At 36.1% G+C, this 144179-nt stretch overlaps 9 protein-coding genes, 1 long non-coding RNA gene and 1 pseudogene across 10 annotated transcripts; 7 read left to right on the forward strand and 4 right to left on the reverse strand.

Annotated features, from left to right (window-relative positions):
- Positions 1-1667: 1667 nt before the first annotated feature.
- LOC117779905 (discoidin domain-containing receptor 2) lies at positions 1668-95444 on the reverse strand. The gene is made up of 16 exons (XM_034616249.1): positions 95129-95444; positions 86066-86171; positions 68253-68484; positions 67670-67817; positions 66761-66940; positions 66127-66260; positions 62534-62741; positions 55963-56118; positions 54923-55167; positions 54447-54594; positions 50324-50819; positions 46830-47078; positions 46329-46421; positions 4761-4923; positions 2179-2328; positions 1668-2108 (listed from the first exon to the last, which is right to left on the reverse strand). Exons 1-16 carry the CDS (start codon positions 95442-95444, stop codon positions 1944-1946), a joined length of 3189 nt encoding a protein of 1062 aa, XP_034472140.1. The 3' UTR covers positions 1668-1943.
- Positions 28050-29419, reverse strand: LOC117781554 (uncharacterized protein CG1339). The gene is made up of 2 exons (XM_034618326.1): positions 28293-29419; positions 28050-28232 (listed from the first exon to the last, which is right to left on the reverse strand). Exons 1-2 carry the CDS (start codon positions 29400-29402, stop codon positions 28050-28052), a joined length of 1293 nt encoding a protein of 430 aa, XP_034474217.1. The 5' UTR covers positions 29403-29419.
- On the reverse strand, positions 32040-33123 carry LOC117781560. Its single transcript, XM_034618332.1, has 2 exons — positions 32879-33123; positions 32040-32203 (listed from the first exon to the last, which is right to left on the reverse strand). The coding sequence occupies exons 1-2, from the start codon at positions 33109-33111 to the stop codon at positions 32146-32148; spliced, it is 291 nt and encodes a 96-aa protein (XP_034474223.1). The 5' UTR covers positions 33112-33123; the 3' UTR covers positions 32040-32145.
- LOC117781561 lies at positions 33292-33940 on the forward strand. Its single transcript, XM_034618333.1, has one exon. It carries the CDS (start codon positions 33310-33312, stop codon positions 33568-33570), a length of 261 nt encoding a protein of 86 aa, XP_034474224.1. The 5' UTR covers positions 33292-33309; the 3' UTR covers positions 33571-33940.
- A 5800-nt stretch (positions 95445-101244) lies between the features above and the next one.
- Positions 101245-101519, reverse strand: LOC117781562. Its single transcript, XR_004617178.1, has 2 exons — positions 101448-101519; positions 101245-101304 (listed from the first exon to the last, which is right to left on the reverse strand). It is a non-coding gene; the product is annotated as an uncharacterized LOC117781562 (long non-coding RNA).
- A 6568-nt stretch (positions 101520-108087) lies between these two features.
- On the forward strand, positions 108088-108941 carry LOC117779906. Its single transcript, XM_034616250.1, has 2 exons — positions 108088-108190; positions 108250-108941. The coding sequence occupies exons 1-2, from the start codon at positions 108088-108090 to the stop codon at positions 108939-108941; spliced, it is 795 nt and encodes a 264-aa protein (XP_034472141.1).
- A 10016-nt stretch (positions 108942-118957) lies between these two features.
- Positions 118958-119889, forward strand: LOC117781555 (dopamine N-acetyltransferase-like). Its single transcript, XM_034618327.1, has one exon. The coding sequence runs from the start codon at positions 118989-118991 to the stop codon at positions 119661-119663; it is 675 nt and encodes a 224-aa protein (XP_034474218.1). The 5' UTR covers positions 118958-118988; the 3' UTR covers positions 119664-119889.
- Positions 119890-119979: 90 nt separating this feature from the next.
- Positions 119980-120681, forward strand: LOC117781559 (dopamine N-acetyltransferase-like). The gene has a single exon (XM_034618331.1). The coding sequence runs from the start codon at positions 120006-120008 to the stop codon at positions 120645-120647; it is 642 nt and encodes a 213-aa protein (XP_034474222.1). The 5' UTR covers positions 119980-120005; the 3' UTR covers positions 120648-120681.
- Positions 120682-121125: 444 nt separating this feature from the next.
- Positions 121126-121862, forward strand: LOC117781558 (annotated as a pseudogene).
- A 592-nt stretch (positions 121863-122454) lies between these two features.
- On the forward strand, positions 122455-123415 carry LOC117781556 (dopamine N-acetyltransferase-like). The gene has a single exon (XM_034618328.1). The coding sequence runs from the start codon at positions 122470-122472 to the stop codon at positions 123142-123144; it is 675 nt and encodes a 224-aa protein (XP_034474219.1). The 5' UTR covers positions 122455-122469; the 3' UTR covers positions 123145-123415.
- Positions 123416-124238: 823 nt separating this feature from the next.
- On the forward strand, positions 124239-140617 carry LOC117781557. Its single transcript, XM_034618330.1, has 2 exons — positions 124239-124899; positions 140502-140617. Exons 1-2 carry the CDS (start codon positions 124250-124252, stop codon positions 140512-140514), a joined length of 663 nt encoding a protein of 220 aa, XP_034474221.1. The 5' UTR covers positions 124239-124249; the 3' UTR covers positions 140515-140617.
- The last annotated feature ends 3562 nt before the right edge of the window (positions 140618-144179 follow it).

Raw genomic sequence — 144179 nt, forward strand, 5'->3', positions numbered from 1 at the left:
GCTTTGCCTTCCATTTGCCATATCCCAGTAATGAAATCTTCTACCAAAAGTTTTGTTTATATTTTTATTTCAGTTTATTTTTGCATTTAGTGTACTTAGGATTTTTGTAACTTTTTTTTTTTATATTTAGCTGTAATTTTGCTTAAGCTACATATTCGGGTTTTCTTTCTTCCTTTTCTTAGCTTTCTTTGTATTCGTTACTTTTATTTTTTTTTTTTGCCATTTTTAATGCGCTTTAATTTTCTTTTTTTTAATATGATTGTGCTCAACGTTTTTTCTTTTAATTCTTTTTGTTTTTACTAATAATAATATCTTGACAATGAATGAATTAATTGATATAATATGCAATAATTTTATTTCGTTGCAGGTGAAAATTTTTTTCCTTAGATAATTTTCGTATTTAATTAAATTTCTTTAATTAATTATAATTTTAATTGCATTTAATTCTTCGATGCAAAATCAGCATTTATGATTAGAATAAAACTACGAAACAAGTTTTAAGTTTCAATTAAATCAATTGCACAATTAAATTTTTAAAAATGCTTTTTTAACCCACTTCTAAGTATAATTGATCGGAAAGGCATTTACAAGTAAGTCTTAGCCTGCCGAATTTTAGTTAATTAATTAAATTGAGTTGAATTAAATTTATATTAAATATTTTTCGATATTTTCCTTTATGTATTTTGTTACAGTGGCGAAACCTTGGTAAAGCTTATTGATAATAACGAAAAAAAAACTCACAAAATGATTGAAATGAGTCGTGGAAAAGGCACAGGAAAATGTTTTTCATTTGAAACAAAGTAAAGTGTATGATACAAAGCGAGAGTAGAAGTTAATTATACAATTTGATATGCGTCTAATTGACTTGGTTATGATTCGAAGGTGAAGCTGTGGATTTGAACTCTTAGCACATTACGAGTATCTAATACAGCTCTTCTTTAGACTATGCAGTTCTAGAAGCAAGAAATTCTAAATTTGTCACTTATTGTCGAAATTATACGCAGGTTTCTTGGATCCATTCCTTTTCCAAATTTTACCAATCAAAATTCAATTTTGAGTCGTGGCTGATAGAGTTTGTCAAGGGGGATTTGCATAGAGCTAGGCTTACCAGTACATAGATAAATATAAATACTAGTATATATGTATACATATAGAGTTCTTTATATACATTTAAAGCAAAATTATCAGATAGAAAGAGCATTCAGGTGGAGGAGCGATAGGTACACACATATGTCAATGTTTTCTTTCATTTTTTTTTTCGACTTAGATTCTATTTTATAGAATACGCGTCGAGTACATCTATATACTTAGGCTTATCTCATATTAGCTGATATCAATTGTGTATAGTCTAAATTGAATTATATTTACAAATACTTTTGTTTAATTATGCTGAGTGCAAACCTTAAGCTATTGACTCGAAATTGAATCTAAATCTAAGCTAACACTAAGCATCTCCTGTGCTTGACCCAAAAATGTCTTATATGTAGATATTCATATTGTATGTATATGTGCATTTTGCCCTATCCAAAAGCAGAATATGTCGATGATTATTATTGATTTAACTTCACTTTAAGATCATACATTTTGAAGCATTTTTAGATACACCTTTAACGCTGAATTATTTTTTTTATTCAAATATTTTTTTTTGTTATATCTAATGGTTTTAGTTCATCCAATATTGATCCTTTGACTATCTATTGGCTAGGGCATTAAAACTGCGACTAGCCGCCGTTGGTGAATAAATCATTTAATTTGAAATGCATTATTTAAAAATGCATAAAATTCGCATTGTGCTTGTCATTTATAGTTTGCCATATAATATTCGATACATACTTATTTTAAATATGTGCTAAAATCGCGTGTAGATTCTGTTTGCCTTTACGTTGTCTTTCATTCTTAATCTTTTAAGCTTTGACATTTGATTTTAAAATTTAATTTGACTTTTAATACATTAACGTTTGGGTGCTGGGCTTAAAACCCAAATTCTTGCGCTGTAAAAACAAATGGATCTCCCGGAAATTGGGTCGACTGGACTCGTTGCGTTGCCAGCACTCGCACATCAGATCGTAAATCTCCCGTGGACAGTTGAGTGGCATTGGCAGAAGTTCCTTAAAAGATATTAGTAACGTTTGTATATCCATTGTATTTGTTGATTTGTTTAGTTGACTTTCAACTTACATGCATTTTATCATCTTGATAGATATGTCCAATATTTTCAATAACATTCGCATCTGTCAAGTGCTCGTAGGGCTGCTCCCGGGCAAATGTCAAAATCTCCCAGAGGGCAACGGCAAAAGACCAAACATCCGATTTCGTACTGAACTTTGCCTGCAATTAAATGTTTTATTAATATAAAAGAGTTACAAAAATAGAAAAAAATGTGTGTGCCTTTGGCTTAGTTTTGTTTGCATGGTTTTTCGCTTAAGAATTTTGCGGTTGTTGCGCCACAAAAGCCATTCATGTGCACATATCCTTTAAAGGCAACTTTTGCGCTTTTTAATATAGCATATACCATATATACCATATCCCATATAGCATTTAGCATAAATCAACCCTTTGCTCTTTGCCACTGTTTGGCCCAGAGGCAATACCAAAACTCTAAAAGCAACACACACACAAACAACCTCAGCAACAAGAACAACAATAATAACGGCAATAACAATCGGAGCAACAACTGGCACCATATCTAGTGCTATATGCGTGGGCTTATCCATGGGTTTTATCCATGCTATTTGGAGAGAAAACTTCATGCATGTCCTTTTGTCTGTGCGCCTGTTTTCTACTCTGTTCTGTCTGCGCCAAAAAACCCCTTTTTCATGTAGTTAATTAATTTATTTAGTGCGGTTTTTCGCTCGGGGATTTACAAAATATTCTTCTCGGTTTCTGTTTCTCTTTCTGTTTTTGTTTATATTTTTATTTTTTTACTTTTAATTTGTTGTTTTTATGTGTGTGTGTGCTTCATTTCTTTTGTCGGTTTGTTTGTTTGCTCGGTAATAAAAATCTCGGTCTATGCCACTTTTAGCGCAAATTAAAGTGCTTGGTTGGCATTTTTGATGAGAACTGAGCTTGGTTATGAACGGAGGTTAATGGACTTTAAGTAACTGTAAGTTAATTGGATGGTTACAAGCCCTTAAAACATCTGTATTTGAAATTTACATTTCAATGCTGTAGACTAAAATATAAATATGAAAATTTGTTCTAATACTTGTGAATATTTGATTATTGTCAGTCTCTGAATATTCACTTAATAACTGATTTGTAAATTTACTTAATTGTATTTAAGCAGAATAATTCAAATGTTAGTTTTAAATCAATTTCTTAAAAATGTGTTTATTTTATTATTATTTTTCTTTATTTGATTCAAACAAATCATAGCACTCTTTAATATTGATTTCAAAGATAGAGTACGTTAAAATGTCACTCATACGACTTTTATTCACAAAATTATTATTTATGGCATTTTTAAGAGTATCACCTTTTTCGGTATTTGAATCTACCTTATTCTGATTGTTCTCTAAGCTGAATGAGAATTTATTACAAAACAAATAATTAATCTACCCTCTCGGACATTTTTTATCTACCTCTTTTTCTCTGTTATTTACGAGTACATTCAACGTTAATAATTATGCATTTGAAACTTGCAATTAATTTTAGAAAGTTTATGTGTGCTGTCGGGTAAAGTATGAATATTTTTTATTTAGAATATTAGAGCTCTTTGCTTGTTCAAGCTACACCTAATGGACTTTTATTAACGTGGCTTACAAAGCTTGAAGACCGGAAAAGGTAACTGACATAAATCGCCAGCTTAAAGAGGCAGCAGAAAAAGCAAATTAAAAATAATTAACACAATTACATCTCATTTTGCTGTCAAGTTGCCCGAAGCATCGACTAGCCCTCATCCCGGTCCACTCACTGACTTCTTGAGAAGGAACAACAGGAGCAGGGCGTGGAAAGTTGGAAGGAAAAGTGGTAAACAGACAGAGGAAAAATGTGAACACTGTTCATTAATTTATAATTATAAAGTTGTGCCTGGGCGCACAATTCATGAAGCAAATGGCCAAAGCAGCGTAAAACACTCTAATCTGGAGTGCTTAACTAGGAGATACCCAGCACTTTTTTAATAGTATTTCTTTAAAGTCAACTATTTTGGATTTGCCCACATTTTATTTTACATATTTGTAATTTAGTCCGATAAATGTACATGTTTTTGTTGTGGCTATAACCGAAGTCCCTCAAATACCTATATATATTTTATTTTATTAAAAGCAAGGCTGCAAACCACCTAAAGCAAGGTTTGGGTTCGAGCCCTGTTAAAAAAAATATTTTTTTTTATATAATTTTCTTGATTTTTATATCGAAGTAAATTTAAAAAAAAATATATAATTTTATATTAGTCTAAATTAGTATTAAGATGACCTATTATTTTTTGTATTTTATGTTATGATATAATTTAAGTGAACCTGGTTTCTTTCGATAAGCACTAATTTCCAAGAAATGTTTCGATTGTAGATCATTTAGTTCTGCAAATGAACTACGATAAGCAAACTCCAAACTTCAATCAACTCAATACTAGAGATCGTCACTTTCGCGAAAATCGAGTTGTCGACACAGGGAGTATACAACATCAAATGTTCGGTTCATGATCCGGTTCGGATTGCTTAAAAACCTGAGCCGAAGGTTCAGCGAGGTTCGGTTCAGAACCGGTTTGAAGCCTTGATTAAAAGAAAGTACTTAAGATTAATTAAATGACATCTACTCACAAGCAAAACACTTTCCCAGGCCATCCAACGTATGGGCATTGGCTGTGTTTGTCGGCCCGTAGTGCCCTCCAGCTGGCAATAATCCGACGCATAGGCCGAACGATTTATCACAGTGCCAATGGAACAGACCTTGACGCTCAGCTCGGGTCCAATGATGCAGCTTCTGCAATGAGATCGAGATAAAGTCGAGAGTTTTGCATCAAAAATCTGTGACAGCATTGAAAATTCAATTAAAAATACCAGAAATTAAATAAACAAACACATCCGCAGGCCAAAAAGCCAAACCAGACAGTCAGAGGACGAGAGAGAAAGGGAGAGATTAAGCTTCAGCTACAGCTACAACTCGCATGAGCATCAGTCAGGATATGCTCCTTGCTGACACGAGTTGATTGCTTCGTCGTCCCACCACATCCACATCCCAATCCCATTCCCATTCTCTCTCATTCTCATTCCCTCTCATCCTTGTCGTCGCATGCATTTCAAATGAGCGTCAAACAAACCCCCCGACATTTTGCCCTTTGCCTGTTGTGCTACACTTTAAGGGGTTGCATGTGTTGTCGTTCCTGTTATTGTTCTTGACATTCGAGTAGGTATCTGCAGCTTGATCAAGAGGTTTGCAACAATTAAGCCTAATGACAGTTATAGATTTGGGAAATATATAAATTATTTGCATTAAATTAAGCTATAAGCAACATTCTCTCCAAAAACTTAACAAGGCTGCAAAGTGCTTTTAAATTGACTAGAGATTTTGTATTAGCCGAACATTTAAAAATTTAAATAATTTTAGGCTTTTTATATTATGAATTTTATATGACTTTAAAACTAAAAATAAGTATGAAAAAAATTTAGAAAATAAAATAGATTTGTTTCTAATTAAAAAAGTTTGCTAAAAGATCTTAAAGATTTGACCTAAATGAAATTGTTACCAAAACGAAATAAAGAACAAACTATGATTTTAAAAGCTTTCCGAGAAATTAAAGAGTATCCAAAATACATGCTTTTGTTAATATTTTTTGTTTTTATTTTGCTGCAGGGCTTTGCCGGTGCAAAACAGATTTAACATTACGTTTGAAAGCTGGCAAGTGGTCAGTCCGCTGAGTTCTGAGCGACCCCGAGGGCAGCAACAGCAAAAACAACAGCAACAGGAGCAATAGAAGCATCAGAAGCAGCAGTTGGAAGCTTTATATTTTTTGTTTTGTATTATTGTTTCAGTCGTTACCCCAGTTCCACAAACCGGAAGCAACCAAATGACTCCGAGGCGGTACAACAAAACTGTGGGGAGATCAACAAACGTTGAAGCATGACTGAGAATGACAATATAAGCGGAATGGCAAGGAAGACTGAAAGGCGGATTGGGTGGATATGGCTTTAGCTACTGCACACTGCATTGGGGGAGTAAACGAAACCATGAAATGGTAAACACAATCAACATTGGATATTGGGCAATGCGGAGTGTGCCACAGTTAAGTAAATACGACGACAGTTTGAGTTTATGACTGATGACAGCATACCTGCAAGCACAATTGAGAACTTGAAAATATTCGAATGGATATAAAAAAAAAATATGAAGAATGCGACAAATGTCCAACTGGCGATGACAGACAGTAATAGAGACAAAAAACACAACCAGAATAACATAGAAAATGTTGATAAAATGATTTTTAAATGAATGAAAGGATAATGCCTCAAATGATAAGTGAAACCAGATAGTAATAGTTTCCTAAGCGAAGTGGTCATAATTTGTCCTAATCTAATCGAACTCGCTTTAATAAAGGGCTACAAAGCTGATGATACATAATATAACATATTGTATTTTTGTACTTTTTAAATAATGCTGTTATACAAGGTTAAATTATTAACAACTGTTAAATTTTTTTCAATAATTTTCGGAATTTTTGATTGTATGCCTATCGATCTTTATAATATAATGATCCGATATTTATAATGATCCGTAATGATCCATAAAACTCTGGGTATTTCGTTAAAATTTACGTTTAAAAACAAACAATTATGTCGAACATTGTTAATCGGAGCCACAAATATTTGTTGTCATACTTTCATTTCAAATTTCAATAATGTTATTAGTAATTGGTATATTTTATAAATTAATTTAAAGTGAATAATTTGAATTTTTATTAGTTTAAATTCATTCCATACATTGAAAATATATACATTTTTTTGTTGCCATTGAAATGTTGTTATCTGAACCTTCAGTAAATTTATTATCTTGATAGATAGAATCATGGAGAGAGAGAGAGAGAGAGAGAAAAAAGGAGAGATGGAGAGAGTAGTTAGCATTCGCTCTTTCTGCAAATGAATTCAAGGGGAAAGTCGGATACTGTCATATCTTGTCAGTTATCGATATCGTGTCTATCGAACATCTGGCACATCCTTCAGCAAATTCATTAAGAGGAATGCAATCAAGTATGCAAAGACCCAGCAAGCGAACCATGTGCTAAACCCTGGCAAACAAGACCGACGAAGGGCCAGCAGGCAATATACCATATGAACTCTGTGTTCACGGAATATAACAAGTTGTGGACACGGAGATGGGTTGGTTATGGGCATTACACATAAGCAGACAGGTCTGACGTGCATAATTTCCTGTTGTTCGCCTGCCTCTTAATATCATTGAAAAAGGATATGAAGTGCTGTCATATTACAAATAAAATTTCTGCCTCAAGTGCGGCATCCTCTCGACTGTTCGACATGTAATGCGTTTAGCCCAAATCTCAAACCATAATGCCACATACTGGGCTTTGACTGGGAGGTTAAAGCCACCCCATTTGGCGGACAGTTTCTGATTTCGTGCGTTATAGATTTCGATTTTGAAGACGCACAACAATTGAATTTGAGTTGAGTGAAAGGTTTAATTTTCAGCTGACATGCGATAAGTTCATACATTTGTATGTATATATACATATATATATGACGCAGTTGCAACATGGATCGAGTGTCGCTTGTTGAGTGAGTAGTTAAGTAGGCTTGTCTAGGCAGTTTACGGATGGGCTTGGATTACCATTTCTATGCTCTTGACATCTATTGACAGCGACACTGACACGTGTCGAGGTTTAACCGAGGGTTGAAGCAGTATATGATCTTTGGTCCTCCCTTCCAACTCTCACATCAGTGACATACTCGTATCTGTTAGCCGTCTTCAAATTGGCCAATTGATACACGTATAGCAATTATATTAGCTACCGACTTCAAACTAGATTCTGTTAAATAGATTGTGGTAACTCAATCGATAAGCTGAAATTAAAGGCACAAGAAAAAACCATGCTATTAGCCCAATTAATTTGGGCAACAAGCAACAAACACACACACATTTGCACAAAGCTCGACCATAAATTTAGTTAGGATAAATATTCCCCAAAATAAAACTCTGCCATGTGCTGCGAAACAACGTCAATTAAAATGCGCTATAAAAATTTGTAAGCTGACCAACAAATGATAGCAACAAAATGGAAAGAGCTCTGCCCGAAAGCAAAACAACAACATAAAAGAAGGAATTTAACTTCGGCTACTGTAAACCAATGATTACTCTACAAAATAAAAGACAGTTTCTAGCTTTAAAGGAATTTTATATATTTTCAATTCCTTTTTTAAATTTTAATTTTAAAAAGGTTACATTATAATTTTATTTATATGCATATTTACTGAAAATTTGCAGTTTTAAATTAAAAAAAAAATAGTTTTTAATGTTCAAATATACCTGTAGAAATAGCACTGGTTTTATATTGTATTTTTAATATTAATCTTTTACTCTAAATTTTAATTTAGATTAAAAAATAAATTGTTATGACTTGATTTCAATCTTAAGCCTTATTCTTATTACGTTTTCCGCTCTTGACCCATCAAAAAAAACTTTAGCTGTTTTTAACTGAAAAAAAAAGATTTTCTGAGAGTTCTCATGCAGTACTGCATATAGTAAATTGCAACTTTCACTAACAAGCTGTGCGCCAGAAACAGCAACTGCGACAGCAACAGAAACAACAACAGCAGCAATAAAAACAACAACAATAACAACATGAACACTAGCATTGTTCCATTTTCGGTGCTGTGGTGTTTTTTTTTCCGCTGGCAATTACAAGGATATTAGGTTAACACAAATGCACAACAAAATGTCCTTGGATTTGCGACATAAACAGAGATACATAGAAAGAAAAAGAGAGATGGAAAGAGAGGGAAAATAACAACAGCGAAAGAAGAAAAATGAGTACAAAACGCAATAACAATAAATTGCATGCGACTTGCGGCGCACTTTTCAAATGTGTCAGAAAAACATATAGTTATGGGTTTTTAGTTGCCCAGAGTCTGAGTCCAGCCCCCAACCCTACATACCCTACACACCCTAAACACCCGACACCCTTCACCTCATACCCTACTCTCTTTGGAACGAACATTTTCCACACGACGCGACGGCGAGCTAAATAAATAAAATGCCTGGCAGCAAGGACAAATAAACGACGTTGGGATTTACTTTGGCGTGGGAAGCGAGAAAAGCGTCTTGGCACTCGGTTATATATTAGAACCATGTGCCCAGTGTCCAGCCAACTGGGCCTCGATTTCTATGTGGCGTATATGTTGGCTTTGGCTTAAAGCGAGTTAATTAAAGTCCCTCCCCTCTGCCATCCATCCAGACACAATGATGGCCATTAAAAACACGCTATGGACATTAAGTGCATCAACTGAAGTGCCTGGACTGGTCAGATGTCTGTCAGTTGAGCGTCTGTCGCAGTTCAATAAACTAAGAAAACAAACAATTAAACTCAAGTCTGATGAGCTGTACGAGGTCAAAGGGTCTTAAAAGCAACCCCCAAACAAGTCAAATGGCCCCAAGGCATTTTGAGGAATTGACCAAAATCGATTCAAAGCAATAGCAATCGGTCCAAAATACTTATATAGGTCATATGATATTTTACAGAGTCGACCTAATCAAACAATATTTGTTAGAGGTAAGAAGTAAGCATGAGAACTGTTAAATGAAACTTACCTCAAAAAAAATCCCAGATAGAAGCTTAATTATAATGAATTTAGAGATAAGAACTATTTGGCGGTCTTAACTATTTTTTTTTTAAATTGAATTTGAGACATAAGGCCTTTTGTCAAGATTCAATAATAAAGTTCTCTTTGCATTAATTTTAAAATTTAATTGAAAAGAGACCGCCAATTTATTCTTATCTCTAAATTCATCATAAGGCGCTCTCTATTTGGGTTTTAAATTTTTTTTGTTTAAGAGTTTTAAATTACACCTAACAGACAATTACCAATATATGAAATAGTTATAACTTTTCCGTAAAAAGTGGAAGCTCTTAGAATTCATCGAAAATTACAAATTTCATAACCGCTTTGTGCATTTTTTTTACTTCATACAAATTGACCCACTCTACTGTCCATTTTTTCCATACTTTTTTAAATTTTTCAAGCTGTCAAATCTTAGCCAATTATCTTTCGGAGTGTCAATTTTATCAATTTGTAACCTCGATTTTGATTATGCATCAATTTGGCAAAATATATTTTTTCCCATTGTTGTAAATTTTTTACATTTCTTCCAAACTTTAAATAACGATTTGGGAAATATCGATATTTTAAATTGATGTATTATTTGCCGTTTGTTTGACAACTTAAATCTTTTATTTAATTTTTTTCGATGTTTAAATTTTGATTTTAAACTCGATTTACAGTTTGAACTTTAATTACTTCAGAACATGAAATTATGATTCATAGAAAATCATGGGGCTCGTGAGATCGCGAAGGAGGATCTCTCTCTCTCTCTCTCTCTCTCTCTTTCTCTCTTAGCTATAGAATCTATAGTATAGAGCCATTGCGCTGAACCTTTTTCAAACTTTACCAATTCGCTGCTCTACGATTTGGCTCTATGTCAAACAAAACCACAAAAGCAACTATAATCAGTTTGAAAAACAAAGGCGAAGAGAAAAAGTAGCAGCCAACAATCCCAGATATCAATGCCAATACACGAGCGACAAACGACAAGCGGCTAACTCTGGACATTACTGGACCATTTACTGGTCGCTCTTATTGTGTCCCATTCGCTATATTGTCAAAGGACATCGTCAACATAATAGACATGCTGTAGCCACAAAAACGGATGTTAAATTGAAAAAAAAAGGGATGAAGCAAAATAAGCGACGAAGTTGTGAGTAGGAAATACATGGTTGAGGGCCAAAACGAGCTTATAAGCTTATGATGGACCCGGTCAGGATTCGATACTGGGTAGAGTTCTACTTGGCTTTCCACTCAATTGAAACGCTCGAATGAATGAACCCATGAATGAAGGACTTCTGCGAAACAACTACAACTACAAATATACAATACATGAACTGAGCTGAGCTGAGCTTTTTTATCACTTGGACAACATCAGAATCGTTCGAGGGTCCGAACAACTATTATCATTTGCCCTGAATACACACAACACACACACATAGTTATTGTTGGTCCCCAAACCCAAACCCACATACACATAAACGAACGAGAGCTGGCCGAGGAAGGACTTTTGCTATTGACTGACCAAAGCTAAAAAAAAGTAAAATATGATGAGTTAGGAAGCCAATGGAGCAACCAGCTACAAGCACATAATAGGCCATTTGGACAGTACTTGAGGGTCAAGCCGTAATGTATGCTAATGATAACGATGGAAAGCCCTGCCCTCAGCATCGATGTCAAAGGTTGCGACACGGCCTCATTTCGCATTTATGATTGATTTTTGTTCGCTCATAACTCTGATTTAAGTTTGGCTCTATGGCTTTGGGTCAACTCTGACCTCAGCACGTGCCACTCAGCTGGCAAACTAGTTCGTCATTTAAATTCCACTTATGAAGTTGAATTTTTATTCGTTTTAAAGTAAGTATTTTGACATGCAATGCCTGCATTAAGGATTTCTGTTATGTGGCTTAAAATGTTATCGATTTTAATTGTAAAATTAAATTAAAAAAAATATTTTTAGATATAGTGGAGATCTGAATTAGGTTAAATTGCTGTTTTTTTGTATTTGTGTATTTGTTAAATCGTTATGAATATTGTAGATTCTCGCTTTAAGAAAAGGGTTCGTTAATTTCTCTTCTTTTATATTTTTCATAATTTAGAAACTAACAGAAAATAATAATTATATCAAATATTTTTTCTTATAAACAATAAAGACTTTTTTGTTTTAAAAAATTAGAAAGTATAATGGAAAACTTATAATAAGCAAGATATGTTTCTTTGGTTATTTATTGACTACTATATTTTATATGTTTTCTGCTATTTAAAGCAACCGAGCTGCTTGGGAACAAGTTGTAGTATGCACACACTATTTATAACTGCTCAGGTAACCTCAACTTAAACCAATTCAAATGGAGTGCTGTTTGGCTTTATTTACACGGAAATTGGCTGGCTTTTAACCTATTTGCATGCAGTTGACATATGGCCATTAATTAAAACATCAACACCATCCCCCTCCGCGCAAACACAGTAACATCAGTAACACCAGCAGCAACAACAACAACAACAACAACAATAACAACAAGTCAAGTATAAACAGCAGCAAAACATCGCCTGGAGACTTGCGCAACAATTTCGCATGTCAACGCATGCAAAAATTGTAAGAGAAGGGGTAAGAGGTGAAGGGTGAAGGGAGATGCAGAAGGGAGGAAAAGTGTCTGCTCTGGGACACTGTGTGAAATGTGATCAGGTGGAAGCAAATGGTTGCCATTGCCAATAAAGGTCAAATAGGGCGGTTTGAGTTGAAAAGTGGGTTGTGCAAATGCATTTAACCCTTGACAGCGCGACGCGTGCAAATAAAATGAAATGACGCTGGAGCTGGAGCTGAAGCTGAAGCTAAAGCTGAATCCGGAGATGGCGTTCGAGCTGAAGCTGATACTGATGCTGATGCTGAAACTGGAACTGCTTCTGACGTTGTCAGGGCAGACTGACGGTCACTTGGGGCTGCCACTGACTGGCAGAGGCAGGCAGGAAATGATGTTCAGCGAGGCGGAAGTAGTGGCTATATTGCAAAGACTTGATTGACTTTAAATGCAACTTGAGGGACGTTGAATGTTGCCCATAAATGGAATCAAAGTTGTCAACAAAGTTCAAAAGAATTTTATTCGACTTTCCGATTAAGTCTTCAATTGACAAATTACTATTAAAAGTTTGTTATAAGTCTGCAATATTACATAATTTTCTTGACTATAAGCAGACAAGTTGTGCAGTTTTGTCTCATGGGCAACAGCTGGTTAAGGTGATAATTGCTTTTTTCACGAGATTATCGATAAGCATCGCGTTTTCGATAAAAAAATACTGAAATTCGCCGGGGCGAATGTCAAAAAATCTTATCATTTATTATGAATGACCCAAAATGATCATTCGGATTTTGTACTGAAATGAAGTCAATATTCGGGCCGAATGATGAAAATGTCGTCGAATGTTCCAAATGTGCTGTCGTGGAAATCGGTTATTAAAATGCAAAATTTTCAAACCAAGTTAATATGCAAATATTAAAATACGATTTTAAAATTAATTTTATTCAATAAAATGTATTTCAAAAATAAAGAAATTAAATTAATAATTTTATTTATTTTATTTTATTTATTTATTGTCAGGCTTTAAGCAGCCGACACTTAACTATACATTTAAAAAAAAAAATAAAAATGACTTAAATTATTACTGTGCAATGCAAATGTAAATATAAATATTAAAAAAAAAAAAAAAGATTGGTCCAACATTTGTTGTATGGATTGGGGAAAACCCAGAAAAGTTCAATCAAACCAAGATAAAATTAGAGATTAGTTAATTGGTTAGATTAGTTGGAAATAATAATATAGAGGCTTTAACGGTAAGCGAAGAACACTCGAAACTAATCGTACGGTACAGATTGTTATATTCGGAAAACTAGATAATGCATAACATTTAAATTGATTTATTGCATTATAAGATAATAGGGTCGAATCTTTAAAGAATTTCAAGATCTTACTATAACATTTCACCATAAAATGCCTTAACGGTCGATATCTTGTTCGGGGCGGTAACTTCTAATTGTTGCACGCTGCTTAAATGCCACGCCCAGTTTTTAGTGGAACGCCTCTTTGTTGCTTCATTAGTGCAACGAGTCGTTTTGAGTGATGTGCCTGGATTCTTAACTGAAACTCTGCAGCCAACTCGCTTTAATTTGCATTTATGCAAATCTTTTGCATTTGAGGGCTTTCACTTTAACTACTTTCACTGCAGTGGGGCTGGTTTGAGGTGGAGCTTTAGATGACTGCGTCTAAGTTGAAAGAACGTTACCTACAAGGGGCATAAAACTAACTAACTGCCGTAACTCTAGTTCCAGTTCTGAGCAGAGTTGCACTTGGCAACATTTTATGCTTAATTTATGCGCATTTTCTAGTATTTTTCTTATTTTTTATTTTCTATTTTTTTCTTTTTTGTTTTTGGCTTGCAATTTATTACAGTTCCGTGTCTCTCCCCTTCATTTGCCCGCACAACAATTTTCATTTTCAAATTTAGTGACTTTCACTTTTCCCACCTTCCAAAACAACAACGGAAAGTTTTGCATGTTCTCTAGCAATTTTTTGCCATCGTTGCAAGCGGATTTTTAATTAAAATTTCGCTAGGGCTGAGTTTTTCCAGTGGTCGGAGGACGACGTCGTTTTAATGTTGATTTTATGCAAATGACAATTGATTGAAATTGGGTGTATATGTGTAAGCGTCTGTGTGTGTGCGTTGATTGAAGGCATATTAAAATAAATGAAGGCTGGCAACATAATGACCATAATATGCCATAAACAATTACATTTTAATAATTTATTGCTTGTAGATACTCGGATGCAGACATCGATTGGAATGGCTTTAATACATTTACGTAAATATAAACACCAACATATATGCAATTATACAAATAAATATATATGTATTTATAATTTTGCATTTATAAACAATCATCTCGTTTACGTAACACAAAGAGACAGGTGTGATGAAAAATATGTCTTAAACAAATTATATTTTTGTTATTTATCTAAAATAGTGCTTTTTTTTGCTTATTGTTGCCGTTTATATAAATAATAATATTTAATTCATGCATATTACAACAATTGTTTGACTTCGTATAAAGCTCAATCTAACTACGATTCTGTTATTAAACCGCATTCATCTTTGTTATTGATTGATTAAATTAATTAAATTTTCCAATATAACGCATCACACACTCACACTCACACGCCCCCACACACGCAAACACTCATACCTAGAATTATGTTTGGCCATAATTGCGTTGGTCATTTAAACACAAATTCCCTGGAATTGCCTCCTCCTGCTAAATGTCTGGCAACATTTGGCTCTCTACGCTTTTTGTCAATTGCAAATCGATCCAATTGAATTTTCAAGCTGCTGTTATTGTTGCTGTCATTGTTGTTGTTGCGGTGTTGCCTAGCAGCCTTTGAATTGAATTTCCCTGTCATTGATTTGCAATTATTACTAAGAGCGCCTGTTTAGCTAATCTGTACAAATCTAACGCACAGCTGACCATGGCCTACAGTTTGTGGTAGTGGTGGTATCCATGGTATTATCTCCACCATCCACCACCCATAACCCCATTCCAACAGACTTAGCTCTCTACTAAGGGGGTTAAGGGGCAGGAGTGGGGGTAGGTTTAACTTGTCGCGCGACATGAAACGATTAAGGCAGAAATGCTTTTAGCCATGCTATTGGCTTGTGGCAGTGGCTCCTGCTCTTAGGTGTTTGCCAGTCTGGTCATTATGCACGAATTGTGGGGTTAGCTACGGGGAAAGCTGCATTTATACACACACATATACATTATACATTTATCGTGTGATTGATCACAATTTTCGAAAGTAATTAGAGGAGCATGTGGCCAGTGCCAGTGTCAGGCACACGACAGCATAGGGAAAAGCATTAGACGTAATTACTCTGTAAATAATTCGACGCGTTCAATAGCCAAAAGTGGTAGCCACAAGCTGGCCAATAGCAAATGGCTTTAACAGTCAATGGAGTCGTTGACTTCTATGCAGATAAGACAAAAGGTACAATAGGAATATTTAAAGATCAATAGATTGTTCAAATGGAATATATAAGTAAATAAATATGTCTGAAGTATACTTTATATAATTAAATCTTATTCTTGCATGTTTTATACAAATTTTTAACAACCATAAAGCAAAGCAAACGCAACTTTCAGTGTAAAATTTAAGAGCACCTATAAACTAAATATAAAAGATATATAAGAATCCTCACTGGTTGGAATTCAATAAATAATATGGAAATTCAATATTAAGGTAATTAACAAATTTCATGTGTAATGTACACGTATTCCCCATCTAATGCAATCTAGTTGTGTATTAATTTCGATAAAATGTGTCTTAATTAAGTGCAGGTAGAAATGTTCTTGATTTGTGCCACAATGATAATAAAGCAGGACAATCAATTTCAAATAATGAATTTAATTGTTAGCTCAATTTCAATATTGCTTAATAATTTCGAATATTGTTGCCATAAATCAAGTTAAGTTGTAGTCTGGCATCAACACAATTATATTTATGTAAGTATTCATTATGAGCTAGACACACACACACACGCACACACATTAAAATTCAGCATTAAATTTAATTAACCTTGCAAATGTTGTGGATCTGTGCAACCCTCTTGACACGTTGCCATCTTCACATCGGCCACGACGTATGTCAAGTAATCAGTTTTCTTTACGGAGACGAAGACTGTAATTGCGATGGTTAATGCCTTTAAGACCACCCCAATGGCTGCCATTACAAACCACACACACACACGCACGCACACACACACGCAGCTGAAAGCTGGCGAAGATTGCCAGCGTCGTCGGGTTTGGTCTGTGGGTGCCAATAATGACAGCAAACATATGCATGGGCGGCGGCAGAACAATAAGCAGTCCAAACTTAACGACAACTAAATCCAATTATAAGCACACAGAGCGCAACAGGACAACACTGCAGTAGCCCAAAAGGACACGAAGACGCAGGACAGGACATGGAACACGTGTGCGTATCGAATTTTCCACACAGAGATCAAGAAGGAGGGGGAGGGTTGCCACAGGGGCGTAGAGGGGCTGCCTTTGGATGCGGTTTCGACTGCGTTGCATTGCATCCCGCAGCGCGTGTTGCATAAAGGTTGAATTTTTATTCATGCGCCGAGACAAAAGGAACAACCCTTACAGCTGCAACACACAAAGGAGTGCGTGAGTGTGTGTATGTGTGAGTGAATTACTTTTCCATTTCCCCGCATCAACGAAAAATTGTAATTAAACTTAATCCGCTCAATTTGAAACGCACGCCAAGCCAAAAGTGACGCTCTCAATACGCTACTTGTTCTCTGCATGCCATTTTATATACATACCCTGTAACCACAGCAGAGCAGGGTATTTAATTTTTTATTTTAAAAATATATTTTACAAATATATATAACGCTTGTATTTTTTAGTAAATAGTAAACGTAACCTTCAAGAAAAAAAAGACAAAACTCAAATTCAAGTTAACAAAAAAAAAAAAAAAAAAATTTAGATGTTAAAACTAAAGTTGTAATTTTAGAATTTAATTTAGTTTAACTTTTTTTGTTAATATTTAATTTTGTTATTATTTAATTTAATTTAACTTTTTTTGTTAATAGTAGCTTTTTAATTTCTGCATATACAATAAGCTTACACTAAAAATCGTAATTAATAAATAAGTAGCAATACTACAAAATAAATAACTAACTTAAAAATGTTAAACAGCTTCCCAAACAAGTTTTCAGCTGTAATTTACAGGGTATTAGCAAATCACACCATTTGAAGTGCAGTAATTTTGGCTTAATTTTAATTAAAAGTGTCAGAAAAAGGATTCGGGAATTCTTGCACTCTCTCTGAATGCGTTCATGTGTTAAAAAATGTGCATAAATTATTGAATTAGTGCGATTGCAACAAATTTTCTTGCTTTCTCTCTCTCTCTCTTGTTTCGTTGTGTCTGTCCGTGAGCCAATTTTCACGCTGTGCGTTATTAATATAAAATTTTAAAGCATAAATTAAGGCGGCAGCGCCACACTTGCTTATAATTTATGCATGACGTTGACTTTCGTTCGGTTTGGTTCAGTTCAGTTTGGTTTGGCTTTCATTTATTTATTTATAACACTCGCTGACGACTGCCAAAGGGCTGCGGCAATTAGTTCCAAGCTCCTTGGGGATGTTTTAATTATCGTATTGTATTTTTTCCTTCTGTTATTCTATTATTGTATTTGTTGTCTGCTGCTCCTCGATTTATGCGTCCGATTTAATAATGCAAATTAATTCAAGCGACTCTTTTTTATTTGATTTGTTCTGTGGGGTTATCATTTTGGGCGGCATTTTTTTGTCGTTTGTTATTGTTATTTTGCTGGGTTAGCTTTATGGCGGCGATTTGATTTATATTTTTGAGGTGGACGATGGTGTGTACCAAAGCATTGCCTGCTAAATTGATTTATGTGAGAGACAGGCTCAGACAAAGACTGTCTATCGCATAATGACGGTCATTATAGGACTCTCAAGAGGAAAAGGGCATAAGTTTAATGTCTATAAATTGCGCATTGAAAAACACTAACTATATTAGACGGATCAATATTATCTACTGAATATGTCATCTAAATGGTAAGAATATTTTAAGTTAACATCTGCTATTATTAAACTAAGCTGTAACGAATAGAAAATCAAATAAAGTATTTAATGCAATAATATTTTAAACTGTTGTGCAAGTTGTAAAGAAACCCTTTAACTGTCAATTAAAAACTGTTTAATCAGACTTCAACTTAAACTTTGCCGTTATTCTAAAGAATTTAACTTACCATAAAGAACAAATCCAATATTATGTTACATTTAAATGCTTTACTTTCCACCCACTTAAAAGTTTACCCTTAGTTGTATTTAATTTCTTTTTCACTACATTTTCTTTGGTTTTTATAAATATTTCAAATGTGTTACGAATTGCCACAACAAAAAAACAAACAAACAAAATGGCAAACAAACAGTGGAAATGTTTCTTGGTCCTGCAGTCTTCAGTTTTCAATTGCCTGCCTGTGCACTTTACACGTTCAGCAACAACAACGACAACAACGAGAACAACAACAACAATAATAAACTGTGCGGCATTGTCGTAAGTCTCTTTTGCAAGTTCCCCCCAGTCAGACATTCCTATGGATCTGGTTGCCTTGGCACAAGTGTTTTGTAGTTTTGCAGTGATTTCATTAAAATTTTACTGTCATAGTAAAAGTTTTATTATGAGCATGGGATCTATTGTTGTTGTTGTTGTTACTGAAAACGTGAGCCAAAAAACAATTCCCGGCACATGCCAAAAATAATACAAACACAACTGAAAGAGGCTTGGACTGGCACTGCAACTGGGTCTGAGACTGGAGACTGGAGACTGAGGCTCAGATTCAGGCACAGTCAAAAGTCAGTTTATATAGTAATTATGCTATTGTTGTTGCTGCTGTTGCTGTTGCTGTCCAGACTACACGCATTACGCCCAGACATGCATATGCAACAAGCTGCAGCAGCAGATGCGCCAGTTGCACATAGAAAAAAGTGTTGCATACACTGGGGCGTCTTTGTTTTTTTATTTCTTTTACTCAGTTCAACACCTTGTTCTCTCTCTCTCTCTCTCGGCAATGAAGTCTGCACAGTTTATGTTGCCTGCTTTTAGGCTAATGTGCTCATTTTATGCAAGCGTCTTTCCTCCGCGTACATAGAAGAAAAGAGAGAAGAGAAAAGAGACGAGACGAGCGCTGCAAAGTATGCAATGAGATTTTTATGCGCCACTCGCAACTTTTCATTGTTTGTTGTTGCTGTTGTTGTTGTTGCTGTGGCGCGTTGGCAAATGCAACAGCTTGTGTTTATAATTGAAATAATTGCAGAAAGCAGACATAATTATATTCTTATGCGCATTGTTGTTGTTGTTGTCGCTGGCGCTTTTGTTTCCATCAGTTTTTTTGTGTTATATTTTTTATTTTGCTCATCATCGTCATTGTCGTCATAATCTGAGCTTGGGTGAAGCTGTGCATCTGCCTTTAGGGCTGTTAGTTTATAAAGCATAGTTATTATGGCCTACAACTAAAGTGGAAGTAAGTATATTTTATTTTAAAAACCTTAATGATTGTTTAAAGAACTTGAAGAAGTAAAATTAAATCCACAAGTCTATACAATTTTTTTCCAAATTGAAAACAGCCGAATTGTCAAAGATTCCATTTTTCGTAATCAGAAACTTCGGATTCTAGAAATTTATTTATATTTTCATCAAAATTATTAATTACTAGTACATTTTATAGAATCAATTAATTTATTCAAAATGTGTTTCATGCCTAACTAAGTCAAATTTTCTTAATTTAATGAGATATGTAAAATTTGAAAGCCTGAAGGTACAGCTATTTTAAATAATCTTAAATTCTTTAATTAGAATTTTTAGTTTAAAATAAGTTAGGAATAAAATAGTATGTATTTATAAAATAGTATAATATAATAACATCTCCTTAAAAATTATATTTGTTATTTTAGTGAATGTGCAAATATTGAACTGTTTCTATTTTACTTCTGGAGTACAATTTTATATTTTGTCATATTAAATATAGAAAGAATTATGTAAAGTTTGAAAAGAATTTATAAAAATTTGCTCAGTTTCCTTAAGTACTTCCGTGTTAATTTTAATCAAAATAAAATTAGAACTTGGTCTATTTTTATTTAAAAGATAGTTACATATAACCAATATGGAATATTTTCCAAGGCATCTTAAAGTCACGCTTAGCTTTTATCTATGGAATTTACTTAGCATACTTTGGGGCTCGCCTTTTTAATTGCACAACACGTTGTAGATCAAAAGCTCGGCTCATTTCCAAGCAATTACTTTAAGGTCTCGTCATGTTGTCGACTTAATCGCTAAGCCGCCTTTGGGTTGGTATTAGCCGCAACAATTTCGGGCGCAGTTTGTGCCTAATACTCAACCCTTTTGCAGCTAAGCAAATATGTGTGCTAACTGCGGAGCCTAAATGCATGCCACACAGTTTCGGCTCAGGTAGCCGTGGGGAGTCTTTGGTCAGGATAAACTTCAAAAAGCGTCTTGAAAAGCGGCTTAGAACTTCCTCAGGCGAAATGGTTCTCGGAACAAGAAACTTGCCTAAACGAAACTCCATGACAACATTAACAAAGGCAATAAGGAGTGAGGAGGGGCAGCTTCTAGGGAGAAGTATAAGCAAAAATTAAGCATTACCATGGAGGCGCCTTCTATGTGAGATGATTGATTGAGCTTTTAGTTAAATTGCGCAAGCGGCCATCCAAAGCGCATAGAAGTACAAGCATCTTAGTGTAAAGTTTCCCCTTCAGCCCCCGGGAATGTAAGGGTGTAGGGAGACATGCCTTCGAAACTGTAAAGTCGTTGGCAAAGCAACTGCTTCGGGCTTATGTCTGGCATTTACCGAAAATTATTTGCACATCAGCTGCTTTGGGACTTCATTTTCCATACCATTTGGCAGACTCCATACTATTCAAAGTCTCGATAGTCATATTATATTCCTGGTTATTAGGGTGATAATCTTGTTTAGCTGTGCATAGTCATGATTGTTGTACTAAATTTACAGATCATAGTGATTATTTGTGCTCGAAAACTAATTCATTACATCGATGTGTTAGCAAATTCAAATATAAGATTTCTTGTTGTTCATGGTTTCCAAATAATCTTAAATTGCAATTTAATAAACATTTTATTGATTTCTTGTTGCTTATGGTTTCCAAATAAAGTTATGTTACAATCTTGTAAATATTTTACACAAAGGTTACACAATCTGATGATTAAATAGAATGGGGGAAATCGTTACCTACTCAACAGATTATCAATTCCTAACTATTTAGTAAATTTTGCCATTATCATTTGTAAGTTTTGTCAAAAGCTTAACTTTGTTTTGGGCTAGAAATAATAGACAAGCCTCAAATACGCCTGATATTTATCTTATGATACCAGCAAGACCCCACAATGCATAATCTCCGTGTTTGTCTTTAGTTTTATGTGCGTGGGCTGTCAGAAATAATGAAAAGTTTTGTTTGCTCAACTCAGGCATGGTGTTTTGAGGTTAACGATATTTGTACATCAACTTATTCGAATATATTTTGTAGACAAATCTATTAGTGCATTGCTCCAAAGAACAATAAGAGTGATCTAGACATTGGCATTTAATTCCCCGCGCAACAACTTCATCAACTGCCACATAATCCAGCAAATTTTTCAGCACTTAAATTTGGACATGACCCGAAACTTTTTCTCATTTTTTTCTGTTGCCTACTTCGGTGCTGCTAATCCCTAAACTGTCGCAAAACTTTGTAGCAACAGAATGAGAAAGAGATGGAAAAAAGGCCAACAAAAGTTTTGCAACAGATAAAAGTAGAAAGTTTGTGTAGAAAACAAGAGAACAAAAAGGAAAGCCAGGCGAAAATTACAAACATTTTCAATTATCAAGCCAAACAAGGACGTTGACGTATTGTCTGGACTCCCATTATACCGTTACCATCATATAATTACAGCCTGATTATTATTTATTAAGTTAAAATGCCGCTTGCCACCTTGATAAATGGCTCTGGCTTTTGTTGCGACTGTATCTGTCCGTCATGACATGTCCATCCAAAATGGCGACCGCTGCTCACCTGGTGTCACTCTTCCAAAGGGTTCGCTCTGAAGGACAATGAATTATGAACAGACCTCTTAAACTGAAAAGGTTTCTTATTTATCAAAATTTCTTTAGTTTTCATTACCCTATTTTTTATTTTGTTATTTTTTGACGTTTCTTCTACGTTTTTGTGTTGGTATCAAATTTTTCAAGTGTCACTGTCAACGCATCTCATGAAAGGCTTTTGTTTGATTGAAGGAAATTAGAGAAAGTGTGCAGAAATGGCATCCTCTAACCTCTAGGCAACATTGTTTATACATAACTCTCCTACCTCCTCTTTCTTCCGTGTATTTCCCAGGAGACTTTAAATTAATTAATCACATTAAATGCTTTGTGGACTGGACGTCACCCACAAAATAAAACCATTGCGCCCTGCTAAATTGTCAAAGCAAACTATTAAGATCAAAGATAAGAAGCAAAAATAATGATTCTAAATGTTGGCACAATTATGCATCGCTGCCCCGCCTAATGGATAATATACTCGTAAATGACAGGGGGAGATTCTGAATTGGACAAAGTAGCTGGGTCCTTCAATTAATTAAATACATTCGCATAATGTTTGGCGCATGTATGCTGATGATGTTATTATTATAATTATGTTGTTATTGCAGAACGAGGTGTACTCAAACATTTTTATGAAATTTATTTTGCCAAAGCTTAAACTAGAGCAAATTAGACCTAGGGAGTTGTATATTGTATATAAATATCAAAGTATGTTATGTTATTTGAATACTATCATATTTTTAGAAAATAACTAAAATAAAATTAATCTAAAATTAATTTAAAATCTTTAATACAGATGTTTTATAAAATATTTTTAAAACGCAGAAAACATTGTTCAAGAAAATTGTGCGCTTTTTAATATTATTAACAGCTTTTATTATCCTTATAAATAAAATTCTGTACTGAACTAAAAATTAAAATGAAATTTGGTATGGCTTTTAATGCTTTATCTCAAACATACATATATTTGTATTCGTTAATAAATATTTATTTAAACTTTCAGACGAACTTTTCAATTCGGTTTGGTTATTTATCTAAATAAATTAAGCCTTTCTTCTGACTAGCTATATCAGTGAACTCGTGCATCATTTTTCCTTAAAGAAGGGAAAATATGAAAACAAAGGAAATTCAAAACTTTCACTTACTCAGTGGTAAGTTTTAGGAATTGGAGAGAGAAAAGAAGTATTGCCACAAAGAAAATGCATTCGAGTGTAAATAAAGCCAAAATACAATCTTGTTGTGTTTGGGATCCCTTTTTTTGTTAGGCTGCCAGTTGGCTGAGTTATCAGTGGTTCATTTCAGCCTTGATTTGAGTGCGATTATGGAACGGGAAGAGGTTGATGAGAGGGGGCAAATGTAGGATGGTGCTTTTATCCGAAGTTATTGACTACTACCTTCAGCCTTGTCTTCAATTAGCGATAATAAAATAAATGATACGAATGAGTTTTTCACATTTAACTTTTTGACAGCTTGATGCGGGTTCGCTGTTTCAGCCAATTGTTAATTGACAGTGGGATTGGCCTCGGGACAATCACCGAGGCTGCCGGGTAGACAGTCAGGACCGACGGGCAGACAGTCAGACAGGTCGACAGCTGACTCCGACTTTGTTTCGCTTGTTTTTAAAAACCGCAATCCCAAAACTGTCAATTTGACAGAAAAACGCATCAACAGTAGAGTAAATATAAAAAAAAAAACATCCAAGTTAATTGTAAGCATGGCAAAATTTGTTGTCAAGCCAAACAAAAGGCAATACACTGGTGTCAAATTGTTAGAAAGAATTAGAAATCTTTAAAAATCACATCAAATTGTTTTCAAAACTTACATAAATATCTTATATACATAAATAAGTTAAGTAATTCAGATTCGTTATTTATAATATTTAATTTAATTATGTATGAAATACTTCAAAAGTTTTAGAAAATACTTGTAGTTAAATGTAAGCAATCTATTTAAAATTCGTATGGAAATTTTAAGACGTAGTCTAAAACATATGTAATTAAATTTTCTCCGAAATAATTTGTTTATTTAGAGAAAAGTAAAAAGCTGAAAAATATATTTCCCAATGTTATTCGAGCTTCATCACGCCACAATTTTCTGCACAAGCTGTAGTTCTATGCCACTGTGCCTGTTCGTACTGAAAATGAAAACTAAACACAATTAAAACTAACGAACCTGGCAAAATTTGCACAAAATAAATTTCGTTTTAAATGTTATGAGGCTCATATTGAGAGCAACAGAGTGTGTGAATGAGAGAGAAGGTCATTTGTTGAGTTGAGCTGAATTCGTTGCTGATGCTGCTGCTGCATTTTCCTGTTGGTTCTAGTTGATTTAATTAAATGCATTTGAATGCAAATGCCTGGAAATGCGTAGAGCTGGCACTCAAAAGCATCAGCATATGTGGTTTACATTCTGCAACATAAATGTTTTGATATATGGGCTAGCTACCATCTGAGCACATACTCACGCCTATCCTATAATATAATATACCGTTAGTTGTAACTAAAACAAAAACGGAAATGCTGAGCTTATGCTGCTGACAGCGCCCTCTGGTGTTATTTTATAGCAAAATATATATTAAGCCAAACCCAACCAACTGTGGGGCAATGGGATCTGCCACATTTTCATAATACGCAATCTCTGCTGTGCGTAGGAGTATTCTATACGAGTCTATACTACAGATTCCACACACACTCGCTGCGGGCCACATTTAATCAAAAACTGCAGACATCGACGACAAAGCGAAGCTGATGCCTCTAGCCGAGCTGTAAAGTTAAAAATCTATTTGTTTTTTTTAGACTTTAGCTCGACTGACATGTTGTTTTATCTTAACTGACATTAAAAGGCAAATTCTATATCATGCAGCCGTTTGAAAGGGTTAATTGAGTGCGAGTGTGTGCGAGCTAGCGTGTTTAGTTAGAGTATTTGATAGTCGAGTCACAAAAACGTATGTTTAAGTAAAAATTATTTAATTTAACTGTCAATTTTTCAGACTATTTTATATATCACAAGTTATGGATTTTGGGATCGACAAAGGCTCTAATTTCGATTATAATATAATAATACTGAATATTAATGTCTAGGAATACTGAAAATGAACTTTCTTTATTTTTGAACAAGCCGTGCTTTTAGAAGGGGACTACTATAGTCCTAAATCTGTTGTTACTTTCATAACTTAAGATTCAGTTAGACCAGTCATTAGAATACAATATAATTAAATTGAATTTTAAGTACGTTACTTATCATCAAAATGAGTACTCGCATATATCTATCTACTGCAATGAACTACTTCATCATCTTCGGGCAGCCTGGCATAACTAATTGAATACATAATTTACAATTAAGTACGTAAGCTACTTTAATATTTATGTCTGTAAATGTGCAGAGACACCAACATATAGAAACTTTCTCCTTTCTCCCCCTGCTGCACCCACTTTTGTGTGGGTCGTCCATTATCGACCATCACTTGTGCCAACTGCAATAAATGTCAATTATTCATGAATTTTCAATAACTTTAGTGAAGGCAAAATAGAAAAGTTTTCTGCTCGTCGTCGGATGAGCTTGAAAAACTTTTTAATAATATGTAAATATAGCCAATAGAGAGATAGAGAGAGAGAGAGAGAGAGGGAGATAGATGGACAGAGAAAGTAAAAGAGAGATGGATGGAACAGGCGTTAACTAAAAAGCACATAAAATGTAATGCCAAACAATATGAAAAGAGAATTTGCTTGAGCGGCAAAAAGTACATAGAGAGACATAGAAGGAGAGAGAGAGAGAGTGAGAGAGCGAAGGGGGAGAGCAGACGACAAGGCATAGTACAAAACAGCTTTTGTCTTGGCTGCGCAGTGACAAAACTTTGTGACTGCTTAATTTGTTATAATTTATGAGCGTCAAGCGTCGTTCTCTGGTTCTCGTTGTCGACTTTGGCTTTATTATTGGATTTTCTTACCCAGGCCCATGTCCACAGACAATTTAAACTTTATGCCAAAACGTTTTTGAATGCTTAATTAGTTCTGGCGAATGCAACACACGCACATAAAGCAGAAGGCGACTGTCTGTGACTGTGTTTTGTTAAGTCTCCGTTTCTAAGGATTTAATTTGTTTGTCTGCATTTGTTTGTGAGCGACAAATTGTAAAACATAATTTATTGAATTGCCATTATTATTATATTTAATGCCTGGTTCCAGTGCATTAATTGTTGCCAAAGCTTATTGAAGTGTTTATGAAACCTGCAAACAATTTTCCAGCTGGTAGCTCATCGAAGAGCAGTAAGAAAATTATAAATATGACTTCTTTATTGGTTCCTTAATGTTAATTAACAATTTGAATCGATAGAACAGAGTTGTTGTTAATTTTTTTATATTTATTATTCAAATGATTTAAATGCCATTATTCATTTTATAATCCATGTTTGTGGCATCTTTGGAATACCATTCATCCCCCGTATTGCAAATGTAATACATTTACCAGTGCGCTTAGTCAGGCATAACAAAGCGCCAACGGGCCATCAGTTCCCATTCCTCAAGTTGTGGCAACGTTCCAATGTTCCGCCCACCTCCACCTCCAGCTCCAAACCTTTCACCTTTGAAAAGGCGCTGGCAACAACTGCGCCCACATTAAACTCAATAAAATAAATGTGCAGCCATAAATTACACAAAGTGCGTCAGTTACACACACTAAAAGACAGCAGACGTGCCACTTTCTTCCCAACCTCCCCTCATCTAACTTGATATCTGCCCGCCTCAGCTGCTGCGCCCAAAAGCAGACTATGCAAAATCGACAAGTGCCACAATTTTTTATGCAAAATAATCCTTTGCCAGTGCCTCATTGATGAATTATAGCAAATTAATTTTACACTAAAGAGCGACAAAGCTAGGCACAATGACACACCCTACCGCCCACCGCCCAGCAGCCACCGCATCCTGCTGTGTTATCAAACCATTTGCATGGCTGAAGTTGCCTAGGCAAACAGTTTAACCATATCAAATTCAAATTCGCATAAATTTTTGGAAAGGCATCGCAGGTTGGGAATATGTATGTATAAAAATCGATTCCCAACAGGAAGTGCCGGAGTTGCTCCATTTCTTTTTGTCCTTTTTTTTTATAAACACAATTTTTGGGGGCGCCACTCAGATGAGTTGTGGGCTTTTCAACGAAGAGCAGAATAAAGAAAAATAAACTCAAACCAAAGTCAAATCGATTATTATTTTATCGCCTGCAGGGGAGAGTTTGCTTGAACGCAACACGTTTGCTTGAGGGTTGTAAAAATATATTTAAATGTACCAGCAAAATGTATCGAAAATTGAATATTTCGCCTAGTCATTTACTCTCTATGGCAAAAAAAAAACTATCAAACTGGTACGTGACTGTTGAATGTTTGAATTGTTGCTCCCATTGAGTGAAAATCTATGAAAATTTTGGCTCGACAAGTATATATTAAATTCTGAAATGCCCAAAGGTAGTACCAATGGAAATGACTGAAAACACAGACAGAAAGTAAATAGATTTAATGTTGGAATATATACTGAGAGCTTGAAATACAATTTTAATTCATGAAAAAAATGTATGATAATATAAATAGGGAGGTAATTTCTACTTGTGGGACACACACTCGGCGACATTTCGATTTGTTGAAACGGTGTATTGTATAAAAGATAATGCGGTTATCATTACAGTCAGAAAGTAGTCGAAGGCAAACTCTCGATCGCAAATCATTCCAAATACAATCTCATTTAAAAGAGGTTCCAGTTTTTGGTGCACAATCAATGAAGTATGCTGCAAAAAGATTGCAAACTGTGAGACAATTTCAATGTGGACAGATCCAAGAAAACGTACCTCATTATGGAGCACTTTAAGTGTATTATCGTGTTGATAGGCCTTACGAATATATTGAATATTTATGATCACAATCTGTTGTTGTAGAGTCAACTCTACGCTGCGTAATCGATCTGTACATATGCCAAGGATTAACACATTGAGCAGAGGAACAAGTGCGGGACCCAGACAACCATCAGCTATTATATACATTTTATTCTCGATATCATCCTGAGCATAGATCATACACTCCAGAAGAAGTTCCATATTGAAGATGCTAGTGAATATGCCCAAGTAGATGGCTGAGGGTAACCAGGCTACCTTCTCTTTTATATATTTATGCAGTTTAATAATCCGCAAATGAACCTTGAAAAGCAACAACAGACGGCGATGATAATGACGGGATATAAACTCTAGGGTCTCATGATACTCAGTTAAGGACTGCAGAAAGAAGGACAGGTTGCGATACCAATTGAGTAAAATTAATTGATAGAGGAAGTAGGCAAATTCACAGTACTCCATTAGTATCCAGTAAAATAAGTTGATCCATAAAAAGTAAGGCTTATACCACATGGTCTCCATTATTAAGTATACCAAGTACATCTTGCACAGATAAAGCCCCAATAGACTAAATTCACAGTGATAAATCATGCCAAATTTAGACTCGATGGTGCGTGAGATATAGATGATTTCGTTGACCAACTGCTTTATCAGTCTGCAATCCTCCTGGGAATGCAGAAATATCACAATGCGGCGTAGTACGTTTATGGAAATCCCTTGCATGGCCAAGCTGATCAGAAAGTTTTGGCCATCCGCCTTTTCAACTCGAAATAAATGAATCCAGATCACAAACCCAATCACCATGTAATCCACAATGTGTCTCAGCAAAAAAAGGCATTTAACCGTCAGAATTAACTTTGTAATAATAATATTATATTGCGTGTGCTCCAATCGCCTACTGTGCGAATTATAGCGTAACTTGAGAAAATTACAACACCGTGCAATCCAATAGAGCAGCCAGCTGCTATATAGGAAAATTCTTTTATAAACTTCATTGCTAGGTCCACTTCGCAGCAATCTAATATCCTCTGTGTTCCACATGACGCCAATCGAGCAACTAAAAACCGACATTGACGACGAATTGCAGCCCGGTTATTTTGAATATTTGTTATTTATGTGTCGGACATTAGCAAATGAATTAATCGACGGGGTCAGCGCAATTACCAAAATTATGGCAAAGAAGCTTATTGAAAACTTATGTAACTTTACGCTTAAACATAAATGTTTCAGGAATTTCAATTAATCAAAATTTAGATTCAGAAAAAATTCTATAATTAAGATAAATATTACAAGTCTCGAAAATATTTCTAACAAGTAATTGAAGGCAAACTGTCGATCGCAGGTGATATCTAATATAATTACATTATGAAGTGGATCCAGCTTTTGTCGCATCAGTATTAGGCATTTAATTGTAGAGAGCTAACACACATGACGGCTATGGAATGAATGAAAACCGATGATGATGTGTAACAGCACAGTTTAATCGAGTTTTTGTTATTTACGTGTTGGCTATTAACAGGCGTATTAATCGAAATGGTCAATGCAATTGCCACAATCTTCTCTATGATGACCACAAATTAGTGGGCGAACACAGAGAGAAAGAGAGAGAGGGAGAGGGAGAGAAGAGTGAGGGAAAAATAAATATAATAAATGTTTCCAATTAAAGCGGATTAATCCATTAATGAAGCCACACTACACAATTCTTATCCTACTTCTTATTATATAAAATATATGTTCTGTCGCATAATTAAAATTTTCATGTGCATGTGTATGTTAATAAGCAAGTCAAACAAATACTAATTTACACACATTTATTTTAACTTTATTTTGACAAATTCATGGATATTGAATATTTGTTTAACTTACAGGCCTTTTTAAGTCTTGCATTAGAATTAAATTAAACTAGAAAGTATTTGAATTTTACAAAGCAAAAATGCCTCAAATTACATCGACAGTTTGCCTCAAAATACCTGAAAAATAAAATGAAATGTCAGAAAGCAAGTGAACCGCATCCACAGACAAACATTTAATTCTAAGAGAAAGTTCAATGCACCAAAACGAGAGGCACAACACAAATAATCAGAGAGGCAGACAGACATACAGACAGACAGACAGACAGACAGACAGACAGACAGACGGACCAACAGAGGAGCATCCCAGCCGTGTAAAATACTTGGCAGTGCCATTTCCCCAATGGAAATGCGAGTGCCGGAAAATGCAACTCTGCCGTCGCCGTTGCTGATGCATATAAAAAGCGCGCTGAGCCGTTGCCTAGACAACAACAACAACAAGAACATAAATACACCCGTACACACACAGACACAGATGAATTTCCAAAAAAAAAATAACCCACCCGGTTCAACCCGATCCAATTCGTTCTAAGCCTCCTGCCTCATTACGCACGGCAGTGCAAGGCAGGCTAAGAATTGTAAATATATATAAAAGTAAAAATATACTCGTTTGCAGATGTATGAATGCACTCATTCCATGCTGGCTATTCATATTCATATATGAAAAATGCTCCTTAAAATGTCCGTGTTTCAATGAAATGAAAAACCTTAATGAATCCACAAGCCGCGTACCCTTTAGGATACAAAAGGTTTCGAGAGTTCGACTGTCTGTCTGGTTGTGGCATTTAAATACCCTGTAAAGCTGGTGTAAAGGGTATTATTGATTTTATTTGTGAGACAAATTTGTCAATTTCCAAGAGCTCTACATATAAATCTATAAGAAAAAATTCATTTGCATTCATAGATTTAAATGAACTTAACATCAGAAATTAAATAACGCCATAAGTATTCATTTATATTAAAGTTTTTCAATATTAAAAATACATTCTCAAACAAATAAACTTGCATATCTATCCGTGCACTCCGATTGCATCATTTTCTGTGTGTAATATAATGTATTGCAGGGTAGTTTGCAGTCTATCAGCGTGTATTGCAGCAGTCCTGCCTGTTATTTATGTATCAATTAAACCAAATTCGCCCTGCCTCGACCAAGCTGAGAGTCTGTCAAAGTGCATGGCAAGTTTTTTGGAAGTTGCATTTTGAAAATTTGCCACGCTGACAGCTGTTTGGTGTCCCGGAACTGGAACTGGAGAGATTGCATTCATGACACCCTAAGCGCGTTTTATGTACGTGAGCAACCCCTTCTGAAAGGATCTAATGCGGTATGGCATTGTATGAGGCTTAAGGTTTGAATACGACGCCACCCACTAAATGAATTTCGCGGGTTGGCAATAATGGGGTTGAGATTGGGCTGGGATTCCGCTTCGAGTTGGGGTTGGGGCTGATTAAATGCTCCTTAAGCTCCCCTTCCATGTCCATTTGTCATGGTATTTATTCAGTTTCATATTCTCTTTCATTCTTACCGCAATAGGGCTGCCTCAGTCGCCTGCTTTGTTACATTTTTGCAATTATAACTCGCTTTCCAAAATTAGGGTCGTCGTAGTCGCAGTCGCAACTCTGTCAGGCTTTACTGTGTCTGTTTCTGAGCGTTCTATTGTAAGCGTTGCTCAAGTGCTTGGAAAAGACAATGGTCTTTTAAATAACAAAGAAAGACACATTGCGACGTTGCCAAATTCTTAAAAGTGGGCTAATAACTTATAAAATGAAAATTCTGAGACTGTTGTCTGTACTTTAGCTGAAGGCAAGTCAAAGAATTCGACCAGAAGTTAATGTAGCGCAAAAAATAAAAAATCAATAATATAATTGATACATTTAATAAAATCTTGAGGGTTTTTGGTTCACTAAGTACGTGTAAGTTTCAAAAACTGAGTACATTTTCAAAGTTTATTTTTAAGTATTCGGTTTTAAACTAATGGATTGTTCGTCGGCATTCTTCGCCTGTGTCTTTCTTGATTCAGTTTTCTGCGAGTAAATAAACGTTAAAATCTGCAGTTGATAAAGCTTAAATTGTTTAAGGCAAGAGGCAGCCACAGTGGGAGTGGCAAGACTTTAAGGCTAATTTCGAATCAAGTCATGACCTTCATTATCCCACACAGCAGCACACAGCCACGTCAAAAGACAGCCAATATTTTATATAAAATTTGTGGAAAATAGCTGCCAGCTATTTGTGAAAAATCAACACAAAAACACATACACACAGACATAAACCAACGTAAACAGGAATTTGATAAAATTTAGCAGAAAATGGAGAAGCGGAAAAAAGAAACGATATGGTTTATTAAATATTTCGAGCCTGTGGCAATGTTGAAAGCAAACACACATGCCAAGAGAGTGTGCAGCATCTTTCATGTGGCCTGGCCCGGGTGTTACGTGGCGTATGAGTAATTGAATTTAAAGTGCTGCAACATTTTGTAAAAAGAAACGTTGCAAAGTCTGCTAATGACTTTGCGGCTGCTGTGTATCGACTTCAAATCGCCTGCCACTTGAGACTGTCTAAGAGGAAAGTCGAGTCAAAGCGAGTGCTTGCCTTTAAAATTCATCAAGCACTCAATAAATCAATGACAATCGCCTTATTTTTAACGGCTGTAATCCTCTGGCTGCGAATGTCTCAAAGTGCCATCAATGTCATCATCATACCCGATATCTGATTCCAAATCCAAATCATCATCCGGATAGTTATACATCACCACAGGCAATGCATCGAAAAATACGGTTATCTTATAAATTATTAATGCCAAAAGTGCCATAATCCAACCGCAAACTGCTCCAAAGGCAATGCAGGTCGCCGCCTTAATGAGCAACCCATAATCGGACTGCAGATGATAATGGAATATGGTTAGCTGTTTGTAGAAATACTCCTGAACATCCATTATAATGCAGAGAAGGAATTGTTTTGATTTCAACTTTTAAATTTACGACTTTATTATAATCTGTTACTTGAAAAATATACAAACTAATACAGTTTAGAAGAAATTGACAAATTCGTGCCAATCATCAGTTACTCTCCGACTTTCTGTCATTTTTATTATTAAACTAAGTACATATTAATATCCCAGAATTGTAGCAAAATGATGTTAAATCCGATTGAAATTATTTGCTATTACTTGGTGCAACCCATTGTCGATCTCTTGGCCTACTTGCTAAACGATGTGCACTATCTTGCATTTCTGGCTGCAATCTGTGTAATTGGAGTATTGTTGGGCCTCGTCATGGGAATCATAACACTTATCTGCTTCAAATACCAGGGCGTAGAGGAGCCAAAACAGAAACTACAAAACGAGGAAGGAATTGAAATCCAATCGAATAATAATAAGCTGAAGTCTGAATAGCTATCAAAACTTGTTGAGTTGTCTATATAATGATGCATAAGTGAAAATTTTGAAATCTTTTTTAATGGCACAAGAACGATACTACATGTCGAGCAGAAACAATATGGTCCAACGAGCAATTCTTAGAAATATAAAGTATACCGACGGTTTAAGTGTTTCCTTTTATTCATTTAAGGAGTCAATATACCCTTTAATAGTACGCTCAACAATTTGCAGAAGTAAATTATAAATTTGAAAATATATAAAAAAATATAAATAATATTTATGAAGAATATAATCAGGGAATAATACTGGAACCGGTACCGGAGCCGATAACCAAACTATATAATATTGTTTCAAATTAAAAAAAAACTAAAATTCAAAACTTTAAGCAACAACACTTAAAAATTGATTCATTTCTTTCATTTTCTTGTACAAAATCGTGCCAAATTGGACAAAAAGTTTGACTTATAAAGTTGCTACATTAAAATTCTGACCAGTTTCAAACTATCATTGCTTTATCAAAACTCAAACCATTTTCAAGCAAACTCTCAAGCTTTATGAAACAGCACTTAAACAATAAAAATTTGAAAAATGAAAATTGATTTGTTGTAGCGGTACCTACCGGTAAGATACCTAAAATGAAAGGATAAGAACCGGTTCTTTTCGGTTTGATTTCCTAAAATATAGTGAAATTTGATTTGTGTAGTAAAACTAACAATACTTTGTTTTATTCTTTGCGATTCTTCAGCTGTACATTCCCTATGGCGTACAAAAGAACGAAGTAGCCAAATGTACTTAAATTATTCTCTAAGCACATTTTAATTTCCCCCAGGAAACGACAGGCAGTCCAACGACCGGGCAGAGAAGCCCAAAAACACAAAACTAAATTTAAGTAAAAATTTCAGCGCTTCGTGTTCACCCAAAGGATGTCATTTTGCCAAAACCCAAAATATTTGCAAAAAAAAAAAGATGAAGTAACGAATAAAAGTGGAAGAAAATAAAATACGAGGCAGGTTGGGTCAAAGGACAACGTCTAAGTGGCATGCAGTTGGCCCATGGCATAAAGACAATTTAAGGAGCAAGCAGTTCATAAACAGGGCGCTCGATGAAATGAATAACGACGACGAGAAACCAAAAACCAAGCGAAATAAAATTTATTTTAGTAAGAAAATTGCGTGACACAAGGAGAAGGGAGAAGACGATGGAGAAAGAAGGAGATGCCTCTAAATGGCAGTGAGCCAATGGCATCCACAAGTATATTAAAATGTTGCCCTCTTCTTAGTAAGACATCCGCTGAGACCGTAGCGATAGTAAAGGAGTCGACCCAGCTGATTGGAAATGATTGGTTTTGGGCGACATTTTCGTTGTCGTCGTCGTTGTTGTTTTCGTTGTCTGGCCCAGCGAAGCAACAAATAGCCTCGTTCTTCCCAAATTGTTGCAAAAACAACAAATGGCTAAAGTTTTAGCGGCTCCACAAAACCTGCCACTGCAATGCAAAAACGCAAGACAACAACAACAACCACGGTTACAGTACCAGTTACAGTTACAGTTACAGTGGGAAAATTAAGTTTCTGCGCCGTTGCGTAGGCAAAGGAAGGGACACCAAAGTTGTCGTCATCGTTGTCGTTGCCTCTAGACTCGGTCAAATTAAAAGCGCATTGCAAACAGTATACGAATCGGTGTTTGTGACTGTGATAGGCTGGGAGAATACCCTGCATAGTTTGTCTTCCCATCAACTGCAAATTGTGCTAGACTTTTTTCATTTTGTCAGTTTAAACATAAATATTTGATTACTCGTATAAAAGATTGGACTAAGTATGTCTTTAGTGAGAATTTATTGAATTCTTAAATATAATTTTCAGTATAGAAAAAGTATCTACTTGTATTATATTATTGATCTCTCCAACGCGATCTATATAACTCTTTATCAGAATTAATTGCTTTATATATTTTTAGGTTTATATCGTTTTAAATCTTTATTTTTCTTAGAACTTTTTTCTAAGCTTTCATTGCGAAAAATAATATCTTTTATTTGTTTTTAATCTATTTGCTTATGTAAAACTTTTTTTTCTTTTATTCTGCCTTGCTATATCGTTGTAAATGTTTTTTATTTGATAAAGTATAATGTAATAGAACCTTTTTAAATTTGTTTCTGAATATAAGTCGCTAATTTTAGTATTATAACAGTTGCGTATACCCTTTTATCATTCACATAGACAGGGTATCAAAAGAAACGCAGTCGAGTCCCTTTTGCAACACTAATGCAAAACGGCGACATTTGCCTTTTTATTGCATACTTTCAGGTAGGCTGAACTGAGACTCTGCCAGCTCCCCCTCCTGGCTGTATTTGCTCTATTTGTTGACATCGTCTATAGTCATTCTCGATGCGATGTCGTCAATGTTGCCAGCTTGACGGTTTTTATTGCTTTTCCCATTCCCCAATCTTGGCCTCTGTCATACACTGCGTATGCGTGTTTTTCCCTTTTGTATTTATATGTCTTTGCATTAATTTTCAAATATTTTCGCTATTGCCGTCGCCGTTGCCATTTGCTGCCTTTGTGTATATATGCTTTTGACCTGGCTAGGGCAAATTTATTTATAGGTTTCGATAGGCATCTCTTTGTTGTTGGAGCTCTAAAAGGCTTTTGTGCTATGCTTGTCTGTTAAGCAAACATTAAGTTACAGTTACTGGAACCAATTCAAGTTTAATAAATGGAAATGGTGGGCATGGCAATATCTCTAAAGCAATTGTTTTCTTATTGTAATGAAACTTTTACATGTACTTATATTTTTTTTTATTGAAATAATGTTTGCGGTAGATTACGATATATTGTAGTTTGAGAAACTATGGTATGCTGGACGATAGCTTAAGAGCTTTTAAAAAGAGCTTTTAATACGATTTATGGCTTAAATATAAATTTAATGTCTTTATTAGCTTTCTTTATTATTTATACACTAAATATATTTAATTTAGCATTGTAAAAAACACATATCGAAATTAGCAATTGAATATAATGCCTAAACTCCAATTTTTCTTCTTCTACGATCTTTATATTTTCTATCCCTGAAATATATATGTATGTTTCACGTATTTACACATTTTCAATTTAATTCAGAAATTCTTAGTTATTTTTTAAGAATTTCATTCCTGTTAATTTCTTAATTTCTTATCAATTACTAAGAGCATTATATTCTGCGTCATCTTTCGGTATCGCTGTCAATTTTCACTTCTCCTTTTTCGTTCACATAAAATTGACAGTCAGTCAACAGCAACGTAGCCATTGTCGCCGCATCGCTGCCATTGCCAACACAATCCATCACAATCACAAAGCCAATGCGACCAGACAGCCACACTCACACACACATACATACAGCCACACACAGGCTCACTCAATCACAATCACACTCATATACACATACAGACATATAGAGTCATTCAGTCAGTCAGTCAGTCAGGCTGTCATTCAGCAATAATACCACAAACCGAAAATGCCTCAACTTCAGTGCAACCCGGCGACGATCTACACGGTAGAGAGAGTGACAGAGAGAGCAAGAGACCACAAGACCCCCAAAGCTCAAAGCCCAGGGCCCAGGGCCCAGACGAGGGATACAGAATGGCAGCCCCAGACGTCGGCTTACCCAACCACATTTGTCATTTAAGCTCAACCAAATGTAATATGAAAATCGGCATGAGTGAAAATGTCAACGTGCATTGTGGCAGCCAAAAGATTGGGTGGTGCATTGCCCATAGGTGTTAAGGTAATGGTAGACCATTGGGTGGTTGGGTGGTTGGGTGATTGGGTGGTTTTCCTGCTTCCACAGACTCGTCGCAATGTTGTGGAATTTCCTGTCAAGCTAATTTCCTTTGGGTGCAACGTTGGCTGCCTCACTGGATGGCTGCTTGACTCGATGTCGGGTTGTTGGGTTGCCTCGTTGGCAGCTCGTTGAATCAATTCACCTGCATGCATAAAATATTTTCGTTGAAAAAATATTCAAACATTGCATATTTTATAGTTTATTGACTGTTCTGTGACTGTATGTTGTATGTTGTATGCTGTATGTGTTTCTGTTTTTTGTTGTTGTTGTTGATGTTGCAACAACTTTTTAACTTGTCAACAGAGCGAACTTTGTTGTTCTTCGCTGCCCTTTCAGCAATTTACGTTCCACAGTTGACACAAAATGAGCGTCATGTACATATATATGATATATATGTATATATAGCTGCTCCCAATGGGATGCACGCCCCTCATTCACCACTACCATATCTTCTCAATGTTCCACTTGCTGTTTGCCACCTTGACTTGTTTGCCAATTGCAGCAGCAACAACAGCGTTTTTCAGCGTTACGTGTCGCTACATTTGGGAATTGTTTTGTGCGTTGTGCACATACATAAAACTGTGTATACACCACACATTTATACACACAATTTCCTATATGCACATACACATATAATAGGGTCATGTGAGCGTATCGTGCGGGTGCAACTTACATGTACTGCGTTTCTGGAATGTGTTATTAAAATTTATGTGCGAAAAGGTGTTGAAATGCGGGCCGGCAACAACATGGATATGGGACCCGACTACCGAATACCGAACACCGAACAACAAATCCCGAGACCCCAAAACGTCAGAAACGATGCAAACAAAACCAAGAACAACAGCCTCAACACGGCCGAAAAAATGATGTTACCACATACATTTTATTCCCTCTTTACTTTTTTCCACTTTTTTTTTTTTAACAAAATGTTCAATTTGTTTTTTACAGTAAGCTTAAAAAAAATAGTCAGGAAATCAGCTTTTTTTAAAATATTAGACCGTTTATTACAAAGTTATTGTCAACAGCGTCAACCACATTTGATTAAATTTTTACCAAAATAAGTAAAAAGAACAAGTTGTATTATAAATGCATGTTTAATTTGTGTAAAAAATATATTGAAATTTAAATTTTTCTATGAATAATAAATTGTTTTATTTATTGAAGTATATAAAAATATTTGTAAATTTATTAAGTATCACCAAGTACTAAAATAATTAAGCAAACAAGTGCAAAGTTAATATATAGTATTTTAAGCTTTTAACGAAATATTCATTTAAATTTATATTTATTTTTGTAATTTTTCATACAAAATAATAAATATTAAATATTAAATTTAGTTTTAATTTAATTGAATTTTAGCAAATATATATAGCAAGTGTATGGTAAAACGTTATTTGGACACGCAAAGCAAAGCGAGTGGTAAATAAATACGCCTGCCGCTAAAATCAAATATTGCGCATACGCCGCGCTGTACAAGGGTCTTGCTCATACAAAGAGCTGGCTGCAAGCAAAATTCCAAGGCTATAAACGTGCATCTCAGAGTAAATTGTTGTTTCGTTGCTTATGTTGACTATATTCAGCAGTTGGCTATATACGATTAATCATACCCTTTATTTTGTGTTATTATTATGTGGTTTCATTTATTTGGCCAAGATCCAAGAACTTTTACCTTTTTTGAAACTCTATTTGTTGTTTTAAGCTGTTAGTTGAAGCTGCTAGGTCTTTTTCCCATCTTAATTTGTGTCTGGTATTTCAGAATTTCAAAAGCACCTCAGGACTTGCGGCTATTTGCGTGTCTACAATTTGTTAGGTCCCTGCTGCACTTTCGAGCCATTTTTTGAGTGGTGTAATTAAGAAAGCAAAAAGCGAAAGCTCGAGGGCTTACAAACATGCCAAGGAGACGACCCTTGAGCTTAGCCAAACAGAAAACTGAAAACAGAGTTTTAAATATGAAAAATATCATTAGCTGACAGATTTAAAGATGTAGACTTAAAATGCGGTTTTCTCTCTCTCTAATGCAGCTCGCTTATCAGTCAAACAGCAGGCAGCAGTTGTTGCTCTATTTTGGCCAAAAGTTAAACTTGGCTTAGCAAACTTACACACAGACTGTATAAGTATATGTGTGTGTGTGTGTTTGTGATTTACACCTGCTGCATATTGTTGACGTGTCACATCAGTTGGCTGTTTTAAAATTATAAACCTTTTTGAAAGCCGAGTGGTCGTCGCAGAGCTCTCAGCTCTCAGCTCTCAGCTAGTTGGCAGTTAAGGACGCAGGATCTAGCTCTATATCTCTCACTCTGTCTCTGTGTCTCCCGGCGAGTTGGCTGTTAGTTTTTAACAAAAGCTGTCAGTGTCAAAGTGACTGTCAACATGCCATTCAAAATGAAAATTAATAACAATATGCAAACAGCAGCAGCAGCAGCAGTTGCTGCCACTCCCACACAAGCATGCCTGTACAAAGAGATAGAGATGGAGTCAGAGATGGAGATAGCGATAGCGATAGTTGTGCTGTAGTTGCAACCTGACCACATTCAGGTGCAGCTTTTTGTGGCATTAGTTTTACCTGCCAGTCTTAGTTTTTAATGCAAACTTGTCAAGTTCAACAATCGATGACATGATGCAACAACTTTTTTTCCACAAATTGTAATGTAAAATACCGAATTCGATCTGCGGTTGAAGTGCTTTCATTTAATTTTAAATAGAATGTTATTTTAAAACCGAATAATTAATTTGTGATCTATGGTACGTTCTGTATCGAGCTAAACAGAGCTTTAACCTGAATTGCTGCTCAAAATGGCGGCTAGAAATAAGGATAAGCTAAAGGGCTTGGATCAAACAGCTTGTTAATGTGAAGTTCGATTAAAATGGCCTTGAGTACAATTCCTTGACAATTAAAGTTACCAGAAAGTAAGTATGGCAGATAAGAAAAATACAAATAACGAATTCAAGTTCAATTCAGCTGAAATCTCAAAATAAAATGGAAACTCATTCACATTTTTGTAAAATAATATTGGCATAATTTTTTCTTTGACTCAAAGTTAATAAAAAATACGGTTTGTATGACAAGAGCTTCTCGAAGTCGAGTTTATTTGAATGTCATATTTACTAATTTATGATAATTTTATGGAAATAAAGTTTGTTTTCAATTTTGCATACCATTCTGCCTTTCCTAGCAAGTTCGATAAAACGAACAACACTTATTTTAAGTAATAACATATTTATTTATTGAAAATAATAATTCATAATTATTTAATTAAAAATAACTAAGACACAAGATATCTTGTAGTCGAGCACTTTAAGCTTACGCCTTATAAATGTATTTGTTTAATTATTGTTTTATTTTAAGTTACGTATCTATTATGCTGATCCGTTTATAATTTTCTTAACGTTTTAGCTGCAAGCAATTGAGAATTGACCTTGTTATCGGTACGCTCAGTGAAGAGATATGTCCCGTTTCAGCCCAATTGAACCCGCGACCTATGACAACATTCTCCGCAATGTGCAACAACCAAAAATGGAAGAGGAAAGAAGGAAAAAATTGTGTTTGTCCACACAAAATGCTTGGTTAGCACAAAACGTAGAACCGACAACTGTTCAACTAATTTCAAATTAAACTCAACGATGCCGAGGACTTTGCCGGGTCCTATCCCCTCCGCTGACTCCTCTGTGGCATGTCCGCTTGTCCTCGAAAAAGGACTATCACGAACAATTTTTCAGCATTTAAACACTCAAGTGCCAAGCTAATAAACGATATTAGTGCCAAAGCTCATTTCAACAAATATTGTCAGTTTACTCTCGGTTCTACGAGTATGTGTGTGAGTTCAACTGCTGATACTGTTGCTTCTCATGCTGCTGCTGTTGCTTCTGCTGCTTCTACTACTGCTACTGCTGCTGCTGCTGGTGTGCAAACATTTTCCAAACAGTTACCAAATAAAAATGATTAGGAACGTGACTAAGAGTGCGAAAAATGTTATTTACTTAGCTGATGTGCGCTATGGAGCCCAGACACAACGACTACGACACCGCCAACGACGGCGATGGGTTATGCACACACACACACACACACACACACACACTACACACCACACACTCAATTGCATATACAGTCAGTACAGTATGTGTGTGTGTGTGTGTGGGAGAATGACAAAAGTTTGCTGCATTGCGGCGCCCAACATGATGGAATGAGGCAGAAGTTTGCGGACTGTAGTTGCTTATTGACACACTATACAAATACCCTGTATGCCAGCTAACAAGTGCAGAGAGACTTATTAAGTTATAGTATTTATTTATTAATTAAAACATCAATTTTAGATATTAGAAAGAAATGATTACTTGTTTTCAGGAACACCAACAATTGCTTTTGGGTTGCTTTGGCGCTGTTAGATATTTGTTCAACAACTCTGATTGTAATTGTTAAAAGATTTTCAAACAATTTTTCCTATTAGGCAAATACATAAAGAAAATTTTTGAATCGAAATCAGATTGTAATAGAATTTGTAATTAGCACAATGAGGAAATTTTGTTAAAAGTTTTGTGTTCTTACAGGGTATATCAAAAAGTTGGTTGGGTTGCACAGACAGCACAGCTTTTGGGTGTTGAAAAAATACTTGAAAATTACATGAAAACTACGCACAGCAATGGCAATAAATGACAACACATCCCCGGCACGCCCACATCTACGCCTTCCACTCAACGCTCGGCGCAAAATTTCATATCTTTTGGCGGTGCTTTCACTCGAGTGTGTGTGTGTGTGTGTGAAGTTTTACTGTTTTTTTTTCCATCATCTTCTGCAGTACTTGAAAACTATTTTTAAACAATTTCTGGGTGCACGCAGGGTGCCACGCCCATTCCACATGACGGCAACTCTTGGCCAGAAGGGAAATGGCGCTGATAAGAGTTTTGCAAGCAGCGGGAAAAAGCGGAAAAAATGCGTCGTTATACAATATGCGCCCGTCCAAGTGGGGTTAAAGGAAATGCATGGTTGTATGTTTCTCTCTCTGTACGTATGTGTGCGTTTGCGTGTGTATAAATTTCTGCATATTTGCACAGTGTAAACTTTCAGCAGAGGGAAGGGGAAATGCAGTACACATTGTTTTTACTGGCGCTCAAAAGTAGGCAAAACTATTTAAAGCCCGAAACTGAAATACATTGCACTTTTTGGCCAAGGATTCTGCTGCACACAGCAATAACAACAGCAGCTTCTGCTCCATCGGTTTTCTTTTTCATATCCTGTGGTTCTTAACTTCCTTTACATGCTTCCTCCCCCTCTCACTTATGGTATGTTTGCAGGAAATGTTGATAAAAGTGTTGCCATAACGACAATGCCATTGAAGCTCCATTTAAATCATTTATAGTTTCAACAAGGAAACCTCTGTAGTATATGAGAAGTAAAATATGAATCGGTCAATGATACTACAGGGTTAATTGGCTAATTGAATGAAATTGATGGGAAAATAAAGAACATAAATTGTTAAAGTAGAAGCTATAATGCTTGGGGAAAAGCAAAAAGTTATTTAATAACAATTTCAACTTGAGTTAATATGCAAATAATTCTAAACATTTAGCTTGGCGTAAAATAGATTACAAATTAAGATTAAATCTCAACTGTTATTACAATAAAAATTTTGTAGATTATAGGATAGCAGGTTAGGTTAAATATAGCAATAGGATAGTGTGATGATTTTCTGTCAAAAATGATTTATTAGAATATGCATGCATATGCGACATGAGAGCTGAAGTTTGTATCAATAATATAAGCTGCATTTTGAAATTAAAACTGTAATATTCATGAATTAAGTTTTACGCCACTATAGGTGTATATTTTGTGAGGTTTCATTTCAATAATAGTAATACTGCCAAGTTGATTCTGTCAAGTTTCCTCTAAAGTAAGTAAGACATTCACTTTATAAATCACACTCTATGATCACACCCCAGAGTGATTGATAAATCTGACTGAGACCGAGTTGGCAAACAGCAAAGTGGAATTGTGGTCCGATGGAAGCACTTAAAATTATAAAACACAACCCTGACATGAATCCTAATCCCGACAACATTCTTTGTAAAAACTCTGATATCAGACGACCAAACGAACCGCAGAAGCCGACAGGATTTTAGCATTTTGCCAACATCAACTAAATTTGAGGCTTAGCCAGAGTTTTTGGTTAGAGTAAAAAAAAGAACAGAACATTTTACAATATTTACAATAGCAATAAACTCATTTCCTAGAGAGATGCATGGACAAGAGCAAAATCAAAAGTAAATGTAAAAATACAAATCCAAAGACAATGCCAGCTTCCTGTTGACTAAACACATGTGAACTTGTATATGGATAAGCTATAGTTACAACGACAACTACAACTACAACTAACTGTTTACACTTATTTACTGAATTTACTCTTTTGTGGCACAGTCGAGAATTTTCTCAACGTCAGCTGTTTGCCATCGGATTCCGACCAGAAGTAAAATCCCAACCAACAGCACATTAGTTAAGTATAAAATTTTAATAGTGGTCGTGGCATGGCTCTCAGTTTCGAGAGTTCAACATTGGCCAACAATTTGTATGCCTCCCAGGGGGCTGTGACAAGTTGCAACAGCCACAGGGAGACGGGACAACCAAATAGAGGGTGGGTCGTCAGCAAATTTGTGCAAATTTGGCTTGTGGCCAAAACTACTTTACAGTTGTGCGGGCAGACTGCTAAAACTGTTGTGAAATTTTAACTAATACTCGTATCAGTGGAATGAGCGAGGGAAGTATATAAAGTATTTTTGACTCTGTATTAGAAAATAGTTTTTAGACAAAACATTGAATATAATTTGTTATTACGTTTCGTAAATTGAAGCCAATCTATTAAACTAATTTGAATTATACAAGATCTAGTGTTTTGTTGTGCAAAAAAATCGTGAAGTGTGTATTTAAATAATATCAGTAAATGTTTCGTATTATTATTATTATTTTAAACTTAAATTTAACCCTGTGCTCTGTTCAATTTATCTGATTTATTTTATTTTGCTTTGGCTAATGTATAACCTACCCATGTCCAATTGTAATACTCTAGTTTCTGATTTTCAGTCTCTCTCAGTCTCTTGCTACTATGTGCAAATATCACTCAGCAGTATTTTTTCCATCACTTTGCGATTCATTGCGGCTTTTTTAGCTAATATTTGCTGATGTTTCTTGGCTCGTTGTCTGCTCACTAGGTAAAATGCTAAATCAAACAAAACTTAGAATATATTCCTTCTATGCTTGTGTGTATGTCCCTCTCTGTATCTATGTGTGTGTGTGTGTACTTTGTGTATTTGTTCTCTGGTTCTTTGTTTGCCTGGGCAAATGTAGCAGAAATCTTGTTTAAGTGAATTCAGGCTGAAATCTTAGTTAATTTTTATGTCAAATATGTTAAGCTAACCGAAAAACGAGCAACATTTTCAGCTGCTTGTAAGTGCTTTGTTTGATACCTTTACTGACAGACATAAGCTCTCTCTCTATCTCTTTCTTTCTCTTTCTTTTTCTTTCTTTCTCTCTACGTGTGGCTGTGACACAATAATTGATGCTATAAATAAAACAATCTGCTGGCCAACAAGTGAGTTGCCATCAGAAACTGAAAGCTATTAGGTCATGCAATTGTCTATTGTTTCGAGTAAAAACCTTGGTTAGATGTGGCGTATGCTTAATATGTGTTGCAAACTATTATAGCACAGAAACATCATAAATATGCCAATGTTTTTGGGACCACGGCATGAATACGCAATATTTGTGGTCATATTGCGCATACGCCGCTTTGTCATGCTCAAAAATTTATAGCCAGCAATTCGCAACCAAACGAATTGTTCACATGGCCAACGAAAACTAAATAGCAATGAAAAAAGAAAATATAGATAACTCACGAGCCAATTGCTGTCAAATGATATAGTATGTTGCTTACCTATCGAGCGTATTCTTCTTTTTTATTATTATTGGATTGCATTCTTATGCAATGGAAGTCAGGAAGGGGGAGTGGCGTGTGGCCAAAAAACGGCACAACTTCTTATTGGATTTCAAAGACATTGAAGAAATATGGCCATGCCATGGCATGTCATGCTACATGTTCTGCAAAGTCTATTGATTTGTTATGACGACGACGGCGGCAACTCTGGACGGGGGAAGGGGTGCTGCTATAACAACAATGTCTATCACTCTAACTGAAAAAGAAATTCGCTCATAAACGACAGCAACGTCCTCAAGTGTTGCCATGGCCATTGTTGTTGCTTCTGTTATTAGTCTCCCCTCGTTGTTGATGTTATTGTTGTTGTTGTTGTTGTCGGTCTCCTTGTTGACATTTTCATTAGCAAATTAATTTTAATTGATTACATTTTATGCGCAAATGTGCAGACAGCACAGCTCTGTTCTCGAGGTCTCCCAATATATTGAATTACACTTTTATTTATAACTTTGTCTCGCTTTTTCTTTGGCCTCCAATAATGTGATATTATTAGTTGAGTTCTTTTGGGAGGAGACCCAAATTTCATTAAAGTAACCTGAGAACACACAGCTTAAAATGTTGCAAAAAGCAATTTGCGTTCAGTTGTCACAGGGGCCACAGGTGTTCTCATTGGCATCAAATATCAATGATTTAGTTAACTTGAATCTATGTAGTTAGTGCCAGCTTAGAGCTTAGTTTAAAAGTCACGAGTTTCTCGATTTGATTCTTTGCCAATTTAGTTGGTGAAATAAAAGCGATTTTCGAAACATCATCTTCTTGTCTCGATTGCCACTCAACGACAAGTTGAAAAACTTTTTAAGCACGCACCAAAAAAAAAAAACTGAATTTAGAAAAAGAAAAATACTTTCTTACATGTTAAGTTTAAGTTCAATTTGCTGCAATGATGCGACAAAAATTCAAAGGAAGCGACAGAGGTACAGTTGACGGCACGTTGAGGGAGGGTTGAATGAGAAGATGTTGGGTATTCTTATCTTTAGCACTTACCTTGTTGCCAGATCCCGATGTACGAAATTCATTTGCTCCAAATGCTTCATGCCCGATGCAATTTGTGTGGCAATGTAGACTAAGCAGCCATAGCTACAAGCATGTTGGTGGGGCACGGAACGGATGCCGGCGGAGGATGCCAACGTCAAATGAGAATTTCAAAAGTTTTCGCGTGTGTTAAGGACGACGACGACGGAGTCAGAGGCAGAGACAGAGACGATAGCACCAGTGGCAGTGGCAACAAAGTTAACGAAGTTTTAACATCCGTTTGTGCATGTTGTTGGTGGTTGGTTCGGTGGTTGTTCGTTTCGGGTGGATCGGCGTAATCATTGAACACGAGACCGGAAGTGTAGCGTCGGCAAATGGCGTCAGTACAGGAAGCATGATAAAAACGCACGCAAAAACGCAAAAAATAAAACCCAAAGAGACACACAACACATTAGATTGCTGTTCATTAAAGGGCGAAAGAGACTAGCATCTTTTTCCGTCTTACGCACATACCTGAGACTCTTGTTGGCCATCAGTCCAGTGGTTTCAGCCACATGCTCCTGCAGAAATTGATTCAAGTCGCCAAGACAATTCGAATAGTCCTGCACAATGCAGATGGGCTCGTCACGCAGACAGGCGCCCACCAAACGTGCAACATTCGGATCATTGAGACGCGCCAGTTGCTTGGCCTTGCTACGAAATTCCTTTCTCAGATGATCACTGGCGCCAGGTCGTAGAGTGGCCACGGCAACGAGAGTGGCGCTAAGAGAAATACAACGAAGAAAAAGATAAAATTACAATCTATTGTGTAGTTCTCAAAGTATTCAATCAAAAAAAAATCAATATTAGGTCAAATCGATCCCCATCAGCATGAAAAATCCTAAAAACTTTCAGATATGTTTGATTTAGTGAGTATTTAATATAATCTTAAAGTATTTTGCACAATTTTGTATGCAAATTAAAATAGATTTGTCTCCTTTGAATGTAATTTAGATGTAAATTGAATTATAGGAGTAGAACTGTTTGTGACTTTTTCTTTGAATATTTTATTATATATAAATATAATCTGAGCTAAAATTTATCTTTATAAGAAAGCGTAGCAACAATCATTTATATTTTTCTTATTATTCGATATAATTTAAATATAATCTTAGTATATAAATTATTGGAAATATAAGCTTCTTTGACCTCACACATATCTCTACTTATATTTCGGAGTTATCATTGATATAATGCAATAATTCAAAATAGGGGAATTTATAAAGAAATTTTATATTTGTAAGACATATTAAGGACATATAATTTGAAAAGAGTTAATTAAATAGAGATCTTTGACCTTTTAATGATTAAGGTTAGATATAATATCATATTTATTATGTAATCGAGAAGAAATATACATATATTTCTCATATACTCGTGTATAGGTTTAAGAGTGTTAATTTAATTAAAAGTTTTATCTTTAATTGATTTGACTTGGTTGCCAAGGAGCTATGTTTAAAATGAATTTGATACATTATTTAAAACATTGTATATTGTTAAATGTAAACTCTTCTTGCTTGCCTACAAATAGACCACAGATAACTCTACGTTTTTAGCCACATCTCTTGTCATGCTGCCACTTGCATTGACCACACTAACATTTCCAATCTATAACAATTGTTATATACTCGTATATGTAAATATGTATGCCCATGACTATTGTTCTCTAGCGCAAAAATCAATTAGAGCAGCTCAACAATGGGATGGTCTCTGTCGTTGTCAATATAGTGGCCCTTTGCAATTCTGATACGTAACGTTACAATTCGATTTGCCTGCTTGCTTTAATAGTTTTGCGGTTAGAAAGCCACAAAACGTATTACGTATACGTAATATTGCACTGCAGTGACGGAAAAGCCAGCGGGAGTAGTTGGAGCTGGCAGCACAGATAAACCCCTAGGCAGCTGTATGCAAAATAATTAACATACACACACACAAGCACACTAGACATATGAAATACTCTAAGGGCTGCCTGTGTGTCGTTCATGTGCTAAAACTTCAAGTGGCCAACACCGAACGAGGTCGTCTGCCTCTCGTTTGTGTGATTTTGTGTGTGTGTAAGTGTGTGGGGCGTGGCAGTCTGATAAAATATTAATAGACAGCTGGATAGACAGTTATCAGACAACAGATGGACTTTATTGTCCTAGACTACAGATGAATTTTATAATAGACATGCAAGTTGAAAATCAAACACCACACATAGATACACTTACATGCATACACACATTACGCATACGCCATGCTATGGGAAATGAGAACATTCTGCCGCAGTCCAACCATCCATATATAACATACAAAATGTATATATATTGCCTGACCACGCCCACAATTGCTTTATTCTTATACTCATACACAGAAAAATTTCATTCTAAAGTTCAACCTTAAAATTTTTAACTTTAGAATGGATTTGTTTATTTTAAATATTAAAAAAATTCTTCCAGAACCTTGTAAATCAAAATTTTGGTAAGAAAAAAAACAAGTATTTTGTACTATGTCAAAGAAATTCCGGAATTACCGTACTTCTGACATCGCATTGGATTGAATTTATCTCGGAATCCCAGATTTTTTTCTGTGTACATATAATGTGCAATAAAAAGCTTCAATTAAGCAGCAAAACTGAAATCAAAGGTAACAGCCCCTTCCATTATAAGGCTACCAATGCGAATCCGAGTACAATGGCGGGTTTTCAGCACTCTCAACTTGTCTCGTCTGTGTCTGTGACTGGATCCTGGCTCCTGGCTCCTGGTTCCTGGTTCCTGGTTGTGGTACTGTTTCTGACTGTTGACGTTGCTGCTGTTGCTGTTGTTGCCTTTTTGGTTAAAGTTCTCATAATGGAATTTCTGATAAGCTTTTTTGTGGCCAGCATGTGCTTCTGTTGTTGTTGTTGTTGTTGTTGTTACCGCAGACGTGGCATCATATGCCACAAGCCTGATACCTGCAACCTGCAACGCATCCTGTAAACTGCAATCTACAACCTGCGGCAGACCCGAGACGAGTCATCTCACAGCCTCTCATATCGGTTTTGCTTTGCTTTATGCCTTTTCATCTAACCATTTGATATTCTCCTCTATCTCTCAGTATTCCTACATGTCCTCCTGTGTGTGTGTGTGCGTGTGTACATTAAATTACTGCGGTTTTTCTCATTGTCAACTATTGTTATACAATTTTTTGATTTTTCTTTATTTTTTCAGCTGCCAACGTAAGCAACATGCTCAGTGTACTCGTATCTGTAGCCTATTATGAATCGGGTAATGGTTTTATTTTAAACCTTTGTATGGAGCAATTTTGTGACATGTCAAAAAGAACATTTCATTAAATAAAAAGGTTTCAATTGATTGCTTAAATAACTATAAGTTTATTGCATAAAGCTTCAAGGAGTCATACGAGCAGTAATTCCTAAACATATTTTCAATTTATAAAAAACGAACGGCAAACTATGATAATTTTGATAATACTTTTAGCATTAAAGAAACATTTTGGGAATGCTTGATTTCAATATAAATTTAAAATTAATATGTTAGTTGAAAATGTAAATAGCCAATGTTATTTAAATAATTTCGGCAAATTATTTACAAATCATTAAGAAGTCAAATACAAAAAATTTTTATATATTAAAATTCTTAAGCTTACAATAAAAAATAAATAAAAATTTGATTAAGTAACGTAATAAATAAAATCAGAATCATTATACTTAATATTTTTGATTGTTTGATAAAATGTTCTCCTATTTGCTCGCTGTGAAAGTTTTTCTTATTTGCGAAGTTCATTCAAACAATTAATGATAGTATGTACATTTTACAATGAGAAGGGCTCTCAATGTGGCCCAGACAATAGACCGTAGTTCGTAAGCCGTAATGCAGCTCATTTAAGTTTTTGCAGCGAATTTTAGTTTCATTTTTGCACCAGGCCTTGCAAACAGACACACCCACTACTGAGGGAAAGGAGGAGATGAACGTGGAGGGAATACTTACTTCAGCACATTTGTTTCGCACAAATGCAGTTCACCAAACACGCCGGAGCCCAACTTCTCGACGATGACCAGGGACTGACGCGGAAACTCCTGCACTTGGCAATTGGCCTGCTCCTCGTTGATGTCGGCGAAATTAGCGCTCATATCCAAATTGTAATGATGCGGTTTGCCGCCCGTCGGCGTGGGCGTGGTCGCTGCCGTGTTCGAGGAGCTTAAACTCAACGATCCGCTGCTCTGTGAGCCCGGCGGCCCCAACACGGGTTTGCTGCAAATTGGTGTTGCTGCGTAATATTTCTCTGGTGGCGGTGGCACTGGTGGTGGCGGTGGTGCCCCCGTTGTAGCCGCCACAACAACTGCAACTGGAACTGGAACGCCAACTCCAACTCCAACGATGGATGCATTCAGTGAACTGCGGGCGGTGGCACTGCCAGCGGCATTCGGAAGCAGCTGCTGCATGTGAGGCACCGCATAGTCCTGGCAAACAATGTCCGGCACATCTGTGAGCCAAGAGACAGAGTGAGAGAGAGAGAGAGAGAAAGTGTATGAGAATGGAGGTTTCTAGTTCAGAGAGTGTTAATTTTTGACCATAAAACTGAGCTGCCAAAACAATAAACTTTTAAGCGCCATTTTACGTGCCAGCCAAAAGTTTGTTCCGGCAACGAATTATACAAAAAGATGCCACACAATTTTACGGACATTCAAGTGAAATTTACACTCGACTACACAGGTCGTAAAGTAAGAAAGTATAAGCTGCAACTGTAAGAAATTATAAACACTGACAGATCTATTAGTTTTCATTATTTATTTAACGTCGATTAATAGAACTGTGACTATAATTTTATGAAATAAATGTTTAACACTTCTCCATATTTATTTATTTTCCAATACTGCTGTTTCCACTCTCGACGCCAGGGTAACACTTAAAATGCAACTCTGCTTTGAGTGTGACCATGCTCAGGTTTGCCGTAATGCCATCTCACTCTGGCAGACTGGACTTCACTTCTTTTAGTCTCTCGTTTTCATTTGTCTTGTCCAGGACTTTTGTTGCCTTCAACTTCAAACTTTTCCCATTTAGTCAACTCTAAGGGCGACCAAGAGTGGTGGAGGTTAAAATGTAGGGAAAACAGAACCCCGGGCCAAACAAAATGGCGTGTGGCAAAAAACTAAATGAAATTAATTGCAACTTGGCTTTCCTGTTGTCTCACTCACACTTGTACAAATAGAGGAACAAGTTTTAATTTTATTGTTGTTGTAATAACATTATTTAGTTTGCATGTGTGTGTGTGTGTGTGTGTGTGAGTGGCTCATTGTCTGTCTATCCTCTATTTGGGCCTCCATCTTGGCTGTCATTTTTGAATTCGTTATGCCAAAAAGTAGTGAAAAACATAAAATAACAGACAGTGCGAAAGAGACAGACAGGCAGAGAGAGTGAGAGACAGATAGACAGACAGACGATTCAACGTTAATGACAAAACTTTTCGACGACTCTGCGAAATTCGTATGCAAGTTGTCTGTATATGAATAGCGTGTGTGTGTGTGTCTGTCTCTGTGTGTGTGTATAAACTATATGTATGCATTTAAGCAATCAGTGCCTTAGTTTTGAAGTTGCACTGAAGTTTTGTGGCCTTACGTTTTCAACTGCAAATTGCAGAAATGTTTAATGCCCTACACAATTTGGAGCTTTCTCGAATAAGATATAGGAATGTAACGCATTATTGTCTGTGTAAGGGATGATTAATATAGACATATTTTTAATAAAATACTTTAAATTAAGTACAACATCATCTGAATAAACAGTTTTATTTGTTATTCTTAAAGATACTTTTGTTTTTTAATTCAGTGACGATAGTCATTTTTAAAGTAAGCTTGAAGTTAGTTTAAAATCTTGTCCATCTTTACAGATTAATATATTTTCACTTTAATTTAATAGTTTCCTGTATTACAAGTAATTAATTTTTCAGTCTCTCATTTCTTATTTTCTCTACTAAGCCATTTCTTTTTTCTTCCGCAAATCTTAAGTTCACTTTCATTAAACCATATATGATTATGCTAAATTGTGAAACTATTCGATTGTTTTATATGTCATGTAGCTGAGCAAATAGCGACCTTCTTTTTAACGAGTTTCGTGCTTGGTCTCCGGCTTATTGCCATGTTTATTTGCATGCAATGTGCTTTTGCAGGGATTGTCGACAAGAGGGTGAAAGGACTGCATTGGCAGTGCAAATTGGCAGTTGACTTCAAAAATGGGATTTAATTTGAGTGTGTGTGTGTGTGTGAAGAGTGCAGGTTGTGCCAAGCAAAAGTTTGCCAGGCCAAAACGAAGTTTCAAGTACTCAATTTGAAGCGTGCGGTACGCGCGAGACTGTGACGAGTGACTGCAAATGAAACTGGATGGAGTTGCTTGGCCAAAGTTATAATTTATTTGAGCTAAATTAAATTATTATGGCAAGCGGACAGACAAAGACACAGGACGAGATTGGGAAGGGGGAAGACGATGACAAATATTTGCTGCCCAGTTATAAAATGCACCCAAAGGCAACATCAGAAAACTTTTTGCCAAATGACTCGAGCGCATGAAAGGCGTGCCATAAACGTTCATGATGACAATGACAATGCTGATAATCATAATCATAATGATGATGATGATGATGATGATGCTGATGACTATGGCTATGATGTCCCAGGAATGTGTGCAAACAATGTGCTTGTCCTGCATGTTGTCGATTTTATGCGCTTCACTTCGCTTGGCTCAGTCTCCAGCACAGAGATAGATAGTTAGATGGATGGAGAGAGAAGGATAGATAAAGGCCGCAAAAAAATGTGTAGCATGCCTTTAGGCGGCAAGCAGAAGACATTAGAATTCATTACAAATTACGTAGCTAAGCTCGTAACCCTTAACCAAGAGTCCAAGGGTCCATGTTCCATGTGGCAATTAAACACTGCACATGTTACTCGAAAAATACATGAAACGTATCTTCAACACAGACAGACTGACATTTAGTTACTCTTCAAATAAGTTGCCATAATTGTAGTAACTTTTATCTGAGCAACTGAAAGTAAGCTAGTTAATTCTAGCTAGTCATTCATTGTGTTTGAATGAGTAACAAGCTGTTAAGCTGCTTCAATTACACTTTAATATGAGGTGAGTTGATTTTTGTGTTTATTCGTACAGCTTAAGACTTTTATACTAAGACAGGTATTTGTAAATATTTTGTTAAGCTTTTTGTAATATTACAAAGTATATTAAATACGAGATTACATTAATAAAAAGAGTATTTAATAATAGCTTTATAAAAATTTCGTCTCATTAATTTAATTCTCTTTAATTCTGAAAACAATATTTCCAACATACGAATCCGAAAAAAATAATTATAATAGATAAATAATAATAAAGAAATACCGAAATCCAATACACATTCTTAAATTCCATTAAAGGTGCTTAAGAATAAAAAAGCATGTAAAAAAAAAAATAGTAAAATCCAATGTGTTTAACTATTACAAATATTTTTTAAAATATATTTTTAAGTTTTTTTGCTTATGAAAACACCAAAATTGACTAATTGGTTATCCGTGCGTATACGTAATGTGCGAAATCTTTGCTAACACGAATCAAATATTAAAGATTTTAGCTGTCAGATTCAATTACAGAAAACTTGTTACAAAAGTTGCCATAAAATCGGCATACCCTTTCTTTTAGGTTTGCCGCGCTGCCGCCTAAGCAATTCAAAATTATGTCCTGCGGCGCGAACAACGAGCAGTAATTCTTTTTTTTTTTGTATTTCGCTTTTCCTTTTTGGTTTTTGTTGGCTGTTGGCTGTTGATGGTGCTGTTGCTTCTTTGGCACCGCTGGCAAAGCGTCCATCAGACTGGACTTTCATGTTGTGCGCTAAATTAAGCATTGCTTCGTACTCGCATTTCTCATTTTTTTTGTCCCCACACTGCAGAAACATTTGCATGTCCTGTCACAGACAGGACGCAAAACATCAAACTCATCAGCTGCGACACCAGCAGCAGTTGCAGCAGGAGGAGATGATGCTGTGCTTGCAGCAGGAGCAACAACTACAACTACAACTACAACTACAACTACAATAACAGATCCTTCTGCCTCAGTTGCGTGAACTCACCTGTGTAGTCCGGAGTTACATGCTGACGCTGCAGGTCATTCATGGAGCAGGCACTGGCCGCGCTCGTGTACATGTTCACATTGAAGGGCTCATGGTAGAGACTGTTCTTGTCAATGGACGACTCATTGTCATCCATTGTTGTAACCACCTGAGGGCGAAAGGTGAGAAAAATGTGTTCAAAAAATTGACGCTTAGTCTTTGCATTCTCTACACTACAACTACAACTACACTGAACTACACACAACAGTTTTTAATCATGATTTCTGCATATGGAGCTGGGCACTATGCGTTGTTAGCGACGACAATTTTCTATTTGTATTTTTTTGCTTTTCTTCTCTTTTTTTTTTGGCAGATGCTTGACATGCTTTTTGGGTGGTGACTGGTGATTAAACCCCTGTGCGACAGCAGCTTATGCAGTTCCCATGTAAACCGGATAGTGGCCAAAACCAAATTCCAGTTGATATTCAGTGTGCTACCTTCAAGATCCCATTGGCAGTGCCGTTGCCATTGAGTCGCTTATCAACGCCGCCGAGGGTGTCCGGATTGAAATTGTGCTGAAATGCATCCAAAACATTGCCACGTCCGCGCCCGCGCTTATTGCGTGCTATTATTACAAGGATAATGGCAACAAGAAGCATGATAATCGTTGCCAGCGTTGTGATTATGGCACCAACGAAATTCGCTTCCGCTTCCTGATGGTCAATGGGTTTCGGCGAGATAACTGCGAAAACAAAAAACAAAGTAAAAGAATAGTGAGAGCAACAACAGATCTGATATGAAGCAATAACAACTGCAACTGGCGGCTAAACAAGTCAAAATATGAAGGAACAAAGAAAAAGCGCGAGGAAAGAGCAAATTGCACTGATTCTTACACTGAAAAAAAATACTATATTACGAAATAAAATCAATTTGAAAGATTGACTTTCTCGGAATTTCTGAAGTCGAGTTTGAAAACCTTCATTCTAGTGCGGTTTTTCTTTCGCTCTCAGCTAATAATTTGACTATCGGAGCTCTACAAGAATTTTTTATTTTAGAATTTTTTATATAATTTAAAGTTAAATTACGTTAATTTTGGTCTTAATTTAACAAAATCAAACTGAATGCAAACTTAAACAAAAACATTAAAATCAGGAACTTATAACTTGAATTTTAAAATAGATTTTTTTCTGTGTAAGTACTTAATGAAAAACTTTTCACTTTTCAGCATTTTCTTGTATTCTTTGGTAAGCGAGGCGTTGCTTTGCTCATTGTTTGTGCCTATATTGGCAACATGCCTTTGTTTTGTTAACTCATTGTTAATAATGGAGACGGAGTAATTAAAAAACTCGACGTGGGTCGCCGATTACGAATTAGTAAGTTCTAAAATCAATGTTGGTTTTCAATTAAAATTCTAAAATGATAACAACTAAACGATCCATTCATTATCAATTGTGGAAAAAACTTGACTTTGGCGCGAAGCTAATTTAGCTGGGAATTGTTGAAAGGAATTCATTAAAAAATCAATCCATTGACTTACCTTGCTTGGTATGTTGACTCCTCTCCCCGCCGCTGCTGGCAGCTCTGCCCACTTCGTCTCGTTGCAAGGGATATTCCGATGTGTTTGGAACTGAGGCGCCATTTGAAGGCGGCACATTGAGCAGCTCCTCATCTGTAAAATTGCCCACGACAGGAACTATAAAGAGATGAAGGGAGAGAGAAAAGTAGGTTAGAAAAAAGGCTGCATAAAAAATTGGAGAAAAGTGCAGCAAACTAAGCAACTGAAGACGGATTAGGAGAGAAAGGGAGGTGACAATGACAGCTGCCCGTCTTGATAAACCAGCCAAGTTAATGGCTCTCACTGAGCACTGAGCAATTAGCAGAGAAATAGAGGGACAGAAAATCGCGATTATTATGATAAATGAGCTGCTGCTTCAGCAGTAGGAGGAAAAGAAACGCCCAGTTGAGTGCCAATTAGTGTTGCATACTTTTAGGTGTCGTCACACCCACAAACACTACGATAAGGGCGTTGAAGCGTGCGTTGTTGGTGTTATTGGTGTTTGCTTTTGACCTTTCGCAGACGAGACAATAAACAGAAGCGATGGAAATGCCATCATCCAGTCCAGACAGTCGTCAATAACAACAGCCCCTCAAATCTTCCCCGCTCCCCAACCCTATTTCGCCAATCTCACCCCATCTCTTTATTCTAGGAAATACTGTTTACACAGCGGACTGCCAACTTTATTTTGTTAGCCAGAAATGGTTATCCTGGATCGAAGCACAATTTCCAAATGCATTTCCGCCTCGAGCGTTTGTTGAACTCCGCTCGATATTTCAAAACAAAAAATTAAAAAAAAAAAAAAACTTACTAGAACATTTTGCGGAAATTTTGAAAAACAGCTGAAAAAAACCATTGGGGGATATGCAAATTTTTTACAGCTCTTGGCATTGATTTTGAACTTGTTGTGCAGTTGTTGTTCTTGTTGTTGTTACCGCCGCGTGTCGTCTATTTTCTTTGGCGTCAACTTTTTTGTTGTCACACAAAAGTTGTGTGTTTACTTTCATGTGTTTGAATTTGCCATGCAAATAGCGACGGCAACAACAACATTTTTGCTATTCTGTTGCCGGTTCGCTTCTGGGTGACGCTTGTGGCATCAAAGTTGGTCCGCCACATTCAGAAGTAGCGCTGCGAATTGGGACTCCCTGCCCTGCAAAAGCCACGTCATATGTTCCCCTGATCCAAAACCAAACCAAACCCGATCCGAACGGAACAGAACCGATGGGAGCCTCAAATATGCTAATTTGTTACGCTGCCAGATACGAAATGTTAATGGCATCACTTGTCGTCTGACGTATGGAGAGTGGGACATTTGGGAGACTGGTTTGAGATTGGCTATTGACACATGGATCGATGTGACAGCTGTACGTTGATAAAGGATTTGGCAAGGCGATAGACAGTCGAGTGGCGGGCTATCTTAATAAACTCTTGTCTTTATTTATTAACTTATTTAGGAAAAAGCTTAAAAAAAAATTTTATTTTCAACTTTCAGTAACATTAAAAATTCTTAAATTAGTATTTAATTGATTTAAATTAGTTTTACAATTGCTTTGAATTTCCACAAATTTTAAAGCCAAATAAATTGTTGATAAAGTAATCACTATTTTTTATAGAACTGAACTTAATATTATAATTACCATGCGTTCAATGCGTTACATAATTGGTGACTAAAATTTGAATACTCTCTTCAAGGGTAAAAGAGGTTGAAAATTCAAATTGGAGTTAATTATGGAGAAACTGTAATTTCTTAACAGAAGTTGCAATTGGTATAGAATTGCAAAATATAATTCCAATTCTATTTGAATCTAATGTAGCCCTCTTGCTAAATTTTCCCTCCTGTCTGGTGCATTTCTGCCTTTGACTGTGCAAATAATGGTTCATTAATATATTGTGGAGTAGCTTTGCAATTAATTTAAAATATATTTCAGCTTTCAATTGCATTACGTTGTTGTTTCTCGTTCTGCATCAGATTTATGTTAAATTTCCAGCTGAGTAAATCGATTTCAACTTTTGCATACACTCGTAAGTACTTCTACTTACTATGATTATAAATGGATGTGTTTACTGCAAGCTTTATCTTAATCAGATACAGTGCACGTGACCTCCATTAAGATCTGATTGTTTGTCTCTCTGTCTGTTTGTCTGAAGTTTGCTTCCTTTTCATTGGATTCATTGATTGCATTATGCACTCGGCACTTTAATGCTTTCAATATCAATGCACTTTTGCTGGCACTTGAACTGAACTGAACCATTAAGCAAATTACGATGCGGATTCCGAATTCGGAAATACAAAATGCGAAATGACGTACATTGTTGCAATTGAGAGAGTCGGAGTAGGAGTGATTCAAGGCCAGAAGCATCCTTCAATGGTGCAACAAATCAACTGCATCATATGCTCTGCATATGATGATTCAATTTCATGTAGCATTAACTACGCATTACCAGCGCGCAACCCCCTTTCCCCTCTCCCCTTTCCCCTTGTTCCCGTTCCTCCTCGCTTGCCAAATCCCCAGACACAAAAACATTCCATATAAAAGCACTCTCAGATCTCGAATGGGAATACAAAACGATTTTCAATTAGAAAGGATTAAGCGAGGGAAATTGCTGAAGGATTTAAAGCGCAGCAAAGTTATTGAAATGAATTTGAATGCTTGAACGAATGACTGACTGACTGACGGAATGACTGAATAGAATGCATCAAAATCCAAAGGGAAAACATGCAAAAATATATTGCAATGTTATTGATTTATAAAGCAAAGCACTTGCAAGCTTAAATACGCTTCAAGAAAAAAAAAGATAAAAAAGAAGCTTAAAATAAAGGCAACAAAGAGATTGGAGGGGAAAAAGTGAAACAAATCTGTAAGCAAGAAGAACTAAGACACAGCCAATGGCAAAAGGCAACAAAAGAGAATGCGAAATGAGGAAAGTCGATGATTGAATTCCCTTTCCAAATGGAATCGAAGAAAATCGCAAAGTATTTGATTGAACTTTTTAAAATAGAAATTAATAAAATGATTTAAGTGCTAAATTTTAGGATTTTCTTCTAAGTGTCTCAGCCGTTTTCATGTGTAGAGCATTCGCAAGCCGTGTGACACTTTATTATGCAACGTGCTAAAAGAGGAAGTTGGAGACAGGAAAGCACGATGTTGCTGTTACCATTGCCAGCTTTTCTAGATCCCCTGGTATATAACTACCTCTCTTTTTCTCTGCTCTCTGTTCTCTGTTCTCTAGGTAACCCTTAGTTTCCTCTTGGTTCTCGACTGGCTGCGCTGTGTGCTCATTGAGTTGCAAATTTCAAATGCACAAAAGTAATGCAACTCATTTAATTTTCACAATATCCTTGTGCTTTGCTTCTGGTTGTAGTGAAGCATATGCCATAGTTGCTGTCCCTGCCTTTACCTCTGTTAACCCCTCTCTCACTGTAATTGTGTGTGTGTGTGTGTGTCGGAGTGTGTGTGTGCTTCCGTTTCCCATGCTTGTTACAATGGCTGACTCGCAACACAGTGGGGTTTCCCTTCTCCTGCTTCTCCGTATGCCTCTTTTTGTATCACTCTATGCACAATTGCACACAGCACAGTACAAAAACAAAGCTGCCTTGGTTGCTATGTGAGTTAAGTAAAAATTGGTTCATAGTCAGACTCTCACTTGGTAATATATTTTGCACCATCGACACACACACACACACACACACACACACACACACACAACACACACACTCAAATCCAGCCGACTCTCGGTCGAGTCGAGTCGAGTCGTTTGCCAAGGGTTTTAATGAAATGCGCAACGAATTTTTAGTGTCAGTAGAATTTTCAATTGCTCAAAGTTGTTGCAGTTGCTGTTCCTGTTGTAGTTGTTGTTGTGGCAGTTGCAGTTGCAGTTTATGTTTGCAGAGCGACTGCCGTTAGGCGCACTGAGCTTAGAGTTTTGTAGTTTTGTAGTTTGCCTGGCTAAATTATGTTTACCGTTTGGGTTATTCGTTCTGCCTCAAACGAATCGTTTGAGTATTTAAAAGAGAGAGCAAGCATTTTCTGTGCAGGTGCAGAAAATGAAAATTAAACAGTTGGACGGGTAAATAAAGGCTCGACAATCTGTTTTCTCTGCTTTTACTGTGTAAGTCATAAAAGGGCAGATCTGGCATAGTTAAGTGAAAAAGTGTCTACAATTTACAGCTGGTTGAAACAATATTTGCCGACTAGTATTCCTTTTAATTTTATACCCAATACATTAGCTGAATAGAGTTTGGAACATTTACTATATGTAAGAAAAGCATAGCAATCTACAATGGAAAATTATTTGAAAGCAATCTCTGCTCTACACTTTTGTTCGAAGATCTGTATTTATTTATAAATACATATAATTACCGAAATCTATGTACCAAGAGAATTTATCTGTTAAAGTGTCTGTAATCTTATTTTAAAATGCATACCACATTTATAGATCTTGCCAAATATCAATTAAGAACATAACGAATCCTAAAACAATTTAAGGCATATATAATTATTTAAAAAAAAAAAAACAATTTCTAGATAACATTCCTTAATTTAAATTATCTTGTCTGTCCAAAAATATATTTTAGCTTGTAGCTTTAGTGGAAAATTTAAGTAGCTTTTTTATACCCTGTGCCCATTGAAAATTGGCACAAAATAAGGGTATAATGGATCGGACTACTATATCATATAGCTGCCATAGAAAAGATACATCGAAAATGAAGTTTTTAGTATAAATCAGTTTTTTGTTTGTTGAGATATCAGAACCAAAATGATAGAATATGCATCTGAGCTGGTATTATACATCCTGACTAAATTTGGTTAAAATCGGTCCACTATACTGAAAAAAAAGACCAAGCTCTAAAATCAAGAACATTCATCTTAAATATTTTGTTCTTAAAATAAGATTATTTTAAGACCAAATTACTAAAACTAAGATTATTAATCTAAAAAATCTTAAAATCTTAATATAAGAATAAAAATCTTAAATTGTCAGGAAAGTATAAATAGGTACTATTTCGTATCAAACAAGTGATGGCACCGTGGCGCTCTGGTTAGAGAGGCCGCTTCAGTTGTGAAGCGGTAGGCGGCGGTTCGAATCCCCCTTGTAACAAATGAAAATAACATTTATAAAATTACTAAAACAGAATAAAATATAAATAAATCAAAATTTAAAAATAAAAAAAAATATAAATATAAAAAATAATTTTCATTTATTTTATTTTTTGATTTTAATTTTAAGAACATTTATTCTTAAAATAAGAACTTGGTCTTATTTAAAATGTTCTTAAAATCAAGATGTGTTCTCTTAATTCAAGAATTTGAAGTTCTCGACGCATTTTTTAGACCAAAAATCTTAGTTCTGAGACCAAAATCTTGATTTTAGAACATTATTTTTATCAGTGTATATCATATAGCTGCCATAGGAGCGTTACATCGAAAATGAAGTTTAAGTATAGAAAAGTTTTTTATTTGTTGAGATATCAGAACCAAACTAATAGAATATGCATCTGGGCTGGTATTATACATCCTGACCAAGTCCACTATATCATATAGCTGCAATAGAGACGCTCAACCAAAAATGAAGTTTTAGTATGAGATATCTTCACCAAACTGATAGAATATGCATTTAACTTGGTTTTGTCCTTTCTGGTCGAAGTTCGTTCAAATCGGCCGACTATATTATATAGCTGTCATAAAACCGATCGGTCAAAAATAAACTTTTAGTATGAAAAAGTTTTTTGTTTTTTGAGATATCTTTTGTAAACAACTGTTAGAATATGCATTTTAGTTGGTTTTTTACATTCTGACCAAATTTGGTTTAATTTGGTTCCATATATCATATAATTGCCATAGGAGCAATTGGTCGAAAATCAACTAATCAAATAAAATAAAAATAAAAGCGTGCTCGACTGTAGCTGCACCTCACCGTGAGCGAAGCGAGCAGGGGGCGGAGCCCCCTTTTTAGTTAAGAAAATATTTAAATGCCGAATATATTGGGTCAATTTTTATTTCTATCAAAAAGCGATTATAATTTTACTTCCTTGGCGCAATTCTTTACTGCCGCTTCTTTTTCTAAGTACTTTGTACTAAATTTGAATAATTAATAAAAAAATATTTTCTATATACATTTTTTATATAAATGGTTCTAATAAGTTTTATACTAAAGATTTCAGATTTTGATGGATAAATACATTTTTATATGCGCCTACATATGTATTAAATTACATATGTATTTATCGCGGCCTTAAATCCACCAACATAAAAATTAATTTAAAGTACAAACAACAGGGGCACATCAACTAATCCCCCCTACCATTCAGCACAGCAGCGGCTATAGAGTTGACAACGAATGCATTCACATTTATTGCAAGTGGGGCAGCAGGTGGCCAAGTTGGAAACTGAGATGTGAGTTAACCCTTTTTATTCTGTTTTCTTGTTCTCGCTTGCAACTTTTACCTTTGCATGTTCGCGTTACATTTTTTAATAAAATAATTTTTGCTGCAACACTTTTTAGCCCAGCGGGCGTTGCAGTTGTAGTTGTAGTTGGAGTTGAAGTCTCTTACCTGATATAAATGTAATCTCGCTGAGCATCATCCAGCGGGCGGCGAAATATAAATGCAACTGCAGATAACGCCCCAGGCGATGATGTAATTTGATTGTCACGTCGCGTGCATGATCCAGCACCTGGTCAGGCATATAGGAGAACTGAACTGGCTCCCCGTTGAACTGTCGTCCGCCAATGCTGAAGAAAACTTTGGCGTGCACAAACACCTGCAAGTCAGAGAGTGAGATAGACAGAGAGTGGAAGAGAAATGACAAGGAAAAGAAAAGAAAAGATGAGTAACAGTTGCTGGACAATCCCCAAGTCAAAGTCTACGAGTGTGTGTGTGTATCTGTGAGTGGCATAATAATTAAAGTAATCACATTTATTTTGTTTTTTACGCGCAAATCGTATTCTCATATTTGTTAACTCTGCTGACAGTTTTGGTCAAGCAACACCTCACGGAAGTCTCGTAATAAAAAATAGAAAAAAAAAAGCGAAACGAACCAGCAAAAGAAAATAATGTAAATAAAATAATCATTTACTTTTGGACACACATTGGCTACTCTTTTTTACTTCTACATTTTTTTGGGGCCAGCCGGATGTGTTAGTGTTGTCTTTTCCATTTCCCATTGCCCATTGAGCTGAGCATGGCTAATGAGTTGTTGTTAGCTTGTTGATTTGTCGACGCCTTTGGCCATTTGTTTTGGAGGTGTTTTGTGGACTTTGTATGTTGCTGAATGCATTGAATACAAATAGAAAACAGAAAATAGATAGGTCTATGTCTGTCAGTGCAAATAAATTATAAAATCTCACTTGTTTGCTTTTCACATATGAACGAATCAACTTTAGTTATAGTTCTAAGTATTATATGAACTCAAATGCTCTTTATGAAATTGATTTAAAAAAAAAAAAAATGTTAAATCATTTTTAAATTTTGCTTTAAGTATAAAAACAATTCAAAGTCATTCAATAAATTTGACTGATATAAGTTAAATAATTTTCCAATTTAAACAAAAATTAAAATTAGATATAAAATTAAAAAATTAAAATTAATATTTTAGTAACCTCTTGTTAAGAATTTTTAACAAATAATATATTTTGAAATCGAGTTAAATTCAATAAACTGATAAGAAATTAGAAAAAATAACAATTTTGTTATAAAAATAATTGAAGTTATATCATGATAAAAACTAATTGAATTTCATCACAACATTCAACACAGCTTGTCACAAAGCTCTAATCCATAAGTTTTGGATCAGTTCGAGTAGTTCTTAATTTATAACTATTCATAAAGTCCTGAGTTTAATCCCACCTGTCAAACTGTTTCCCAACCAATTTTCCCAGTCCAACTGCCTGTACGGAAGTCAGTTACAAACAATCAGAAGAGTCAAAGTACCCCACACTAATTAATAGGACCACACGTAGAGACGACGACCCCACGACAATGTCTTAATCGGGGTTATAAATCTGGGCACGCATTTTAAAGAGTACACAAGGGGAATGGGCTACAGCAGGAGCTGGGGTAACTCATTAGAAATGCTAAAGACAAAGTCAAACAAACAGACGCTAAGCGACAACACAAGAGCTCAAGGGGCTTATCGAACATCTGACATGTAATGACTTGGACTTGGTCTTGGACTTGGTGGTGGAGCAGGAGACGGAGCTGGAGCTGTGGACACAGGTGCGGTGAAAGGTGCAGCAGCCACACGCGTGTCATAATTAAAACGCAATTAGCATAATTTTAGGCTTATCAATGCATCACAAATGACATTTTGAGTATTTATGGCACGACTTTAGCAAACTGTCCAGACTTTCCCAGAGCAGCCCCCAAAAGACTTATGGGGCATTCCGACTAAGTAATTTATGACTTATGCGGGCATTAATGGCGCTTTTGACCAGGTAGACAACCAAGCAAATGGCACTACTGTCCCATTCAGTTCAAAAATGGCGGTAACAAATCAAAGCCCAAGAAAATTTGTGGTAATTGAAATGTTGAAAATTATAAGCAGACGAAATGCTTAAGCCGGCCAGCAAAGTTGCTATCTAGAGTGTCATCACTAAATGAGGATGCTGAGGAGGAGCTGTAAATAAAGCTGAAGAGCACGCTTAAAAGAAATATATAAAAAGCCACATAAATTTAAGAGTAAACTGGAGAATGGAGAATCATCATTAAAACTACTCAGCGATCCTATAAGCCTATTAGAAGCATAAGATAACTGGACTATGGCTATAAAGAATAATTCGACTTTATGGATGGGCGACCGAAAGAATTCCTAAAGATTCCATTATTGCTACGATACCTTTGTCGGCATTGTCACTTAGATATATTCAATATACGAAAAAACATGTAAGGCTTATCACTAATTAAAGCTACATATTAAATGGATAATTATGACATTCCAATGGACTCGAAAACAGGCAGTTGTCTATAATGCCCAACCACAAAATAAAATCGAGATTAATTTGACACAAATTTGACAAGCATATGGAACAGGAACATGTATGTATATATATGAAGTTACCAAAGATAAGATCAAACAAGGGCGCATATAAAAAATTATTAAACTGTCGAACGATACTCGAAGCTGTCAGCCAAGGAAATTTACAAGAAATTTATGACAGAATTGGGAAGGAGAAAACCTATCGAATTGAGTTGTTCACGAACTAAGGCAAGCTTTAATTAAAGATAGTGCTGTTGCATTCGTACCTTTGAATGCAGTTGAAGTTAAACAATTTTAGAGTTCTTATCAGTCAACAGGCTCATAGCTATCTCAATCTACCAGTTAACACATTGCCACAGCAAATTTGGGTCAATGGACTTGAAAATGCTTTCTGTTATTTCTGTTCAGTTTTATGTCCAGATTATGAGCCAACAGAGAGGGACCCCCTATCCCTCTCTTCTATTTAACTTGTGGGGGTAAACAAAACAGCGCCCAATCATTAGATGATTGTACTGACTGCTCGCATTGTTTACTTTCGATAAAGAGCTGGACGAGTAAGGAAATTGACTATATAATGGTATGCCATATATGAGTACATACTGTACAGTGCACAGTGTACATACGTTTTCAAGTGCCACCTGAGTCAGTTCGTATCAATTGCGGTTTGTTTAGGTTCAATTTCGTATTTGGTTTGTTTATAAAAATCGTTCGTATTTCGTGTTTTTTTTTTTGTTCCTCGCTTTATTTATTTTATTACTGCAATGTGGTTGTTGTGGTTGTCGGAACTGTTTAGCATTTATTTGCTCAGTTTGCCGCCGCCAGTTTGTCTGGCTGGGAGCTGGCTAGCAGCTGGGGAATGGTGAATGGAGAATGGGTATCACTATGGGTATGTACGTGTATACATAGTATGTGGGTATGAGAATGGGAACTGTTGGTCTGTACCTCATGCCGGCTCTTGATTTTTTACGATTTTCAAACGCACTTTGTTTATACAATTTATTGTTGTATTTTATTTTTAAAATTCCATTTTATCTGTCCACCAGCGACAGTATTATTGTTTTTTCTTATATTCCGATTGGATAATTGCCAATAAAAATGTGATGAAATTCAGTTGCAATTGACAGTTATGGGTACTGTTTGAGTGTACTCGATTGGTTTTGATTCGACTCACCTGTACATCCTTGGAGAACATGTTGTTCGTGTGTATTATAACTGCACTGAAATTTCGTACAGTTTCAAATTCAAACGTTATTTCCACAGGCCGACCGAAAAGAGTATCATTACGCCAGCCAATCCATTCGTAACCTGAAATCAAAATAAAAGGTATTTCAGTTAGTATGAAGAAGGAAAAAGACTAGACTTTATCTCATTTTTTTCATTTCTTATTTAAATAAATAAATTATTCATATATAGTTCCGTAGACCTATAAATTATTTTCTTAATAAAACTGAATTCTATTTGAAGAAAATACAGTCTACGCTTACAATATCAAAAGAGATCTGCAGCTATTATATTTTATCATCTCTTTTTCTGTAGCGGAAGCTTGTTAGCCAGTTTTAAGTATTAACAGTACACAAAACTAGACCACATGGGTAATAATTAAAAGCAGAAATACTGACTGTAATATCCATAAGATATGCAATTCAACTAGTTCCATTTCAGTTAAGCACCATTTTATGTGACATTTATGTGACTGCAGTCTGCGATTGAAATGGTTCTAGACTAAAATACTTTATGTGGCCAATAATGGCTTTTGATCTCGGCCGTCGCGTCGACACAACAATTTGTTGTTGTTCATTTTTTACCTTTACCAAAGCCATTGATGTCCATGCGAAAGTTATCCTTGCCGCGTTGGCCATCCACCAATTGGCCAAGTCCATTTACAAAGCGATCGGCTTCCTCTTGGCCATCATAGGTCTTATCGGATAGATCGATTTCCATGCCACGCTGCACACCTTTCGGAATGCTGTAGGCGACAATGCCCTCTGCAAAAAGTCAGATAACGAGTTAGTGAAAGGCAAAAGCCAACCAATGTGGCATATGTGTATCAAAACAACAAAATAAGGCGATTTGTGGGCTCATATTTTAAAGATTTGCACATTGCTTACTCCCTAATTATAAGTCTATCTTATGACCAAACTTTGAAACATATTTAAATTGTTGTTGTGATAAATTCGTTGAAATACTGCAAATTAAACTGAGGCGCAACTAGGCTTCAAATAAAACAATAAAAGAAACCAACTAACTTTTAGCTCGAGGTCCCAAATACAAAACAAAGTCATCAAAACCGGTCGCACGCTTGATTGCATGCTTGCAGATACTTTTCATACCCTACAAATCGAGAATCGGATGACATTGTAAAAAATGAAAATTATAGAAATTAATTTAGCTACTTTAGGAATATTTAATTTGTTTTAAGTAATTTTAAAAGGTCGAGTGCACTCATAAATAAAATAAATATTAATAAGATTATTAATATTATTAGATAGGGTATCTCGGCTTCAATTTCTTTTTGATGATTTTTCAACTTTCCCGTTTTGCTGCAGCTAAAAGATACTTTAGCTGTTTGCCAGCCGCAAGGCACGAACAAGTGCGACCATCACGCTGGTTATGCAGCGTGAGAGAGGAGAAGGGGAAGGGACGGGACGGGGATGGAGACTGGGGGCTGGAGTGCAATGTTAGCTATAATTCATGGCTATGGCTGGACCACTTACCTTCCCAGGCGCAGCCAACGATCTCGGCGCGCAGACAGACTGTGCGATCGTATTGACTGTAGGGATAGATGCGCACCTTGGACGCAAAGATGCTGGGCTGCAAAACGTTCTCCACCTCGCTGTAGGTGTTTATATTGCCGGGAAGTATCTGCAAGATACAACAAAATACAAAAATAAAACGTTATTAATGCCCCAGCTGTGTGTGGGTGGGGGAATTTGAGCTCTTTGGTCGAAAATAAAAAACAAAAACAATATCAAAAGCGTTCAAATTGATTTTCGTAGCTTGCACACAATAAATCGATGGAACGGAAACGGGCTCATATTCGGGGATTGGGGATTGGGAATTGGAGATCGGGCTGTGCCTGCACAATCTAGGAACGAACATCGAGGGACACCTACGCAATTCTCGCGATGTTTCGCGATAATTCGCACGTAAATTGTGCAGCCTAAAGATGTAGATACATTTTGTATCTGTTCGTGGCTCGCGGTTATTGCGATGCTTATCGCTCTCCCAGCCCGTCCCGCCTTCCGTGATTAATGTGTGAATGGCAAAGCGAGGCTTGGCACATTCTGGCATTCTCACCTCTTTGCCCTGTATACTCTTCCAGCGCAGCCATTTCTCAAATCCCGGCCTCCAATACTCCAGCACATAGGCCTCCGTATACTCCTGCCCCTGACCTTTACCAAACCGACCCTGTGTGCGTATGGCGCTGACCAAATGCACCTGCAGCAGATCAATTTGCAGATATTCCTTGAGTCCCCGCGAGACCATGTGCTTTGGACACCAGGCACCTCCATTGTTGTCCACCTTGAGTCTACAACAAATAAAATAAGTAAAATCAGTTGGGCAAATTTTTGTATAACTTTCTTCTATTACTAGTTTTTTAGTTAATAAATATAATATTTATATCTCTTTTTGGATATTTTTTGTTAAAAAAATATTTATCTTTTTGGATATTTTTTGTTAAAAAAATATTTATTGTACTATTTTAACTATAAATTACATATTATGGACATGTATATTAACAAGATCATATTTCGAACTTGTTTGAATTATATGCAGAATATTTTAAAATCATTTTCAAATTTGTGTATCTGTAATATTCTGATTAAATAAATACATTTAATTTTATGTCTAATTTTTTTGTTGATATTTGTTTTGTAATTTATACAATTGTCGTCTTTTTGGCTGTGCTCAGTTTGATTTTTTTTATGGCTTATGAACAATTTTAATCAATTAATAAATTCATAACCACATGAATTGACTCATCACCCGACCACGCCCACTTGGATTTTAACGGACCAATACGTGTTCATTGTCAATGTTTTTTGATTTTTGCTTTTTGTTCTACATGTGCAACATGGCGATATTTTTTTTTTATTTGCATTGGCGATAATTATTTAATTAAATTAATTTTTTTAAACATTTTTCCGTATTGAACGTGTCTGTAATTGAACCGCATTTCGAGTGCCATGGCTGTTTGTAATTAAATATTGTTAACTGAACGTAGACACCAATAAAACTCGTCCGTTGGTCAATCAATAGCTCTGATTGCTAACTGTAAGGCTCGAAGGTAAAATCAGGTCAGAAACTTAATTTCCAACTGTGTAATAGTCCCGGATTGTTTTATTCCATGTTCATTTTCTGGAATATTTATCTGTATACTGTCATAATAATTAAGCATATATTGTCATAATAAATCATAATTAATATTTTAATATACGGACTTTTCAGTTGTCAAATTATTTGCTATTATTCAATTATTATGGACTAATTTGCATGTTTATAATAAAATTGAATAACGTGCCAATATTTATTAAATAAATTATTTTATTATGTGTATCGTGTCGTCAGTTTCCATACTTAATCATCATTGAATGACTTTTCAACATCTTTTTTATACATCTTTTATTTGACAGCAACATTCGCGTTCAATTTATGAATTATTTGGCTGAACAGCTGCGGCAGTTTGACAGTTTTCACTTTCGCTTTTCCTTCGAAAACAGGCGAAAGCAAAAAAGTTAACCGCATGCTGTGCTGCTGTAGAAACTTTCAGCTATAGAAAAATGAGAAACTCAGCTCAACTCAACTCAACAAAACTAAACTAAACTAAACTCGACTCGAAACTCAAACTGCAACTTTATCACAAAACTCAAAAATTGCAACTGCATTGCGACAATTTCTTTATAGGAACACAACTGTTTGAGTGTGTGTGTGTGTGTGTGACATACGTTATATGTTCATATTCATATTTTATCTAGTTTATACATAGTTGGATTGTATTAGAATAGCATAGCCGGGGCGAGAGAGTGATGAAGGGGAAAGTGCAGTAAATCATGCAAGTTATTGACTCATGCAAAGTCATTTAAACAATTTGCACTGTTTGCCATGGACTACAGAATAAAGTCATAAACAGAAAGGGACGGAAAGCAAAAGGGAGATAGGTATTGTAAATACATATATTCAGTTGGGGAGAATATGCCATATCAAAGCGTATTTACTTATGCAACATGTTGTTTGCTTGCGCATTTTATTGCTGCCCCTTTTTGTGCTGTTGCAAATGTCAATTTAAAAAGTTCTTCAAATGAAATTGTTTTGCATTCATAATAATAATCGACTTTAAGTATTACTTCCATCTATCTATTTTTATTGTTTCAATTACTTTACATTTTTCTTTAATTGTTTCAGCCAACAATATTAATCAGGGAATAATACAACTTCTTGTTTCATAATTATTATAAAATTTGCTGCCCAATTTTATTTTTCTTATATATTCACTATATGTTAACTTGTTTGTAAAAACGGAGTATTTTTTCCTCCTGTCAGTTTTTGTCTTTAAACTCTTTTGCTTCTGGATAGATTTTAGTGTTAATACTACCTATGTCTGTCTATTTTTTTTTATCATTGTGCATTATCTATGCGTTCATCAGCAGTTTTTAATTGCAACGTACCTCGTAGTAGCTTTAGCTAATCGACAATCTAATAAAAAACTTCAGCTGCTAATTAACTGCCCAAGTTGCAGTGAGAGTAAGTGGTGTTCTTGTTGTTGTTGTTGTAGCTTTAGCATTAACATCAACAGCAACATCAACGTCAACAACAACAGTGGCTGTTGCCTCAGCAGTTGCATCGTTTTGTGAAAATTGCTACAAATTTTCCGCATGGCAGGCGCCACACTTTACACTGGTGCAGAGGGAGGGGGAGCAGGGGGCGTTGGGGCTGCTGTATACTATCTGCACTGGAGTCAGCTCGCACATATCCCGCCCTGACCTACATTATGTTCTGGATCTGACTCTGGCTTTGCCTTCTGGTCTGCTTCTTCTTTTCTGATGCATATATATATCTTTTTTTCGCTCCGACCACATTCGCTGGCTGTGTGCGTGTTTGTCTGTGCCTATCTGTGCCATATTTTTTTGCAGCCACTGTGCGCCATTTTTTCCGCTATTTACGTTAATCGCGGTTTACAACACGTCGAGACAGCAGGTCGAGGCAAAACTCATATGCAAAATAGGCAGTGGAAGGCCGGCAAGCTGACTGCCTGCCAAGCCTCCCTCCCTTACGCCTCTCCCTTCCTCCCTACTCGATGCTCTCTTTACCAATCTCTCGTTGGTTTGCCTATTTGCCGGTAAAAGGTGACTTTTCTACATTAATATCAATTCTGTTGTCATAAATCCAATGAGTTGTGACCCGCTCTCCGGCTCCGGGGACTTGACATTTTTCCCGTTAACTTTTACGCCTTTGTTTGTTTTATTTTTCTACCAGTAGGATACCTTAAAATTGTTGTGAAGTTTGGAAACTATTTGCTGAGCAAAATTATCCAGAAACATGTAATTACCCTTATCCTTGCTACAAACGTTAAATCATTAAAATATTTTTTGCCTTTCACTAAAATTTAAAATTATGTTAACTTAATTTTATTCGACTACTCATTTTATTTTAAGATTTTTACTATTTTTAATATATCAATATATGTATATATAAATAATAATCATGCAAATACTTTAATAAAATTCCATTTGCTGCATCGATTTTTACATAAATACATACATACTGTTTGCTTTATCTTATAGAGTGTTGAATATTCGTCAACTCACAAAATCTTTATTCCTGTCTGTCTTTCTCTCTCTCTCTCTCTCTCTCTCTCTGGTTGCGGCTGTTTATTACCGCTAACATATGGGTCACCTGGGATGGCATTTTAGCATCATTTGCATGACAAGACTGCAAATGTTTTCTCAATGCGCATTCAAATTGGGCAAATAATGGTCGTTGGCATCAAGCATTCAGTAAAAGGGGCTTGAGAAGTGTTTGGCCATGTTGAGTGCCTAAAAGCATGCTACACTTCTATAATGCCGGCTGTAAGTATGGAATAAGTGTGGAATATTCTTGTGAAAGAGGAAGGACCAGTTTTAGATTGAAGCCTTTCATTAGTTTCGTTATAAGCATTGCCATGACGATACCTTCGCCATCTCATTTAGTACTAACGAGGCAGATACTTGGATACTTATATTGCTTCTTATATAACACCCGAAACTTTTTTCACTTTTTGTCTACTTTTCATGGCACAACGTGCCAGAATGCAAAGAGCCCCTCGTCCCCTAAAAAGTGTGCAATACGAACGAATTTAAAATGTGCAGTGTGAAAATTTTATGCTTACTTAAAAAAACAAGACTCTTTGAGATGTCGACTTTGAGGTACCCTAAAAATCTAAAAATATATATGCTTACGCTATATCTCAAAAATAAAAGATAGTATCTACTATTTATACTCAAAAAATAAGCTTGTTTTAGCACCTCTTATCAATTTTCGCATATTAAAAAAATTATAAAGAGCTTAGAAATGATTTATTTTTTTGTCAAAACAATTACTTAGGTAACAGTGTATACTTGATGTACATATATAATTCGATTTATTCTGTAACTTACCAAAATTCTCATAGGGTACACAAATATTCTTACTACTGCTTTTGCGTCTTGGTGCTGAGGTTTCGTTTTGCAGCAAATTGTTGCATTCTTTTGGTGTTTTTTGCCACTGTCTCTGTGTGTGTGAGCTGTGTTGCATACTTTGGGGCGTTATGGTCAGCTGCAGGCAGCAGCAGAAAATGGCACCAAGCGCCACTTTTATTTAGGCAAAGCTACTAAAATATGCCATAAAAGGCTGCAGCTATCGCATAACTGCAGCACACCAACACAACTAAGTGCCCGTAATGTTGCATTTGCACACACACACACACGCATACATATAGTATATGATGCAGTTAGTTGGCAGGCAAGTCTAACTAGGTCTTGGGTTACTTTATGCGACCAAGCCATGCCTGGAATGGCTGTAAACGTGGCTGAAATTAGAGTCAACCACCAGATACACTCACTCTTTCTCTCGCACACACACACACACACACACACAGATACAGATACCTACATTTATGGGGTACTAGGTCCCGGACTGTGGCAAAGTTCTGCTCGTTTTTAATATAAATTCATGTCGCTTTCACTTGTGTGTTGTGGCCTTACACACATTTATTTAGATAATTATGAAAATATATGCATAAATATGTGGCAGCGTCATGTAGCACGTAGCAAGTTCGACGCTAACTATGTGTTTGTGTATGTAGATATCAACGGACAGTGCGAAAAAGCAGCTGGCAGTATTAAATTGTTAGCACATGTTGATAATATTGGAAAACTCTTGTCAACTTTTCAATGCTGATAAATTAATATTGTAAAATACTACAAAACTTTTCTAACATGCAACCAAAATTAGGTATAAATATTTAAAGCTTGCAAAGCCTTAAAACTAAAGGGAAAATTTACTTAAATTTGACAAAATTTCATTGCAATATTTATAGTTTTGAAACTTACTTGAAAAAATAGTTTATATTTGAACTATCATTAAAATATCTGCCATAATTTACCATGTTTCTTTAATTTCTAAATTTTTTCCCGCTAAATCTAAAAATATATGTGTATCATTTTAATTCTAAAATCTTAAATTATAAATTTAAAGGTCTAAACAGAAAAACTATCCCATAATTTATACTGAAATCAACTGCTTTGTTACTCTGTCCAGCTTAGCCTGAGTGCTTTTGAAAACTCTTCCATTGTGCATTGTGTTGTGCGTACGAATATATCCTGCTAATTTGTTCACTTACTTCATTTGAATGCAGTGAATATTTGGGTACATTATTTATTTAAATGCTCTTATACAATACATGCTCGTTTCTAAATTTCAAGTTTTTTGCCTTATTTATTGTACAGTTTGCTGTATGCTAAATCTAATTTGCATATGTTTCGGCAAAATAGACCAGAAACCCCTTTGTAGCTTAGGTGTCCAATTGGTTTGTTGTGCTAAGCACAATGAAACTTCCCCAGAGTAAGTCGACCCTTTTTTTCTAAGAGAGACAGAGAGAAGATTTAGCCCCTAGGCAGATATGTGTATTTTTATATAATTTTTCCTTTCGTTTTTTCATATCTTGCTATGAATTTGCGTATCCTTTTTGTTATGCATTGGGGCATATGAGATGTAGTAGGAGTCAAAGTCGGAGTCTTTATCAAGTTTCGTTTGCAGCTTGTTTGCTAGATGTTTTCTTATTTTTAATGAGGTTGTCTAGATTTCTATTTGAGGCTAGCCCCTTTAAGGATGCTCGCACCCACAATTGGGGGAAAAGGTTTGAAGAATATGCTACAGTTTATAACGCAAAAAGTTAAGCTGATTTGCAGTAAATGAAGTTCGTTTGGTTGGCCAACTTAACTTCTGGCCTGTGCTTGGGGGCTCGGTACGAGACAAAACTTAAGCTGCTTACACATTTTGAGTATACTTGTATTCATGCTCCTACTCATACTCACACTTGCATTCGTATTCCTATTCGTGATAAAGCCACATATGTTTGAGTGCCTCTAACATGCTGAGGGGGTCTGTCTAATAAGTAGCACAGTTGAAGGGTTGACAATCTCATTGCCTTGCTTATGGCACGTGTGGAAAGTGAAAAAAAAAACACAGGTGACGGTAAAATATTTGCGTTTTCAATTTCACATGTGGTTGTGTGTGTGTGTGAGCTTCCCTCTCACTCACCATCTAGCTCTTTTTAACTCTCCCATTCTCTTGCGCAATTCATTTTACCCTCTCCTACACATATTTATTTTTCATTTAATTTCCAATTTTTCTTTCAACGTTTTTAATGGCACTTGATGCAATTAAAATGCCAAGGCAACGGCTCAACTCCATCTCTAACAGCCTCCTTGCCTACTTCCCTACCTCCCTCACTTCCTTCGTCCTTCAGCCAGCGGCTTGTAAGCTACTAAAAATTATTTTTTACGATTGTCATAAAGACGTCGCCGCCGACATTTGTAAAGAACACCTCTTCCTCTGCCTTCTCCTTTCCCCTTTCAATCGTAGCAAAACAAAAGCTGACGCTTTCCTTTCTATCGCTCAACACATTCACAGAACAGCGCCATCTAGTGGCTGACGGCATCAGTTCGTCGAGTTTTTAATTAAATTGTTTTTTTTTTCTTTCTTGTGCGCTCTTTACCAAAATATTTTGCTTAACTTGACGAGTTTGAGCCAAGCCAAGTTACGAATACCCAACGAATCCTTTAACAAATTAATTTTTATGCTCAAAACCAGCGTCAGCTGTCTTTAATTGCCTGTTGGCACGTACCTATGTAGCTATTATAATGGGACCCAAATATATTGACATTGAATTGAGTTACAGAAAAGCTTATTGAATGCTTTAGAGTTGGCAATTCTTGAATGAATTTGATAGGAGAAACTCAAAAAAAAAATGTTAATGATTTATTTTCAAAAATATTTTTAAATTAACCTGGTGTACAGATACCAACTAAACGCGAATTAAAAGATTACATTAAAATGAAATTATTCTATTCTATTCCATCCATTGAGAATCCATTTTTATGTAATAAAATTGTGCTGGTGTTAAGTTCAAAGAAATTTCAATATGTATTGTATTATATTTATTTTTTTTTTAAGATATGTTAGTATTTTGATTTGGGGTTGTGAATTAAATTTGGCCATTTAATCAGTATTATAAAGTTTATTGAAATATTTTCCGAGTATTAAAGAAAAGCAAATATTATAAATGTTTCTTTTATATAAATTGTATATGTTCATTTAACTGAAATTCTTCATGTTTCTTTAAATCGTAAGGACTATAGTTAGTTTGAATTATTACAGGTTTCCATGGACTTGATTTACTTGACTGACTTCTTCTTTCTGATATGACGGTTGACAGTTGTATTTCCATCAGTTGTCCTGTCAAGAATATCCAAATATGACAAACCATTAAAACAAAAGTCAGGCGCGACCTACTAAAGGCGTGTGACCTCAAAGACGGAGGGTGTTGGGTGCAACCGCAGTGGAGCGAACTGAGAACGGAACGGAACTGCGGAGAACACGTACCACAAAAGATGACTTTGTCACAGTTATTGCGCCCCGACAATAATGACTTAAGAAAGCTGCAACAACAAACATGACATGGAAGGCAAAGCCAAAGCCGACTTGCAACTAGCTAGAAGAGAGTGAAGAAAAACAGCTGCCAAAAGAAAAGTAAATGGGATATGGAGAATGGAAAATGGAAAATGACATGCTGAGGACAAGTTTTGCTTCGGTTTGCGTTTCGTTTGCTAACAGGCCGCAAACATATAAAAGCATACAATTGAAATGCCGGCAACACTTTACAGAAGCCAACTAACAACCGACAAGACAACAGACAGTAACAAGAATAGAGTATGGCGTAGTATGGGTAGAGTAGAGAATGGGGAAAACTGCAAAAGAGTTTTGCATTTTGTGTGCCATTGTGTCAAGTGGAAATTGTACGAAGGCGACGCGTCGCGACGCTGGCAAAAACCTAGAAAAATGGCAAACACGCCGAAGCGATGCGATGACAACGGAAAAGATGACAATAAAAATGGCGAGCATGGCTTAAGAGAAAGCCAATGCAACAATAACAACAACAACAACGTCTGCAACAACGTCAACAACAAAGTCAACGGCTTAAAGCTCAATAGAAAATATGAAAAGCAAAATGGCGACAACCGAGAGAGACGGAAGACGTAGGAAGGACATGAGGTGGCGGCCATTAGCGTTTTATGGCACAACCCAAGAAATCGATAAAAAGACGCACATGTTGTTCTAACTGTAATACCCTTTATTCCTTGATAGCTTCCACATGGGATCTTCGACTAAAAGAATAAAAAATTATTTAGGTTACTGTATTTCAAATTCAAATTAAGTATATTTTAAATTCACTATATCATCTGTCTATCTAGAAAATTGTACAACAATTTGCCACAAATAAAATCCAATTAATAATTCGTTATACATTTAAAGGTTTATAAAAATAAATTTTAGTTTTTTCTTTTCCGCTCCTAATTTTATTTTAAGTTTTGAATAATATTTGTCTTATAATTAATAAAAGTCAAGAAGAAGTGCAAATAGTATTGCTTGAATTTCTTGAGGAGACAAGCACACAGGGTATTCCCTTTTTCGAGTACTCATAATGTGAGTACTCTTACTTATTGTTCCTTCTTCTGTTGTTGTCCATTCGTCTCGTATGCAATTTGCGTTGTGCAAAGGTTAACGCCAGTTTCAGCCCCAGCATCAGGATGAACTACAGCCTCAGTTTGCCTTTTTGTTTTTACTGTAATCATAAAAGCATAACACAAAGGCCATTATGCTATGTGCCCAACCCAGGCAAGGACCAGAAGATAAAGCTAAAGCAGCCTCTAATGTGGGTTATACTGGCGCAGAGACATAGAAAAAGAGTGGACGCAAGAGAGAGAGAGAGAGAGAGAGAGAGAAAGAGAAAGAGTGAAAGAGAAAGTAACCTATATCTTATACATTTTAAAGGCCTTACGAACTGACGCTTAAAACAAGAATTTTCCAGATTAAAGTATATATATGTTTAGTTTGAAAAGTGATAGCAAATGTTGTCGAATTTATATCTATTATATCTTCCATTTCACAATTAATTGTTAGTTCTTAAAAGAATCTTTTATTAATTATTTTGAAGATGATAGCACTTTTTTCTATCTAACCGTGATTTCAATACTTTTTAAATGGATTAATATATTCAGTTTTTCCTTTGCTATTTTAAAATTTAAATATGACTGTTCGCAGCTTTGTCACTACTGCTGTTGAAATGCCAACAAATGTGAGACTATGTTCTTTAGATTTTGTTTAGAGATTGACATAACCTTGATAACCCACCCGGCTTTGTTTTATCCATTACTCTGGCTGAACTTCCCAGCAACTTAAAAACTGTTGCCAATTCGCATGCCTTTTCTAATCTTGCATTCTACTCAAAGCATATTTAATGTTCATAATACCGCTACAGCTGCCCAAATATGCTGGTGGAGTCTCTCTTGATCCAAACCCAACCCTAACGTCACTCTTGATTAAACAAAAATAGACAAGGAGCTGTAACTGTTTTTCTTTTTCTTTTCTTGGCCTCAAAGTAGCAGTTGCAGTTGCAGTTGTCGGAGTGAAAACGTTTTGAGCAAATAGCCCAACTCTACAGCTATGCGTAGGCAAATAGTCTCGGGGCCAACATAAGCTCAAGACACAAGATCCGAGATCCAAGATGCAAGATCCGACTAGGCCCAACCTCCAGTCGATTGAGTTGTCTCCCGGGGTCGACTCGGTCGCATTGTTGTCGTCTACACATGTGCAGTCTTCTAGTCTTCTGTTGGCCACTTGTCAACTTGTTGTCGGCTCTGTCTTCTGTTTGTCTTTCAATTACCGCAGCAAACATTTCCATGGTATTTGCTCTGGGTATCTAAATTTAACTGGCACTGCCAATGGTTTATCTGCTGCTGCTGCTGTTGTTGTTGCTGCTGCTGTTGCATGTTGCTGCCGCTTCTCGTTACGCATGCGCGCCACACAATTTGCTGCCTGAAAGCGTCTCAATTGTGTTGACCTGTTGACTGAGCCTGAGTCCGGGCCCTGGCTGCTTGTTGTGCACACCTTAACAGCACATTGTGAAAGAGCTGCACGTTTTACTTGGAAATTTTAATGCGAAATTTTGTGATGATACGAGTATCTACTTGGGCAACAATTACAAATAATAATTAAGTAATAATTTGTATTTTTATTTAAAAATCATGCCATAACTGTTATTTTAAATTTTCATTATAAAGATAATTAAATTATTATAAAGACAAATAATAATTATTTTTAAAATTAAAGTTATTTTTAATTCTTTTTTATAAAAGTTAAAAATATAAGTTAATTGTAAATATCTCTTGAAACAAGTGTATCAAAATCTAAAAACATTTTCGATGTGTGTTTCAAAACCTATCATATGATACATCACATGTCCTTAAAAGGCGCGATACTCTCTTCAAGAATAAATTAAAATATTTAATTTTTAATAAATATTTAAAAGCTTGTGTCATGTACAGCATTCTATCAAATAACGCATAAAGCAAATGCCTAATGGACTATTTAAAGTAAGACCTAACTGAGATTAGTAGCTACTAAGTTGGGTTTGTGATTTAGTTTTCCATTTGTGTTTTAGGATGCCCACAAACTTCTAATCTTCTTAAACTTTCGTATAATGCAGAGTTAGTTACTGCTATAATTCTTATAGTTGTTCAGTTACTGCTTTTCTTAGAATAGAAATTCTCCTCTAATGCGGCACTTAGCTGGCGTTGTAATTTTCTTGGAATTTTCCGACCAGTTCACGTACAAGCTGTCACCTTTAGAAGTACTTCGTATCTGTATTTGTTTATCTATGTACACGTATGTGAAAATTTTTGAGAGCATCCGCATTCGAAGCAGCTTTGAGCTTGACAAAATTTAATGAAAATATCTTACGGTGTGCGTTTTTAGTAAATTAAATTATTAAAACATGCTTCTCTTCCCAAGTCATTAGGAGAAAGTGAGTGGTAGATAGAGGGACACATCCTCAAGTTTGTTTCAGTTAAGTGAAGCATAAGAAAAATTGTTTTAAAATGGAAAATACCTATAAATTTTGTATGCCTCCCGAAACCCGACCCAAATCAATGCCAGAGTTACATGAAATGAATGAAATAATGTGTGGCAATGAAGAAATTCAATAAAATGTTATAAATAATTCAATAAGCAAGCAAATTTATGTATTTTCCCGGTCATACTGTGGATCCATATTGGGGTAATCAATGTAAGAAAAATGCCAAACCGTTATCAAAGTTCGAATTGGACGAGGCGCCGAGTAACATTAAATCATAAAAATTGACTCATTTGTAACATAAAAAGCACATTAACACATTACGCAGCGTGTGAACGACGAGGCGGGGGCGTGGCACAATTGGGGGCGAGGTTTGATACTGTCGACAGCTGAAGCGAAACGAAAAGAAACGAAACGAAGTGAAACCAAGTCGAAAACTGGCAACGAAATCGAATTTCAATGCGCACAAGTGCCATAGAACTATGTGGCAATAAGAGTAACGCGAAACAACAAAAAGATACAGATACAAACACACACATACACCCAGAATGAGATACGGATACATGAATCTACACAGAGCAATCAATTCAAGCGTAGCAAGGCCAAAAGAGCAGTGTGGGAGTAAAGCAAAACCAAATCAAACATTAATGCAATAAAATGGAAAACGCGTTAACAACAATTGCTTCAGTGGCCAAAAGCTGGCAGCTGGCTGAACATTGCCTGCCGTAATCAGCAGGCCGTGCCCGATTCCGGCCGCATGACGTGCTGTGAGCCTAAAAGTAGACTATGCTAAAAGCGAAAATCAATGCCACAGACTGAGAGTCAGACAGACGGACAGATTGGCAACGATTAAGCGAGCGACAGCCGCAGACAAACCAAAAAAAAAAAAACATAAAAAGGCTGAGTTACAATGGGAGCTTGGAACTCAATTGGAGTCTCCAATGGTTTGGGGCACAGGTTGACTGTGGCATGGCAACGAGTCTGACTTTCACACAAGGCAAATGCACCGTCTAATGCGGCAATTAAGGGATGAAGTGGGAGCCCCATTCGCCCCATGCCAAATGGGAATGCGAACGTGAATGTTTGTAATGTGAGCACTAAGCTCTTTCCAATTTGTGACCAGCCTTACCGGAGATAGCCAAGCTATCAGGACCATATTCACAAAGAAAACAATGGATATTATTGTGTGGTATTTTGATTAAATGTGTGTTTGGCTTAACAAATATAAAACGATGAAAACAATCACAATTCTAGTGCTCGTAATTAACAATAACTATGTAGAACCACAAGCTGATGGCTGCACAGATACAATAACAACAAAGATATGTTATTTCAGAATTACAAACAATCTGTAATAGTTTCAATACATTCCTAAAATAGTTCAATATTCAAAATTCTATGCTCGACATAATTCCACAATGTTGCCTTGAGGTGCTTTGAATATCAATCTCAAATTGAGGTAAACAAATAGAAAATGGGTTAAATTTAATTGTGAGCATGTCAGCATTTATGTATATTTTATATTAATGTTCATTTTGTATAAATGACATGACATTCTGATGCAACCCATTTTTAAAAACAGGGATAAAATGAGAAACAATCACAATTAATTTGTTGTATAACTACAAAAAACTTAATTATTTATCTAAATTCAGAATGGAGAAAAATTAATAATATTTAATGCACAATCTAGGAAGTTCGATTTTGTTCGATTACAATATCAATTAATATTTTTACAAAATACGAATATATTATTTGTAAACCAAAAGACAAATTAAACTTTTTTCCCCCTTGGACTTAAAATTATATATTATTATACCTAAGATAATAGAATATATAAGGTCAAATGAATCAAAGACAGAGGACACATATATCTAAGCAGATATTGAGGCTGACCTTTAAGGTTATTGGATTGATTTTTTAACACAATGCCACTACGACAGTCCTAAAATAATTTGTCAGTTCATCAATTCGATATTGTGGCCCGAGAGAAAACTGTCAGTCAGTGTTGCTCATACTCAGCGTTGGCCTTCCTACTGATTAGAGACTGTTGCAGACATTATCTTGAGCCGACATTGACATTTGGTCGCATTCACATTGACTTTGACATTACCCTTTCGACCCTGTCCTCGTTCTGTACCACCCTCTCCGATTTAGGGACTAAAAACAGCTCTTAAACCGCAATCGAAGTTCCATTGATTGCAAAATGTTGTAAGTTTTCTGCAGAAAAGTTGTTTCTTGTGGTTTTGGTTTCGGTTTTGTGCGTTGGCGCATATAAAATGCAGCTTTCAGTTCTCATTGTCATGAATGGAGAACTAAGGACAGTTTCCAATTGAAAATGCGTTGATTTTGATTCGAAGCTGTCAATATAATGTGAAAAACAATGGGGAATCCCATTCTGTTCCCCCTTTGCCTTTCCATTTATTATGTAATGGCATTTCAGAGTTCTCGGTCTGGGCCTGCCTTTGTTTCCAGTACATAAACCAAATGGGTCAATTGATTTCTGCTTATTGCATGTTAAGCTGCCATAAGATTTTACGTAGTTCACTTTGGTTTTTTCCACCTCAACCCCTCTGACCCTCTACATACTTCCTTTGGCTGTGCATTGGGAAATGTTTTGCAATTGTTTCCGAATTCTGATTCTTATAGTGATTCTGTTTCTGCTTCTCATTTCGTTCTCTCGTTTGTTATGTTATGTGTATTTTCCATCAGCTGCAGACGTGAAAAGTTTTTCGGGCATTTTTTTCTCTTCCTTGGTTCGCTAATTTCTTTGGCATTTTTCCTTTACGCTAGAATGAAGAAGTTTACTTAATGGACTTATAAGTCATTTAACTTTATTAATCAGTGCTGCTTGAATGGTGTCTTGGTTCAATCAACTATAGCTGATTTCGAGTTCAAGGAACGATAATGTTATGAGCAGGAATATGAAAGTTAAATTCGTAAACTCTGATTCTTACGAGTATTTACAATCAGTAAGAGTAAAGTCACAATTCATTTTAAAATGCTCCTCTCTTTGCGATTATCAATTTCTGACACAGTTTCATAACATGCCAAACTTCCATATATAATGCTCCTATATAATATTGAAGCTCCCCTCGTCCATTTCTTAAATTGCTTCAATTATCAAGGCAACTGCCAAAACAGCCGAAACATCAAAAGCAGCCAAATAAATTTATGTGCAGCCTACATTTAGGCAACCCAAACGTGAGTCGCCCGTACACAGAAAGAGAGGGAGTACAAGTAGGAGACAGAGCGAGAGGGTGTGAGAGAGGGACTCAATCCCACGGCGGGCTGACGAAAATAACTCAACTGTCAAAAATTTATGCCAAACACATACAAGTCAAAGCTCTCCAGAGCATGAAACACCGAAAAAGTCTATGAGTGAGAGAGACTGATATATAGAAAGAAAGAAAAAGAAAGAACGAGTGAGTTTCATATTTTCATTAGAGGACATCCATCAAAATTCACGCATGAATATGGACTTTTCATGTTTCCGACACGAGGCGGCGTTCACATTGTCATTTCCCTACAAAAAAAAAAAAAATAATAATAATAAAATTAAATGAAAAAAAAAGACGAAAAAGAAAAACTCACACCAAATTTCTTCGTCACTTCCACAAAAAATCAAGTGAATTTCTTTATTGGTTTTGTTGTTGCATATAACAAAGTGAAAAGCCATGCAGCTGAAGTTTATTAGCTCGAAGCACCTGAAAATCATTGAAGGAGACGGTAAAGAAACAACCACAGCTACAAATCCAACTCCAACTATAAAATAAGTAGGCAAAGAGTTTCTGGTCACGTGAGGCTCATAAAGAATGCTTCAATGGCATCATTTGCAGTGTGGTTGCCTTTTGTTTTACTTGTTTTACTTGTGTTATATTTGTTGTTTTGGCCCGAAAGTAGGCTACGCTAATAAGTCGACTTGTATCCTTGGCAAGTGGCCCAAATGCAGACCGTAAATCGTAAATCGTGCAAAGTTGGCTTTAAAAGGGCACAAAGATATGTTGCTTTAACCCCTTTAATAGGGCAGCGCGCTTTCATTTATCATATGTACATTGAGTGCTTTCTTGTGTGCCTTTCTCTGCGCTTCTCAAGATCTGGCATTCCTTGACTGGCAACCTTTTCATTTGTAATAAAATTCATATGACTTTGGCGCATGTTTAACGTAAAACTGCCCGTATATCCCCTCCCCAGACTTTGGGCATCATTAGGCCTGGGCACGCACATTTCCGAGCCAGCTCTGTCCCTTTCCCCTTTTAGGGATAGAGGGGGGGAGGAGGGACGCCACATGCAAAACGCCATGTGTGACATTTTTACTACCAAACATTTGTTAGCACACCGTAGACTCCCCACTCTCTTCAGACACCCCTCTCTCTCTCTCTGGCTTTTAGGCAGGGAGTCAACACGTACCAGGGCACCGTCATCCTCATCCTCATTCCTATCGTCTTCCTCATCCTTATCCTCATCCCTATTCGGGGCATGTTGTTGGCATCGTCGCCTGTCGCTGCTCGTTTTTCTGTTGACTTTGCATAATTTTATTGCTTTTCTTTTATTTTTATGCGCTTTGCTTTGGCTATGGATTTGCCTGGTGTTCCACTTCTCGACAGTCCAACCTCCCAATATTCCCCCTCAAGGCGACATTGACATTATAATCAATATTTTTGTTACTTCACTCATATTCTTATTTTGTGCAGCTTTTGCTTACAATTTTGTTGCTTGTCTGTGCATGTCATCAAGTAATGACCTTTGGGGTCATCTCAGAAAATAAAAATGAACGTGCATCTTAACATCATCCCTACTTGATTTTTCCCCCTTGATAGATAATTATTATAAATCTATTAAAATATATGAGCTAGCTAGTAAAATATTTGAAATTCTATGGATAACAAATCATTTTTCTTAAGAATAATACTTTTGATATATAATTAGTTCTTAACGATAACTATTATTACTGTCTCCTTAAGGGAGAAGATCACAAAATACTATATATATCAAATATATAGCAAAATCCACGGTTTTATCGTTTGTTTTGTTTCCGGGAAAGTTTTGTAAGTTATTTAGCTTGACATTTGTGGAATTGTTTTGGGTTTCTAGCTATTATTTTTAGCTTTTTATTTTGTGGTGTCCAGACTTGTTGTTGGCTGTTTATTTTTGTGGCACATTGTGCAAATGATTTTAGTGTGCCGTAAAAATGTTTATTCTTATGTGAGGGGTTTATTACACAAGGTTCAGAATTAATATGCATACGTATTCATGATCTCAGAGTTTTGGGTCAGCATTGGGCATTTGAAATAATTACCAGAGAATTTCCTTTTTATTTTATGATGACCGCGAATTTGTCATCTTGTGAGTTCAAGAGATAAATCAGCAAATGTTTTTATGTAACTTCACAACAGCACAAATAAATGTCAGCAAAATATAAAGCAGTCATAAGTTGTATCATTATTCTACATAATTTACATAAGTATGTATGTGGTTGTGTGTGTGTGTGCTGTGTATTTGTGTGCGTATTTTAATTTATATGATTTGAGTGTTTGTCTTGTTTGTGACACAAATGACATAAAGGCATTTAAACACGCCATAAAATAATTCATAATCATTTTCATGTACACAGGATACAGCATTTTCCTCATTTCCCTCACCGTTTCTCACTCTGCCCCGCTCCCTCTTTGCTCTCATTCCTTCTCGCTCATCAATGTAACATTTTTATGTGGCAGATTTTAATGCATGTTTGTTGTTTATCATTTCAAATTTACATAAATAACATACGTATTTTTGTTGGTATTGCTGTTATTATTATGGCTCTTATTTATTTAAATCATAACCCAAGGGTAAGCACAAGTTTTACACAAAGCCACAAAGTTGCCTGACGTAATAACATTATTGTCATTCTGTGTATAACATAATTACTGACTTTCATATTATTATTATTAATAATGGCATTTCGTTCAGGAATTGAGAATTTGCTTATGGTGCTTTAATAGCTTTAATCACTTTAAGTTTTCTAATATTATTATTTAAATGTTTTTTAGGGTTGTCAAATAAATAGGAAGTAGGATCTTTAATAAGTTTTCTTTATATAAATTATGTGAATTTTATTATGCAATGCGTTAGCATTATTAATTAATTAAATTGCATACAAAAAATTTCATATTTTAATGTTTTTACTTTTAAGTGCCTCGAATTTATGAAAAGGCTTTTGAAAAATAATAATGGCATTGATATAAATAATTTAAGAACTTTTGCAATTAATTATTTAAAGTACCATGTTATAAATACGGAATTGATACAATTTTTTGTTGATGTTATTAATTTGTTGTTGTGATTTTTATGTTTTTTAAATTGTGAATAATTTTATATAATCAGATGCTACTTAAATTTTATATAGTTAATTTAATTTTAATATGATATACTTTACTTAGTTGTTCTTATTTAAAAATAGTACATCAATTGAACTCACCTGGCATGCTGTGGTCCCACATTGCCCATATCATGGGCTGAACTGGCGGTAATCTGAAAGTCCGCAATGGCGCCAGATTCCATGCCCAAGGCCTGTTTGCAGGTGCCTAAAATTGATATTTTTGGATGAGATTGAGCAATAATATATTCATTAATTATTCTCGCATTTTCTATCTATCTCACTCAGTCGCTGACTCTCTCTAATTACTTATGTTAATTAATAATGTGATGCATTTTCGCCTGCAGCCACATTGCATAACGAGTAGTAGAGCTAAAATTTCCAGGCCAACACGCCCACAGAATCTGGCTGCTGACACTTGAAAAATGGCACCCAATTAAAATGAAATATGTGGAAATATTATACGAAATAATCATATGTAAGTATATGTATAGTATGTGGCTGGGATGATGTTCGGTGGAGAATGAGTTAAATACAGGAATCAAATTAAAACAAATCAAAAACGCCACAATATGAAACAGAATTTCTCACCTGTCAGACGAACGCATAAATTAATTAAGCGAAAACAAAGCAAATCAAATTAAAGGCACTGAGAAAGAAGATACAATCAGACGGACCGAGACAGACTCAATTTCCCTGAAATCTGTGAGAATGCATGAAAAGCGCAATTATCATTTGGGCTCCACTTGTCGAATGGTCGAACGGAGCAGCTGACGTTTCAAATGAAATTCCACTCAAGCGGCCAGCGGCCCCCAAGAGACCGCGAAAGGGTCATGAATAGGTCGTTGAGACGCCGTCATCAGCATCATCAACATCAGCATCATTCTCTTAATGTTTCTCTATCCTTCTCTATCGCTCAACAGATGCTGCATCTGCTTCTGCTTCTGCCGTTGTTCTTGGCTTCTCCAACCAGGCAGACACAAATATCAACAATATTATCATTCAGTGAATAATTAGATGCAATCAGTCAACGCTTAAGCACCATAAGTCAGAGACAGCTGAGCCAAGACAGGAAACTAGACAAAGGTCAGGCCCGACTCAATTCTCTGAGCACTCACTGATTTTGACTCCCTCTCTTCCCATTCCTCAAATTCCCCCATTTGAGTCGCATATTCACTTGACAGCCCTATCGCCGCATCTGCAGTTATAGATACTTTAACATCTTGTAGTTTCATTTTACTTGCTGTTGCAAGTAAGCACAACTCTTAACTTTTGGTCGAGTCGTCTTCCCTTTTTTTGGTCTGAGTTATTACTTTATGATCTTCTTGATGAATGGGTAGTCAGTTAAGTTTATGAAAAGACGAAGTAAGGATTTATTAACTTAAAGCATCGTAAAGATCTGTTAAAAATGAATGAGATCTTAGTTATTGTCTTCTTTCTATTTTAACTGCAGCTCAAATTCACATTTAAATTTGAATTTGAGTTACCAATATAAATTGAAATGTACACCTAATTCTAATTACGATTCGTAATTATAATTATATTATAAAATGTGAATTTTTGCAATACTTTCCCCTTGAAAAAAAGTGATTTGGGAAAATTCGGTATGTGGACCTCGATTATATTATTTGCCGATCGATCAACAACTCAATTTTTTTTTTCGATATTTACATTTTGTTTTTTTGTAAACTGCATTTACACTTTGGATTTACATAAGTTTTTCCAATTCCTTTTCCTATTTCGATTCGTTCTGCTATTCATAATACAATCTTAAATTTATTCATGGACTTAAATTAAAATATTTTTAAATTTATAGTTAGTTTTAAATCAAATTTCCCAATTTTACATAAATGTTAAAAATTTTGTTTACCGATCTGTTTAAGTTTATGTTAAACATACATATACCAGAGCCTTTAATACTTCCCTTTGGGTATAAGTAATTTTATACCCGCTGGTTATTTAACATGTTGTTCTTTTCCATTTTCTCCCTCTACTTACTCCCCTCCCAGCCATCTGAGTGCACTCTTAAAACTCATTTAGCCAAAACTCAATTGCTCAATTATCTACAGACAGCAGAACTTTGCCGTTAGCCGTAAATTGTTGCAATCATTCAAGGGACCCCCTAGGAACCGCCCACCCGAGAGTCTACAAGTTAGAGTTGGTAATATTTACATTACTCTCTGACATATTGCTGCACATAAATAATTTTTAATTATTGGAGAGGAAAAACTATGCGAAGAAAACTGTTGCTTAGTTGCCTGATCGATGGTCGACCCGCTGTTTTCTAGCTTTTCCAATATAATCTGTGGGTAATCAATTATGACACAAGAGCTTTTCCCTTGCCCCCTTTGGAAAAGTGATGATTATTGCGCGAGATGTGGAAATTGAGAGACATGGATGTGAAAACTATGCCAAACCAATGGCAATTGGCTGGAAATGGAAAAACGCCTTTATTTACAGCATAAACAAAGAGTTTTCCCAATAGGATGAGGATGCGGCATGTGGAAAACTATTTTGCACAACTCTGACGGCAAAATGCAAAAACTACAAAGTGAAATGTAAACAACGCGGGGCGCAAACAACAATTGTTGTCGTTGTTGTTGCCGATGTTGTTGCCGCTGTTGTTGATGGTAAAGTTTTGCACAAAATAAATTGCTCAAAATTTAATTAACTGCACTTGAGTGCGTGACCGGGAATGTCCGCTGCAGTGCCTCCATAGAAACATCCACACACACACTTACACACCCTGCCTATATATTAAGGCATGTGTGTTGCTGTTGCGATAATCATAATTCAAAGTTCTTTGGGCTTTGGCTAAAACAACACAAACAAACACCGCGAAACTTTATGAAATTGAAAATTGCGCAAATTTTACAGTTCAATAGAAGCTAAAGCTTGGGGAAAATGCCTGCGAGGGGGCTAAGAGAGGGTGAAGATTGGATGGCTTGCGAAATCGCTACTCTGCAGGCGTAAGCCATAGCAAACTGTAAGCACACATTTTAGATACACTCAAGAGCATTGAGATCAAGAGAAGACAACGAAGTTCTTGAGGGATTTAGTCGAAGACTTAATTAGTATAGATCATTGAACAATGTGTTTGCCAATGTGCTACCCACAATTTCAGTTTAATGCAGTGTTTTCTATAGGCAGACATATAAATAATGTTATTTCATTGCTTTTGTTGTAAACATATCTAAACAAAATTTAATGAAATATTTATGCAACATTTTTGAATATACATTTAAAAACAAGTTGCTCACTTGAACTGGACAAAACAAATAAAATTATATTTGTACAATTGCTATTTCATTTAAAAAGTTCTAGTGATTTTATATTTATCGCATATTTTATTAATACTTTATTCACTAAGTGAATTTGTGGTATTCCATACTTACTGTGATTTTATTAATAAATAATTAAATTGATTGTATATTAAACTAGCATAGATTATCACTGATTTAACATGCATTAGTTTGTAAAGTCAATTGTTTTATTATTCCATTAAATTTAGTTCATAATTGCAAGAATTGCATATGTGGTAGAGTATTCAATTGTGTGCCTTGCCGAAAGTATGCTAGCTCAAAGAAGGCGCTAAAAAGTTTTCGAGCAGTGAAAAACAGCATGAAAACCGCGGGAATGCCGCGCACAAACCGCGCGCAAACCGCGCGCGAAACGCGTGCAATGAGGCGTATCTGCTGCCAGCACTCATAAACAACGAAAGCAACAAGGCGTGCTTTATGAGCACGAACAAGAACAGCAAGAGAGAACTTTTGGCCATGCTTCGTTAGGGCTGAAAGTGAGCGAGAGATTTGTGTAAAACAATTTACGCACGCGTTTTAATTGGGTTTTCAGAAAGCAAAAGTATCCAACGGATGCAAACTATGTAACGGAAGTTGCATCCATAAGCAAAAGACTGCAATACGCTGATTAATTGTGAGTTTGTAAGTAGCCCAAACATAGAACACAACCGAACACAGAACGAGCTGTGGAAATGGAAATAGACGTGACAAACATTTAACACGCAACATTAAACAAAGCAACGAGCAACATTAGATACGAATGCACAAATGTATCTACGGTGAGCGTATGTGTGTAGTAGTAGAGTAAGGCAAGATATGGCTATAAATTAACATAATTTATAAGCAAAGTATCTTAAATGCATGTCACCACATTTCGAACATTCACTTTTACGCTCTATCGCAGTCAACATAAATCGCAGCAAAACCAAGAGAGAAGACCAACATGAAGACGCCGACGGAGAGGAGGCAGGAGAAACTGAAGAAAAGAAAAAAAAACTATAACCAAAACATGTTCCCTGCCGCGGTCTCCCTGTCTCTGCTAATCGTCGCCAAGTTATCAGGCCTTAATTTATCGACTGACCATGCAAAATGCTGCGACTCTTGCCCTGTTGTGGGTGACTGTACCCCTTTTTACCCCATGTCCCCCTTTGTACCCAGCTCTCTCCCCCATTTTGTGGGTGCTATGCTATTAATTGTTATTTAATTTTTTTCACAGACATGCCTGTCAGCTGTCGTTTGGGTTCGGTTCGATTCAGTTCGGTACTCGGTTCTTCTTATCGCAGCTATGCTATCGGAGTGCAGCTGCAGGTCTGCAACCTGGAGGCGACTCTCCTTATGCCATAGGCCTGCCATTTGGCGAGCTGTCAAAATATCCATGTGTATCGCTACATCTATGTATAGCCAAGCAATACTGTATCTCGCAAAAGGCTGTCATGCTGTTTTTTAAGCTAAGCGCTAAAATGCCAAATACCTGAGCTAAGCCAACTAAGTAAAACACTACACCTAAATTAAGTAAGAAATAGCGGGCGGTTGAATTAGTGCTTTGCTAAATTGATTTAATCGATTAATCACCACAGATCAATTTTAATTGTCTGGAAAGCAAGAATGTTCTGCTCCCAATTTTTAAGATTAAAATAAGCAAGTTACTTGCCACCTTGTCTAAAAATCCAACAAAATCTATATCGTTTTCTTCGTCATACAACTTGAGTAGAGACATAACCGGAGTCAAAAAAATCAATACTGCTTGTTCATAATGTTAAAAAATAAGATTTATTTATATATTTGTAGAAAAGAAATTATTTTAAATTACAAATGTTTTGCTTCAATTTTCTTAGTAATAATGAAATGATAGTATTTAATTATAAAACAACAAATTTAATTAAAATCAAAAATTAATTGAAAGACCATAATTTATATTCTAAGATACGCAAAATACATTGCGTTCTTTATTTTAGTTTCTTATGACTAGTATTAGCTCTAATTTATTTTAAGATATTGTTAACAAATTTTATTTTTACTACACGTATATTTTTTAAGGGGAGCAATCAATTAGTTTGAATATTTAACCTATTACTTCCGCTAAATGCCCCCACAAGTTGCTGCAAGTGCCACATTTTAGCCAGCAGTATTGCCAGTTGCATTTTAGTGTTGCAGTTTAGTTTTGATTGCCACCGTCGAGTCGCACGCTGCACGTTGCACGTTGCACGTTGGTGGTTGCATTTAGCATACATACATAAATATTGTTGCTTTGGCAACTTGGAAGTGCCTTGCAGCAAAGTGGCCAATGGGGCAAATTACATGGATTTCAGCATTTGACTTGCTTGGCGTTTAGTTTATCGCATTTGGCCACTGTTTTAGGCCGTTAAATCGCTGGCACACAGATGCCAAGATGCCAAGAGACAAGCGACTAGCGACAACATCTAATAACCAATCCATATCAGGTTTTTTTGTTTCTGTATTGAAAGTAGTTTTTTCAAGAGATTCCGTGTAGCGGCGTGTGTGGGATTTTCTTAGACTAGCCATAATGTAAGTCGCCCATCTGAGAGGCTGGAAAGTAAAAGTGCGCCTGGGTGTATTGTACACTGTGTAAATGGGCTATGGGGCTGGCCAGGCAATTAATTCGAAAATTGCTTTTGGAGAGTTTAAAGCAGCCAAATTGTCTGTTAGTTGAGTGTGTTTTCAGTGCAGCAATTTGTGGCTCCACACGAGTGAGAAATGTGGCATGAAAGTGTGTGTGTGTGTGTGGGTTTTGATTGAAGTTCGACTGTTAATAAAGTGATTTTGGCTGGTAGCAAACACATCGTGTGTGAACTTGTTCAAATCAAGTTGAATTATCATCAAATTTCAAACCTATTTGGTAAAATTTTTTTGTGTCAAAAAAGATGGTTCATTATTATGAAATGTTTAAATTACCATAAATGTATTGCATCTTTCTAGTTATTTTATCATTTTAATTATAATAATACATATAACATAATTCATTTAAATAGATAATTTAATTTTATATTTATATTTCACTATTCTGCATAATTTTTAAATATGGCAACTAATTAAACTCCTTTCAAAATACAAAATTCCTCTTATTAAATTTTTGTCATTTCATTCACTGAAAATTATAGTAATTATGTATCAATAATTATATTTACTAAAATAATTTAATTTTACTCAAAATGTAACTGAGTTTTTAGAATGCTAACATTAATTAATTAAATAAAGATTTTACTGTTTTCGTAAATACTGTGCATAATTTCTTTAATGTTAATCCACTTGAAAACTCTCTCCAATTACCCAGGAGATACTCTCCTGACCTCGACCTGTTAACTGCTGCCCATACATCAAGAGGGGGGCAATCGTAATACAAAGCAGACAATAAGTTATCAATGCACCACTTTTCAACAGGGCACTCCATTTCAATGCCAATTTAGACAAGCATTTAAAAAGGCAAAAACAACAGTGACGACGACGGCAACGGCAACGCTTTAACATTATCAATTTAAATATAGATGCTGTTTGTAAATGTGGATGGATAATTTTTTATTTGGTCGCCACGAAGCAATTCGAGGCAACATTTCAACGCGCCTACGGTCCAAATGAAATATGTCAGACATGCAGATATTTACGCATTTAAATAAATACTCGCTGCAGATACATTTACAGATTCAGATTCGTAATCGAGCAAAACAAACCGAGCAAACCAACCAATCGACATACAAACAGATGGACAGACGGACGGACAGACAGACAGACGGACAGAGAGGCGGACAGACCAAACGACAGACCGACAACATGATTTTCATTCAGCTTCATTTATTTCCTGCTACTGACCTGGCCTGGATATGCTCTTGATCAGGTTACTTTGACTACGACGCTAGATTTGGCTTAAAAACAGGTTGGTAAATAGTTTAAAAACATGACAGTAAAGTACTTTAAAAAAGACCTTAATTGAGAAATATTTAAAAAGTTATTTAATACATTTTTAATAGTGCTTATATAAACTATTCAGTGTATATTATAATTCGATGAGCCTTAATTGTTGATATCTTTGGGTTTTGCAAACAAGTTGGTCGCTAACGAGCCAGAGGCCCACAACGAGATAATTTGTTATGCTCGGCAGACGAATGGCAGCAACAAGAACAATGCGAGGGGGGATTGAGAAACAATGCCAGCTGTGATGGACGCGACCACACACGTGAGCTGAGGGAGCCAACGATAACCGACAACTGGCAACTGGCAACCGACGGAGCCAATCAGCAATGGTAATGAGCAGCGTCCAAGTTTAAGACCAAGTCCAAGTCCAAGTCAAAGACACGGGCAAACGCAATCTATCAAAAGCACCGCTGAGGCTTCGATTTGTGCCGGCCATCTCAGCACCTCGCAGTGTATATAGTATATAGAATATATGAGTAATAGCAGCCCACCTCAGATCCTCTACCAGCATGGTTAATACTCCCTAGTTTAGGCCTAGTTCTCAGCTCATGTTTATTAATGACGTTCGTCGTCGTCGAAGGCGCTTCCTGGCATTTTGCCTAAATTTCTGTAATTGGTTGTGGTGGAATGCGTGATGGTATGGATGTAAATGTGTGTATAGATCCAGCACCCGCTTAACAGTTATTAGTTACGGTTTGTGTTATTAGGATACACTTGAGAAGCAGGATGTGTGTAGACTCTGCCTCATTGCGGGACCCTACCTTTGCGGTTGATTGATTTTCATGTTGATTGCTGAATGCAAATGCAAATTTGTGGACTTGGCCTCAAGTAAGAAACGTACATCCTCCCTTATATACATACATATATGTATGCCACCATGGCCACAATTATATGGTAAGAGCCCCGAACTGTTGAACTGTTGAACTGTTGCATCTGATGCAATGAAGCTGAACGAAAGGGAGTATTGTCAATGGGGTGGTGTTAGCTTTTCGGGTCTCGAACTCAAGTTCTACCTTTTCCAAATGCATTGAAGCATTATTAAGTAAGTCTATTTATGTACTCGCATGTCTATAAATTCGATACCATATTTACATCGCATACATTTATTTCTCTTGTTGATATTTTAAACCTTTCAAATAACTGGAGCAACATATTTGATTCCAATTGGCTTTGTTACATATGCACGAAACATTTTCCATAATAATTCTTTGTACATTTTTTTCCAAAAAAAAAAGAAAAAGTTAACATTTTATATATTATTTGCCCTAGTGTATATTGTGTGTTTTATCGAAATAAAAATGCATAACTTTTGTGTCATGGGAACTGAACATACGGTATTTTTGTTGAATGACCATGGGAGAAGTACGAGAATAAAAAGGATCAGAGGTCAATGGGGGAGTGAGTAGAGCAGAATGTGAACTGAAGCTGGCCAAAACAGTTAAATTGTTTATCAATGTGGAAAGCGGTGTATGGTGCATACAAAATGCGCATATCTGAATAAATATTTAATAAACAAATACGAAATATATCGTTTTAGATTTCATTTATTAAAATTCCAATAGAGTCAAAGTTGAAGTACAATTTCGATAGCTTTTTGAATGCAACATAAAACGAACCTGTTTAAAACTAATAATGATTATTTATATGCACATTAAAATGAGGAATTATGGCCAAAAAGGATAAAAACTCAACCTGTTTAATATTATGTTTCTCTTTTATAAACTAGAAACTTAAAACATGTTGCAATATTTTCAGAATCTTTTATTAATAATTTCTGTTTTATTTAAATTCTAATCTTGACTTTAAATGCTCATTATTAAGTTGGTAACTGTGAAACTCTTACGCTTACAAGTTGGTTGATATTTGACTGATATTGTTTTGTGTTCTGTACATGTTTTTCTACATGTTATACATTATACAATTATTTTTAATAACTCACCAATTTCCATAGCTGCCAGGCTTCCAGCTGGGCTCCCTGGGCTTCCGACAGCTGTTGCCAGTCCGCTGAATTCGGTCAATAGAATCAAAGCGAGTGTCAGCCACAATAAAGTTTTATGGTTATTAACACGCTGACGCTCAATACGACAATAACTTTTTAAATAATTTGTTGCAAAATGCCAACAGCTGTGGTCGAGGTGACTTCCTTTATGGGGCACGTGACATCCAATTTGGCCGGGACAATCAATAGACAAATATTGTTGTTGCCTATGCTCTGAATGGGCCAGTTGCAATTGCCGTAATTTTATTGCCAGCATTTTGAGTTTTATTTCTTATACACGCTTTAAGGAATCATCCAATAATTTCACATCTTCCACTTGAAGCTGCAATGATAGAAGAATTTCAAGGAAAATGTTGATAAATTGAGCATAATTTTCAAGACATTTTTTAAATGTTCGCAACTTAATTGGCGTCGCTTTAAGAATGTCGTGAGTGTCAAAAGGGCTGGCAGGCAGATTGTCCCTCCCCTGTGCCCTCTAAATACATCATTGTCAGCAAATTAATGTGACGTGACCTTGCAAACTGTCGCGTTTTTTGTCACATGACAGCAAGTCATGTGGCAGTTGCCGTCAGTTGTTGGCAACGTTGCGCAGTTCCTTGCCACGATTTGCAGAGACCAGAGCCAAGTGAAATTTATGTAAAATGTCAGACACAGAGCTGCTAACCCAACCATACCCCTCCCTCTTACTCTATCCCCCTCTCTCTATCTGTGTGCGACATGCCAAAACGTGTCAAAATACAAAAATATAAACAGCGCGAAAAACTGTACGAAAATGCCGCCCAGACAAGGCACGAGTCGGCCTTAGTCGGCCTCAGTCAGATGTTTGCCCTTTACACAGCCGGAAGTGCGACAGCAGCAACAACAACAACGGTAGGTTGAGGAAATTAAGGATCGTGTCTGGCTCGAAAAAACTAATGTTAAAGTTGGACAAAAAGATACATGCGATGCACGGATTTATGGCACAGCCAGTTGACAGTAGAAAGTAGAGAAAGTTGCCCAAATCATAGGTCACAATTTGTCAATAATAAAGAAATGCACATATTTCAAACATTTAAAAAAAAAATCTTAAAAATATTAATTAAAAATTATATTGTTAAATCTACATCAGTGATGTCCAAAAGTTGAATAAAGTAGACAATAAAATACATTTGCGTTGAACATGTGAAAAGTATTTTTAGCCCAATTTGGACTTCACTGATCGACATAAATACTTCTTTTATTCTAAATAAATAAATGTACCTACACTTAGTCAAATAATTCTTTTGCCCAGAAAAATTAAAAAAAAATTAATATGAAATTAATTAAAAATTAATATTAAAATATTTATAAAAACATTTCTGTAAACTTTTTTCTGTCACACAAATTACTTGACCAACTGTTTACTTTGTATGCTGTTAAAATCTGCACAATTAATATTAAAATATTTATAAAAACATTTCTGTAAACTTTTTTCTGTCACACAAATTACTTGACCAACTGTTTACTTTGTATGCTGTTAAAATCTGCACAATCTGCATTTAAACACTTTTCAATTTTCATCATGATAGTTTCCATATTCGCCATTTTCCAAGTCTATGAGAAAGTGTCTCGAAAAAGATCAAAAGCGAGAAAACACAAAGAAATTTTCACAGGCAGGCGGCAAATGCCGACGCGAATTCATTCAAGCAATTAATAAAATGCAAAAGAAAGGCAAAGTAACAAGAAAAAATATGCATGCAAATTAAAAGGAAAAAAAGAAATAAAATGAAGAAAACTAAACGACAAACGTTGAGGCCGTTTTGCGGCTGATGCCTGGGATCTGCTATGGTTGTGGAGATCTGATGTTCAAAAGGAGGAAGAGAGGTAGAGAAAGGGATAGGAGAAGGGACTGGGAGAGTGGGAAACTGGGGAACTGGCGCCCACACTTCCTTTCATATGCGAAATGAAAAATTTTACGCCAACTTGACAGTGGAAGTGGCAGCAAAGTTGCAAATGTGCCTTGTTGTTTTCGCGCTCATTGTTGTTGTCGTTGTTGTTGCTGTTGCTGTTGCTGTTGCTGTTGTCGTCGGCACAGGCCCAAATAAAAGGCATAAAATTTAGCAGCCACCACTTGAACACTCGGGAGAGTCGCATAGTTTTTATGGCCATGGATCGGCCTTTTAATGCTCTCCTCTCCATGTTCCCCTCCCGAAGTTGCAATTGCAATGAACAAACAGCAGCTGCTCCGTTTGCTTGGGTTAAGTTCAGAGCTTGGGTCTCTTCTGGGAGCTGCCACTGCCACTGCGACTGTTTCTTCAGTAGCTGCAGTCAAATGCAAATGTTTTTTATGTGACGAAAGCGGCACAAAAAAAATATAACTTAAAAAGAGGCATCGTTTTCCAAGTGTCGCGAACTATGGGCAGAGTGGAGAAGGCACTGTAGTCGAACATTGGGTCAGACTAGACAGACAGACAGTCAGAGATATCACACGGAATGGAATCTGACAAATAGAGATACAAATCGATGAGGCATTAAATCTTATATTTTTATTTATCCTAGCTCTACAAGTATAAATCTTTTAGATTAATGTTTTTAATTTAACCTAAGATCTATAGACTATTTTAGAATGCTTAAATTCCACTGGTAAGTTTTGTAAAGCCGTGAATTTTTTCTATGTGAAGTCTCAAAAGTTAATAAAATACTTGAAATTTTATGTTAATAGAAAAGTAACTCTTGAAATGACATTGAAAATTCTTTAAGTAGCATGTAGCGTGCTCATTATAATAATAACAATAAACGTATCAAAAAAAGTAATTAAAGTAACTAGAAATATATATGTATATTTAGTACTTAGAGACAGACTTTCATTTAAAGCAGTTTACTTGAGATCAATTTAAGGCCACGTTTGTTAATGACTTGATGTTTTTACAGTTAAGTTTGGAATCGAAAATACCAGCATCAACCACAAGAGATTCAAGGCAAGCAGTGCTACCAAAACTCTTTATAAAATGCATTGGAGCTGCTTTGTGGGATAGACAGAGAGACATTGGAGTGTCAACAGTAGCAGGCAGCTACCACATAACCCACAGCCTAAAGGCAACTGCTGCAACTCCAGATCCAACTCCAGCTCCAGCTCCAATCTGAGACCCAACTCCCTGTACTACTCAACTGATAACGTGGACCATTAACACCCGACACCCGCAAACAATAACCAAGTCGAAAATTAATTGAAGCCAGCGCCGCAGACGGTTTCTGGCAGGCGTTGGACCGCAAGTTGCCCAGTTTACCACCCCTCAACCTCTTGGTCTCTACTTGCCACACTGCCAGTTGCCACTGTGCAACTGCCCCTGTTGCAGGCAGTCGCAGACAGACATTGCAGACGCCCTGGCATGTCATTCATTTAGTTTTCTATGCTCCCCCCACTTTCTCACTTCTTTAGACCTGCCTCTCTTTCTCTCCGTCTCTCTCCGACTCCCTCTATCTCTCTGTCTGTCTCCCTCCATGTTGGTGGCAAGCAGCTAGAGGTACCGTTGCCTGCGGCCTGCTCATATTATTTTCGCACTCTCCAAACTGCCGACCGACTGCCTGCCGCCAACTGAGTCACTAAAAAGCGCCATTTTATTTGCACTCCAAGACGCGAAACTCTGCGCCAAAAATTATTACGCGCCCCAACCAAAACAACAACAACAACAGCTACAACCTTGCGATGCAATCTGCAGTGTGGTTGTTCTTGTTTTTGTTGCTGCAGTATTTTGCTTTCTTTTTTTATACTGTTGCTGCTGCTGTGTGTAGCTGGCATTTAATTGCCACATGCAACACATGTTGACGACGCCAACGACAGCGCCAGCAAAAAAAAGGCTAAAAGGACAGCTTGAAAAATTAATAGAAAAAAATTCTTTTTTTAACCATTTTTTAATTTGGGCTTTGTGGGCGGCAGCAACAACAAAATCGTCCATGGAAAATAAGAAGAAAAGAGAAAAAGGCAATTTTAATATCTCCTCGTTGCAATTTCCTTTGGGTAAACAATTTCACAGTAATTGTGGTTAATGTTGTGGATATTTGATGTGGGAATCCAAACGGGAGTGCGCTGAGAAAGAGCAAGATGTATTAAAAGGGAATAAAAGTAAATTACAGACTTGCAGACTACAGATGCAGGCTATTTAAATGTAATGAAAACTGTCATATTAATAAAATGTCATATTTATATTCACGAATCAAAGCATTTGAGAATGGAGAAAAACTTCTATTTAATAAAAACTGTCATATTAATAAAATGTCATATTTATATTTACGAATCAAAGCATTTGAGAATGGAGAAAAACTTCTCTTTAATAAAAACTGTCATATTAATAAAATGTCATATATATATTCACGAATCAATGCATTTGGGAATGGAAAAACATTTTTTTTTTTAGTATTTATAAAATTTATTAAAATGTATGTCATTTATTTCCACATTGTAACTCAATAAAAATGTAAGTTAGTGGAATACTTGTCTAAAAATCATAGAGCAGTACATGGTGAAAAAATTGAATCGATATTATTATTAATAGAAAAATTATTCTTGTCTTAAAACATTTTGAAAAATGTAATAAATTGTACAGCAAAAATGAAATATTCCAGATTATTTTGGGACTGCAGAGGCTAAATTTTTAGTTATAATTCCTAAAGAAAAGACAACTAAATAACTGCTATGTGTTTTTGTCTATCTAAATAAATTTAAATTGGGATTAATACATTGCTAAAAATTTGAGCTCATCTGCAAATAAATAAAGATATTAAGGCAGCGATATAAATTATAAAAAATAATTAAATTTTATGTACCCTTATATCTTAAAACCTTTCATATTACCTAAGCAAACTAAAGACTTTAATATATATTTTTTAAGAAAGCTGAAAATCGCTGTGCTCAAGTGAACAGTGGCAAACACCTTGTTCAATTACAATGGGCCCAAGACACGCATCCTTTTCAATTTCCTCGCGTAGTGAAAATGACATCCTAGCAAAGTTCAATGCCATCTTCCGTCACCAAAAGAATGCAATGAATAATAACAAATTTATATATGCATGTAGGCCATTATTTAGCCAAAGCGCAGCACCATGGCCAAACGCTGCCCTTGGCCAGTTCCCCGAACTGGGTCCATCCCGCTAAGGCCTTGGGGGACTTGCATACCATTCAATGTCGGGCATAAATATTCTACCGTGCACCTCTGTGCAGAGCTGAAAATGTAATAAACAATTTTTGCCTGGTGTTTTTTACTGCAACGTCTGGAAAAATGCAGGCAGCGACCACAGAACAATAGAAAAACCATTTTAGCAATTTTTAACATTTTCTTTAATATATTTTTCGTGCCATGCAACGGCGACAACGTCGACGACTACACAAAAACACTTTATCATTGAAATGCTGCAAAAGTGACGACGGGAAAGAAGTGCGGAAATATTTTTGTATAATGGACGCAGTTTTTGCCACATACAAATAAAAATAGAGCAAAATCCACATAAAAAGTCAACAGATACTTTTATGCTCTATAAAAAGAAGACTAGCAAATGACACCTCAAATATAATATCTCTTTTAATTTTATTAATAAATTATGAATATAAACTTTAAAAATGGAACAAATGTATTGATTAATTCATGTTGGACAGATAAAGCTGAATAATCAGTACATTCTGTTTATTAAATTTTTTACATAAAAAAAAAAAAACAAATTTAAATGACTTCTTCCATAACAATAAAAATTTAATATAATAATATTAAATCGATTTCTTTTACATATCATAGTCAACTTCAAATATAAATACTCCGAAAAAAATTTTTTCAGTTTGAAATAATTGTTAATAACATTTAATATTATTTTCAAAATACCGAAATAAGTAGTTGGTCGGTTAAACTCAGAACTGTCAACCGCTTGTTGTCTAAGTAACTGTCGGAAAGGTTTATATAGCCAATATGCCTGGCGGCCATGTTATGAGAAGGACATTTCATGGTCAAAGGCGGCAGACGAGAATGACGACGATGACGACAACGGAGAGTGCAAAATGTTGTAGCCACAAATTTTAGCATTGTGTATATTGTTTTTTTTTTTTTTTTTTTCTAATTGCTTACAAAAGTCGCACAAGTCGCTGGAGTCACACACATAGGTCGTTTCGGGAACTGTAAAAAAAAGGAAATGGAAAAATCGTCACATACGAATATGGGAAATAATTCAACGCCTGGTGCAGTCGACTGTCTCCAGATCTCTCTACTCCCCCAAACACAAGCTGACTGAAGTGGCTGCAAATTGTTGGGCGGCTAACTTCTTGGGTTGGGTAAGGTTAAGGTTTAGAGAGCTTCATGGCCAGACGGTGGAAATTAAATGCGCAAAAATTACGTTGCAATTATGCGGCGTCAGAGACGTTTTGTGAAAAATTATGGCTCTGGGAATTTTCGCTTTGCCAGCGAAAGTTTGCCGCTACTCCGCTCTGTTTCCCCGGCCTGTCCGGGCCTGACTTATATTTTATGGCCATGTAAATGGCAAAGCCTGTAGCTGTTACTGTTCCCCCATCGTCATCACGGCTTGGGTATAATAATCGCCCTGTCGCTGCCAGTGTGAAGTGTTTGCTTTTTGCGTAGGTCGTGAGCCCCTGAAAATTGCACTTGATGATTAGGTATGATATATACGACGACTATGCCCGGAAAAACGAATACCAATAGAAAAGTGTTTATGTGTCTGGTATCTCTTTATTTTTTCCAAATGAATGGTCAAATAATTGGTACTTTCTTTCATATAGAATTCGTAGAGTAACTCGATTAACTTAAAAAGTATTGTTGGCAACGAAATTCTTCGATTTGTTCCTAGATTACATTCGCAAATTCTCTCATATTGTTGATATTCATTTAAATGAAGAAAAACCAAAATTTATGTTCTTTAATACGCTTCTTATATTTATTTCATAAGAGTCTATAAAGTATTACACTTAGTTATCTAATGACCAAGTTTTTTTACGACTCTAAGATCTCGAGAGTTTCATTGGAGTTTTCTTACGAAGTACATAGACATTTATCTGCCTGTGCTTACTTATAACAACCTGGACTGGCATTACAATTCTCTAGACGTGTAGTTTGCTTTTTGCACAACAATTTTAGCCCGTAAAACGCAAAAACCTTTGGCCCTAACAGTCATAAATGTGAACGATTCGCCGGACTGTCAGACTGTCAGACAGCCACTCACCAAAGAGCTGTCAAAATGGCTCGAAGCGGGGGTTATGTGGGGTCACGGGGAATATCACACGCCCCCTCACGCACATGAGTCAAGAAAGATGCCGCCTTCATGTGGCAGGGTGTGTGTGTGTGTGTGTGTGTGTGTGTGTCATTCTCTGGCACCTTATGGAGTGGGCGGAGTCGCGACTAGTTAGAGGAGCCAAGTGCTAGGTGAAATTAAAATAAAAACGCATAAATATGAATGATGAAGACATAAAAAACATAAAAAGCAATGCCAAATGCCAGACAGACTGAACCACAAGGAGAGACTGGGAACTGGCAACTGCCAACTGAGAACTGAGTGCTAAAAATGATTTCAATTTCGAGTTGAATGAGTTCTCCGTGAAGTTATAACTTTAACAGTCGTCATAATATTTTGAAATCAAAACTGCACTATAAACTAAAATACTAAATGGAAGTTGGAGTTACATTTGTAGCTGAAACTGAAGCCAGACCTGGGAATTTGAAGTCAGGCCGCAGCTGGCGTTGACAGTGAGCACATGGGGAGAGGAAATGGAGAGATAGAGGAGCCGTCGTCTCTCTCTCTCTCTCTTTCTGTTAGCGCTGTCTCTTTGCCAGACCATTTAATAGCTTTTCGGGGCAAAGAGTGCCACAAGAAATGTAAGAAACACGCCTACAAAGGCAGACAAAGAGAACTAGTTGCTTGTTGTCATTGCTGTTGTTGTTGCTGTTGTTGTTGGTAACGCCTACCTAATCATTTTGGCGTTGGCACTTGACACTTGCAAAAGAAATGCGACAACAGCAACAACGACAACAACTTTCTTTGTCTTTGTCTTTGTCTAAGCCTCCCTCATTCCGCATACGACATGTTGTACAAGAGCTGTTCTAAATTTTATTTTTATTATTTTTGCCACTTGCCAGATGTGTTTTTAAATGTGAGCCTATGAGTATGTCTTTGAAGATTGCAACTTTGCATAATGGATAACTGAGTGTGGTATGTGTAATAATATTAAAATTTTAGTTTAAAGTGGATTAAAATAAGTCATTTAGCTAAACTATCACGATGTAGGAAAAATTAGAAAAAACTTAAATAAATTATTAAAACCGCATTTTATCCAACTTTAATTCATAGCTATCAATATATTTAATATCAATAGAGGCAGAAAGATTATTGATTTTGAAGAAAAAAGTTAAATGTTTATTGTTTTTAAATATAATAAAATATAAATGAGAAATAATAATAATAACAAATTTTTTAAACACAAAAAAGAAAATGAACCAAAAAAGCGGCTTTCTATCAACGACATTTCCCAAAAAAAATGAAACAGATTACTTCTTTTTATATCAGTGTTTGAATGTTTGACAGTCTTGATATTGCGAGCTTCTCATTCAATTGATTTGTTGTATTTTAAATGAATCGATCATTCGGTTAAACTCTATAAATTATGCACTCTCAAAGCAGTGGGATTCTGTCTCATTTTCGATGATGCTATCGAGGGGTCGCTTTTTGGAATGTTGGATGCAAAATGTTGCTTGGTAAATGGCGCATGAAAAACCAAAATCAATAAGAAAGCCGTACAGTAAGCAGTGAAAAACTTTTCAGAATTGCCAACTCAGAGCATTTTTATTCTTTTTGCTTGTGGTCGCTTCATTTCACAAGGTTTTCTGTAACTCATGGAAAAAGAAAATCAAAAAACCAAGAGAAAGGAAAAAAAATAAAAACACAACACGCTTATTTAAGCAATAATTTCTTGACGCTCTTTTTCAGGTTTGTTGGTTTATTTGTTGTATTTTGATTAATGGTCCCGCTCATAAAGTGACACATTGAAAATTGGAAAGCAAATCAAGCACAAAAAGCAGCCGAAAAGTCGCAAAGCAAACGCATGAAATCAGCACAAAAATAAATAAATAATAATAAGAGGCACTAAGCGAAGGGCGAGAAACGAAAAACGAAAAACGAGAGAAGAAAAGCTAAAGGAAATTGTTGCTAAAAGTGTAAAAAGTTGTGCCTCTGGCCAAAGGTCGTCAAAGTGAAAAATTCGATAAACGAAAATGGACAGTCGACTTCACAGTCGCCGTCGCCGTCGCCGCCGCAGTCAACGTCAACAGCAACAATGGAGCAGCGCACGAATTGAAACGGAAATCCTTATTGAACTAGAGTGAGCCTCAGGGAGGACCTTCGCAGCAAGAATCGCTGCTGCGTCGGCAAACCGGAAAAGCATGCTGCCGAAAATTTGTGCTGAGTGGCAGCTGAGAGTGCTGCACGTGAAGGCCCCAAGGAGGAGTGTCAGTAGGAGGTGAGGGAGGAGACGAGGAAGACTTCTGTCCAGCAGCGGTTGCCTAATGGCAACGCGACACAAAACACAGATACACACACACACACACACACACACACATACGGATAATACTCCGGAAATGGCTTGAAATGGCTCCCACTTTCTCCCTCACTCTCTGAGGCAACTTGGCAAGTCGATATCACTTGAGACCCAAATGTCTCATCAGGCTATATATATTTTAAATAGTACATAGAAAAAAAACAACGTTAATCTCACTATTTACACTTTGATTCAAATATTATTTAAAGTGTATATTCACGAGAAATCGTATTTGTTTTATCCATCAAACCATATAAAATACAAATACAAATATTGAATCGTACTGTTCGTCATTGAGAATTCTAAATTATATATGCAAAATATTTTTCAATAAAAAAATAAAAAACATTTTACTTTAATATTATTACTGAATATTTCAATGAATAGCACAAATCTTTGACTATAAGTTAAATACAAATATATATATATATATATTTGAAAAATAATTAGTTTAAAAATAAACTAAGAAAGATTGTGATATGAGATTGTGATATGTGATTTAATGATGTTCAACTAAATATGGCGTTGTTAATTTTAAGTGTTTTTCACCTTAGTCTTACTTAAATTCATATTGACTTTGTCATTTGATTTGCTGAGAAAAATGGGCTTATTAGTTGATAGTAAAATAAAGTATGTAATTTCTAAATTTAGTCAGTGTAGACACAGAGTGAAGTATAATATTTAAGTTGGTTATGGACAACACAAATAATTTTATCATTCATCGATAAATCGGACTTTGAAGTTAAACAATTTGTGTAGTCTTCAGGCTGTTATCATGGCTCTACAGTTGTACAATTGTCCAGATATTCATAGATTAACACGTCTCTGGCTCTCAATGATAGTCCCAACAACTTTAATTAAGCCTAAAACTAGAAAGCACAGTCAGTTGCCAAAGCTATCACAAAAACACTTGTTAGCCAAGTTGCTGCTTCCCAAAACAATGCGACCCAATTGAGCTGAGGTTGTAGATCTCTAGGACTTTAGAACACCCACTTGTCCAGTCATTGTCCAATCTGTCTGAGCTGCCAATTTACGTAAAAATGCTGGCACACATGCAAAATAGGCCAGGCCCGAAAGGACTTTGTGGCCCGTTCAAGAGGTAAGGCAGTTGCCCGATGTGCTGATTTTTCATTTAATATCGGCAAATAGGAAACTCAACAGCCTCAGCCTATCTGTGTGTGAATTGTCACCTCAACTCAAAGAAAGCCAGATGAGAAGAGTGAGAGGTAGAACATTGGGTGCCCGTAGTTTAAAGCATAGCGAATTGGATTGTCATGGAAATCGATAAATATTTGCACATGGACAACTTGAACGAGGCCTCTCTTAATGTGAGGTAAGTGCCGTCTGAGACGAGGTGCAGGCGGGCAGGGGGATGAGGAGAACACTCTGGTATACCTGCAACTCGAGCAAAGCTACCACTTGACCACACACATGACGTGGCAAGCGAATTAGGCTGAACGTGAACCAGAAACAGCCTTTGGTCAATATTAAATGACAGTTCTCGAGGTGGGACTCCTCCTTTTGAACAGTACCAGTACCAATCCAAATACGAATCCGAATCTGAATCCTTGTAGCGTTTGCCAAATAGAATTTAAATCTGTTAAATCCTCGTACATGACAGTTCTCAGTGTTGAATTTGTCTTTGCTTCAATTGTTGCTCGTAGCTTTATCTATTTTTTTTTTGTATTTCGTTCTTCTTATTTATTTTTTACTTATGGCTGCCAGCAGTCTGACTAAAAGCTCCTGCAGCAATCATCCTTGAACCAGCCCCCAATTCCTCTAACATAGTCAACCACTCTGTCGTTGGGTGGGATTTCATCTTTTAAGCTTTCCCTGGTTTCTCTGGTCTTGAGGTGATTTTGATTGAGTGCGATTTGTACTTTGTGTTGCCTACGTGTTTTGGTTTTCTAAATAATATTTACCTCATGTGGTTGTACTTTTTGTGTATCTAGGATTTATTGTTGCCTTTGCCTTTTGCCATGTGATTGCCATCGTCCTGCAACTGCGACTTTCACTTTTTTTTTTACTTCTTGTATGCCAACGGATATTGTTTGATATTATTTTTATGCTGTTTGCCATTTACTTTTTTAGTTAGTTTTGCCAGTTTTCTCAGTTGCCTTGGCATAGGTATTTATGTATTTACTCAACCGTAGCAAAGGAAATGGATTTATTATAAGGCTAAAGTAAAAGGAAATTGATATGGAATGTATTCGATGATAACCCACCCTCAATAAAAGATGGGATAAGAAGAAGATATTCTAAACTTTAGGAACAGTTCAAACGGCTTACTCGCAATATCTACACAGAGGATTTGGAAGGTATCGAATTGGATTAGCTGAGGAATGTAGGAAAAAAATTTGTCAGATACATATGGAGCACGTGAGAATAAACAGTCAAAGAAGTAAGTAAGGTGAAAAAATGAAACAATTTAACGATGGAATATTAAATAAATACAACAGTGGACTATTGTAAATAAAAGAAATGTGGATTATGAAATGTTGTAAATAAAATGGAGACAATAAATGAATAAATATCTAGAGAGTTTGTATCAAGACCATGGAAAATGGAACAACATTTGGTACGATGAAATATGAAATACAACTTTAATTTCAATGCAAATTATTTTCCCAGTTTCTTAGTCCAGATTGGCATGTTCCATGAAGTGATCGGCGATTAACATTGAAACATTTTTTAATTTCAGATCACATTTGTCTGGGTGATTAGCTTACGCACCTTTCACAAATCTCATGATGAGACGGAGAATTCAATCTCAAGTTCAATGTACATGAGGTGGTCCAGAGGCCAATGGACTCTGGCAGGCCTGCAAATTATCCATTTGGCCTACAAGTGCAGTCTCAGTCTCAATGGCGGGTCATAAATATCTGCTCGAGTCGTAAACTAAACAAATTATCGCCCTGAAGGCCCCTAGAGGGGCAGACAGGTCTAAATGTAGTCTGTTCAGGCTATCAACTTAATGCTAAATCGATCATGAAAGCGGCTGAGGCTGAGGCTGAGTCAAATGCAAAAACATAAACAAAAACTCGGTCAAAAAGTTAGACAGTCCAGATCCGAATCATTTTACGATTGCAATAAACAAAGAACAGAAAAGCTGTTTAAAAATAATGCTTTTAAATTGATTTACGACTTGATAACTCGACTAACAAACGGAGCTAAAGTCAATAGATTGAAGGGCTATGAAATTGGCACTTAACACCTGGCGAAATTACAGTGAAATGTCTTCTCAAATTTTAGACACTTAGAAAGTAGGCAGAACCCTGCAAAGATCAGAGCTGAAGTTTGCTATATAAGACACTTTTGCCCATCAGTTGGACATCAGTCCTCGTTCACTGAAGCTTTCAAGATGTTCAAGAAATCTGCTCTAAGTTTTCTGCTATTTGCCACTTGCTTGGCCATTGCAGTTGCTAGTCAAAGCGGCTCAGGTGACTCTTCTGGAAAAAAAGCTGGTAAGAAAACGGACTTTTATTAAATTGGGAACACTTTTTTGATCATTATTCTTTATTAGTAACTCATGCTCAGGTCCAGCCGCGTTTTCTTTGGATTAAACGTGCCGAGAGCAAACCACAACAACCCATTGTTCTTCTGCAACAACCACACTCGGAGTCTGACAGACATCACCATCATCATCCTCCACACTGGTCAGACTACTATCCATATCCACCACCACCACCAAGGCCAAATCGCCCGCCATTCAATATCCCCGGACTATCAGAGTATCTGGGCAGCGGACCATCTATTGTCATAATCAACCCGAATAATGCTCAGAATCTTACATTTCCCGCGGCAGCAGCACCTGCAGCTGATGCAGGAGGTGGTACTGGAGGTACTGGAGGTACAGGCAGAAATAGCGCCAATCGCCGCAGCTCCAACCCCATTGTGGATCTTCTGCAGGATAGCATTCTTGATGATGATACGGAGGTGATCACTGTCCCAGAAAATGCTGAGGCAGAGGGAGATGCACTTGCCTCCCAACAACAGCAACAACAACAACAACAAGTGTCCCAGTCTTATTATGGCGGCGAGGAGCGAGATGAGGATTACGGCGAGGATGAGCTGGCCCTGTTGGAGCGTCAGGCAGCACGAGGATTGAGTCCCAAGCACCTGCTCTCGTTCCTCTTGCAGGATAAGCGACGCAGGCGCATTCAGGAGGCTGTTGCCGGCATTTACCTGAGGAACTACAATCTGAATCGCAAGTGATTCAAGTAATTCAAGTGAAACAAACTAATTCTGAGTTGTCCACAGATGAGTTCAAGAATCGAAGAGAAATAAATTGAAATTATACGAGGCTAAAGCCAAGCTACGCCAAGTCCATGTTCTCTTTTCTATTTGTCTTCATTATGGAGCACATTTTATCATAGTTCCCTGGAGAAATCTAAGCTGAGTTCTTTCTCCTGACTTGTCTCAGCAGTTTCTGACTTTGTTTGCCCCTGTTCCAGCGTTTCTACGAGTTAGTATTTTCTTTTATTTCATTTTTTTGTTGGACCAACATTCTGCACTGAAATAATCTGCAACTGCAGTTGAAATATTTATTTGCAATTCCCCAAACTAACGTGTGTTTCTATCTCCCTACCCCCGCTCCATCTCACTCTCCCAGTCGCGCGATTTCTCTTCTCTTTCCCACTCAGGTGGCCCTGGCGTGTCCCTGGTTAAGCTTAGTTTCAGATTTGGTCCGGTTGAACTTACATATTCATAGGGTTATGTGCATGGAGCTTTGAGCCCTGCTCTTGTTGCCTTCAGTATTGTCTCAGGCATCAAACTTTTGGAATTAAAACAGAGTTTTCGAAATTTTTCCTCAGTAATTTCAGTTTATTTGTTTAAAGCTTTTGAGCATGAACGAGTATAACATATGTTTATCACTATTGAAATAAATGAGATAAAATCTGAAGACCGATTCGATATTTCAAAGGTACTCTGAAAGTTTTGAGCTATAAAGCAAATGCTGACAACAAAAGGTAGAGAATCTCTAGAGACTAGAGACATAAAACTATAGTTAATACCAAAAATGGGAATAATGAAATTTCCAGATTCAATGCAGGTTCTACATTTTATTGGAAATTTTCTGTAATTATATAAATAAGGACATGAATATTCATGTATTTATTCTTGAATACATAAATATATACAACTTGATGGTAGTACCATAACAATTGATTTGTTTTTCCATTCTCTTTTGTATAAACCAGCTTTTAAACCACAAGTAGCTTAACTGCTAGTTAAATAAATTGAGAGCATACACGTACATATAAAATATTTTCGATAAATTGTAAGTTGAAACCTGTTAGCGTTTTCCATATTCTTGTGTATAACTTTCCCTACTTGAATGACAGTTATGCCGAAAATATAAAAAACTTGGCAGACTTTAAAAAGCGTTAAAGCCGAGGCATATTTTGCACACGGCAAAAACTTTTAGCCAGAAACAGACGACTTGTTCTTGTATTTGTGGTGGATGTGAGTAGAAGCAGCTCCCAAACTATGCTCGGCTCAGATTCCTGTAGCTTAGAAGTTGGCCATTTCGTTGTTGCAAGGATACGAGTGAAAATGTAGCAGAAAAGCGCTTCCAAAAAAAAAAGTGCTGAAAAAAAAATGCAACCTCATACCTGAATGTCTAGGAGTCTAGAGCTCCTTTGGCAGATTCTTTTTTGCAGCCATTGTGCACACAAGGCAAAAGGGCAGAGAAGGGGAGAAGAGTACGGACACGGTCTTTCGGTAGCTGCATGCTACCGTTTGTTGCATGTCCTGCGGCGGCCGAACTTGTTTGAAATTTGACGTGTGTAGTTTGCTGTCCTGGCGGGAGTTGGAAGAGCTGGAGGAACTGAGAGCTCAGAGCTAAGGGATGGGAACTGAAAGCCAGGAGCTGCTGGAGCTGCACTTATTTTTGCAAATTTATATGCAAGCTACATACAACGGCAGGACGAAAAATGTTCGTTTCAATTTCGCTTTTTTACTCGGCTTCGCTTAACAAATTGATGAATGTCTCGACTTGGCTAAGGATGCCGGTACACCTAGAGAAACTGCTCTCAAATTGTAATACTTACACTTTGACAACAATTTTGCACTAAGATTTTACTTGAATTATAAATTTGCTCCATATTTCTAATCTATAGTTTGTGCACACTAATTATAAATTAAATATGAACTTTCACTGAATATTAAAATAAGCTAAATAAGAGCTCTTCGATTTTAAGTAGAATCAAAAAATATATAAATATAAGTGAACTTACTTCATCGGATTATTACAATAAATATACGTCTAATATTGAAGCATGTTTTCAGTTTAATCAAAGTGATTTCTATCTTAATCTAATTTGTTATGACTATTTATCTTTCCTAAGCGCTTTTCTCTGAGTGTAGGTACTGCTGCTGTTGGAGGCCTGTTTTTGAGGACATTGTAGTTGGCCCTGCTGACTGGCCAAGTTTAGTAAGATGAATGTTTGGCCAGGCAAATGACAGGCAGCGAGTGCCTTCCATCTTGATTTTTGAGTGCATAATGACAGGAGGAGCCACAGCCAGTGCAAGAGTATGAACCTGGTCCAATGGCCAGCGATGTAATTGGTTAGCACCGACCAGCAACTAACTACGGCTCTTAAAAAGCTGTCAGGGCCAGGCGAAATGAGAGGGAAACACAACAAAATCAAGAGAAAAAGGTAGAGGAAGAATGAAAAAACCTAGCACCATCAAAGGCAACCGGATAAGAGTAGCATCGGTGGAATGAAGGCGTCATCCTCTTCATCGTCGTGGTTTGTCTCGGTTTGCAATTTCACAAATGGATTTGTTGTAATTTCTTTTGCCACAGCACCTGATGCTCACACAGACTGTTAGATAGAAATACGGACAGACGGACTAACAGAGCGACATTCAGACAGTGCAAACAGAGAAATACACAAAACACAAACAATGTGGAAATAGGAAATAACAAAAAGGCGAACAACGCGAACAACCAAACGAACAGCAAACGGTAGAAACTTTTACACTTTACACATTTTCACATATGAAAATATTTTTTGCAAGTTTTTATCACTATTCCAAAAGAGTTCCCCTCCCTCACACAACGCTATACAATGGCAAAGGGGGAACAGGAGGTGAAACATTTATGGGATTTGTGTTTGCCAGACATGTTTGCATTTTGTATATGCGATATGTTTGAAAATCCCATTTCTGCCATTTGGTTTCATTTTTTTGTTTACTTTTTTCTCTCTCCGAACATGGAAGTCCAGAGTGGAAATACGGTAACACAGGGAAAACGTACACTCAAAAATATGATAACCATAAAGAATTATCGCTTTAATAGTTGGTAAATTTTCCATTGTTTTTTTGTTAAAATAAAGAATATGATTTGTCGTTTGGAGCTCAAAAAACACGAGCAAAGATGTATATAAAATATTTAAAATATTAATACTCATAGGTACTTTCCAGCATCGATAGTGAGCTACGAAGTCAATCTTTATTCAGAATTTCCTCCAACGAAAATACCCCAACCATTGACTCTTTCGATAGTTGGGTTCGATTAATGACGGAAAAACTAAAGTGAACCAGATAATATTGCTTGCGGAGTCTTTCATGGAGTTGACCAAACATTTTCTTTCCCGGTGTCTAATGAAAAATTATCACATTGCGTGTCAGTTGTATTTGTCGGGAATTCGAAAAGTGTTGAATACATATGTATATTTATTATTAATTTGCGAACCAAAAGTTTCCAGGCGTAATGACCGCAACTGATTATCAGTATCGCCTTTCCACCCTCAGAGTTCCCCATCTTGAATTTGCTGTTGTCGTCTAGTTCTTTTTACAAATGTCTTTCGTTCACGTTATCCTCAATGTCGTCGACGACTTCGCCAACTTAAGTCATAATTTTCCATCATAATTTTCTATTTTTTCTATTTATTATGTCCAAGTTGTTGCTATTGTTGTAGTTCTGCGTCCTTGTTGTGGCTCAGCTTGATTAGTTTCTCTTTGAGTTTCAGTTGTTTTGTGTCTCCTTCTTTCGTCAGAACGTCGCCATATTATATTATATTTAGCTTTGCCAACTTAATGCTACTATAAGCAAATTGAGGTTATGTTGACTCTGTTTAGTGCTTTCGCTTTATTGTTGTTATAGCGCTTTAGCTTTTGATTTCAGTTCTCTCCACTATTTACTTGATTGATGTGCCCGATAGATAGATTGTTGATTGAGTGCTGAATGTAACAGTTTCAGATACGAATTATATTTCTTTAAGCAGTTTGCTTTGCTATTTATGATAGCTGTTATATTGCTTGAAAAATGGGTACACCTCTTAAAGTTTATCTAAGAATCACTAACAGAATGTTTGATAGAGATAAATGAAAAATTAGCCTATAACAGAAATATATTTGACTGAGAAAGCTAAAGAAGTTGAGAGAGAAATAGAAACAGATCCGTTTTGAATATAATAAAATAAATGCAGATACATTTAAAATATAGGGAAAATTGTGTAAGTCCATCAATTTAATAAAATATTTTAAGTTATTTATATCAAAATATTAATAATTGACATTTTTATTACTTTTCAGAAGTTGTATCCACTTGTGTAGCATGCGAAAATTAATAACATAAATTGTATGTACTTTTACTGGGAATTAATATCAAATGAATACGCCAGCTCCTTCATTTCGCAATACGATAAATAAATAAGCAAAAATTGTTGGTGAGGAGGGGTAACAAAAAAAGGCCACAAAAAGAAACCATAACCGAATGTCCGCCCACACGAACGGCAATAAAATTATATAGAAATCACCGAGGGCGCACAATAAATTGTAAAATGAAATGAAATGTGCCGCCAACTGGCAACAACATTAAGTCAAGTGTGCATGCAGGCGACACCTACAACAGAAACCAGAGGGAAATACCCAGAACCAAACGTTCAACTGCGGAAGCAATGCATTTGGGGTAGACATATATTGGGTGGTTTCCGCGCTTTGAAGCCCGCTCCGATTACAAGCGAAAGTACCCCAAAAATGGATGATGAAAGCTCTAGCTTTGGGATGCCGATGATTAAATACCCTTCTATTTATTAATAGCCTTGTTGTCCGATTCCACTGGGCAAATACATATGTACATAATTTTTAAAATAGTAAAATTATTTTAAAAAAATTTAAGATTTTTTTAGATATTCTATATGTATTTTTTTAACATATAAAATATTTTGCCATTTCCCTCGAATTTTTCCAGAAATTACATAAAAGTCAACCTAAATTCAAATTTAAATTATTTAAAAAAAAATGGTGGAATAAAATTGTGATACAAACCAAATGTAGAAACTGATGTACCCTATAAGTATAATATATGTTGCCGTTGAAAAACCGAACAATGTTTGTCGCAATTTATACTTTGATGTGGCATAGCGCATTTTGTGTGCTATTTTTAAATGTTTGCAGCATTCGCACAGCAGGTGGCTTGACTGGGCCAAAACCCAAGGAGGCCTGTGAAGTACCGATCCAGAGAACGTGACCAACTAGCCATGTTGACAAAGTTGCGTCCACTTGAAACTGTTAATAAATCAAAGAACATTTGTCATGCACACGCCCGAACGTTGCCTCAAGATTTGCACCACAGACTCAGGTTCCTGGTGAGAAGAGGAGGGTTCTGGGCAAGTGCAGAAAACGTAACTATTGGATTTTATACCTGTTGCGCAGGCGCCACAGAGCACTGTTTATGAGGGTGCTGTTCTGTTCGTTCTTGAAATCAGTTCAATTGATTAGATTAACGGCCCTGAGATAACAACTGCTACAGTTTTGTTACTGACCACATCAATGCAGACTTTGCTGGACCGAGTTCTCAGACCGAGCTCTCAGTTCCCAGTACTCAATCCTCAAACATCTGTCCTCCATTCTCCGTCCTCTGTTCTCTATGTCGACTGCAGACACATAAATCATTTCTGTTTATTAATATCTTTCAGTTTTTGCCTTCGTCTCTTCTCTCTTTTTATTTTGGCAAGTTTGGTTTTGTTAGTTTTCAAAATCGATTTACAAATTTATATGCAACTTGGAGCTGGGGCTTCGCAGCCTTATACAGACGATGACAGAGTTTTATTATACTCTGGCTTATACAAGTAGTTACTCTTGTTATGTGAGTATAAAAACAAGAACATGAAAATACTCGAATGTGGTTTAAGGTTCGATTTATGGATGAATACCTAAAGTGAGGACACGCTCACTTAACTAGCCTTGAAAATGTTATTGATTATATATTTTTGATACCCAGAACAGAAAGGAAATAAATCATAAGCAAGAAAGAAATTTTAATTTAATAAAATATAATTTAATTAACAATTATTGAAAAGATGTGAATTGATTGTTAAATGCCATAAAAATTCTTTGAGATTTTATATTTTAAAATAAAATGTAATAATTAAAAAGAGGTTATTCCAAGTTTAAGTTAGCTATCAAATAGTTTTTCTTTTCATTATTTATTTACTTGGCCAACAAACAAACAAAGCGCTGAAGAATCACCTAAAAGTAATTATTTTTACAATATACATAATTTAGTAATTTATTACATCGTGCAACGCTGCATGAATCATTTTAATTTGCACTTTAATACATTTTAAAATAATGTTTAAAAAATTCAATGTAAATAAACAATCTGCGTAGCAAGAAAAATGTTGATTGAAAAAGCGAAAAAAAAACAAATGAATAAACATAAATAATACCCCACACGGCCTCACAAGATTTGGTATAAATATTCATACGGAAAAATAAGAGATAGAGAAAAAAGCGAGAGAAAAAATTTAAACGGAGCGAAGCGGAGCGATTCGGTGCCGACTGACCACTTGAAAGAAAATCAGATAAACGAATTGAATTGAATTTAGTTTAGTTAGTCAGTAGGCAGCTGAAATTATAATACTCGTAATGCGTTACACATTGTGTAGGCCGCTCAACATCGAATTGGATGACCCTCAGTCCCCCTATTCAATAGGTTTATTTGATTCGTTTTCTTCGTTTTCTTCTTTTTTCCACTAATTAACGTAGCTCAAATTAGCGGGACCCCCAAGCCGAGCTCTATGCTCGGGTAAACAATACAGAGTCTGTCGAAGATTTCGAAATCCATGAGCTAAGTTAACTCCTGGTCAGCCCCCGTGGCGCATATGGAAACTGTTTAATAAATTAATTAGCCGAGATATTATCAGAAATCAAGTGGCAAGCTGTTGGGGAAATTTTCTCAATAAAAATTCTATATTTAGTTCCACTGCGTAAAGTTCAAAGTTGAAAGCAGTTTATTATAAACTACAACAATTTGGAGGCGTACTATGGAGCTTAACGGTGTCTCGAAATTATGTTCAAGTTGTTTATTAACGATATTTTGAAAAGGGTATAAGGACAAAGGATAAAAATGGTTGGTTTTGAAAAATCTAAATTTATAAAAAGCTTTTCTGGATTTCTGTATGTAAAAATTATAAAAATATATTATAAATCTGCATTATATGTGTATGCTTAAGATTATGAAATATATTTATCGATAACAAAAGAAACTGTTAATTATTATAATCTACATAACTATATGTAAGCTACAATAATAACACTTTCTTTTAATTTTATTCTTTTATTAAATCCCAAATGATATAAAACGTATAGTTTAAAATATTTTTTAATTCATATTATTCCATCTGTGTATTTCTAGTAGCGTATTCCACCCATTTTCTAGCCTATACCACATACTTCACAGTTGGTTTTTGGGTCTCTTTTTTGTTTCCATATCGCTTTGAAAATCTGACACAATGAAGATGATATGATTAAATTTTTTCTTTGATTCTGTGAGTGCCTTCCGCGCAGAAGGCATTGTTGTCATCATCATCTTCCTCGTATTGTGGCTCATGAAGAGAAAACTTTAGTTTAAGTACTCTTTTATTCTATATTTTTTTTCAGAGAGAGACAGAGCGAGGTTGTGGCACCAGGCAGCACTTTTTTAAATTAATCTTCATTAGGGTCAGCCTGAGAATGAAGCAAGTGGTGCGGGACATTTAAGGTCGCAGAGGCAGTCGGATCATATGTTGCATGTTGCCACACAAGCACACACATGTATACATACACACACACACGCAACTGTTGGTTGACACGAGCTTTGATTGAATTTTCAATAATTTTTGCGCTGCGGTCGCAACTTTATTCGGCAAATGTGCTCCATAAATCATGAACTATAAAATAACAACTAAAATTTAAAAAAAAAAAATAGTTAAACTGGAGTATGTTGTCAACTTTTCACTTTTAATTAGTTGGTAACCTGAAAAATTTGGGTCACGTTGCACGAGCATAAATCAAAAATGCACTTGTGCAAATATTTGTGCAAAAATTTTGTGTCGTTGCATGCCACCTAAAAGTATGCAGCACTGCGGAGCATAGTAGCCTCAACAGCTGTTCATGCCTGTGGCTTTCGCTTGAGCTACGAGCACTCGCAAATAAGTTTTAAACAATGTGAAATAGCTCATAAGAATTAATTTATAGCACGCCCACAATTTATTTCAATCAACTGACATGCAGATCAGGGACCGTAACAGTAAAAAATTTTTTAAAATAACAAATATGAAATAAAAATGGTTTGCTGATTTTTATAAAAAAGTTGAAAGGTAACTATTAATTTCAATTGTTATTTTAAAAATGAAAAATAATTATTAATTAATATTTGTCAATTTCTATTATAAAAATTGAAAGATAAAAATTGAATATTAATATCCTTTGAAGTATCCTAAATTATTATTTTTAATTTTTTATAGAAAAAATCGAAAATAAATTCTAAACTCAAAAGATGGTAATCTTTTGGATAAACTTTGATAAACTTGCGTCCAGACCAAATTAAAGACTAAACTTTAAGGCACCTGACTCCGGACACGCGTTAGTGCAACACGAGCAACAGCCGCAACAACAACATCTACAAAAACAACTGTAACTAGTCTGGTTTAACATGACCAACAGACTGTTCAAATGGTCCAGACTGTCCAGTCTGGGTTCAGTTCCACTCCTCCATTCTCTCCTCATTTCTCTCTATGTCGAACTTATCCAGCAGACATGTAAATTATGTTGGTTTTTGGTCAGTTTGGGAATTTGCAAGCATTCAGACCAAACAGACAGACACAGTCCGTCCACCTTCTCACTATTCACATTTTTCAGCTACATATCTGTTTCTCTGTTCCTCTATCTGATATTGCGCCTGCTTTAAGTCTCTCTTATTTTTACTTGTGTTCTATGAAATGAGAAAGAGAGAAATACTGGAAGCATTTAGTTTACAGGGTGTTCAATACAGCATTGATAAGAAGTTGTTTACTTATGATTAAATCCAAGATTAGATATTGTATTCAGAACTACATATGTATTCATATTTATACAAATATTTAATTAATTGCTTTTATTTAATCCCGCAGGTATACAGAACCAAGTAGAATTTAAAACATCTTATACCGAATATATTCACAAATCTAGAAGTAATGCAATTGATTAAGAAAGATATCTCAAGATAAAGTTAAGCATATTGTAGACGAAAACACTCAACGAAATTAATTTCATTCAGGTACTAATATAACAAGAAACGTGTGTCGGTTGTAACCTTATCAATTAAAGTACGTCACTTTCAAGTATCAAAATGCTCGCCAACTGATAGGCGCTATGAGGTAAACAAAACTAAGCAAACAAAAAGTCGAATTCTCGACTTTGAAATACCCGATACTTAATAAAAAAATGTCTTTAGAACATAAGCTTGGAATGCTAAAAGAACTTTATTAAATTTGAAGTGCGGAGACAGGCGTGTTTAAGCCTTAAAACCGTTAAGATCCGAGAAGGATAGACGGTCAAGTCTAGACGGAATCGAAAGTGAATTCTGATCAAAAATGTATATAGTATATTATGGGATCGATCATGTCTCCTTCTTCCTCTTACATGTCTTGCAGACAATGAATCCTTTTACTTTATTAGTGCCGGATATAGAATTCATTTATATAATTTGGCGAATAATCTCAAAGTTCCTTCAAAAAGTATTTAGAGTAATTACTCTTCTGTAATATATATTTCCTAGTAACATGAAAAAATAAATTAAAAAGTTACAAGCCAATTGACATACGAAAATTTTCTAGTGCCAATTTACTAGCTGACTGATAAGGTTGGGTAAATAAAAAATTCGCAGTTGTAATGGAAATACATGTGTGTAAGATGATAAGGAATAGCTGACTTTATCAGATAAGCACATATAAATAGTGGTCAGTTAACGGTGTAAATTTCATTTCAATTGTAAAAACTCAACTCAACATGGCTACGGAATTGGGCTCCCAGAGTGGAATTCTCATACGGATAATGAGTGTGGAGGACTACAAACAGGTTAAAATCTTCATGGGAGGAAATTTCTACAACGGAGAACCACTTTGCGCCTCTTCGGGAGAAGATGTTCAGAAGTGCCATGAGAAGGAGAACGATGAATATCACATCTCTATGATAGAGCAGGGCACATGTTTATTGGCGGTCGATGAGAACAATGGCGGACGCATTGTAGGACTAGTCCTAGCCGGTTGTCAAGTGCCTAGTGACCTGGAGAAACATCGAAAGGAGGCAGATGAAATGGAACAAAACACCTGGGGACGTATTGCTGTATTCCTGTCTGAGATTGAAAGGAAAGTGAATATATTTGAGCGTTATGGAGTCTCGAAGCTCTTATACTCGCACATTACTAATGTGGATGCTTCCATGCGAGGCAAGGGCCTAGGTGCACGCCTCGCTGCCGCTCTAATGGAGGTCGGAAGATCGAAGGGCTTCCCCATGATGGTTGCCTATTGCTCCAGCTTTTATTCGGCGCGCCAAAAGCAAGCGCTGGGCATGGAGTGTATCTATGAGCACGCCTATGCGGATTACAAGGATGCCAATGGTCAAGTGGTGTTCAAGCCAGCAGCTCCCCATACACATCTTCGCTTAATGGTTATCAAATTGTAGACATTAACTGCAGACTAGTTGTATGAATCGTTAATCTTAAATTTTATTACATTTTTATTTTATCATTTTGTATAGCATTGCACATTAATAAATATGTATTTACTTATCTCAGCCTCAAGATACCCTGTAATGTTTTCGCTAAAATGGAATTAATGCTCTCTAGACATCACATAATCTACGGCAAATGCAGATAAGGTAACAATAAAGCAATTGTAATAAAAACTGAGCAATACATGTGATATGATAAGGGAACTGCAAATTACGTTAGAGAGGTAGCCCTTTATATAGTCGAGATCAAATATTTTAGCATCGCATTTCAAGCATTTAGACCAATAATACAACATGTCAGTGAATTTTGGCTCAAAAGATGGCATACTCATTCGGACCATGACTGTCGAAGACTACAAACAGATAGATGGAAACGTCTTCAAAGATGAACCACTTAAGTCTTCTTTGGATAAAGAACCGAAGGAAATCGAAGAGGCCCGTAAGAAAAGATTTGACGACTACCACATCAGGTTGATAGAGAACGGCACCTGCTTAGCGGCTATCAATGAAAACGACAACGGACGTGTTGTCGGAGTAGTTCTAGCCTATGGTCAAGTCCCAAGTGATATGAAGAATTATCATAAGAGTGCCATTTCAAATTTCCTGTCCGAAGCTGAAGTCAAAGCTAATCTCTTTGCGCGTTACGAAGTCTCTAATGTATTAATTTCTCACATTACCAATGTGGATGCCTCCATGCGGGGTAAGGGAATTGGATCACGACTAGCTGTCGCTCTTATGGAGTTGGGTCGATCTCAAGGATACCCCTTGATGGCAGCTTTCTGCACCAGTTTCTATTCGGCTCGACAAAATGAGGCCTTGGGAATGGAGTGCGTTTATTCTCAAGCTTACGCAGACTACAAGGATGAAAACGGGAAAGTAGTGTTTAATCCCCCAGCACCTCATACCCATTTACGAATTATGGCTATTAAGCTGTAAAGAAATAAAAATGTTACTAAAAAAAATAAGTTAAAGGGCATATTGTGTTAGTTTTAATTTGTATCGCACTAAAGAAGAAGCTCCGTTTTCTATTTTTAAGCTTACAGCTTACACAATTCTATTAAAAATAACTTTGATTTTACCTCAAAACTACATTAAAGCGTTCAACAAAAGACAAGCAAAAATGACTTGATACTTGTTGAATGATAGATTGTTGTTGTATTCTTGTGAACGAGGCCAATGCTTTCTAGCCATTATAGTACATAATCAACTACAAAAACATAGAAAGCGGGAAAACAAACTAAGACTAGTTTATACCGTTATTATTCTTGATATGACGAGCTAAACAAAGAAAGACCAATAAAAACTGAGAAGTTTATGAGATCTGATAAGGGAACTGCGAATTTCGATAGCAAAATTACATTTTAAATAGTGAAGACTGAATATTTCAACATCGCATTTCAAGAACAATTTTCAAGACTTCAACATGTCAATGAATTTTGGCTCTAAAGATGGCATACTAATTCGGACGATGACTGTGGATGACTACAAGCAGATCGACGGATTTGTCTATAAAGAAGAACCACTTATGTCTTCTTTGGAGGAGCAACCAAAGGAATTCGACGAATACCACATCAGGTTGATAGAGAACGGCACCTGCTTGGTGGCCATCAACGACTACGACAACGGACGTATTGTCGGACTGGTTTTTGCCTATGGTCAAGTCCCAATTGAGCTGGAGAATCAGCGCAGGAAGATAGCTTTAATGAAGGAATCACCACTAAAACACATTATTATGTACCTGTGCGAATCTAGAATTAAGGCCAATCTTTTGAGCGTTACGGAGTCTCCAATCTGTTATTTTCTCTCATTACCCATGTGGATGACTCCATGCGGGGTAAGGGAATTGGTTCACGACTAGCTGTCGCTCTTATGGAGTTGGGTCGATCTAAGGGATACCCCTTGATGGTAGCCTCTTGTACCAGTTTCTATTCGGCTCGACAAAAGGAGGCCTTGGGAATGGAGTGTGTTTATTCTCAAGCTTACGCAGACTACAAGGATGAAAACGGAAAAGTAGTGTTCAATCCCCCAGCACCTCATACCCATTTACGTATCTTGGCCATTAAATTGTGAACAATTTGTATGTGAATCTTAAATCTGACAAGCTTACATCCTACAATTAGTTAGTTTTGATTTACGTAAAATTATGTATCAGAAATGTGTCTCAGAAGCAATTTAAATTTTTCAAGTCGATTTGTAAAGTTAGACTTAAAGTTCTCATGTGAAATGCAAAAATACAATGACATTTGCGTAAAATTTATAATTTTTATAAAGGGGAAAATTAACTCGACTTTGAGAGACCCAGTCCTAATTCAGCAATATTTAATAATAATAACTAATAATGTACTCACGAATATACATAGATACAAACGACTCGACTGTTGACCAAGAATCTATACATGATTAGTTCATAGAATTGGCTTGTTACGCACTTTTCTCCTTAGACAAAACTATTAGACTTTTTGTACTTTATAAGTACAGGGTCTAATGATTAGACAACGGTCCACTAAAGCAGGCCACTTTGTGTGTCAGCTGTTTCTACTTATCTAGCACATAGTTACTTTATTTAATCGGACTCACAATTGGAATGATTTTGCATTTATGTAGTACACAGTGGAAAAGTACATAATATAGAGGCAAGCCTCTAACTCATTGATAAGACGAAAACGGAAATTTTGGTAGACATACGTAACCGATCATATAAATTGTGCAGAGTGATCGACACACATCGCATTTCATTAGTTAACACGTAGAAAAGAACATGTCTACGCATTTCGGGTCAAAGGATGGAATCCTCATTCGCATTATGAAGCTGGAGGACTACGAGAATTTGAAGGTCTTTATGGGAGGGAATTTCTACAACGGAGAACCGCTGTGTGCATTTTCAGGAGAAGATGTGCAACAATGCTGTGAGAAAGAGGACAATGATTACCACATATCGATGATAGAGCAGGGCACGAGTCTATTGGCAATCAATGAGAACGATGGTGGACGCATTGTAGGATTTGTCCTAGCCGGGTCTCAACTTTCTAGTGACCTGGAGAAACATCGAAAGGAAGCTGATGAAATGGAAAAACATTCCTGGGGACGTATTGCCGTGTTCCTGTCCGAAGTTGAGAGGAAAGTGAATATCTTTGAGCGCTACGGAGTCTCCAAGCTACTCTATTCCCACATGACTAATGTGGATGCCTCCATGCGAGGAAAGGGCCTAGGTACTCGACTTGCTGCAGCTTTGATGGAGTTGGGCCGATCCAAGGGGTTTCCTTTGATGGCAGCCTACTGCACCAGCTTTTATTCGGCGCGTCAAAAGGAGTCCATGGGTATGGAGTGTATCTATGAGCACGCCTATGCGGACTACAAGGATGCTGAGGGACAAGTGGTATTCAACCCACCAGCACCACATACACATGTTCGAGTTTTGGTTATAAGTCTATGAGCAACTGATCTTTCAATCTTGTTGAATATTTAAATTAGCTATGAGTTCAGAATGCTATCAGAGAGCTAATTGAATAGACAACCGCAGCTCTGATTCTCACTTTTCATCAAATCATTGTTATTCAGCATAAATTTACGTAGAGGAACGACTATTGTGAAATAGTACTATGCTGACTGACTGATTACATCAGCTTTTTTAAAATACTTGTAATAAAATGTGTACAATTTTGGTTAACTGATTAAAATAGAACAGATCTTTTAAGTAATGCAAATTCTATTGTGATTTTATATTTTATTTGAGCTGGGCTTATAGAAATGTGTGTGCCAAATTTGGCTGCTCTATCTCTTATATTCTCTGAGGTGCCCACACAGACGGACATTGCTAATCAAGAATATATACACTTTATGGGGTCGGAGATGTCTACTTCAACCTGTTACATACATGTGAACCAACACAATATACCTTTTTAGTTAGTTTTTAAGTAACGGGTATATTGATTCTTCAAGCGGATAACAATTGCTGGTCTTAAGCAAGAGAAAAGTCAAGGTGTCAATTGGAATGGCAGCTTGTAGATACTCTGGATAGCGTTGCACAATAAAATAACAATTAGTTTTAACGCAAAACAGAGAAAAGACCACGACGTTGTGCGATTAATTGAAATCAGAGAGATTGTAACTATTAAGCCGAATATAAGTCTGTAAATTCAAGGTTTCGGCTCGGCTTAATATTGTATGCAGGAGAATTACAAAATTTGTTCACTTCAATTGCTTTTTATTTAATCTTGAATCTTGAACCTGTACAATTATTAATTTAAAATTTTATTTTGAATAATCCACTGTGTTTAAAAACCAAGCTGAAATGAAATTATGGATTGTGAAATTGATGAAATTTTTTTTTTCGAACTGCTCCCTGATTTGTAACGCAAATTCAAGAATTCATGATATGATTCGTATAAACGAAATGCAGCTACTCGTATTACCTACTTGAAACGTGTTTGAGCTCAGTGACATCGGCTCTCTTGATAAACTGTTTTGATAAGTTCTCTCTTGTTAAGTTTCGCAAAGACCCAACCAACTGGTTTCAGTTCATTGTTGAATCTTGCAACATGACGACTGTTATACGTGAATTGAAAGCGGATGATAAAGATGAATTCTGTCGGTTTCTGGGCGAAAACTTCTACGGCCATGAGCCTCTTTTGCAGACACCTGGAGATCATCAAAGGAGCCCCGATACGCCGGAAAAGAGGGAGGCTCGTCTGGCGATCATACAACAAGGTCTCTCTTTGGCTGCTGTCGACCACAACGATGGAGATCGCATTGTGGGCGTAGCATATGCCGAAATATTGCTACCCGGCGATTTAGAGGAGAGTTGGATGAAAGTCGCTGAGAAGAAACCAACGGCTTTTATTCAGCACGTTCATTATTTTATAACCGGCGTAGAGAAACGCTCCCAATTGTTTGAGCACTACAAAGTTAAAAAGGCTCTCTACTTAAATAATCTAACTGTGGATTCTTCAGTACGTTGTCAGGGACTAGGTCGACGTCTAGTAACCGCCTTGATGGATATGGGTCGCTCCAAGGGATTTCCCCTGCTGGCGACCTGCTGTACAAGTCTCTACTCGACACGCGTCATGTTATCCCTTGGAATGAGCTATGTCCACTCGGAGAACTATGTGGACTACAAGGATGAGGATGGCAATATGGTCATAAGACCCCCTGCACCACACACTGCGGTTAATGTCATGGCAATTAAATTGTAGGGAATTCATACATAAGTAGGGGCAAATAATATAAAAAAAAGTATTAATTAAAATATTACGGAAATCAACTAATTTAATAATATTAAAAATAAAATCCAAATACAGCCAGAAGGAATAAGTGAAATATCCATTTAAATTTTGGATTATTATAACAGTCCAAAAATAGTATGAATATAAAATTGAATATCGTGGCAATTTAAGAGCAATATGATTACAATTAATTTACAGGGTGTTCTTACTGTTTTAAGATAACTGAAATAAAATACAGAATGTTAAAAAAAATTACTTCGTGATCCTATCAGTTAATTTTCAATTCCACACGATATACAAATATGGAGACATGTGGGACAGATTGCCAAGCTCAAGGTTAAATACTCGCAAGCTTTTTTGATAAGCTCTCTCGCAAAGCTAATATTAAAAGCTCGAGTGATAGCGAGATTGTGAGTGCTCTCATTTGGTTTCTGTTGCCCAGCGATAATATAGGGTTGAGCTGGAGGATCCCGAAGAATGGAAAACATTATTATATGATCGTTGTATCATTAAAGAACCAGTCTAGCAGTCTTATTCAAAAGGTCAACATATGAACATGAAATATACAAAGAGTATAGAGTATAATTTCTCGACGAATTTTCATGGAATTGCTATGTTTAAGCAAATATTTTTAATCAAAAAAAAAGTCTATGGAAATAGGAACTAGGTATATAATAGCCTCGATTGTAGTGTTCTTACTTGTTTCATTTTCAACGAGCAACAAAGTGAAGCAAAAATATAAATGAGTCCATTATATTGCATAAAAAAAAATATTTATAAATTAGCCCAAGAATTAAGAATATCATGCTCAGTTTATTGTATGCCAAATCGATGATTGACGTCCAATTTTTACAGAACTTATATTTCCAGATACATTGAAAATTAAAAAAATGAAAAATACAATTTTAAATTCGTTTTTCAGCTTAGATATTTTTACATTAATTTAATTAAATATGTTTTCACATATGGGTGGTATATATGTGCTCACATGCAAAATGCAGGTCATTAGTGAAAAGATTCCGCTTAGCGGCACTCTTGTTTCCCTTTCTCCTTTTCTCTCTCTATCTCTATCCTATTTTCAGTCTCTTTTTGTCCTGTGTAAGCCCTTTCATGTCAGACGCATGCACTCATTTACCCTTTGATAATAGGAATGTGGTGCAGTTGCACCCCCTTTCCCTTCACTTTCCCTTCTCACTGCGTTCAACCTTGACCAACCCATTGTCAACTTTGTAGTCCGTTTGTTTTCTTTTGAAAATATTTATGGATTCCGCTTACATCATCTTGCGACAGGGCGGGATGGGGGACTCAGTTCTTTTTCCCCCATTGTCTGACTTTAAAGTGAGTCAGTTTTTTATTTTCAATTTTATTTTTATTGATTTACTTTTATTCATTTGATTCGGCACGTTTATGGCAATTTAATTGGATTAAAAAGCTATAAAAGCGCTTTAAAAATTATTTGACATTGGGATTTGTTTTTGGTTAATTATTTTAAATTATTGACATTTAATTTGTTGCGTCATTTGGTAAGGCTTACGTGTGGAGTGGCCTTTAAAAAGGTTTCCCATAAAGCAGCCAAACGACTGACGACGATTATACGATGAGTGTAAAAAATTAAACTTTATTGAAATCGATTCGCGTAGCACAAAAGTTGTTGCCATTTTCATTGAGTTTAATTTTCGATTTTTATTCTCGTGTTGATGACAACACACAGAACAGAACAGAACAGAACAGAACAGAAGAGACAAGAACGGAAGAGGCCTGTAGCACTTTTCCAAGTGGCAGGAGGGACACACTACGTGACCCGCTTAACAAATTGACGCGTGTCCGACCCCAATCCCAATCCTAGATACGAGTACGATACGATACCCCCGACAACAACAACAACAACACTACCAACACCACCCATCGATCGTCATTCAGTTTGGCCCCAGTTTAAACTGCTCTTTATAGTTATTGCAGTTTTATCTCTAGACCATTTCAAAAGTCACTTTTGCTCTTTTAATTAAAACCAAATGCATTTCATTTCACTTCACTTCATTTCACTCCACGTGGATTTGGGGCGTGTCTCGTTGACCTTGTCGCGTTTTTCTATTTCCATTTTCATTATTTCCCACGCTACCCTATCATTTCTTTCATTCACTTCAATATTCATAAGCATTTTTTCCATCGAAATTTTCACGCTCATTTCATTTGGTCAACAGTTTCGTCATATTTGTCAAAGTTTTTAAGCCACCAATTAGCATGATCTGAAGGTTAAGTTTAGGGGACTACAAACACATGAAGTTATTGGTGAATAGAGCTCATTGGCTGGAAAGGTATTCGGATTAGCTACTCATATACATATCTCAAAAATTGCCTTGTTTTGATGTCATCCACTGAAGCACTGTTAATCAATTTATTAGTCTTTACATAAATATATAAAAGATTAATCAAGCATAATAATTTATTAATCTTATAAATTATCGTAAAACTGAAAAGAAAATTACGCAACATATAGATTTATAATCTGAAAGGTATATATTACTGTTAAGCTTAGTTTACGTATATGCTCCCTCTTTATTTTATTTATTTTTTATTTTTCGATATAGTCGCAATATTTTGAAAAGTTTTTATCAGAACTTTTGCTCAACTTTCCTTCAGATCGCAGCTGGGCTTTTAATTGCTTATCTAAAAGATAAACAAGTCAATCTTCTGGAATATTAACTACCATGCAAACAAATTCATTCCATTTATTGCAATGTTGGAGCCAAGACTTAAAACTTATTCTGAAATTATTAGCCCGACCACATTTTTACTATAGATCCGGTAAAAAAAAAAATAATATTACATAGACCTTTTCCTTTTTAATTTTTACTATCTATAACTATATTTTTGATGAATTTTAAAACATTAGGAAATCAACAATAACAAATTATCTTATGTTATAGATTTTTATTTTAATAAATATAGATTTTTTTATATAAAACAAACAATTGTCTCCCCATAACACCCCATTTAGAGGAAAATACAGGGTATAAAGGGACGTCTTGACAAAGTCTGCACCCACGAGTTTTACACATAATTAAATTGACATTAGACGTCGTTTAACTTATCTAATTCAGTTTAATGACCATAAACGTGCGTTGTGGGTTTACCGTTCATTCCTCCGGGTGGCAATTTCAAGGGCCCAGTCAAAATTGAATTTAGATAAAGCTTTCGATGCTACTTGAAATGACAACAGAAACTTGCAACCTTGCCAAGCGACGTGGGCCAGACAAAGTGAATTAAAAGTTCGCTTCAAGTTGTAACAATTATTATATTTTTATTTATTGGGTTAAGCTTTTTAGTGGGTTAAGCTTACCTGGCATTGGTTTTTTTTTTTAATGATCAAAGAATATTTGCAAATTTGTTTCATTCATTTTTTTAAATAAATTTCTGTTGCTCTTGCGGCAGTGGCGGCGCCCCACGCACACGCATGCAACATGGGGCACTCACACAAACATACACACACAAGCGTAAACGAGACTGTTGCACGAATGTAACACACTAATTGGCAGCCTCACTCACACACGTAAATATATACAGACACACACACACACACGCACCGACTCGCGAATACGTAAAATGAAGACGAAGACGTCGACGACGACGACGACGACGAAGTTGACGCTGACGCTGGACGATGAAAACGCCGCCAATTTCAATTGCGCGACACGTTACTCCAGCAAAAGTTTCGCAACGACTACCGTAAGCCGACAACTGGCGCTGCCCCAACGAGCGCCGCAATGTCATCCACACACACACACAGGCACACACACAGACACTTGCATACTTTATACATGCGAGCCGAATGGACGTAGAACATTTTGCCATTTCCTTGTGACGTTTCCTGCTGCCTAAAGAGAGTGAGAGAGAGAGAGAGAGAGCGAGAGAGCGAGAGAGCGACAAACTCATGTAATATTGTATGTGTGTGCGTAGGTGCCGAACAGCGAGGGAGTTAACGGACATGCACCTGTGTGTGGACTGCGACTCTTTTTACCGTTGCTTAACTCAACAGCAGCGCGCAACTCAACGAAGGCTGCAGAGAGAGAGTAAAAGAGAGCCAATGTTGTTGCAAGTGGAATGTATGTGGATTGCATGCTCGTGCTGTGGATGCCAAGTGAGAGTGAGAGAGTGCACTGCAGGTGCCAGTGCACAGGTAGCTTTTGTCCATTGTTGATATTTATTACAATGTTTATATTTTTAATATCACAAAAAATATTATTAATATTACCAAATATTTATCAAATTTTAATTTTAATTTTTTAATAATTTGTAAGGCTTTTCAACACATATCTTATACATTTTTCTACCTGCGACATTAAATATTTAATATTATTGATTACATTTAGCGCCCCCACACAAAAACAAACAACTTAACGTTACATTGTATTAACTTCAAATTGAGCGCAGCAGCCAAAGAGAGCGCACTTTGCTCTCTTTGTGGTGGTTGCTCTTTATGCTCGCCCTTCTGCTACGTTCCAATGCCAAATCGTTGCGTATAAGACGGAATGTTTTGGCATGTGGCACATTGGCTGCCACAAAGAGAGCCATAACGAAGAGAGCACCGCTTAGTCAGCTGCCTGTTGATAAGCATTTAACGGTAAGCGTTATTTTAAACTGGGGAGGGGAGTCGTGTAAGATACCTAAAGATATTATATGGAAAAAATATTTAAAATTACAAATTAATTCTGTTCTTTATTTATAAATATGACAAATAATTTCAATTAAGTTAAGTGATTTACTCTTAAACATTTCCGTTATTTTCCAACATCTAATAAAAATAACTAGCAAATTGTACATACATATAGTAAACTGTCCACCTTCCTCAGCAATTAGGGCCAACTGGTTCTGTCTGGGTCGATCCCCGTCCCCTTCACAGAGATAACTGTGCACACATTCGGGTAATCCCCGTCGACGTAGTTGCCAAACATTCAATCAAAAGCTGTCAAAAGTTGCAGCGCCAAAAAGCTTAGGAACTTGAAATTCCAAGACAAACACAAAAGTTTTCAAATTTATTTTACAAAAGAAAAACAATAACAAAAATGCATATCAATACGTTGACTTAATAAAAAGACTGAAATATGATCAATGAAAAATTGAAAAACGTATAATAAATAATAACAAATAGAAAAGAGAGAGGGAGAGAGAAAACAACAGTATGTTAAGTGGTTTAAAATCGACCAAGTTATTTATCTTTGCTCCATTTATGTTTGTTCAATTTAACGATTTGATAACTTTGCATGAGATTTGTAATCATTCATTTACATGCATATATCAATTATCGGATGGAAGAGTCTGTAAAATATTATTAGTGGAAACTTTAATAAATAATAAGTGTTTTAAAGTTGTCAGTTCTGATAAATTTTCCTACTATTTATTTAATCTAGATATATGTGTTGATGATCTTTCTTAAATAAATATTTCTTTAACGTTAGCAGCTGAAACGATCTTGGCATAATTGTTGACCTTAAGTTCAAGGAATTCAAATGTCTGGTTGCTGTATTCGGATTGGATTTTATGTGAATCCCAAAACAATTGGTCGGAATGATTTGTAAAAAGGCCCGTATTCAAACACCTACGGCGAATCCGAATTCGAACCCGAACCCAAAACACGACCCTGGGACTAAGACTGAGACTAGGCTTAAAAGCCGTGACTTGACAAAAAAATGTACCACAGTCAGCGGACTGGCCGTGCCACATCAAAGTGCCACATGTGACTAACAAGAACGGAATATGAAGAAAAGGCAACAAAATTCTCAAGAGCTCAGATCTGATATGCGTGTGTGTAGGTGTGGGAGGTGGCAGTCTTAAAGTCAAGACATCAAAGTGTTTTCTGACATTTATGAAGAAATGCGCTAGGCCAAAAGTGTTAGGAAATCAATAAACGAAAAATAAAAGAAATATAAATGTGGAAAAAAAACTGAAAAGAAAAGTAAAGAAAATAGAAAATAGAAAATGCGGCACTGCCAACTGATGTGGCAAACTATTTTACACCTGAGCTGTCACCCTGTCAAAAAGGCCTGAAAGCAAAACACAAAAAGTAGAAAAAGAAAATCAAAAACAAAACAAATAGAAAAGCGCTTAAAGTCATGAAGGAGAACAAAGCGAGCATACTATATATCATGGGCCTCGTTGAGTAGGCAGCCTAATGAAGATATTAGGGGACTGTCGACGGTACGGGTTAGGCAATAGGTTCTCTAATAACCTGACAACCCTGACAGCTATAATAAGGCAAGCTGTCATAAGCTGTTTCCAGAGTCAGAGCCAGACAATTGAGCGGATTGTACCTCAACTTGCAATGCACTATTTAAACTTTTCACCACATTGCACCTGAGACACATTCCTGTCTGAGATTGTTTAGCCGGTGGTGCGGGTGGTGCAGGTGGTGCGGGTGGTGCAGCTGGTGGGAGAAACTACTAAACTTATCGTTAAACTATGCAAAAATATCCGTCAATATTTCAATCAAAACTGACGCAGTGTGTGAGGGTTTCTTTTGTGTACACGGAAGTTAAACGGCAACTGTAATTCAGACTGAAGGCATTCAGCCTATCGAGGGTCATTCAAAAAGTAACTAAAAAATTGTACTTAATTTATACTTCGGTTTGAACTATCAATGACTTGAACTAATGTAGACCTTTTTTTACGCCATTTTATTTATTTTAAATAAGAAAAGACCTAAAAGGGGTCAATGATTAGGCAATTTTTAAGATCTTCATTCTTATTAAAATTCCTACTTAAATTGCTTGACTAAGCACTTTTTCACTGTCATATTTTAAATTATTTGAAAAAAAAAGGCAGCAGCGCAACATAATAATGCATATTTTTTCATTAACAAAAAGATAAATAATTAAAATATCTTTTAAATTCCAACTTGTATTCATTTGTTGATAACCCTCTTACAAGTGTTATTCTCAAAGAAAATATATTCTTCAAAAATATATTCTTCTCCATTCAATATTTATTTTATCTGTATTTAAGAATAATTGACTTACAAAAGAAATTTTTTTTCTTAATCTATTTTCTTTTCTAATCATAATGAATTCCATATTCATAATTTATTTCTTATTTTCTACCGGGCCGGTAAACATCATCATCATCATTCAAATTGTATGCATTTTATGCCAAAGTATCTCTTAAATAAATATCCACAACCCTAGGTACTCCCCTCTTTAAACGGGTTGCCTTTAAAGCCGTACAGCCGCAACATGCCACTCTCACCCAAAAAAAAAAGAATATCCAATAGCAACAAGAAGAAAAACTCTTGCCAAGTTGTCAGCTGCCAGGTAGGCGCCAGACTCAGAGAACAACCAGGTAACCACTCCATTCCACAGCAATTCTTCCCGCTCCCTTACTCTTCACCCATTATCCCTACGCCTAGGGCCATGTCAAGCGACTTGCCAATAGCATGTGGAGCCAAAAGGTGCCAGGGAAACGAAATTCAAAGGCTGCCAATTGCCAATTGAAGCCGTAAAGTATGCTAAGCAATTTGATTCGCAACGTGAGCTGTGTGTATGTGTGCGTTGCGTATGTGTGAGTGTGTGTGTATGAGAAAGACATTTATTTTTGTTTTTTTTTTTTACCAAATTGTGAAGGTTGAGTAGGGGTGCAGAAGGCGAGAGGGAGGGTTCTCCAGAGCAGCGCCTGGCACCTGACGCCTGTCGTCTGTCGCCTCGTAAACAGGAACTATACCTGCACCTGCTGCATATCGAGTGGCTTTCATAAGTCGCACAGTTCTGATTTGAAGTTTTTGTTATTGGGCTAGTCACCATAAGCTACTCCTTAAATACCCTTTAAAAGCGATAGTAATTTGTTTAATGAAACCCAAATGGAATACTTTTGCTACGATAAGAAAAACATTAGCAGTGGTTTTTATATATTTGTTGTCTTGAATATCTTAAAGTGTTATTTATATGAATTAAAGAATTAATCAATTTATATTAAAATATTAAGGTAATATTAATTAGAATAACTTAATGCTATTTTTTACATCTATAAAATTGCATCGACATTCTTAATTAAATAAGAGTTATTTAATACTTAAACGAAAATGTTTTTTTAACCCTATCTTTTGAAATAAAATTAATAGAAAGATAACACTTTATTTTTGTTTATATTGAAATAATTAAAAACACGTGTTTATTTCAAAACATTTGAATAAAAATTGAAAATTGGTTTTTTTTTTTAAAAACAAAAAATTTAAAGGAAACATATATAATTGTTAAATCGAAATTTTAATTTCAAAAGCTATACTAGATTCGGTCTCTGATTATGACAAGAGTATTTTATATTTATAAAATTTCTATTGCCTACTTTCGATTTACTCTGATTTGATATTCCTGTTCTTCCATTTCTGAATTTTAATTTCTTATCAAATTTACGTACGAAATATCGGATATATCTTATCAATCAGCTCCCAATGCAGTTCGCTTTAGGCTCTTTATATGTTTTGTTTTTCCGAGAATTAATTTTTTTCTGCTTCTTCTGCTTCTTCCAGTCAGTATGGTAGAAAGTGTTAAGGGATATCTCGAGAGTCAAGTACATTTGTATTTCATGAATGTTTTGTTTCTTGTTGTTGTATTTCCATTTCCGGCATACGTCCAGGCGTAAAGCTAATCAAAATGTCCAACACACACTTCACACTCTCACACACACACACACACACACAAATGTGTACACACACTCGAATTGAATGCGTTTCAAGTGCAAAACTTTGCCCCCTTTGCGAGTGGCTCTCTTATGCTCATGGAGAGGCACACAGAGAACGATTCATATCGACTTCCGTGCCTGTATATGTGCGTGTCTGTGTGTGAATCAAAGACACTTCATTTTGGGGGCCTATTGGACGTCGGTCAAGCGGAAGTGCCGACTGACAGTTTTTTTCCCATTATTATTAATATTTGATTCCGCGTTATTAGCCCCATTATCCGAACTCTCCAACTGGCCAAGCCAACATCTCTGCCATCCTCACCCCGCATTTTCATTGCCTCTCCTCAACTGCTCTGCGCTCCATTATGACACGTAGCTTTATGCAGCTTCCGGCAGTTTCCGTTTCCGCAAGCGAAAATGTTTGATAAATTGCAAAACCAATGAGGGGGGTTACATTTATCGAAGAATGGGAGAAGGAGGAAAGAGTGTGAGAGTTGCAGCTAGAGATGGGTATCAAAATTCTACATATACAGGAAATCAATATACTCGTATAAATAAGTAAAAATCCTAGTAAGCTATGTGACCATAACAAGAAACTTTTTAAAAGGATTGACTTCGGGTTTCGTTAAAATTGTTTCTTTTAAATTAATTTGTTGGGCTTGGAAATATTTGTTGCAAAAATTAATTGGGATTTTTTTTATGATACAATGATAATCTAAAAAATATTTTAGCCATTGTCAGTATCGATACTTCTTTACTTTGCAATACTCATCACTAGTTGCAGCTGCTTCCGCTGTTGAGCTGCTGCACATGCAGATAATGGAAAGTGTGTTTGCAATTTTTGGCTAAAGTAAACAATATGTTAATAGCAAAAGCTACTTCCATCATATCATAGGTGTCTTCAAGGGATGATGAGTGGGGATGGTAACTGTTTTTTGAAGATTACAGCCAAGATTTATGATAGAGTTTCGTCTATGCTGGCTTAATGGCAGTTTTATGATTGCCTTTCCATCGCTTGATTGATAGATGAGACCCTCAGTTGCATGCCACACTGCAGCAAGGTGCAAGCAACTTTCGAGCAATTGGTCTCAGCTGTTGTCAAATTTGTCACAAGGCACTCGGAAACTTGGAGAGCAACTTACACATGTAATAGAATACATCAGACGAGACTTTTCTTCCTGCCTCCATCCTTTCCCCGCCCAGTCGGCTAAGTGCAACTGTAAACCAATCCATCAAAGGGGGCATGCAGCAAACAACTACTCGAATTACCAACAATAACAACAACTAGTTAGATACACAGACTCCTCTGCCACATATGCAACACGCACAATCTTAAATCCCAAATTCACCCCCTTTTCGATAGACATCCTTTTTCCCTTTCTCTTTTCCTGTCCGTTTTCTCTTCTCTCTCCCCTTCGCTTGATGTGGCGTGTCGTCTTTGGGCGTCTCCGCTGCTTCTATGAGATCTGTTGCAGATGTTTGCATTTATTTTGTAATTACTGTCACGCAATGCGACCATCAAATCAAATAAAACAAATTCCCGTTGAGTGAAAGTGAAGCGAAACTCAAGTTTCCACACAACGGTTTCAAGTTTTTACCCAAAAACTTTGCACCCCCGTGTTTAATTAGTGAATATTGCTTCAATTTACTGAAAACTTGAACGAATGAATTTGAATGAAACTGAATACTCAATGAATAATCATTGAATAAAACTCTGACCCAGTTTTACAATTGGGAAAATACATTGCCAAATATAAAGAATAATTGTTGTACATATCTTAAGTGACTTAAAAGCAAATTTTTTAAATACTTGTGGTGAAAGTGTGTTGAAAAATACATTTTGCGTTCTCAAAATAAGCTTAAAACTCGTTTTTATAATACAGTTTACATAAAATATACCAAATTTGGAATAAGTTATTTTTCCTAATTTTATTTTATTAAAGTATGTTTTTTCAACTTTTTAAAAAGACAGCCATTTAGTAGGCTGTCAATTTTATTTTAAAGACGGATTTTTATCATCAATACTTTTTCCAATAATACTTTTTGCGCTTGTCATTTATAAACTAATATGAATATATTTATAAACTAATATAAAAAAATCCAAAAATTTTCATAGTTTCATTAAGTTGTCTAAACTTGTTGACTAGTATAAGTAAGTAAACATTATCATATTTTTTTGATAAATAATAAGTATATTATTTAAGCTTATATGCAATGAACGCACTTAGCTCAAACTGTGTAAACAATTCGACACTTTCTTGAGACTAAATCAACAAATTTTGAAATTCTTTAAGCTCTCTCAGTGCTTGTCTCTTAAACAACTCGACAGAACGCAGACGCGGAAATCCTCTACCGAAAAGAAAAGAAATGAAGAACAAAAGTCTGGCATTTAAGACTAAACACGTCTGCCAATATTAATATATATTCTTTTTCATATATATACATATATTTTTTTTTTCAGCTTGGCAGTCGAAGAGCTTCCATTAATGTCAAACTGCGGCAATGTTGATGCTTTTTCCCCAATGCGAAACTCAACCCATTCGGCGGCAACTCTCAACTCTGTGGCATGGCAGTTTTTCAAAACTTTTCCCATCCTTCCATTCGCTTTTCCTGTCCCTTTTACTCACTCTAACTCAATCTAGCTTTCTCGTTCTTGTTGAGTGTAAAGTTCAATACGTTCGATGCTTTTTAGCGAACAATTTCAAATGCAACACAACGCGGCAAGGATATTTTTCACTTTGTGCCACGCCACGTCGAAGGAGGCTCCCGTCGAAAATTATATATGGAATTCACGGCCAGTGCCATTCGGCAGACTGCCACTTGTTGTTTGGGTTGGACCAGCTTCCACCATCCCACCGTTATACCCTTTGCTCTCCTGTCCCCCAACTCTGCTCTCCCTTTGAGTGTTGCCAATGTTAATCGAAGTTGTGTGCACGAAAGGAAGAAGCAAAATAAAAAAAAGACAGAGGAACTCGTCGCGTTATCTCACGTATATGGGCAGACATACAAACAAATTACATGTCAAGGGGGGAGGATTGGGCAGGGGGCAGGTCACAGAGTGCTGCTTAAGCGGCTTTATGTACAAAAATTGTAAATGGCATTTGTCTCTGGTGTGGCAAGTGCATAAGTATGTGTGTGTGTGTGTATGTGTGTGAATGTGTCTACATGCAGCTATTTCCGGTGTTATGGCGGCCAACGGAAGCGGCTGCCGTTTGTTTTTCTACTTCATATTCATTTTGTTTCTCCTCTCTTTTTCCTTCTTTTTCAATGTGCAAAACTGCTCGAAAAAGTTTATCAATATTGAAAAGTTTAGCGTGTATTTATTGTTGATGCCGCTCGAGCCGTGCCTGGATCACAGCCATAACAGTAAACTGGGTCCATAAATAAGTTATTAGTCAATGTCTTTTAGGTTTGTGTCGATGTTATTGCTCAGATGGCGCCTGAATTGCCCTTTATTGATGTCCCGAAGTTGATCGAAAGTGCGCTTAATAGACACCGTCAATTATATGTTGGTATTATGGGTCTATCAGAAATGAAAGTTAATAAACATTCACGCAACTCTTTAAATAATCAAATACACACAGAGATAAATACCCTAAAATTTAAATATTTTCATTTGGTTATAACTATTTTAATGTATGGTTTAGAGTTAAGTATTGTTCCCTTAACCAACTAAATGTTCAAAATTCGGAAATTAATAATTTATCCCATTGAAATTTACAACTAAACTTTTTCTGCATATATAAATTAAATCTTTCAAATTTTTTATGACTGTTTGAATTTTTGTTAACAATTTGTATTTCCATTTTAGTTTAACACGAGTCTCGCAGTAAAAAAATTCTTTGATTAACTTAAATTCAAACTAAACGTCATTAAAAAATAACGGCTGATCAAACAATTAAATTAATCTCTGACGTCTTCTAAAATCGCTGACGAGCGCAATATTTGACAAATAAAATTGGATAGCAGCTGTGTAGACTTAAAGAATGTTGTCAGTTCTTGAAGTAGTATAAAAGTGCTTTTGATTTAGTGACATTTATCATTCCCAAATTGATAATACTCGAGTTAAGATGAGAACTAAGACCTTTATGCTGAGCTGTGCTCTTTTGGCAATTCTAATTGTTAACCTGCCAATTGGCGAAGCTGTCAGCTGTGAGGAGGAACCGAATAACGTAAATTGCGTTGACTGTACTCTTCCTGAGAATGTCGATGAAGTTGACTGCTTGCCGGCAGAAACTACAACTGCTGCCGTTGATGATGATGATGATGATGATGATACAACTGAAACAACAACCGATACCGTTGATGATGATGAAAGTACAACTGAAACAAGAGGATGCCGTGGCGGACCTAGACGTGGACGAGGTGGACGAGGTGGCAGACGCGGTGGCAGATTTGGCCGTGGGGGCTGGGGCGGTAGACGCGGTGGACGCGGCGGTAGACGCGGTGGCCGAAGGGGCGGACCAATGAATCGAAGACGTCGTTGGTAAAAATATTTACAAATAAATAAATATATATTCAAACCCAAAGAAATTGAATAAAGCATATTAATTACAAAAATATTCTTTTTATTTATTCCCCATAATTCCATAAGCTTTTATACATAACATATCGCACAAAATAGGAAAAGCATTAAGTTGCACTAAAATTAAAATAAACAAAACATCAATTTAGAAAACAGATAGTTACTCAAAAGCCTGTTGTTTAAAATTGTTGAGATTTTTGAACTTACAAAGAAAGTTTCAAGAGAAAAGTATTAAAAAAAATGTGTTTGTTAACAATTAATTAATAAAATGAAAGTGTTTTCGAAATCTGATAGGATTTTTAAAAATTTTGGAGCTTAAAATTTTTGAAAGTATTTTAAAAAGTCACGAAATAAATACAAATAAAAGATAAGCAAGTTCGTCCATTGAAAATAAGTTTATAGTTGATTGGATCCTGAACAAAAAAGCTGCATTGAACAGTTTTTACCTATTTCAAAAAACCTTAAGTCAGCCCTCATTTATAAAATGAAATAAAATGCTCCACTTGCAACGATTCCTATCTATAAAATGGCCCAATCAGTCATCAAACATCAGTTAACAGACAGTCGAAATGTGAAATCAGAGTTCAAAGTCACAAACAATATCGAGATAATTAAGAGTGTGAGTGTTTGCTTTTGCATGGGAATGGTATATAAATTTTACGTCCTCAAGCGCAAAGTAAAAAACGAAAACAAAAATGAAGTGAAATTTTAATAAGCTAAATAAGGCGGCACGAGAAAAAGATGCCACCAGGTAAAAAGAGGCTAAAGAAAACAGCACGCAAAAGAGAGCAGCCACCAAAGATGGGAAGACTAAAGGAAAGAATGGGAGGCGGCATCACATCGCATAATGCAAAGCCCCAGACAAATATGTGAGCTCCAGTCTCTCTACACGTCTCCCCCTTTGTAGGAGAAGCGCGAGACAGCACCGAGATGTATGCTATGCTTTTCTTTATGCATATTTAAAATGCCACCCACCCAATAAGTATGCTACAAATAATAAGCGTAGTGAAGCGGCGCACATTATAAACCAGACCAGGGAAACATTATGCCTCAGACCATTTTAGCCCAGAGTCTACATGGAATTATGTGAAGCTTCTGCTGCCTCTGCTGCTGTTGTTGTTTTTGTTAATGGAGCAAAGCTCTGGCTGAGATGTTGTTGCTGTTGCTTTTGTTGCTGTTGGTATTATCCTGTGACTGTGATTGTCTGTGCTGTTTGTAGTTAAAATGAGCACAACAACAACAAGAATGGAAGCAACAACCACCAAAAAGAAGACACGACACGAAGCTCCATTAAATGCGCAGCAGAAGCTTAACAAAAATCAGAAGCAACACAAAGAGAATATGCTAAACGTTTGACGAGACTCACAAATATGCAAAAAAGATATAGACATCTAAACTAATAAGAATATTTATATTTAAAGAAAAACAGTAAAGAAATCTCGACACAATCCAGAAAAATTATAATGATTTTTCGACTAAATATAGGTGAGTCCACTGAAATGAGTTTTCATTTTAAGTAAACAATGAATTTATTTATTTATGAGTTCCTCAACTTATAAGAAACCTTTTCTTTGCAGCTGTAGAAAAATATAGATAAATACATTTTGTTTACATTTAAAGCAGCTATGAACTGAATACTTTAAATTGTCGGCATATGATTAAGCAAAAAAAAATATCAAATTAATTCAATTCAGCAAAAAATATCTTATTAATTGAATTATTTTTTATAAATCGCACATCTAACATTAAAGCAACTGGTACTTTTTGATTATTTTCTTAGAGTTTTAAATCTCGTTATTCTTTTTCTTAAATTATTTATTTTATTTTTTGTTATTTATGGAGTGGAATGTAATTATTGGTATTGCAACTTTAATAATATTATTCGAATTAATCGATAAGCATTTTAGATACAAATTTTTTAGATATGACTTTAACTGTCTGAGACGGACAATTAAAGTAAATTAACCAATCTTTCACCTGCACGGCTTCGCATTAAAATCGAAATCAATGATATTTGAAATACGTATATCCGTCAGTAAAACCTACAAATTAAATATCCCCCAAGCTTGTAATTTTCCCCTAACGTTCCCCAAATTTCTCTCAGATTTAGCCACAAAGTGTTGTCTAATGATGTGTTGCGCCCCCATTTTCTGGGTTCTGTGTGTCTCTTTGTTGTGCACACCCCATGAAAGGTGTCAAAAATTGAAAAAATAAAAAACGAAAAGGCATAAAAGCAAATGCCAAATTAAAGCTGTGTGGTTTAGTACAAGTGATTCTACAAAGAGGACAAATAAAAGTATGACAAGAAAGAGTGGGATAGAAAGAATTACAAAAAAAACATGACATAAAAAACTCTAAAGCGAAAAACACTTTCAGCCCCTTGCTTTAGATGCAAACTCTCTGGGAAAAAGATAGAGCACAGCGGCCTGGGCTGGGTTATTGAACTGCCTGGATGGATCTCTGGATGAAACACTAAAAAGTTCTACCTTATCGAAATGACAAACAAATTTTAATCAACACAAAACATGGCACAGCTGTAATGCGTTCCTGCTGCCTGCTGATGACATCCTTTACACTCTGTGGCAGGATACGATCCGCACATCACGTCGATTTTAAGCACATTGATTAGAAGTGCCAGGAGGGGGACTCAAAATCGGGGATTGAGAGCAGAAAACTGAAGGCTGAGCGGTACGTCCACCGGATAATAATAGCTGCTGTTCATGATGCCACAGAGTGATGAGCGTGAGCGTGAGCCTGTTTGATGTTGATTATGACAAAGTTGCTACCGCCTGATAAGCCTCAAAACTCTCAAACGATGAGCGTGCAATTTTGTATTAAAAAGCAACAGCATCAAAAAACCTATTTTATATGCACTGCCTGATAAAAAAAATTTTAGATTTAAATATATTTATATTAAATTATAAAAATTCGGAAAAATAATTTTCGAAAATATAATTTATAAAAAGAAATATTTCAAAGTGAAAATCATATATCTTAATAAAGTGCCTAATATTAATATTAGCTGAATAAATAGTTCATATTTAAATAAATAGGAATATTAAGATTTTTAAAGACACAGTTCTAATCCAACTATTTAAAACGTTAGAAAATAACAAAATATGTAGTTAAAAAATAATTAAATGAAAAACAATCAGCTGAAAAATTTGCAAGGAAACGGGACTAAATTCACTACTAAATTAAATTTTAAAACTCGTGTCAAATAAGATGATACTTGCTTAATTTTGAAAGAAACCTACATTAAAATAATATGGACAAAAGGTTTTTAAAACAATTTAAAATAAAAATATATAAAGAAAAAACAGTTTAGATATAATGTACATATACATTTTATTTCAACTTAAAACTCAAGGTGTAAAGCAGTTATAAAATATATTTTATTTTAAAATATTAAAAACTGCAAGCTATTAATATAAGTTTTAATGTGGTTGATAAATATGTTATATAAAATAATAATATATAACAAATTATCATAAAAAAATTCTATACTTTTAGTTTTTAAGCTTTTATCCCAATTTGTAAGAAAACTTATCATAATCGTAGGTTGCAAACGACACCTAAATGTGTTTCTACCCGCTAGAAAAGTGTATGCCGAGTAAGATTTTGAAGCGGGGTCGGGAAAACAAAACAGGATGCGTGGCGTTCTTTTTGTTGCCATTGCCTCCTGCTTGCGTCGCACGTGTCGCCCTAAAAAGGCGATCTAATCAAATGGAAGTAAAATGTGTAAAAGGTGGAAAATTTACGCTGAAAGAAAATAAAGAACAGCAGCCGGAAAAATAGACCAAAAATATATATGTATTAAAAAAAAAGAAACCACTCAGTGTGGAAAATGTAAAATCATAACTCGTCGACTTTTTCTATAGATTCGAACACTAAAGTTCGTCGTGTCGTATGACTAGACATTTTATATTTACAGTGACTTTAAGCTTAAAGTTTGTACTTTATGAGGAGACATAAGAATGGGAAAAGAGAGAAACAGGCCCACAAAATGGGTATCATATGCTAATTTCCATATGGTCAACCCTTTTTGAGCAACGACCCAACACGAGAAATTTTAATAATTTTCAGTGAAGTTTTTGCCAGGCTTCCCACCCAGTGCGTTGCCTTTTGGGCTAATTGTATGCTAAACGTTTGAGGGGCGGAATTTTGGAGCGCACCCCCTGCTTGGGAAGGGGGCCTATCCAAAGTTTTAGTAGCAGCTTAGAGTTAGGTCCACCGAGCACAGGCGACACACAGGATACCGGATACAGGACACATGAGACATTCGCTTTATAGCCAGCTGAAGTATCAACATGATAGCCGGGTAATGACTTTAATTGTTTGGGACACTTGTGATATTCTAGATGGAAAAGTTCATATGCAATATGATGGAACATCTCTAAAGCTCTTCATGTTATTCTTGTTGTTGTTGGGTTAATTTTAATGATGCTGTGAAAAGATATTAACATGTAGATGTATTCTCAAAAGGAAACGAAACAGTTTACTGGAATCAAAAGAATTTAATATCATGAAGTGTTGGTAGAAAGAAATAGTTTGCAAAAGAACAAATTCGGTTTGGCTTACTTAAACCTTTAGGTAAGTTTTTTGTTAAAAAGTTTTTAGCTTAGAATGTTAGGAAAGAGCAAAAAACTATCGTCTTAGTACTAGATCTATCCGTCATTAAAGACAGTTAATATCATCAAGATTCATCAAGTAAATGTTAAATTTGAATTTAAAAAAAGTCTTTTGCTTAAATTCCTGAAACACTTATTGAATAATCTTCTAAGCTGCAGTGAACCGATTGAAGGGACTTTTCGTTACATAAAATTAATTTGTTCCGATCAGAGAGATTCCAAAGTTCACATACAACACTGTTTTAGAAAGCTTTTAGAAGTAAAATAAAACAAAACAGAAATAAAAATTCATAATTTGTTAATACCATTCTAAGATCATCCTAACACTCACATAAGTATATTAGATGAATATCATTTATATCTTTAATAATTCTCACACAAATCTTTTCAAACTTTGCTAAGCTCCAATGAGCACAACTTTATACTCTGTGCTGACGTTCCCATCACTTCCCTTCTCTATTCTTCCCCTAAAAACTAACTCAAGTGGCCGCGTGCAGTTGAAGGATCCAGAATCAGGATCAGAGCCAGAAGCCAGGTCGAGGCCATTATTTTCACGGTTCAACGATGCGCTAATGCAAGGACAACGTTTTCCACTTTCTCCCTGCCTATCTCATTCCCTTTCTCCATAAAGATTTCTTTTTCTGCAGCTCTCTGTGTGTGGCACCCACGTGCTGTGCCATAATTAGGCGGACTGTGGCAAATCCAATAATTACCGAGCGTTAAAAAAGTTTCAAGTGCGTCGTGAACACAAAGAACCGCAAAACACATGTCGCTATGAAGAAGGCACTGATGAGGCAGAGGGGGGCGTGCCAGGATATGAAACATGAAAAACAAATTGAAGAGCCAACATCCGGTTGACTGGCTGGGGCTGAGTTGAGAGCTGATGTTGCACTGTTGCAGCTTCCCTTTGCTGCTGCTGCTGTTGTTGCTGCTGCTGCTGCTGTTGTTGCTGTTGTTGCTGTTGTTGCTGCTGCTGTTGCTGTTGTTGCTGCTGCTGCTGATGACGTCGTTGTCAATGCAACAATGACGACAATCAAATGACGTTTGCATCAATGAGCAATTGGCAAACAGGCAGAGCGAAGGGAAGAGTACAGGATAACGACGAGCATAAAAAAGAAGTAGGAGAAAAAGAGAAGGAGAGAGAGAGAGAGACAAAAACATAGGGCTGGAGAGAGTGAAAGGCAGTGGGAAAACGATAGCGTGGATTAAACGATTTTTAATGAAAAGCCTTCAGACGGCCGCATGAATGAATGACAGTGGCTGACACACGCACACACACACACACACACACACGACGCCTGGCAGACACATAAGGATAAGAGCGAGCACACAGACACACAAACAGACAGAGAGACAGACACTCGTATAGCCGGAGTACAATGAGGAAAACGGAGACTCAGCTGCAATTGCTGGCAAATGCAGG

The sequence above is a fragment of the Drosophila innubila genome (assembly GCF_004354385.1).
Source record: "Drosophila innubila isolate TH190305 chromosome 2L unlocalized genomic scaffold, UK_Dinn_1.0 4_B_2L, whole genome shotgun sequence".
NCBI lineage: Eukaryota > Metazoa > Arthropoda > Insecta > Diptera > Drosophilidae > Drosophila > Drosophila innubila.

Coding starts and splice junctions, on each gene's coding strand:
- LOC117781556 (XM_034618328.1), top strand. CDS start 122,470: ATGTCTACGCATTTCGGGTCAAAGGATGGAATCCTCATTCGCATTATG.
- LOC117781554 (XM_034618326.1), bottom strand. CDS start 29,402: ATGTCGGTTTTTAGTTGCTCGATTGGCGTCATGTGGAACACAGAGGAT. Junction 28,233..28,292: donor TTAAAGTGCTCCATAATGAG/GTACGTTTTCTT, acceptor ATCTTTTTGCAG/CATACTTCATTGATTGTGCA.
- LOC117779906 (XM_034616250.1), top strand. CDS start 108,088: ATGTTCAAGAAATCTGCTCTAAGTTTTCTGCTATTTGCCACTTGCTTG. Junction 108,191..108,249: donor CTCTTCTGGAAAAAAAGCTG/GTAAGAAAACGG, acceptor ATTCTTTATTAG/TAACTCATGCTCAGGTCCAG.
- LOC117781557 (XM_034618330.1), top strand. CDS start 124,250: ATGACGACTGTTATACGTGAATTGAAAGCGGATGATAAAGATGAATTC.
- LOC117781561 (XM_034618333.1), top strand. CDS start 33,310: ATGATGTTAAATCCGATTGAAATTATTTGCTATTACTTGGTGCAACCC.
- LOC117779905 (XM_034616249.1), bottom strand. CDS start 95,444: ATGCTGGCAATAAAATTACGGCAATTGCAACTGGCCCATTCAGAGCAT. Junction 54,595..54,922: donor CTGCCAATGGGATCTTGAAG/GTAGCACACTGA, acceptor TTTCGCCCTCAG/GTGGTTACAACAATGGATGA. Junction 50,820..54,446: donor TGTAACTCCGGACTACACAG/GTGAGTTCACGC, acceptor CTTGGCTCACAG/ATGTGCCGGACATTGTTTGC.
- LOC117781560 (XM_034618332.1), bottom strand. CDS start 33,111: ATGGATGTTCAGGAGTATTTCTACAAACAGCTAACCATATTCCATTAT. Junction 32,204..32,878: donor GATTTGGAATCAGATATCGG/GTATGATGATGA, acceptor ATTTACTCGCAG/AAAACTGAATCAAGAAAGAC.
- LOC117781559 (XM_034618331.1), top strand. CDS start 120,006: ATGTCAGTGAATTTTGGCTCAAAAGATGGCATACTCATTCGGACCATG.
- LOC117781555 (XM_034618327.1), top strand. CDS start 118,989: ATGGCTACGGAATTGGGCTCCCAGAGTGGAATTCTCATACGGATAATG.